The 144,179-nt window shown below is 40.3% G+C and overlaps 1 long non-coding RNA gene across 7 annotated transcripts; it reads left to right on the top strand.

Annotated features, from left to right (window-relative positions):
* Positions 1 to 93,193: 93,193 nt before the first annotated feature.
* On the top strand, positions 93,194 to 96,294 carry LOC147609781 (uncharacterized). Of its 7 annotated transcripts, none has more exons than XR_015264187.1 (5): positions 93,194 to 93,844; positions 94,129 to 94,245; positions 94,336 to 94,687; positions 94,867 to 95,322; positions 95,484 to 96,294. It is a non-coding gene; the product is annotated as an uncharacterized LOC147609781 (long non-coding RNA). The 7 variants fall into 7 exon arrangements; XR_015264184.1 differs by having other exon boundaries at positions 93,202 to 93,844; positions 94,336 to 95,322; positions 95,484 to 95,779; positions 95,881 to 96,294; XR_015264185.1 differs by having other exon boundaries at positions 93,202 to 93,844; positions 94,336 to 95,322; positions 95,484 to 95,779; positions 95,964 to 96,294.
* Positions 96,295 to 144,179: the final 47,885 nt, after the last annotated feature.

Genomic DNA, 144,179 nt, shown 5'->3' on the forward strand with positions numbered 1-144,179 from the left:
AGTGGTAGGGACCTGATGGGTTTATGTCCGAACGGGATGAGCAACATCAACGCTATGTGGCAAACCGGCGGTTTCAATGTTTGGCTATTTGTCAAGTTTTGAAAGATGGGGATGGCACAGAATGCACGTGCCTCGAAGTAGGAACTCTTGTGGTGGACGAAACTATGTTGGAACCAACTGACGAGACGTAGCTGAGGTTCGTGTAGGTACAGCCTCGAACGAAGGAGCTGAAGAGGTTTTTCTGCATTCTCTGGACTCTCTGTCCAACTTGTTGTTTCCACCCTGGAGTCCCGCCAATCCCTCCGCCACCACCACCACCGATCAATTTTCATCGATACATTCCTTTAGGCCGTCGATGCCTTGAGTTTGGGCCAGTGAACCGCCCTATTGCCATAACGATCAAATACCCAAAGTTTTTTGGCGTTCATCGGATGATACAAACACCCATGTTTTGTTGTTCAACAGCACATGGCAAGTTAATGTTTTGGGTGCAGTGCATCAGCAGTTAAAGAAGGCAGCCTTTGTTTTGACCCTCTATAAGAAGGCGGCTGTTTGGATCGCGTAGTATGGCGTGGGTAATTTTTCAACTTATGATACGCTTCGTGATGCTTTCTTGGCCCGCTACCGGGAGGAGAAGACCTCTGTTCATGTGTGCGACAAGTTGGGTCAAATGAATCAAAAGGATCTTATGGTGGAGGACTACGTCGCCAAGTTTCGGAAGCTCTACGGTGCCCGCTGGATCTAGCCAATCAACTGATAGCAAAGATCCTCAACTCTTATTTTATTAAAGGACTGAGCAAACATTTGGAGCGGGCGGTGGCGGCACTAGTGACCCGGTTGCTGCTGCAACCTTGGAAGATATAGTGGAAGCGGTTGTTCGTGTGAGTCCTGGTGATGAGACCACTAAGGAGAAGAGTAAAGGCAAGTCCAAGCATTCTCTTATGGATTCCTCAGATGATGAGGAGGATCGGGATTCGGACAAATCGGAGACCAGTGATGGGCTGGATGAGGAGGAGGAGAAGCGTTGTGAGTAGAAGAAGTCAAGAAAGAAGGTTGGGAAATTGGCCTAGGAAAGGTCGGTGAGACTAGAGCTCGGGATTCCGAAGGTGGTGTAGGAACTTCTCAGCATACCCGGTCAGGAGCATGGTGTACTCGCTGTCGGAACCCTGGCCATTTTGGCAGAAGAATGTGGCTTGAATGATTTGTGGTGTGCGATTTGTCACACAGCGATCCACTGCCTGCTGATGCTTGCAGATATAATGGGTGATGAGCAGGTCCCCATCCTTTCCAGCTATGCGTGTAGTTTGCTGCTCGTGCTGGTTAGGACATGCAAACAACGGTACGAAAGATGGTGTGCTTCTATTGTGAGGCTTCAGGCCACCACAAGTCGGAGTGTGAGTTGTGGAAACGATAGAAGGCAGAGAAGGACAATAGCCGGGGAACAAGTGAACCATTGTCCTCCTCCAAATAGCCTATAGTGAATGCGATGGAGATTGTGGCTCTAGATGAGCTGGAAGTGATGGACGAAGATCATTCCAACCAACAGCCCTCGATGATGGCTATCACTTGCTCAGAGGAATACCGCCTATGCAGCCCACGGAGGATGGTGCTTTGGGTAGGAAAGGAAAGCGGCCAGCAATGGATTGGTAGGATTAGGATAAGATTCGGACTCAGCTCATGGAATGGGTCATGCAGATTCATCCTTTTGAGCCCTCTGGGGCGGCCAAGTGGAGGCTTTGGTCTGAGGGTACCACCGGTCCTGGTGGAGCCAAAGGCAATAAAGATTCCGATAACAACTGATCCTGACAAGGGTAGAGAGCGTAGTCCGATATTTGAGTTATGGGAGGCGCTGAAAAAATAGCCAATTCACAAGACAATTGAGCAGTTTTGCTCACCTTGGTAATGACGTTCGGATATCAGTTGATCTGCTAGTTTATGGGCATGGAGGAGCCCAGTAGCAAAATGTTGGGTAATCCGTCAGTATAGGTAGACCTGGCAAAGGTCGATGTTTCCGATTCTAGAGTTGAGCTTTGGTGTTTGATGAAGCTATTCCGATCATTACTGTGAAGTTGGCGAGTGAACAGATTCCTGGTGTTTTATTGGACGGAGGATCCAGAGTCAACATTCTTTCCGATATGATGTGTGAAACGTTAGGTTAGATGACATGGGAACCTACATTGTTCACCATTAAAATGGCTGATCGACGATGGGTGCAACCGTTGGGGTTGACCATGGACGTTTTCTGCGAATCGAGGATACTAAATGCTCTTGGCTCATCAATGGCTGGCAGGCTCACATTAAGCATGACTAGCATGCTGATGTGATCACAATGCGGAAAGGGAAGAAGAAGCTAAAATTATCCGTAGTTTTGAGACAGAGAGTGGAGCCACAAGTCACCCTCGGGTAGTGGAGGGGGTTAATATGGTGGAAGGACTGGGTCTGGGGATGAGGAGGAGGAATACCTATGGTGGCAAAATGTGGATCTAGTCAGTTTGTTTGAGGTCGATGTGAAATCCATTCTGGATAAATACAAGTCAAAGCAGGATTTGGAGGGGGATTCCGAAGGTGACCAGGTGGAACCAAGTAGGGGGCGATATGCTGATCCTACCATTGATGGGGAGGCGGACACTTCTGCTATCCACAAGAGTGATAGCAGCGAAAGAAGATTTTGAGTAGAAATTGTACCAGTCTAGGATGGTGAAAGAAGATGAGTTGGTTGACATGAATCTCAGCACAGTAGAAGAACCCAAGGTGGTACAGGTCAGCGCTTGTCTGGATGAACAATTCCGCTTGGACATTGATACTTTAACAGATTTATCCGACACCTTCACCTTGGAGCTGACTTCGATCTGGGAGTAGCATTCGGAAAGACTCCAGGTACTTTGGGAAAGGTGCTGCAAGCCGGACAGTATCCTGCCATGGAAGGATGAAGATCCAGATTCAGAAGCACCTACTAAAGAGGGCCGGGCAGTGTTAACACAACCACTGCTTGAAGCTCCGATATCCGCCAGTGGGCGCAGTGCTATGTCAGAGTGATGGGAAGTAGGTTCATCCTCTTCCAATGTTTAGCAGGAACATTTACTGAGTAGAATCAGTTAGTTAGAAATAGAACTGCTCAAAGCTAACGCTTTTGGGAGACAAGATCGTCAAACTCCACTGATCGGACTTGAGCTAATGCGAGTAGCAGGCAGTTCCTCCTCTGATCACAATGTTTTTGCAATACTGAAGGAAAATTCATTGGCACTCCAACAACGCTATGACGTTGTGAATGACCAGCTATTCGCCTCGAAGGTGGCCTATAAGGAGGAGCATCAAGCCAATACCAAAGAAGTCAAAGAACTAATGTCGAAGATCACAACGTTGAAAGCTTGCTTAGCTAAGAAGGAACGGAAAACCAAAAAGTTTGTACGCTGAAAAGGAGATTCCACACAGAAAGAAGCTAGAGCACAATAGACACAGTTGACAATAGAAATAAATCATTTACAGAGTCAGTATGATGATCTACAGCAACGGTTTACAACTCTGCAAAGGACGTCTAGGCAGCAACTTAATAACCAGATTTAGGTAATCCGACACGGATGTGTATTCATTCTGTGGCTCGCGCAGATGTCTTCCACAGCCAACCTGGTGGAACCAATATGGTACGGGAGATTGGGGGCCTACATTAATCAACATGCTTTAGTCCCGACTCCTCTACCACCTCTTCAACCCACTAGACCTATTGCTGGAGGTGCTGCTGTTTTGCTGGAGGCGTTCACGGGTGGACAAGCTACACAAATGATGGAGTAGCGACAATGATTTTGGTGATGTTGAGTAGTCCCTTGGTGGGTTCCTTGGTGGGTTCGAGTCTTGGATTTTCTATCCAATCCAAACCATCAAGTGACAATGATTTTGGTGATGTTGAGTAGTCCCTTGGTGATGTTGAGTAGTCCCTTGGTGGGTTCGAGTCTTGGATTTTCTATCCAATCCAAACCATCAAGTGTGCCAAGTGTTATCTGAATGTCCAACGCCGATTACGGACTGTTGCCGGCTGTCCAACTTCGGTAATCCAAATATCAACCTAACCGCCTAAGTTTGAAAGCACTGAAGTGCGGAGCGTCGTAATTGAAGCGATGTATTTGTTGTAATGAATTATTGTAACTCTTCGGCATCCATCTTTATAAGAACAACCTATTATGAATAATGTATGTATGTGTTTGGAGTATCATCATCTTGTGTATGTTGACTGCGCGACAATATTTTATCTCTGTTTTTCAAGTATGCTCTTCTCTTGATGGACGAGAGTCGTTAACAACACACATAAGAGAGTGCAAGACACAAGAGAGAGATGGATGGCTAAATTTTTTTCTATCTTCTTCTCTTCACTACAACCATATAACTTAAATATAAGAGTACATACATAAAGAAAAATTACTATCCTATAATAATATACAAAGGTCAATCTATATTGTGAACTCAACTATATGAGCTGGCACTATAATTATGCTATAACTCTAGTACTCCAAAGTGGTTGTCAAACAACCTGTCATTCATTGGCAGCAACCATAATCTCACAAACCATGCCAGCGGTGTAAGTGTAGAAGCTATCACCCAGGAGGGTCATCAATGTCCGTCTTGTAGTCCTAGTTGAGCTCGATATCTCAACACTAACTCTCGAGCTCAACTCCACACATTGCACTCCAAGTAAGCTCCTAAACTTGTGAATCTTCTTTATGTCCAATTCCTTTGTGAAGATGTCAGCCACGTGATCCTAAACTTGTGAATCTTCTTTATGCCCAATTCCTTTGTGAAGATGTCAGCCACGTGATCCTCAATGCTGACATATACTAGATCTACATCACCTGCTAGAACCTTCTTTCTCACAAAGTAATAGTGCACCTCAATGTGCTTTGTTCTAGCATGGTATATTGGGTTACTGGCCAACTGTACGCTACTCATGTTGTCACAATAAATAACAACTTTCATATCCACGAGCTCATCCATATCACCAAATGGCTTCTAAAACAAAGCTACCTCACAAGCTGCTAATAGCAGCACCCTTGTACACTTTCTCTGTACTCGACAAGGGCTTCTTGCTACTCCAACTCATAGCAGTACTCCTAAATGAGAACCTATAACCACTAATAGATCTCCTGTCTGCAACACTACCATCCCAATCAACATCTATGTACCCATCTAGTTGTACCAAGAGTCAATTGTGGACTTTATGTACTTGAGAATTCGTCTATCCGCATCCAAGTGTGGCTCCCTAAGGGCTTGCATAAACTGACTCACAAGTCCAACAGCATAGCTCACATCTGGTCTAGTAATGATCATGTAGACCAAGCTACCCAGTGCATGTACATAGTGGGATCCTCCAAAATCTCACTTGTATCTATGGAAAGCTTTGTGTTCTGCTCCAATGGCACTCAAATAGGCTTATATCCTGGCATGCAATACTTGGACAACATGTCTAAGCCATATTGTCTCTGCAATAACAAAATGCCATGAGGTGATCTCACCACCTCTAAGACCAAGAAATATCGCAACTCATCCAAATCCTTTATCTCAAACTTTTGCTTCCAAAGCCTCCTGACATCATGTATGTTAGCATCACTATCACCAGTGATGATAATCAAGTCATCCACATAGAAGACTAATAGCATGATTCCTCTATCTGTCTGTTTCACATAAAGTGAAAAGATGCATTGGATATCTGAGATCCAATGGTGACAAGATACTTCCCAATCTTGTTTGACCATGCTCTGGGTGCCTACTTCAAGCCATACAAGGCTTTGCATAACCTGCACATAAAATTTGGGTGTGCATCACTCTCAAAACCTAGTGGCTCTACATCATGTATACTTGGCTCTCATAACCTTGTCGCTGCATGATGTATACTTGTTCTTGAAAATCACCATGCAAGAAGGAATTCTTTACATCTATCTGATGTAAAGACCAACCCTTTCCTACAGCCATACCAATGAGAGATCTCACAGTTTCCATTCTTGCAACAATCGAGAGGAATGTCTCCTCAAAGTCAATGCCATAAATCTGTGCATAGCCCTTGGCAACCAATCTTTCCTTATACCTACTCACTGAACCATTTGTGTTATTCTTGACTTTATACACCCACTTACATTCAATTGCCTTATTTTTCTTAGGCAAAGACACTAACTCCCATGTTGCATTTATATCCAATGCTACCATCTCCTCATTCATGGCATCTTCCAATTTCTAATTCCAAGTGCATGCTCAAAGAAAGTGGGCACCAATTCTTATATTTCTTTAACCATCATGTAAGCATAATCATGGGCTATATATCTATCATATCTTAACTTGTCAATAGGGTACCTAACCCTTGTAGACCTGTGTACACCTGGATCACTGCGAAGTGTCCTCAAAATAGCCCCAGTTCTCCTTACACCAAGAGCCACAGATGGAATGCCAAGCTCCTCATCAAGGCTCTACTGACAGCTTCTAGAGTCACCATCCACATATGAGTGACATGATGACAGATCATGCACAAAAGTTTGATCTACCTTTTCCTTCCCTTTACATACATCTATTCTCAACATGTCTACTGACCATGGGCTAGCATTAGATCCACTGCTAGAGGACTCTCTATGTCCACTAAGCACCTACTCTACATGGGGTATAACATCATCACTTCTTACATGTGCATCTTTTATTTCCTTCACTGCTGTTGGTGCATACCAGCTACTTATCTCGTTAAACAAAACAACTCTTCTTGTATCTCACGAGTGGTGGGGTTATAACATCTATAATCTTTCTACTCCATAGCATAACCAATAAAAACGCATTTCTCTTCCTCTGAATCCAACTTTTCTCTTACTTCATTAAGAACATGCAAATATGCAATATACGTAAACACTTTTAACTCAGACACATCCGATCTTATGCTTGTAAACTTCTATTTAGGCATCATACCATGAACAATTGTAATGGGTGTTATGTTCATAATGTACGTAGTAGTTTCTACTACTTTTGCCCAAAAATAATGTGGCATATTTTTTTCAACCATCAAGTCACATGCCACTTTTGTAATATGCCTGTTTTTCCTTCCTGCAACATCATTCTGTTGCAAAGTGTACCTACATGTAACTACCACTTGATTCCTTGCTTTCTTAAGAAATCATTATACTCATTGGAGAAATATTCTCCCCCACCATCTGATCTCAATCCTTTTATTTGCATGCCTTTTTACTTCTTGAACAAGGCTTTAAATCTCTGAAAGTGAGAAAACACCTCACTTCTCTCTTTCATGAAGTAAACCCACACTTTCCTAGTGTGGTCATCAATGAATGTAAAATAACACCTCCAATCTGCAATTGTTGCAGTCTTGGCTGGTCCCCATACATCTAAATGTATAACATATTATGTCCATTTCTATTACCCTTTCCAACTAAGCAACAATGATTTTTGAATTCTTTCACAAAACATCATTGAGGATTAAACATCACTTGCAGATCCTATTCAACCATCTGTTCAACAGAAACCAAGTTCTTTGTAATATTTGGAACATGAAGTACATCTACCAAGTACTTCATTTTTGCATCCTGAATATGCAATGGCACTTTACCAACATGCATAATGGGATGCACAGTATCATTACCTGTTTTATTTTCTGCATGTCTCTAAACTACTCAGCATGACTGGTCATGTGGTTAGAGGCACCAAAATCCATATACCATATATCTTGAGACCCTGACACATCCCCTGTTATGGAACTAAGCATGTGCTACCTCACAAATAACTTCCCACTTCTATCATCACCTCCCTATTTACTAGATGATTCATAGTTGTCTTGCTGCAACTTTTCACTTTTAATGTCATTATGCTTTTTATAGCAATCCTTTGCCATGTGCCCTAGAATTCCACAATAATAGCACTCTATGATAATTTCATTCTGATTTCTTTGCCAACCACCTCGGCGTGTTTGGATCCCCCTACCTCTAGACTGATCTCTTCCACCTGTGTATGATTGTTGCTGCTGCAAATCATTAGACTGTTGTTGTCCAGAATTCTGATCTCCTTATCTGCCACCACATTGGCCTCGACCACGACCTCTATCTTTGCATGTACCTAAATTAGAGTAGAAGTCATATTCTCATGTATTCTCGTGTTTTGAAGAAGATTACTTACCTATAGAGATTTTTCTTCTATGATAAGCATACACACCAAGTCTCAAAAGTTGAGAATACTCTCTTTGACTTTAATGGTTGAGTGGCTTGAAATCTTTTGCAAGACAATTCAAATAGACACTCACCAAATCGTCATCTTCCACCGATACATTGATAGACCCAAGGGATTCAACAATGCCCTTGATCTTTAAAGCATAATCATTGATAGACATGCTTTTCTTGTCCACACTATGCAACTCTTGCTTTAACTGCAATTTCCTTGCATTTGTGTTGGTCTAAAACATCTACACTAGATTCTCCCACACAATTACTGGAGTGTTGGCATCTTGTGTATCTTATCATTGTGTTTGTGACACTGATTGAGATCCAATGCATGAATTTTCATGCAGCGTGATTTCAATCCTTGAATGCCTTTATATCTGCAAGAGTGGCATTCTCTTCAGACAACTCTGGAGGCTCCTCATTGTCTCCTTTAACATAGTCCCAAAATTCTTTACCCATCAGGAAATTAGTCATTCTGAACTTCTAGGAATGGAAGTTGTTTTTGTCTAGCTTCTCACTAACAATCTAATTAAGTCCGTCAGACATGTTTTCTTGCAACAATAAAAAACCTGTAAATAGATAATTTTTGTATGCAGCCTATAACACAACAGTATCTTCTATGGCTGCTATGCAGTGGTACTTTAGTACAACCTATATGTCACCAGATGTGACCAGAGTACATGTATATACACCCAATATCAACAATACATGTATGTGACTAGAGTACATGTATATACACCCAATATAAAAAATACATGTGCACACACTATCTGCACTCCCAAAACGCATTGTTGCACTACACCAAACCGAATTTTGACCAGAGACAGTTCTCCACTAGAACTTCTCAAAATTGCCAAAAATACCTTGCACTGATAAAAATGGAGACCTAAATGTACCTAAAACATGATTTTGGCCAATAAAAGTTTAGTATAAAGTACTACATACCACACAAGCACCTCCAAGCTTACAATCGAAGACAACTACTCAATAGGAGATGTGTAGCTCTCAGAGCTACTACAGAGGGGGTGTTGTACCTAAACCAAGAAGGGGAAGAGATGATGATGCTCTTACTTGTGTACTTCTTACTTCATTTCTTGTTCTTGCCTCCTCAGCTCTCACACAAACCGGAGATCTGATACCATAAAGAAAATGTGAGGGAGAGGGAGAGCTGGAGTTTCTTATAAGCAAGCACACACACACAAGAGAGAGAAAGACATAAGTGAGAGATGGATGGATGGATTTTATTCTATCTTATTGTCTTCTCTACAACCATATAACTAAAATATAAGAGTACATACATAAAGGGAAAGTAGCCCTATAACTATACCATAGCTCTAATACTCCAACATGGCTACCACACAGCATGTCAGCTAAGTGGCATATCAACCATAATCTCACCAACTATGCGCCAGTGGCATAAGTGCAGAAGCTATCACCTAGGAAGGTCATCAATGCTTGCCATAGAACTAGTTGAGCTTGATATCTCAACATTTATGTACCTCCGTCTAGCCACATCCAAGTGTGAATTCCTAGGGGCCTTCATAAATTGACTTACAAGTCTAACAACATAGCTCAAGTTTGGCCTAGTAATAGTCATGTAGATCAAGATATATACCCACTATGCACTTGTACATGGTGGGGTCCTTTAAAATCTCACCTGTATCTGAAAAGCTTTTTGTTTTGCTCCAATGGCACTCAAATAGGGTTACAGCCTATCATACCATACTTGGAAAACATGTCCAAGCCATACTGCCTCTACAATAATAAAGTGCCATGAGGTGATCTCACCACCTCCATGCCCAAGAAATACCGTAGCTCACCCAAATCTTTCATCTCAAACTTCTAATTCAAAAGCCTCTTGACATCATGTATGTCAACATCACTATCACCAGTGATTGATAATCAAGTCATCCACATAGAGGACTAATAGCATGATACATCTATTTGTCTATTTCACATAAAGTGAAAACTCTGCATTGGATATCTGAAATCCAATGGTAACAAGATTCTCCCTGATCTTGTTTGACTATGCTCTAGGTGCCTTCTTCAAGCCATACAAGGCTTTGCGTAACCTGCACTAAAACTCTGGGTGTCCATCACTCTCATAACCTGGTGGCTGCATCATGTATACTTTTTCTTACAAATCCCTATGCAAGAAGACATTATTTACATCCATCTGATGTAAATACCAACCCTTTGGCAGCCATAGCAATGATAACTCTCATGGTTTCCATTCTTGCAACTAGGCTAAATGTCTCCTCATAGTCAATGCCATAAGTCTACACATAGCCCTTGGCAACCAATCTTGCCTTATATGTGCTCATTAAACCATCAGTGTTATGCTTGACTTTATACACCCACTTACATACAATTGCCTACTTTTCCTTAAACAAGGAACTAACTCCCATGTTGCATTTGCATCCAATGCCACCATCTCATCATTCATGGCATCTTCCCAACTCTTATTTCCAAGTGCCAACTCAAAACAAGTGCGCTCCAACTCCTGTATTGATTTAACCATGTAAGCATAATGGTGGGCTATATATCCATCATATCTCAACCTGTCGTCACACAAGATACCTAACCCCCGTAGACCCGTGTACACTTGGATCATTGCCAGGTGTCCTCAAAACAGCCTTGGAGCTCCTAAGCTCCTGAGCTCCTTACACTAGGAGTAACCACAGACGGAATGCCAAGCTCCTCATCAAGGCTCGACTCAAAGCTACTAGAGTCACCATCCACATATGAGTGACCTGCTAACAGATCATGCACAAAAGGTTGATCTACCTTTTCCTTCCCTTTGCATGAGACATATGTACCTACATCTATCCTCAACCTAGCTGACCATGGACTAACATTGGATCCACTGCTAGAGGAATCTCCAGGTCCACTAAGCACCTGTGGTTGCTTCTTTACATGTGATGCAGCCTCAACACTTGCTACTTCTACATCTTCTGTTGCCTTCAATGTTGGTGCATACCAACTATTCATCTCATCAAAGACAACATCTCTTCTTACTTGCATAGCATGAGAGGTAGGGTTATAGCATTTATAACCTTTGTACTCCGTAGCATAACCAATAAAGATGAAGTTTTTTGACTTTGGATACAACTTTGTTCTTTCCTCATCAAGAACATGCACATATGTAATACATTGAAATACTTTAAAGTGAGACACATCCGGTCTTATGCCTATAAACTTTTGTTTCGGCATCATACCATTAACAACAGTGGGTGTCATGTTCATAATATACACAGTGATTGCTAATGCTTATGCCCAAAAATAATGTGGCATATTCTTTTCAGCCCCATACAGGCACGTGACACTTATGTAATGTGCCTATTTTTTCTTTCTACAACACCATTCTGTTTGTTGCAGAGTGTACTTGCATCACATAAACTATCTCTTTATTCCCTACTTTCTCAAGAAATCGTTGAACTCATTGGAGAAATAATCTCCCCCACCATTTGATCTTAGGTACTTTATCTTTGTTCTTTTTTCTTCTCAAACAAGACTTAAAATCTCTGAAATTGAGCGAACATCTCACTTCTCTCTTTCATGAAGTAAAACCATACCTACCTAGTGTGGTTATCAATGAATGTAACATAATACCTACAACGTGCAATTGTTGCAGTCTTGGTTAGTCCCCATACATCTAAATGTATAACATCTAATGGCCTTGCACTGACATTCTTTTCATGTGCGAAAGCATGTCTGGCCTGCTTATTGCTTCACATAGTGTATGCATTTCATCAACCTTAAACTTTGGCAAACCTGCAAAAAATTTTTGGGCTTGCATAGACTTCAATCGCATTGTATATTCACATGACCAATGCACTTGTGCCATTTGTCAATATCTATGATACCTATTCCATGCACAAACATGGGTGCCTTTACCTTAGGCATGCTAACATTTGAAGTAAACATCTGTCATTTATGTTATCCTTTGCAACCACAAGCGACACTAATTTTTGAAAAATCCTTGAGGATTAAGCCTCACTCACAGAACCTGCTCAACCATTTGTCTAGTAGAAGCTAGGTTCTTTGAAATATTTGGAACATGAAGTATATCTGCCATGCACTTTATTTTGCCATCTTGTAGACGTTGGCACTTTACCAACATGTGGAATGGGATGTGAAGTATCATCACCTGTTTTGACATAATCTATTTTTTTCATTTTTGACATATCTCTAAACCACTCACCACCATGACTCGTCATGTGGTGAGAGTCTCTAGAAACCACATATCATATATCTTGAGATCCTGACACATCTCTCGATTGTGGAGCTGAGCATATGCTGCATCACAAACAACTGCTCACTTTTGTCTTCATCACCACACCATTTACTAGATGTTCATAGTCATGTGGTTAGAGGCGCACATACCATATATCTTAAGATCCTGACATATCTCCTGTTGTAGAGCTGAGCATGTGCTACATCAAAAACAACTGCTCACTGCTATCATCACCACCTCGTTTACTATTTGTGCATAGTTTCCTTATTTCAACTTTTCACTTTTAATGTCATTCTACTTTTTATAGCAGTCCTTTGCCATGTGCCTTGGTTTTCCACAATAATAGCACTCTATGCTATTTGTAATCTAATTTCTTTGCCAACAACCGTCGCCTCTTTGGCTTCCTCTCCCCCTAGACTGGCCTTTTTCACCTTTGTATGATTGTTGTTGCTGCTGCGAATCACTGGGATGATGTTGTGTTTTAGAATTCTAGTTTCCTTGTCGTGGGGCCACCATGTAGGCCTCGATCATGACCTCTATCTATACCTTTACCTGAATTAGAGTAGACCCAGTGACATTTATTCTATGATCAACATAGACACCAAGTCCCGACAGTTTGGGATCATTCTCTATAACTACAATGGAGGTCTTGTTTGGTTTGTACTGGTTGCCAAGCACATTGAAACAGATACTCACTAAATCATCATCTTCTAGCAATAAATTGATAGAACCAAGGGATTAAACAATGCCCTTGATCTTTAAATCATACTAATTGATAGACATGCTTTTCTTTTCCACATAATGCATCTCTTGTTTTAGCTGCAATTTCCTTACCTTTATATTGTTTTGGAACATCTACACCAAGTTCTACCATGTAATTTTTGCTGGAGTTTTGACATCTTGTATGTGTCCTATCATTGTGTCTATGACACTGATCAAAAGCCAATACATAACTTTCCTTGCACCCTGAGTCCAATCCTTGAATGCCTTTATATTTATTAGAGTAGCATTCTCCGCAGACTATGGAGGCTCCTCATTGTTGTCTCCTTCAACATAGTCCCAAAATCCTTTACTCACCGATTAAAAAATTGGTCATTCTAAACTTCCATGAATGGAAGTTGTTTTTGTCCAGCTTCTCATTAACAATTTGATTGAATTTGTTAAACATGTTTTCCTGTAATTAGAAACCTGCAAACATACATTTTTTGTATGCAACCTATAACACAGTAGTATCTTCTATGACTGGTGGGGCACAGCGATACTTCAGCATAACTTGTATGTCATCAAATCTAACCAGAGTACATGTACATACACCTAATATCAACAATACATGTGTAAACACTATCTACACTCTCAAAATGCACTGCTGCACTGCAAAAACCAAATTTTGACCAGAGCCAGTTCTCCATTTTAAAACTTCCCAAAACTGCCCCAAAAATACCTTATAGTGACAAAACAGAGACCAAAACATGTCCAAAACACGCTTTTCGCTATATATTGCAATACAAAATACTACATACCACACAGGCACCTCTAAGACTATGAAGACATCTCCTCAATTAGAGATGTGTAGCTTCGGGAGCTACCAAGGCACTGTTGTACCTAAACCAAGAAGGGAAAGAGATGATGATGCTCTTACACATGTACTGCTTCCTTCTTTGCTTGTTCTTGCCTCTTGCTTGCCTCCTTACCTCTCACACAAATTGAAGCTCTGATACAATAAAGATAATGCGAAGGAGAGAGAGAGCCTAGGTTTCTTGCAAGCAAACACACACATAAGAGAAAGCAAGACACGAGAGATGGATGGTTGCATTTTCTTCCATCTTCTTCTCTTCTCTCTACAACCATAAAACTAGAAGATAAGAGTACATACATAAAGGTAAATTACTCTTCTACAATAACATACAATGGTCAGTCTATAGTGTGAATTCGACTATATGAGTTGGCACTATAACTATGCCATAACTCTAGGACTCCAAAGTGGCTATTGTCACACAACCTTTTATCCACCACTGGTAGCATATCAACCATAATCTCACCAACCATGCTAGTGGAATAAGTGAGGAATCTATCACCCAAGCCGGTCATCAATGTCTATCGTAGCACTAGTTGAGCTTAATATCTCAACAATCTTTGGGGAGGTTTGTTTACCCTTACTAGATGGCCCATATTTATTCATGCATGACACTTTGCTAAAGTGAAGGACCAAAGATGATTCACATTACTTCATGCATGACACTTTTCTAAAGTTTAGGGGTAAGGCCCAAAGTGGAGTGAAAGTAATTTTTGACTCATAAAATAATATATCTAAATACACTTTCTTGAAAGCATGATCCATGAAGCATGTGGGGGGATATTGTACCCAATGTGTGTGCATATTCTCTTCTTTCATGTTCATGTAAGTTTATTTCATGTTCTTTCATGTTCATGTAAGTTTATTTCTCAGTAAAAGCAATGGTATTTTGAGAAAGATAGAGAAAGCTTGGTCCATTATTTTATTGAATTTGCGCATGAAGACCACAACCCTCCTGCAAATAGTGGTACCAAAGCTAGGACCACATCCAGAAGTGCTGTAGCAACCAATCCTTGGTAATCGTGCCACCCCACCTAAGCAAAAAAAAAGTCCTCAGTGTAACAAACATCCTAAAGACACGCTGCATAAATGCACTGGGTGCTAGCCAGCCTGCAAAATAAAGTACACCCAACGGTAGCCAAGTATATCCTAGCATAGGCCCATAAAGATCCCAAGAACCAAGGCCCAAGGTCATTAGTAGGAGCAAGTGAGTAGAGCCCATAATCTCTCTCTCTTCTCTTTCACCTCTTGGATACATGCAAATGAAACCAGCACACTATATATACCCATCTTTCCACTCCCCATGTTTCAGCTTATGGGATTTGTCCTTTTCCTTCTCCCCTCTTCTCATTCACCCTCCCACTTTTTCATAAACCCACCTCCCCCAAAAATTTCTCCCCAATCTTTACTATTTTGCTTCTAAAATTTACCTCTGTAAATTCTTCCCTCTTAATACTAGTTGAGATTAATTACTAAAAAACATTTACAATACTTTAAACTAAACTAGTTCAAATATTTACATATAGTTTATTGTAATCTTTCTCTACCTCACCTATATAATGAGATTCCAAGAGCAAGTCATTGAAGCAACCATTCTCTTTCTCAAAAAGCTTCCCATTTTTAACCTAAGGAACAACATCTTCTAGCATCTCTAACTCATAACTTTATGCAAAAGAAATACTCTAAAATTTCCATCTATTGACCAAAGGAAAAAGTGCCAAAATTATGATTTTTTCCCAAAATTCTGAAATTGGTGTTTATATTACTATCATTATCTTTCATTCGTACCAAGCTACATGCATATTATATTGGAAGCCGTGATATACACATATTTTTGGGCCCCACATTCTTATTTCAAAAATATTGTCTGAAGGCTACAATCGAGAAGGAACCATTATAGATTCAAGTTTGGCAATGCCTTTAGGCTAACAAAGTTTCAAAGATGGAACTTATATCATATAGGGAGAGACGTTAAACCCATTTTGGGATTAACACAAGCACTCTATTACACACGAGAGTAAGAAATCATATCATGAAAAGGGATTATAAAGAACTAATACCATATTGGAAAATTTGGGAAAATTCCAATTCCCATTTTGAAAGATCAGATCTATCGAGATTGAAATATTCAGATAAATTATTAATTTATTCCTCATTGGAATTCGTGGATCAGTTAAGTTAATATTCAAAGAAAGAAATTCAATAAAATAGTAACTGAATTATCAAACCTTTTCGAGAAAGATAGTTCAGGAAAAATCTTTTCCGACTCGAACCGTGAATCAGACGAAAGCTTTTCCAGCAAAGCATAGCATCAAGAACAATGGTCTTTCCATTGCTCCCATCTCTTGGATCAATGATTTCCACACCTTCCTTGTGTGTATTTGCTAGAACCTTCTTGCCTATATTTGCAGGCCACCGGAGAAACCTTCTAGCCTTTGTGCCACTCATTGAGACCTTCTATACAACCATATGAGAACCTCCTGAGATCTTTTGGTTCACTTGAATCTCCACGTTACTACTATGAAGACCAATCTAATTTAGAATGTTATCTACTTTTGTTAGAATGTTATCTACTTTTGTAATCGCTGTTGAAAGAACGGTAGAGGAGGAAGAGGCACACACACAGGAGCAAACCCTAATGTATATTGCAAACCCTAACCATAGAGGGAAGCCATGTCCACTCTCACACAAAGCATAATGCACTAATCCATAATCCACACAACACACAATGAGTTGTGTCCACACTCTACTAACCCTAGCTAATGTCCACACACTATGACCAGCTGGACACGCAGTCATTTATGTCTCACACATGTTCCTACCTAATCTGCCAGCACATAGCATAGCTGGCTCACACTGACATCGAGCTTGAATCTCAACAGCCCCTCTCAAGCTCATGATGTACTGCCGCGATGAAGATGTAGATGAGCTTGGGATATCAAGACTCTCAACACTCCCCCTCAAGCTCATCCCATGTACTCCCAACATAGTCCGGAAGTACTCAAACTTCTCCCTGCTAAGTAGCTTCGTGAAGATGTCTGCCACCTGCTCATCAGTCTTCACATAGTGAAGATCAACTGTACCATCCAGCACCTTCTCTCTGACAAAGTGATAATGGACCTCTATGTGTTTGGTCCTCGCATGAAACACTGGATTCTTTGCCAACTGTATACTGCTCATGTTGTCACAGTGAATGACAACTTTCCCATCAAGAGGCTCACATAAATCTGCCAAGAGACTCTTTAACCATATAGCCTCACAAGTAGCAATGGCTGCACCCCTGTACTCAGCCTCTGTACTGGATAAAGCAACTGTAGGTTGCTTTTGCTACTCCAACTCACCACGGCACTTCCAAGTGTAAAAGCATATCCACTAGTAGACCTCCTGTCATATGCGCTACCTGCCCAATCAGCATCTGTGTAGCCATGTATGTCCAAGCTTTTACCACTCTCATAAAATAAACCATAATGTGCTGTGGTTTTCACATATCTCATGATGCGTCTCACTGCATCCAAATGTGGTTTCCTGGGGCTCTGCATAAACTGGCTAACTAGCCCCACTGCATAACTCAAATCCGGGCGTGTGATAGTCATATATACTCATAGGCTTACACCCTGTCATGCCATACTTTGCCAACATATCCAATGCATATTGGCGCTGTACTAACCAAGTACCTGCATGATCTTTCACCACTTCAATTCCAAGGAAGTATCTCAACTCACCAAGATCTTTCATGTCAAATTGCCCACTCAAAGCTTTCTTGACATGCATCACATCTGCACCATGATCACCTGTGATAATCAAGTCATCCACATAGATGACTAGTAAAACAATCCCATGCTGTGTCTTCTTCACATACAGTGAAGAATCTGCTGTAGAAATCTGAAAACCAAGTGAGATAAGATATCTACTCATCTTATCACTCCAAGCACGTGGTGCTTGCTTCAGACCATACAATGCCTTTTTCAACCTGCATACGTGAGTGGGATATCTAGGGTGTACATACCCTTCTGGCTGTGCCATGTATACTTCCTCTTGTAGATCTCTATTCAAAAATGCATTCTTGACATCCATCTGATGCATTTCCCAGCCATTAGCTGCAGCCATAGCAATGACTGCTCTCACTGTGCCCATCTTAGCCACTGGACTAAACGTCTCATCATAATCCAATCCTTGGGTCTGTGCATAACCCTTTGCTACCAATCTTGCTTTATGTCTCTCAATAGAACCATCAGATTTGCACTTCACTTTGTAAACCCATTTACATCCAATAACATTCTTGTCCTTTGGTAGTGCAACCAAGTCCCATGTATCATTATGGACCAATGCATCCATCTCCACATCCATTGCTTTTTCCCATACATGCTCTCCCATAGCCTCTGTATAGAATGTAGGTTCCACATGCTTCACCATAGATGTCATATATGCATAGTGCATAGCAAAATCTCTGTATGTCAATCTGTCAACAGGATATCTGACTCTCTGGGATCTCCGCAATACCTGCGGGTCACTCTGTACACCTGTAACTCTAGCATGTGGTGGCACATATCTGTCCTGCCTCGCACCAGGTGTGCGTAAAACAGGTATGCCAAGCTCCTCATCCAAACTCTCAGAACTAGATGACTCATATCCTGTGATTCCAATTCCTTCGACTTTCTTTTTGTCTTTATCCATAGCACTACTCCCAGTGCTTACACTCTCATGCCTCAAACGTCGTGACCATGGACGTACACTGCTACTCTTAGAGCTTCTGCTGTGCTGCTGGCCCAGACATAGTAGTAGAACTAGAACTTGCTTGTGGTGGCAAGTTCACATGAACATCAGCCTCAAGTGACTCAATAACACCCTCATCTTTTGCTTTATACCAACTAGCAAGCTCATCAAATACCACATCACGTGAGATGACCACTTGTCTAGTTTGAGGGTTATAGCATTTGTATGCCTTTCGATCCTGTGCATATCCAACAAATACACATTTCTCTACTTTAGGATCCAACTTCCTTCTTCTTTCATTAGGCACATGTACATAAGCTATGCATCCAAAAACTTTAAGATGTCCAATGTCTGGCCTGTAACCTGTGAGCCGCATCTCTAGCGTGCTTCCATGAATGGCTGCTGTAGGTGTTTTGTTCAATATATAAACTGCAGTAGCACATGCTTCTGCCCAATAGTAATCTGGCATGCTCTTTTCATTAAGCATCGCCCTTGCCACTTCACATATGACTCTATTCTTTCTCTCAGCTACACCATTCTGCTGAGGTGTATACCTGCAAGTCAATTGTCTCCTTATTCCATGCTTCCTCAAGAAATGCTCAAAAGCTTTTGAGGTGTATTCACCACCTCCATCTGTCCTCCTCAGACATTTAATCCAACAGCCATACTGCTTTTCTGTAAAAGCTTTGAAATCCATGAATTTTTCCAACACTTCACTCTTCTCTTTGAGAAAGTATATCCATGTCATCCTGCTGAAATCATCTATGAATGTAACATAGTATAAACTTCCTTTGATAGATGGGTTTTGTGCAGGACCCCATACATCACTGTGTACTATCTCAAGTGGCCTGTTACTCATATTTCCTTCTCTAGGAAACCTCAACCTTGCCTGCTTCCCAAACTGACAGGCTTCACAAACATGCATATGTCCATCATATTTGAACCTAGGCAATCCATTGACAATGCCTCTTGTTTGCATGTTCTTTAATCTCTGTATATTGACATGGCCAATCCTCTTGTGCCACATATCAATGTCCTGTACCACATTCCTTCTCTTTGAGAACATGGCTGATTTTAGCTCAGGAATTCCAGCATCCAGCTTAAACAGTCTTCCGAGTCTTTCTTGCCTTTAGCAATCACTCTACATCCATGTTTGAAGTCTTCAACGAAGCATCCATGCTCATTGAAGCGAACCTGTAATCCCTGTTCTACCATTTGACCAACTGAGGCCAAGCTTTTAGTGATCGAAGGCACATACAGCACATCTGACATAGACTTTGTCTGACCATTGTGCATGACCAATGGTACACTTCCAACATGTGTAATGACATGCTGGGTATCATCACCTGTTTCCACATAGCCTTTTACATCCATTGGCTTCATGTGCTCAAACCATTCACCATGACATGTCATATGGTTTGATGCTCCTGAGTCCATATACCATGTATCATCATTCTCAGCACTTGTTGTCATAGAACCCACAACATGCTTCATGGCAAACAAATGATTTGCAGTTCCATCATTGCTACTTGATGCATAGTTACCACCATGTTGTGCATAGTTTCCAACATAATGACCACCACGTTGTGCTCTTCCCCCTCTCAAATCATTCTGTTTGCGAAAGCAATCTCTCGCCATATGACCATATTTGCCACAATAATGGCATTCCACATCTTGCATAGAATTTTGTTGGCCTTGCCAATGTCCTCTACCACGGGGGGTACCTCTACCTCGCTGAGGTGCATATCCACGACCACCTCGAGCACCATATGAAGGCTGAAAATTCTGTTGTGGAGGCCTATCCTGCCACCCACGACCATTACCACCACGTCCACGTGATGCGAATCTCCCCTGCCTCTAAAGCCTCTCTGCAAGTAGAAAGCCTGATTCCTGCCATCATCATAGCTAGAAGATGCATCCAGAAATGAATCACTGAGCTTGATTTCCTCAACCAATAAGAGTGAAACCAACTCATCAAAGTCGGGTAGACCTGTACTCCTCACTGAGATAGATGTATCAAAGGATTTGTATTCATTGCCAAGACCACGCAAGGTAATATCCACCAAATCATCATCAGGCATGGGGGCATTTATTGTGGCCAATGCATCTGCAAACTTCTTGATTTCTTGCACATAATCATGTATGCTCCTTTTATTCCTTTTCACATTGTGTATCTGCTGTCGCAATTGAGACTTGCGAGCACTCGTATCTGTATCAAACATCTTGACCAAAGTATCCCATGCATCTTTGGGATTCTCAGCATCCTGAATGTGTATGAGCATAGCATCAAAAATGCATATAGACAAATAATGCAGCACTTTGAATGCTCTCTCTGACCATTGCTTATGAGCAATAAGCTGCTGCTATGTAGGTTGCCGAGGTAGCTCAGGCTCAGCACCTGTAATGAGATTCCAAAATCCTTTTCCTTTCAAGAAACTCTTTATCCTGTACTTCCATGCCTAGAAGTTCTTCCTATCCAGCTTTTCACCAACAATCTGAACTAGATTGTCCGACATGTTGCTCAATGCGTACACCTTCCGCACACTTCAAATCTATAAATGAGCCTTCCTCAGCTCAACCACACTCCAATGAATGTTCCAGATACTCCAAGGTAGCCAACAAACTCCAAATTTGATGTAGGAAATCAACCTGTAATCATCCAAGATGAACTGACTCACGCAGTGCGGGATACCCTGAATTGACACGCCTTCCAAGGCTCCAAATCGCAATGTAATAGTGCAATCAAGTATGGGCAACTTGCATTGACACCTAATGAACCTCAATGTTGAGTATCAACTCCATCTGACATGTGTAATTATCAATTTTTTAAAACCCCTTTCTCTGTTTTTGGAAAAACCAGAAAAACCAGTAATGATTTGGCTCTAATTTCTTCAATATTTCACCAAAGTGAGCAACCAGGCATTCATTGGCTTAGCAATAGTGTCCATCAAGTCCATGTAAGAGGAATTTGTCCAATTGTAAAACACCAAAGATTAATTGCTCGATTAAAATGCTCTGTTTCTCTGCAAACCAGTGGACAGCCTGTTTTAATCAGCTCATTCCCAGCTCAATTAGGCATCATTGACCAAACAAATTACATAGACCTCTTCTCCAAGGTGTAAAGCATCCAATTGCTAAAGAATTTGTGGAAGATATCAAGCAACCAATGAGAAATCAAACTCCTCGTAGGCAAAAAAACCAGAAAAATGCTCTGTTTTCTCTGTATGGACTGCGCCGCCTGCTGTAGGGCCCTTTGGGAAGCTTTATGATGATAATTTATGAGTGCTAAAAGTGCCCAAGACACCTAGGTATGTGTGCAATCCACCAATGGTTGGATTTGAGCCAAAATCACACTCCAATTGCTTCAATTTTGGGCTTCTTTTTCACTGTTTTGTGAGAGCTCAAAAACCAGAGTTTTCCACTCAATTAAATGCATTCAAATTGCTCCAAAATTTGTTCAAGGCTTGCACATGGGTTGCCAATACATCCCTCTTTGACAAATGCATATGTCTTTTGCCAGAATCACACGTATTTCCACCATACATCAATATTGCCAAGCTTTAATGGAAAGCTTCAAAAACCAGAATTTCGCTTTGCTTTGATTTGCTCTAAAATGCTTTGCTTTTGCCTGTTTCACCTGCAATCCGCTCAAGGATGTTTAGAGGACCTTACCCGGTAGGCCAAGCTCTCAGATCTGATAAGATTTGGTGTGCTCCAAGCTTCACAGCTCCAATGGCAAGCTTCACAGCTTCTTCTTTTCCCTCTTCACTCACTCACTCATAAACCCTAATAAACAGCACAAGGCTCTGATACCATGTTGAAAGAATGGTAGAGGAGGAGGAGGCACACACACAGGAGCAAACCCTAATGTATATTGCAAACCCTAACCATAGAGGGAAGCCATGTCCACTCTCACACAAAGCATAATGCACTAATCCATAATCCACACAACACACAATGAGTTGTGTCCACACTCTACTAACCCTAGCTAATGTCCACACACTATGACCAGCTGGACACGCGATCATTTATGTCTCACACATGTTCCTACCTAATCTGCCAGCACATAGCATAGCTGGCTCACACTGACATCGAGCTTGAATCTCAACAATCGCCTCATCTTGTCAAGCTTTACTAGGCATAGTGAAAGTGTAGTGTATGTGACACTTTAAGAGGTGGTCAAAGATACGCATGAAAGCATGCAAAGTACAAAAGGGAACATTCTTGAGAGGATAAGGAAGAATGGGGTTCCAACTATTATCTTGCAAATACCTAAGTTGGAGGTGCCTGCATAGGTGATGAAAGTACACCACCATCCCATTCACCCCTCCTGTAAATCGCCCATCTTGTCACATTCCTCTTCACCAATGTCCCTCCCCTTGCATTTCTTCTTGTGTTTTTGTTTCACTCCATGCATGCACCAAGGGCATGGATGAGCAATATTTGCACACCTTGAGTGCAACCAAGCATACACTTGATTGTCTTTAGGTCCCCACACCACCTAGGTGCCAATCAATGGCAAAACTTCCTAGACCCTCAACATCCAAGTGCTCCCCCTCTATTTGTGCCTTAATCTCATTAATAACCCAAGACAATCCATGCCAACACCTCATGCATCTCCTTGGGAACCTCAAAGGCTCCTAACCACCATATTTATTTCTATAATTGAACAATGAATGAAAAGTCAGTGTTTGTTCTGCTCCTATCACCAGCTTCATCATCAGTAGCTTCATCACGAGCTCCATCAATCTCCCAATCACTAGTTTTATCGCTCTCCTCATGACCGTCACCAGCTTTAAAGGCTTCTGCCATAGCGTAGTTCATGAGTGTAATACTCACTCTCTCTAGCCTCCTTCCCTTCACTATCTGACACTCATCCAACTTCAAAACAAATGAGATTGTTTGACCTATGAAATCCACACAATGTTATGCTCTTTGCAAAAATGTACACATGAATAAAAACATTATAATGTTGCAAATCCCACTCACATCCGGCAAGCAATCCATAGAATAATATCATGGATTTTTTTGCAACATTTGTAGGTCCACAAATATGTTGTTGAATTTGTTGTAAGGGAACAAAACCATATCATGTGTTTTCTTTTTCCCCCATGTTGTAATGGAGAGGGTGTCATTGGATGTGATAGTACTCACAAATCCTGCATATTTTGACGTCTTCATCATTGCTCACTCTCTTAGCTAATGATACCCTCTTAGCTGGCACGAAAAGTTTGTGCGTGATACCTTTCTTGTGAAGGGGGTCTTCTAGCAAAACTGATGAAGTTCCTTATAGCCCCTTGGTGCTAATGCCTACCTCATCGCATATGCATTAATAGCTTTAGCACTACTAATCGTTTAGGCTACCTTGGACATTGCAAGATTCCTCCCTAGCTCCAAAAAGATGTATAATTTCTCCCCTCAGTCCCTTGTAATCATCCCCTACTTCAGAATGCAAGAAAACATTGTTTTCCTTTGTTTTTGGCCTAGAGAGAGAAAATATTCTAGAGAGAGGTAATACAATTTTGAGATATTTTTGGATACAAAGTTTTCCTTTTATCTTAAAATGAATTCCCCTGAAACAAAATTTCAAAAAGAGTTTTCCAATGTGCATTAGAAAATAATTGAATATGTGTATTGGACACCTTAGCCTAGGGATGCCAAATTTTAGAAATTTTTGATTAAGGTCCAAAGAGTGATCAAAAGGGCCTATAAGATTAATCCAAGTGTTTGAATAAGAAAAATACAAATAATAAAAGAAAATCCACCAAAAATGAGTAAATTCTCACATAAGATGAAGAGTTGACTAGTATTGGGATTATTAGTTAAAAAAATGAGACTTATTACTAAAAAAAATAGGAGTTTCAACACCTCAAGAAAGGGGGAGGGGGTTCATGCAGAAGGCGCCTAAAATCTCATCATTACTCTATTTTTTAAACAAAAAAAAAATGAGATATTTTATCTCTCCTCTCTCCTCCTTAAACCAAATCAAAAAGTATGCCTAACTAGTCCAAAACTTGTCCAAATTGGATCAAACTGAAGGTGGAAGCCTCTAGATCTCAGTTGGACATGGTTTGTGGTCTCCCTCACCTATAAATTGACCCCCATTAATTTGTATTTTCATCTTAGTGTATTTACATGCTAGTGTAATTTTTAATTTAGTGTATTTCCTTTATTTCTCTTCATTGGGCCTCCACTGTGAAGCTTTAGAGCTTCAATAAACCTCTTCTTCTCTTGGAGATTACCTCTTCCCTTGGTGGCGAGGCCTCTTCCTTGAGGGCTACACAACTTTTGCAAGGTAAAGAACCAAGCAAACCAAGGGTAAATCCAAACAATGAAGTTTATGCTCTCTTTTTGATGCTAATCTTCTTCCTAACCTCCCTCATACTTAGGAAGCATTTTATTTTATGCGTTTCCTCTTAAAACCAAGTTTTTCTTGATTATGATGAATTAATGTTTATGTTTAAGCTTAGATTTATGCATATACTAATTTTTATGTTAAAAGTGTATTTTTGAACATTTTCATTTCATAGAAAAAGGGGGAGGTTATGGCAGAATTTTATTATTAGAAAATGAAAGTTTATTCATAGATTAAATTTTATGCTAAAAGAGGAACTTTGAGTATTATCATTTCATAGAAAATGTAAGGAAACTATGGTAGAATTTTTAACATTAGAAAATGAATTTTATGCATAATTAATTCTTGTGCTAAAAGTGGAATTTTAAAGCATTTTTATTTCATAGAAAATGTGGGGAAGCTATGGCAAAATGTTTAGAAAAAAAATCTAGATTTATGCATAATAAATTTTTATGTTAAAAGTGAAATTTTAGGCATTCTCATTTTATAGAAAATACGCAGAAGCTATGGAAGAATTTTTATCATTAGGAAATGAATTTACGCATAATAAATTTTATGCTAAAATTAGAGTTTTGAGCATTATTCATTTTCTAGAAAAATAAAGAAGGTTATCCACAAATTTTCTAGATTCATTCGATTTATGAGAATTATGGAAATGGTTATGAATATAGTTCAGTTAGATAAAAATGGATTAGTAAGTGTGCATAAAAATTTTATGCTAAAAGAGGGATCTCCATGATATTTTATTTTAGGAAAATTGAGAAAATAACTTGAAAATATTCATAGGGGTGCATCAAGGAAACATAGATAAAATTTTAATAAGAAAGAGGAATTATGGGTATAATTGATTTTGTAAATCCCATGAGATCATATGCATAAATCTTTTATTCAAAAAGAGGAATATTGAGCATATTTTATTTTGGGTAAATTGAGAAAAGAATGTTAAAATATTCATACTAATACATCAAGAAAACATGGACAAGTTTTTAGTCAGAAAGAGGAATCACAAACAGAAATAATTTTTAGAATTATGTACACATCTAGACTCTTGAGAATAGAATCTTAAGTACACTCTGAACGGGAAAAGGGATTTCTCAGAAAAAGACCAAAAACATGCTTAGTTGGATAAATGTAAATACTTGTGACTGGCTTATTCCTAGATTCCCAAGGGAAGAAATATGGAATTCTTGAAAGGATCGAGGATCCAAAAAGGGAAGAAATATGGAATTCTTGAAAGGATCGAGGATCCAAAAAGGGGACTGAAAAATTAGACTTAATTGAATTGACTCGAGAAAAAGTTACCTTTGACTGAGCCAAGTAATGGTCGAAACTTAGAAAGTTCTTTCAGTACGAAAAGTATGGTAACGATACTTTTAGCCTGGTGGCTGATTGTGAAACAAAGATTCTGTTGACTAGAACAAGGAAAGTTGATAAAATCAAACCTGATTCGCTCAAAGCAAAAATAGACCATCTTGTTCATAGAAATTGTAAAGATGTGGAGTGATGTGGATTGATGTGGAATGATGTGGATTGATGTGGAATGATGTGGTTGATGTGGATTGATGTGTGGAATGATGTGGCTAATGTGGATTGATGTATGAAAAGATGTGGAGTGATGTGGATTGATGTGGTTGGTGTGGATTGATGATGTGGAATGATGTGAATTCATGGATGGAAAGATGTGGAGTGATGTGGATTGATGTATGGAAAGATGTGGTTGGTGTGGATTGATGATGTGGAATGATGTGAATTCATGGATGGAAAGATGTAGAGTGATGTGGAGTGATGTGAATTCATGGATGGAAAGATGTAGAGTGATGTGGAATGATGTGAATTCATGGATGGAAAGATGTAGAGTGATGTGGAGTGATGTGGGCTAATGTGGATTGATGTATGGAATGGTGTGGATTGATGTGGAATGATGTGGATTGATGTGTGGAGTGATAAGGAAGGATGTGAAATGATGTGAAAAGATAAGGAATGATGTGGAATGATGTGGAAGGATGAGAAATGATGAGAAATGATGAGGAATGATGTGAAATAATGAGGAATGATATAGAAACATGGAAAATTTGCTTAGAATCTGTATTTGTATATGTGAAACCTATTTTTTAAAGATTGTTTTATGTCAAGTATGCTGGGGGAAGCATTTTGACTATCATATATGAAAAGAGGTCGTGGACCTAAGTGCAGAATGTTGCAACAGCTGACGGAGAGTCAAAGAAGGACGTCTCGCGTGGCAAGATCCGGCCGAGGTCTTGACCAGCCTCAGTTCAATTAAAATGGTAAGCTTTCGGTAACGGTGGATGAGAGACCAAGGAAGCGGCCTATGAGTGAAGTGCTAGGTCACCTGTGCAAAGAAACTTAGAGGGTGCTCACCATACAGTGCTCGGCCGCCAAGGATACTCACGCATGCATCGAGGAAGAAAATGGAACATTGAGTTGGAGTTGTTTTCTAAACACGAGCATGGATCTGGTTGATTAATCTAGCTAATCTTCAACAACAGATGAGTTCATGGCTCTTTTTGATAAACGGATCTTGTTGGTTGATCTAGTTGATCCTCAATGGAGAGTCCATATGGATTTTATGAGATCATACTCCTAGGTACTATGAGTTAGGAACCATGAAACGGTCCCTGAGTGAAGTCCTAGGTGAACCTAGAGGGACTGACTAGGTGGTGGATGCTCTTGTTGATGATGCCATAGGTACACTGAGGAAGGTATGACTGGAATTTGGATTTTGTGATTGAAAATTGGAAAAGTTGGAACTTGGACCTTGGAACTAGAATACTGAGGATTATGATGGAAACATTGTGGTTTTATTGCAATGCTGTTTTGGAATCAATTGAATCTAAGAAAAGGCAATTTCATATTGGGTGTGTAAGTGGTGTGTCTATTTAATTTTTACATGAGTGCCAGCTAGGGGGCTCGAGAACTCTTTTCCCTAGTCCCTGAGACAAAACATAACCAAATTTTTATAATGGATCCATCAATATAGTGGTTGGGGGGCGGTTGGCTAACCCATGGGATTGGATGGGGTTAGGTTGGATCGATGGATTCCTATAATAAAATTCAACTCTATTCAAGTTACGATAGTTGAAGTAAGTCATAGGATAATCCTTGTTCTATGGAAAAGAATCCCCCTACCTGCAGAATGCAAGAAAACATTATTTTCCTTTGTTTTTAGCATAGAGAGAGAAAATATTCTAGAGAGAGATAATGCAATTTTGAGATATTTTTGGATACAAAGTTTCCCTTTTATCTTAAGATTAATTCCCCTGAAACAGAAGTTCAAAAAGAGTTTTCCAATGTGCATTAGAAATTAATTGAATATGTGTATTGGCCACCTTAGCCTAGGGGTGCCAAATTTTTGAAAATTTTGATTAAGGTCCAAAGAGTGATCAAAGGGGCCTACAAGATTAATCCAAGTGTTTGAATAAGAAAAATGCAAAGAATAAAAGAAAATCCACCAAAAATGAGTAAACTCTCACATAAGATGAAGAGTTGACTAGTATTGGGATTATTAGTAAAAAAATGGGACTTATTAATTAAAAAAAGAAATTTTGACACCTGAGGAAAGGGGGAGGGATCTCATGAAGAAGGCACCTAGAATCTCATCATTACTCTATTTTTAAATCGAAAAATGAGATATTTTATCTCTCCTTCAAACCAAATAAAAAAAGTGAGCCTAACTAGTCCAAAACTTGTCCAAATTGGATCAAACTGAAGATGTAAGCCTCTAGATCCCAGTTGGACTTGGTTTGGTGGCCTCCCTCACCTATAAGTAGACCCCCATTCCTTTGTATTTTCATCATAGTGTATTTACATGCTAGTGTAATTTTTAATTTAGTGTATTTCCTTTATTTCTCTTCATTGGGCCTCCATGTGGAGTTTTGGAGCTTCAATAAACCTCTTCTTCTCTTGGAGATTACCTCTTCCCTTGGTGGCCAAGCCTCTTTCTTGAGGGCTACACAACTTTTGCAAGGTAAAGAATCAAGCAAACCAAGGGTAAGTCTAAACAATGAAGTTTATGCTCTCTTTTTTATGTTAATCTTCTTTCTAACCTCCCTCATGCTTGGGAAGCATTTTATTTTATGGGTTTCCTCTTAAAACCAAGTTTTTCTTGATTATGATGAATTAATGTTTATGTTTAAGCTTAGGTTTATGCATAGACTAATTTTTATGTCAAAAGTGTAATTTTCAACATTATCATTTCATAGAAAATGCACGGAGGTTATGGCAAAATTTTATTACTAGAAAATGAAGGTTTATTCATAGATTAAATTTTATGCTAAAAGAGGAACTTTGAGTATTATCATTTCATAGAAAATGCAGGAAAGCTATGGCAAAATTTTTAACATTAGAAAATGAATTTTATGCATAATTAATTTTTATGCTAAAAGTTGAATTTTAAAGCATTTTCATTTCATAGAAAATGTGGGGAAGCTATGGCAAAATTTTTAGAAAATAAATCTAGATTTATGCATATTAAATTTTTATGTTAAAAGTGGAATTTTAGGCATTCTCATTTCATAGAAAATACGGAGAAGGTATGGCAGAGTTTTGAGCATTATTCATTTTTTAGAAAAATAAAGAAGGTTATGCAAAAAATTTCTAGATTCATTCAATTTATGAGAATTGTGGAAATGGTTATGAATATAGTTCATTTAGATAAAAATGGATTAGTAAGTGTGCATAAAATTTTTATGCTAAAAGAGGGATTTTCATGATTTTTTTTTTGGGAACATAGAGAAAATAAGGTGAAAACATAGATAAAGTTTTAATCAGAAAGAGGAATTATGGGTATAATTTATTTTGTAAATCCCATGAGATCGTATGCATAATTTTTTTATTCAAAAAGAGGAATATTGAGCATATTTTATTTTGGTGGGTAAATTGAGAAAAGAATATTAAAATATTCACAGTAATGCATCAAGAAAACATGGATAAATTTTTAGTCAGAAAGAGGAATCACAAACACAATTAACTTTTGGAATTATGAAGTACACGTCTAGACTCTTGATGTAAGATTCCTCCCTCTAGCTTTTGAGGTGTAAAGGTGTAAGAACCTCCCCTTTTGTTCTTGAAATTATTTCCCTCTCTGAAATAGGAGAAAGATCTTGTTTTACCTATTTTGGCCTAGAGAGACAAAATGTCTAGAGAGAGATAATCCAAAATTGAGATATCTTTGGATATAAAAATCCTCCTAGTGTCTAAAATGGTTTCCCTTTAAAGAGAAGTTCAAAAAAAACTTTCCAATGTGCATTAGGAATCAATTAAAAATGATATAAGGGACCTTAGCCTAAGGGTCTAGATTTTCAAAAAAAATTGGATTATGGTCCAATTAAGGTTTCTGTGGGCCAATAGGATTAATCCAAGTGTTGGGATGAGATAAATCCAAATAATAAAAGAAAATACCCAAAAATGAGTAAATGCTCATATAAGATGAAGATTTGACTGAGTACAAGGTTTACTAATTAAAAATTAAGAGATATTTCTAAAAAAATAAGATATTTTGGAGAAATGATGAATTTTTGACACTTTGGTAAGGAGAGGGGGGACTCTTGAGGTAGGTGCCTATTGCACACATGCCGAAGGGTTTTTAATTCAAAAAATTGTGATATTTTTATCTGTCCTCTCTCCTGGATCAAACCAAATCAAAAAGGGAGCCAAACTGGTCCAAATCTTTTCCAAATTCAACCAAACTGAACCTGGAAAATTCTAGAACCTAGTTAAACTTGGTTAGTGGCCTCACTCACCTATAAATATATCCTTAGTCTTTTGTAAAAAAAATTGTGAACTATGCCATGCCAGTATTACATTAAAATAATGATATTTTCTGTTATCCCTTAAAAATCCTCTACTTTTGGAGAACTTGGAGCTTCTCTCTCTCTTCAACAATCCTTGGAGCTTTCTTCTCAACATACTAAACCAATTGATTGGTTGGGGACTTCTTTCTAAGATAAAGAAGCAAGCCAAATCAAGAGGTAAGAAGTAATTTCATGGTTTTCATTTATATTCTCAAAAGATTTCACTTCTCAACCCCTCTCAAGCTTGAGAAGTTTCAAATTAATTGTTTTCAATGCAAATCAAGCTTTCTATAAGAATTCTAATGATTGATCACAAAAAAGTTAATCGTTATGCTTAATTAGAATGCTTTTTATGTAAATCTCTTTCTCTCCCAAAAGAATAGTCATTCCTATGACTAATGCTTTAGCAAATAAATGCTTCTCATTAATAAATTCTTAATTCAAAATCAATCTCTAAGCTTGTTAAGCTAGAGGTTGAGAAAATGGCTTTTTATGCTTTTAGGCTAATAAAATTATGGTAAACTTATGATTTAATTCCATAAATTGGATTTAAGTCTAAGGATAGTTATTCTATCCTAATTGTATTACAAAGTCTTATTCTTTCTAGAAATACTGAAAATTATCAGTAATAGCAGAGCGAAGGTATTTCAAAAATTTTAGAAATTAATACATAACTCATTTTTATGCATAGTGTGAAAAGAGGACTTTCTGTTATATTCTAGGATTGGATATGTTAAAAGAATGATTTTCATCAAATTCATGGGAAACTAATTTTTGGTATTTATGCATAAATATTTAGTTAAAGAAAAGAGAAACTTTTGGTATTTTTATTTTATGAAAAAAGATAAATTCCCATGATAATGGAGATCCATGTAATTAAATGAAAAAAGAGAACTTTTGGTATATTAATGAATATTTAATTTAAAGAGAAATTTTACATAAATTTATTTTATGCATGAGAAAATTTAAATGATAAAAGAGGAATTCCTAGGACAATTGCAATTCAAACATTTAAATGGTAAAAGTGAAATTCTTGGCATATTTGAATTAATGGATAATTTTATTTAAATTTAAAGATATATTTTAGATATATTTATTTTATGCATAAGAAAATTTAAATGATAAAAGAGGAACTCCCATGACAATTGGAATTCAATCATTTAAATGGTAAAAGTGAAATTCTTGGCATATTTGTATTAATGGATGTTTTTATTTAAATTCAAAGAGGGATTTTAGATAAAATTATTTTATGGTAAAAGAGGAATTCCCATGACATTTGAAATTTAATAAATTAAATGAAAAAAGAGGAATTCCCATGATATTTGAGATCCAAGAAATTAAATGGAAAAAGAGGATTTTTTTAGCATAATTCAAATTATGAGTATTTACCAAAAGTGGAATTTTGAGCTTTATTGGGAAATATGGGTAGAATTGATTTTTGTAAATCCTATGAATCTTTTACTCAAAAGAAGAATATTTAATATATTTCACTTGAGAAATTTTAGAAAGAATATGAAAATATGCGTCAAGAAAAAGTACCTTTAACTAGGCCAAGCAATTGGTAGAAATTTAGAGAAGTCCCATCGGTATCGAAAATAGAAAATGTTACTAAATGTGAATAAGATGTGAATGCGATGTGATAAGATGTGAGTGGATGTGATAAGATGTGATGTGATGTAAATGGGTGTGGATATGGATGTGATAAGATGTGGTGTGATGTAAATGAATGTGGATGGGATGTGAGGTGATGTGAATGGATGTCGATGTGAATGAAGAGATGAGAATGAGATGTGGGGATATGTGAAAGGATGTGGATGTGGATGTGGATGTGATGTGATATAAATAGATGTGGATGTGGATGAGATGTGATGTGATGTAAAAGGATGTGGATGTGAATGTGATGAGATGTGGATGAAATGTGATGTGATGTGAATATATGTGGATGTGAATGTGAATAGATGTGAATGAGATGTGATGATATGTATGGGTGTGATGTGATGTAAATGGACGAGAATAAGATGTAAAGTAATAGATGTGAATGTGAATGAATGGATGGATGTGGATAGACGTACATGTGAATGACTGGATGGATGTGGATGAATGAGATTGGATGTGTATGGATCTGATGAGATGTGGATAGATGTGGATGTGAGGTTGTGTGGATGTTATGAATGAGATATGATGTGGATAGATGTGGACATGATGTAATGTGGATGGAATGAATGAGATGTAATGTGGACGTGATGTAATGGGGGTAGAATGTATGTGATGGGATTGATATGCAATGAATATGATGCATGTGAATAGACGCGATAGGATGTGAATAGATGTGAATGTGACGTGATATAAATAGATGTGAATGTGACCTGATGTAAATAGATGTGAATGGATGAGATGTGACAAGAATGGAATGGATGTGAATGTGACGTGATGTAAATAGATGTGAATGCATGAGATGTGAGGAGAATGTATGTGATGTGATGTGATGTGAATGGATGTGATGTGATGTAATGTGAATCAGGATAGATGTGAATGGATGAGATGTGATGTGAATGGATGTGATGCGATGTGGATCAGGGTAGATGTTGATGGATGTGATGTGAATCGGGATAGATGTGAATGGATGTGATGTGAATCGGGATATATGTGAATGTATGAGATGTGATGTGAATAGATGTGATGTGATGTGATGTGGATCGGAGTAGATGTGAATGGATGAGATGTGATGTGAATGGATGAGATGTGATGACAATGGTGGATATGAGTGATGTGATGTGGATTGGGATAGATGTGAATGGATTAGATGTGATGTGAATCGATGTGATGTGATGTGAATCGATGTGATGTGATGTGGATATGGGTAGATGTGAATGGATGAGATGTAATATGATGTGATGTGGATATGGGTAGATGTGAATGGATGAGATATAATATGATGTGAATGGATGATGATGTGATTGTATGAGAATGGATGAAGCACGATAGGAATACATATGATTGGATGTGGATTAAGAAAAGTAAATTGACGTAGAAGAATGTGGAATAACAAGAAATTATGTGGAACAATGTGGAAAGATGAGAGTTCGTTAGAAACTCTATTTATGACCTGTTTTTAAATGACTATTTTATGTCAAGAATGATAGGAAAGCATTTTGACCATCTTGTGAATGAGGTCATTGGAGGATGTCTCACATAGCAAGGTCGGCCGAGCCTCGGTCGATTTAAATGGTGAGCTTCCGGTATGGTGGATGAGGGACCAAGGAAGCGGCCTATGAGTAAAGCACTAGGTGACTTGCAAAGGATCCTAGAGGGTACTAACCATACGGTACTCGGGCTCTGGGTCGCTGAAGATACCCATGCATGTGTCGAGGAAGAAAATAGAACAAGGTGTTAGAGTTATCTTCTGAACTCGGGCATGGATTTGGTTGATTTACCTTGTTGGTCCTCAACGGATGAGTCCATGGATCTTTTTATATGGATCTGTTGGTTGATCTTGCTGATCTTCAATGGAGAGTCCATATGGTTTTTTATAAGTGAATATATTTCTGGGTACTATGAGCTAGGAACTATTGAAAAGGCCCCTTGAGTGAACAGGTGGTGAGCGTTCTGGTTGCCAATGATGCCATAGTAGGCACACCAATGAAGGAATGATTGGAAATTAGAATTCAACTAGATATTTTGGAGAATTATGATCAGTGATACCATGGTTTCATTAAAAGATTGTTTTAAAGACAGCTGAATCTGTGAAAAAGGCAATCTCATATTGGGTGTGTAAGTGGTGTGACTATCGCTTGAAGCCTCGGCTAGGGGGCTTGGGAACTCTTTTCCCTAGTACTTGGGGCAAAACTTACACAAATTCCTAAATGGATCCTATCACTACAGTGGTTGGGTGGTTGGCTAGCCCATGGGATTGAGGCTGGACTAATGGATCCCTAAAATGAGACTCAATTCTGTTATGTTATGATAGATGAAGTAAATCCCGGATAGTCCTTGTTCTATGGAAAAGAATCAACGGCTGTGCCTCTTGACGAGGAAAAAAGTGTTGGTCTCTATTATCCAAGTGCAAGTCTCTTTCTTGATCTTACCATGTGACTTACTGGTTCGGTCAGATCAGTTTGGTTAGTTTAGGCTCTTAACTATGTTAGAATAAAAATATCCGGAAGGAATCGCTTGTGCTTTCTGGGTTAGGAAACCTTTTTTGAGTTCGGTTTTGGAATAAACCAAGGGTTTAGTCTCTTGTCTGGATATCCATGGGTGAGGCCTCGAGTGAGAGACTCTGCCCTGTACAAGAAGTGCTACTTACACTACTAGCACCCCCTATTCATTGCGCAGAGGGGGCAGGGATCTTTCAGCTAGTATCAGAGCGCATTGGCTAAAGTGGATCAACCGAGAAGCAAGAAATGTCAAGAATTTATGTACTGGTAAAAGATTATATTGTGTGATGAAATTCATACAAATTGATATTCAAAATAAAAAGTCATAAATTGGTAATTGGGTCTTTAGATGGAATTACCACAATTGTATGGAATCCTTAACTTGCTTGAGGCCTAGATATGATGGTATTTACCTTATAACTTCAAGGACTGTGACTACCCATATATACCGTGGGTATAACTGTAACTCTTTACTAACAATATATACGAGTAAATCTAAGACCTTGAAGTTATAAGCAAAAATACTATCTAGAGGAATTGAGATATCTTTGGATATAAAAATCCTCCTAGTGTCTAAAATAGTTTCCCTTGAAATAGAAGTTCAAAATGAACTTTCCAATGTGCATAAGGAATCAATTAAAAATGTAAGGGACCTAAGCCTAAGGGTCTAGATTTTCAGAAATTTCTGGATTATGGTCCAATTAAGGTTCCTATGGGCCAGTAGGATTAATCCAAGTGTTGGGATGAGATAAATCCAAAGAATAAAAGAAAATACCCAAAAATGAGTAAATGCTCACATAAGATGAAGATTTGAATTAGTACAAGGTTTATTAGTTAAAAATTAAGAGATATTACTAAAAAATGAGATGTTTTGGAGAAATGATGAGTTTTTGACACCTTTGTATAAGGAGAGGGGGACTCTTGAGGTAGATGCCTATTTTACACATGCGAAAGGGTTTTCAATTCAAAAAAATTGTGATATTTTTATCTCTCCTCTCTCCTGGATCAACCAAATCAAAAAGGGAGCCAAACTGGTCCAAATCTTGTCCAAATTCAGTCAAACTGAACCTGGAAAATTCTAAAACCTAGTTGGACTTGATTAGTGGCCTCCCTCACCTATAAATAGATCCTTAGTCTTTTGTAAAAAAAATTATGAATTATACCATGCCAGTATTACATTTAAATAATGATATTTTCTATTATCCCTTAAAAATCCTCTACTTTTGGAAAACTTGGAGCTTCTCTCTCTCTTCAACAATCCTTGGAGCTTTCTTCTCAACATAATAAACCAATTGATTGGTTGGGGGCTTCCTTCTAAGATAAAGAAGCAAGACAAATCAAGAGGTAAGAAGTAATTTCATGGTTTTCATTAATATTGATTGGTTGGGGGCTTCCTTCTAAGATAAAGAAGCAAGACAAATCAAGAGGTAAGAAGTAGTTTCATGGTTTTCATTAATATTCTCAAAAGATTCCACTTTTCAACCCCTCTCAAGCTTGAAAAGTTTCAAATTAATTGTTTTCAATGCAAATCAAGCTTTCTATAAGAATTCTAATGATTGATCTCAAAAAAGTTAATCTTTATGCTTAATTAGAATGCTTTTTATGTATATCTCTCTCTCTCCCAAAAGAATAGTCATTCCTATGACTAATGCTTTAGCAAATGATTGCTTCTCATTGATAAATTCTTAATTCAAAATCAATCGCTAAGCTTGTTAAGCTAGAGGTTAAGAAAATAGCTTTTTATGCTTTTATGCCAATAAAATTATGATAAACTTATGATTTAATTTCATAAATTAGATTTAAGTCTAAGGATAGTTAGTCTATCCTAATTGTATTACAAAGTCTTATTCTTTCTAGAAATATTAAAAATTATCAGTAATAGCAAACAAAGCTATGGTAAAATTTTTAGAAATTAATACATAACTTATTTCTATGCATAATGTGAAAAGAGGACTTCCTACCATATTCTAGGATTAGACATCCTATGCTAAAAGAATGATTTTCATCAAATTCATGGGAAAGTAATTTTTAGTATTTATGCATAAATAATTAATTAAAGGAAAGAGAAATTTTTGGTATTTTTCTTTTTTTCAAAAGAGGAATTCCCATGATAATGGAGATCCATGTAATTAAATGGAAAATGATAAATTTTGGTATATTAATGAATATTTAATTTAAAGAGGAATTTTAGATAGATTTATTTTATGCATGAGAAAATGTAAATGATAAAAGAGTAATCCCCACGACAATTGGAATTCAATAATTTAAATAGTAAAAGTGGAATTCTTGGCATATTTGAGTTAATGGATATTTTTATTTAAATTTCAAGAGGAATTTAAGATAAATTTATTTTATGCATGAGAAAATTTAAATGATAAAAGAGGATATCCCATTGGAATTCAATCATTTAAATGGTAAAAGTGAAATTCTTGGCATATTTGAATTAATGGATATTTTTATTTAAATTTAAAGAGAAATTTTAGATAAATTTATTTTATGCATGAGAAAATTTAAATGATAAAAGAGGAATTCCCATGACAATTGAAATTCAATCATTTAAATGGTAAAAGTGAAACTCTTGGCATATTTGAATTAATGGATATTTTTATTTAAATTTAAAGAGAAATTTTAGATAAAATTATTTTATGATAAAAGAGGAATTCCCATGACATTTGGAATTTAATCAATTAAATGAAAAAATAGAAATTCCCATGATATTTGAAATCCTAGAAATTAAATGGAAAAAGAGGAATTTTTAGCATAATTCAAATTATGAGTATTTATCAAAAGTGAAATTTTGAGCATTATTGGAAAATATGGGTAGAATTGATTTTTGTAAATCCCATGAATCTTTTACTCAAAAGAAGAATATTGAATATATTTCACTTGAGAAATTTGAGAAATTATATGAAAATATGCGTCGAGAAAAAGTACCTTTATTGAAAATAGAAAATGTTACTAAATGTGAATGCGATGTGAATAAGATGTGAGTCGATGTGAGTCGATGTGAATAAGATTTGATACGATGTGAGTCGATGTGATAAGATGTGATGTGATGTAAATGGATGTGGATATGGATGTGATAAGATATGATGTGTTGTAAATGAATGTGGATGGGATGTGAGGTGATGTAAATGGATGTGGATGTGAATGAAGAGATGAGAATGAGATGTGAGGATATGTGAAAGGATGTGATGTGATGTAAATGGATGTGGATGTGGATGTGATGTAAATGTAAATGGATGTGGATGTGGATGTGATAAGATGTGATGTGATATAAATAGACGTAGATGTGGAGATGAGATGTGATGTGATGTGATGTAAAGGGATGTGGATGTGAATGTGATGAGATGTGGTTGAAATGTGATGTGATATGAATATATACTTGAATTCTTGAAAGGATCAAGGATCCAAAAAGGAGACCAGAAACTTGGACTTAATTGAATTGAGTCGCAAATTTAACTAAGCCAAGTAATGGCCAATGTGGATGTGTATGTGAAAAAATGTGATGTGAATGTGTATGTGAAGAATGGATGTGAATGAGTATGTTTAAGAATGGATATAGATGTGTATGTGAAAGAATGTGATGTGATGGAAAGAGATGTTATGTGTCATAAATATATGTGGATGTGAAGTGATGGATATGAATGTATAGATAGATGTGAGAAGGCGTACATGTGAACGATTGGATGGATGTGGATGAATGAGATGAGATGTGTATGAATGAGATATGATGTGGATAGACGTGATGTGATATAATGGTGATGAGAATGAATGTGATGGATATGAATGAATGAATGTGAATGTGATGGATATGAATGAATGTGAATGTGATGGATATGAATGAATGTGATGTGATGGGATGTGAATCGGGATAGATGTGAATGAATGAGATGTGAGGTAAAATGAATGCGATGTGATGTGGTCTGAATGGATGAGATGTGAATGAATGTGATGTGATGAGATGTAGATATGGGTAGATATGAGTGGATGAGATCTGATGCTGATAAATGAGAAAAGATGTGATAAAATGGAAAATGATGTGATGAGAATGGGAATACATATGAAATAAATGAGAATTGATGTGGAACAATGTGGAAAGAAGAGAGTTCATTATAGAAACTATATTTATGACTTGTTTTTAAATGACTGTTTTATGTCAAGAATGTTGGGGAAGCATTTTGATCATCTTATGAAATGAGGTCATGGAGACCTAATCTGATAAAGTTGCAACAGGTGATGGAGAGTCAATGGAGGATGTCTCGCATAGTAAGGTCGGCCGAGGTCTAGCCTCCGTTTAATTAAAATGGTGAGCTTTCGATACGGTGGATGAGGGACCAAGGAAGAGGCATATGAGTGAAGCGCTAGGTCACCTGTGAAGGATCCTAGAGGGTGCTGACCATACGGTGCTTGGGCTCTAGGTCGTCGGCATGGACGATACCCACACGTGTGTCGAGGAAGATATTAGAACAAGGAGTAAGAGTTTTTTTCTGAATTGGGGCATGGATCTGGTTGATTGACCTTGCTGGTCCTCAACGGATGAGTCCATGGCTCTTTTATATGGATCCGTTGGTTGATCTTGGTGATCTTCAACGAAGATTCCATTTTGATATGTGAATATATTGCCGGTTACTATGACCTAGAAACTATCGAAAAGGCCCCTGAGTGGACAGGTGGTGAGTGTTCTGGTTTTGCAATTAATGCCATAGGTACATCGATGAAGGAAAAATTGGAAATTAGGATTCAACCAGATATTTTGAAGGATTATGATCAGTGACACTATGGTTTCATTAAATGATTGTTTTAAAGACAATTGATTTTGTGAAAAAGGCAATTTCATATTGGGTGTGTATGTGGTGTGACTAATTTTAAGTTTGCATGAATATCCGACTAGGGGGCATGGGAACTCTTTTCCCTGGTACCCAAGACAAAAGCCTAACCAAATTCTTAATTGGATCCCATTACTACATTGGTTGGTGGGCAGTTGGCTAACCCACGGGACTGGATGGGGTTAGGCTAGACTGATGGATCCCAAAAATTGGGACTCAATTCTGTTATAGTACGATAGATGAAATAAATCTTAGATAAAAATTGTTCTATGGAAAAGAATCAACGACTCTGTCTTTCAATGAGGAAAAAAGCATTGGACTCTATGATCCAAGTGTAATCTTTTCCTTGATCTGACTATGGGACTTATGGGGTCGGTCAGATCAGTTCAATTAGTTAAGGCTTTGATCACGTTAGAGTAAATTTATCCTGGAGGAATCGCCCTTGCTTTCCGGGTAAGGGAAGTTTTTCAAGGTTTGGTTTTGGAAGAACCAAGGGATTAGTCTCTTGTACGGATATCCGTGGGCAAAGCCCTGAGTGAGGGACCCTTCCTTGTGCAAGTAGTGCTATTTCTACTGCTAGCACCCCTGAATTTGTTGCGCGATGGTGGGGACAAGGATCCCACAATCATGTCTTATGCAATGGGAGCTGAAACTCCAAGAGGATGGAAGAAGCAAAGGTGTTTCCGCGGCAACAACGGTGCCAAAAATGTTATGGGATACCAAACCTCCAAAAGGGAACTCAACACATTCACCTAAAGGATGAGAAATAGATCACAACTATTGTAGAGCACTTACCAATGCTTCGAACTTGAGTCCTTTAAGGCCTCCAAGCTCGCTTGTTAAGCTCCAACCTCTAACCTCCACCTCCACACTGTCACCGTAAAGTCGCTTGTATCGTTGCATAAGGCAATCACTCTCTCTCTCTCACTCTCTCACACAAGCATGAATCACACAAGCATTCATGAGATTATACTCCTAGGTACTATGAGCTAGGGACTATTGAAAAGGCCCCTAAGTGAGCAGGTGGTGAGCGTTCTGGTTTGCCAATGATGCCATAGGTACGCTGAGGAAGGAATGAATGGGATATGGATTTTATGGAGAAAGCTTGACTATATTCTTGGGTACTATGGGCTAGGAACTATTGAAAAGGCCCCTGAGTGAGCATGCGATGAGCGTCTTCTGGTTGCCGATGATGCCATAGGTACGCTGAGAAAGGAATGATTGCAAATTGGATTAGGAACTAGAATATTGAGGATTATGATGGAAACACTGTGGTTTTATTGCAATGCTATTTTGGGAAATAGTTGAGTCTAAGAAAAGGCAATTTCATCTTGGGTGCGTAAGTGGCGTGCTATTTAATTTTTGCATGAGTACCAACTAGGGGGCATGGGAACTCTTTTCCCCGGTACCCAGGACAAAACATAACCAAATTTTTATAATGGATCTTATCAATACAGTGGTTGGGTGGGTGGCTAACCCATGGGATTGGATGGAGTTAGGCTGGATCGATGGATTCCTATAGTAAAATTCAATTCTCTTGAAGTTACGATAGTTGAAGTAAGTCAGAGGATAATCCTTGTTCTATGGTGGTCTCTATGCAGGTCCTCCCTTGATCTGGCCATGTGACCCGCGAGTTCGGTCGGAATGCAAAGGATAGTTAAGGCTCTTGACGACATTAGAATATTTTCCTGGAGGAATCGCCTATGCTTTTTGGACGAGGGAAGTTTTTTCTAGGTTCGGTTTTGGAAGAGCCGCCAGATTAGTCTATTGTCCGGACATTCGTGGTGGGCAAGGCCCAGAGTGGGAAGCTTTGTTCTGCATGTGAGGTTGCTAATTTCACTGCTAGCTCTCTAGAATTCGTGCAGAGAGGGCAAGGATCTCACATTCTTGTCTCTCCACAACCAACTATAGCGATTGGAGGAATAAACTATGCATAGAAAAAATGGAAGTTGGTATATGAGCTTACAAATTTTGTACCACAAAGAGAAAATGAATAAGAGAATATTTATATACCTGTAATATCTCTTGCCAAAAGTTATGATAGTTGAAGTAAGTCACAGGATAATCCTTGTTCTATGGTGGTCTCTATGAACCAAGTGCAGGTTCCTCACTTGATCCGGCCATGTGACCCGTGGGTTCGGTCGAAATGCAAAGGTGACTACATTGGAAGATTTTCCTAGAGGAATCGCCTATGCTTTTTGGATGAGGGAAGTTTTTTCTGGGTTCGGTTTTGGAAGAACGGCCGGATTAATCTATTGTCCGGACATTCGTGGTGGGCAAGGCCGGGAGTGGGAAGCTTTGTTCTGCACGTGAGGTTGCTATTTCCACTGCTAGCTCTCTAGAATTCGATGTGTAGAAAGGGCAGGGATCTCACATTCTTGTCCCTCCACAACCAAATATAGCAATTGGAGGAATAAACTATCCATAGAAAAAATGGAAGTTGATATATGAGTTTACAAATTTTGTACCACAAAGAGAAAATGAATAAGAGAATATTTATATACCTGTAATATCTCTTGCCAATCATGTCTCTTGAGGCCATATAATTGTTCCTCTCCTTTTGTTTTGGTCTTTGTGAAGGCACCTTTAAATGAAGGCATTACTTCTGTTGGTGTACAAAAAGAAGGCACCTTTAAATGAATGCATTACTTCTGTTGGTGTACAAAAAGAAGCAATCAGACTTTTCACCTTATTGTGCTCCCTCTTGGTTATACCCATCATGCCTTTGGTAGGACTATTTTTCCACTCTCACTTTCAATTGGCCATGCACTTTGAAGGAGTCCAATGTTTTGTAAGCCATCCCTTGCATCCTTTGTATCTATTTTATCAATTAAATGGTCCCAAATATTTGTTGCCACATTCTTGAAGATATGCATGGGATCTAAAAGATCATTGAGCTTCATGTCACACCAATTTGGAAGTCGAAAGAAGATTAAGTGTCTAAACATCCCATTTGGTGGTGGATTGCGAGTGCTTCTCCATGCCTCAAACTAATCTCTACCTCTCATCACAAGCAGTGAGACATCATGTGGCACATACTTGGGATGTGAAGCACGGAGAAATCGATGATGTTTGTCATACACCACCTTCTTAAGTGTAGAGGGTCTTTTCGAAAACAATTAATGGTCCGCAAACCAGACATGCATGATTTTTGGAGGTTGCCAAACCTATTTTAAAATTAAGATAGAGATATAAACTTAAAGTTTAGAGGCTCAAGCCTTATGCATATAAGGTTCAAGTAGGTACCAGAGCACTCTGAGAATATAGTCATGCATCATCCAAAGCGAAACTCCTTTCACCTCCTTCTCACGCCTATTTATTGGTGGCCTTGAAACATCATGTACTTTGATACCTTGCTATAGTGTCTCAAGATCCTCAATCAAAGGCTCGAGATACACATCCATGTAGCAAATCATCCCTATAGTAGCTCTCCCCACACTGTAGACATTGTGTTGCATCTTTATTAATGCCTCTAAATAGCATGCAATCATTGGAATATGCATGTATTTTTGTGTAATCCATATGTGAGATCCTTGTTCGCACCGCGCAACGGCGGATTCGGGGTACTAGCAGCGGAAGTCGCACTTCTTGCACGAGGCAGGGTCCCACACTCGGGGCCTCGTCCATGGATATCCGGACAAAAGTCTAATCCGTCGGTTTTTCCAAAACTGAACTCGGAAAAACTTCCCTTATCCGGAAAGCACGGGCGATTCCTCCAGGATAACTTTTACTCTAACGTGGTCAAGACCATTTCTGATCAAGCTGATCCGACTGCATCTATAAAGATACTTGGTCAGATCAAGGAAGAATCTTGCACTTGGATCATTGGGATCAACACTTTTTTCCCCATCAAGAGGCATAGCCATTGATTCCTATCCATAGAACAATTACTATCCGGGATTTACTTTATCTATCGTAGTAATAGAATTTGAATCTCGATTTACGAATCCATCAGTCCAGCCTAACCCCATCCAGTCCCATGGGTTAGCCAACCTCCCAACCACTGTAGTGATGGGATCCAATTAAGAATTTGGTTAGGTTTTGTCCCGGGTACCAAGGAAAAGAGTTCCAAGGCCCCCTAGCCGGAAGTTTATGCAAAAATAAAACTAGTCACACCACTTACACACCCAATATGAAATTGCCTTTTCACAGATTAAACCAATTTTAAAACAATCCTTTAGTAAAACCATAGTATCACTGATCACAATCTTCCAAATTATCCGGTTGATTCTTAATTTCCCATCATTCCTTCATTAGAGTATCTATGGCATCATTGGCAACTAGAACGCTCACCACCTGTCCACTCAGGGGCCTTTTCAATAGTTCCTAGCCCATAATACTCGGCAATATAATCACTTATCAAGATGGACTCTCGTTGAAGATCAGCAAGATCAACCAACAGATCCATATAAAGAGCCATGGACTCATCCATTGAAGACCAGCAAGGTCAATCAACCAGATCCATGATCGGTTTCACAAAACAACTCTTACTCCTTGTTCCAATATCTTCCTCGATGCACGCGTGGGTATCCTAGGTGACCCAGAGCCCGAGCACCGTATGGTCAGCACCCTCTAGGATCCTTCACAGGTGACCTAGCGCTTCACTCAAAGGCCGCTTCCTTGGTCCCTCATCCACCGTACCGGAAGCTCACCATTTTAATCAACCCGAGGCTGGTCAAGACCTCGGCCAACCTTGCTACACGAGACGTCCACCATTGAACTCTCCGTTAGCAGTTGCAACTTTATCAGTTAGGTCTCCACGACCTTAATCACAAGACGGTCAAAATGCTTCCCCAACATTCTTGACATAAAACAGCCATTTACAAACAGTATTTACAAACAGTTTACAAATACAGTTTCTATATAAACTCTCATTTTTCCACATTATCCCTCATCAATCCACATTACTTATTCCACATTCCATTTATATGTGTACTCATCCCATCACATCACTTTCCATCTCATTTCAGATTCCTTCACATCACATATTATATATTCACATCCATATCATATATTCACATCCATACATATATCCACATCCACATCCACATCCACATTCACATCCATACATCCACATCTACATCCATGCATCTATTTTCACATCCACATCTACATGCACATTCACATCCATACACCCACATCTATATGTGTACTTTAACATCTACATGCATACATCCACATCCACATTCATACATCTACATCTACATGCATACATCCACATCTCCATGTATACATCCACATCCACATTCACATTCACATCCATACATCTACATCTACATGCATACATCCACCTCCACATTCACATCCACATCTATACATCTACATCTACATGCATACATCCACATCTCCATGCATACATCCACATCCACATTCACATTCACATTCATACATCTACATCTACATGAATACATCCACATCTACATCCATGCATCTACATCCACATCCTCATTCACATCCATACATCCACATTCACATTCACATCTACATGCATACATCCACCTCCACATTCACATCCATAATCTCACCCTATCACAACCCATATACATCTTATCCCATCACATACATTTTTTACCTCATCCCATACACATCCTATCACTTCTTAACTCATCTTATCACATCCTAACTCGTCTCATATGCATCTTATCACATCTTTTCACTTCCCATATCTTTTATGCATACCTCTATGCATGAAATTCAATTATGCTAAAAGTAACACTTCTATAATAAAATATTCATCTCTTATGCATACCTCTATGCATGAAATTCAATTATGCTAAAAGTAACTCTTTTATAATAAAATAATCATCTCTTATGCATACCTCTATGCATGAAATTCAATTATGCTAAAAGTAACTCTTTTATAATAAAATATTCATCTCTTATGCATACCTCTATGCATGAAATTCAATTATGATAAAAGTCACACTTTTATAATAAAATAATCATCTTTTATGCATACCTCTATGCATGAAATTCAAATATGATAAAAGTAACACTTTTATAATAAAATAATCATCTTTTATGCATACCTCTATGCATGAAATTCAAATATGATAAAAGTAACACTTTTATATTAAAATAATAATCTTTTATGCATACCTCTATGCATGAAATCTAATTATGATAAAAGTAACACTTTTATGTTAGAATAATAATCTTTTATGCATACCTCTATGCATGAAAATCAATTATGCATAATATAGAAATCAATTTCTCTAGGCTTACAATGTATATCTTTCAATTAATCTAGGATGATAATTCCTAGAATATGGTAGAAAGTCCTTTTTTTATTATTTGAATGAAATTATTTTATGCGTAGTTTTTATAAAAAATTTGCCATAGGTCCGCTGCTATGACTGATAAATCTTAATTTTTCTAAGGGATAAAGCTTATCATTAAGGAAATAATTATAATGATCCCTAATTGGATCATCAATCCATAATGGATTGAATCATCAATATTCATGAAATACATAAACTAAAAGCATAGAAAAAAGCCATTAATTTGACCTCAAGTATAGATTAATCTTGGATTAAGGAAAAACTTTATGAAAAGCTTCATTTGGATTGAGAATGGGTCATGAGTATGACCATTTCTTGAGTGAGAGAGAGAAATTACATAAAAACCATTTGAATTAAACATAAATGGAAATTTATGTAACTCTTAACTATCATTAATCAATTAACTTCAATAGCATTCATCAACTTATGTAACTCTTCACTACCATTCATCAATTAACTTCAATAGCATTCAAAAACCATTCCAATTAAGCTTCTCAAGCTTGAGAGGGGTTGAGAAGAGAGAAACATTGAGAAATTATAGAAAAGATCAAAATTCACCACTTACCTTACAAATTGCTTGATTCTTTGTTCACGGTAGAGGCCCTCAACCAATCCATTGGTTTAGTATGTTGAAGGAGTCACCAATGGAGATTGAAGAAAGAGGGAAGCTCCAATTTCTTACAAATTGGAGAGAATTTTAGAGAATAGTAAATATTAGCATTATTTCAACATAGTTCTAGAATAGTAAAATTCTCCTCCTTTTTTTCAAAGGATTCATGTTCTATTTATAGGAGAGGGAAGCTCTAACCAAAGCTAATAGAATTCTAGAATTTTCCAAATTCAGTTTGGTTGAATTTGGACTAGATTTGGACCTAGTTTGGTTACTTCGAGACGTCCACCATTGACTCTCCGTCAGCAGTTGTAACTTTATCAGTTAGGTCTCCACGACCTTAATCACAAGACGGTCAAAATGCTTCCCCAGCATGCTTGACATAAAACAGTCATTTACAAACAGTATTCACAAACAGTTTACAAATACAGTTTCTATATAAACTCTCATTTTTCCACATTATCCCTCATCAATCCACATTACTTATTCCACATTCCATTTATATGTGTACTCATCCCATCACATCATTTTCCATCTCATCACTTCAGATTCCTTCACATCACATATCATATATTCACATCCATACATATATCCACATCCACATCCACATTCACATCCATACATCCACATCTACATCCATGCATCTATTTTCACATCCACATCTACATGCACATTCACATCCATACACCCACATCTATATGCGTACTTTCACATCTACATGCATACATCCACATCCACATTCATACATCTACATCATACATACATCCACATCTCCATGTATATATCCACATCCACATTCACATTCACATCTATACATCTACATCTACATGCATACATCCACCTCCACATTCACATCCACATCTATACATCTACATCTACATGCATACATCCACATCTCCATGTATACATCCACATCCACATTCATACATCTACATCTACATGCATACATCTACATCTACATCCATGCATCTACATCCACATCCTCATTCACATCCATACATCCATACATCCACATTCACATTCACATCTACATGCATACATCCACCTCCACATTCACATCCATAATCTCATCCTATCACAACCCATATACATCTTATCCCATCACATACATTTCTTACCTCATCCCATACACATCCTATCACTTCTTAACTCATCTTATCACATCCTAACTCGTCTTATATGCATCTTATCACATCTTATTACTTCCCATATCTTTTATGCATACCTCTATGCATGAAATTCAATTATGCTAAAAGTAACACTTTTATAATAAAATATTCTTCTCTTATGCATACCTCTATGCATGAAATTCAATTATGCTAAAAGTAACTCTTTTATAATAAAATATTCATCTCTTATGCATACCTCTATGCATGAAATTCAATTATGCTAAAAGTAACTCTTTTATAATAAAATATTCATCTCTTATGCATACCTCTATGCATGAAATTCAATTATGATAAAAGTCACACTTTTATAATAAAATAATCATCTTTTATGCATACCTCTATGCATGAAATTCAAATATGATAAAAGTAACACTTTTATAATAAAATAATCATCTTTTATGCATACCTCTATGCATGAAATTCAAATATGATAAAAGTAACACTTTTATATTAAAATAATAATCTTTTATGCATACCTCTATGCATGAAATCTAATTATGATAAAAGTAACACTTTTATGTTAAAATAATAATCTTTTATGCATACCTCTATGCATGAAAATCAATTATGCATAATATAAAAATCAATTTCTCTAGGCTTACAATGAATATCTTTCAATTAATCTAGGATGATAATTCCTAGAATATGTTAGGAAGTCCTCTTTTCATTATTTGAATGAAATTATTTTATGCGTAATTTTTATAAAAAATTTACCATAGCTCCGCCTGCTATGATTGATAAATCTCAATTTTTCTAAGGGATAAAGCTTATCATTAAGGAAATAATTAGAATGATCTCTAATTGGATCATTAATCCATAATGGATTGAATAATCAATATTCATGAAATACATAAACTAAAAGCATAGAAAAAAGCCATTAATTTGACCTCAAGTATAGATTAATCTTGGATTAAGGAAAAACTTTATGAAAAGCTTCATTTGGATTGAGAATGGGTCATGAGTATGACCATTTCTTGAGTGAGAGAGAGAAATTACATAAAAACCATTTGAATTAAACATAAATGGAAATTTATGTAACTCTTAACTATCATTAATCAATTAACTTCAATAGCATTCATCAACTTATGTAACTCTTCACTACCATTCATCAATTAACTTCAATAGCATTCAAAAACCATTCCAATTAAGCTTCTCAAGCTTGAGAGGGGTTGAGAAGAGAGAAACATTGAGAAATTATAGAAAAGATCAAAATTCACCACTTACCTTACAAATTTCTTGATTCTTTGTTCACGGTAGAGGCCCCCAACCAATCAATTGGTTTAGTATGTTGAAGGAGTCACCAATGGAGATTGAAGAAAGAGGGAAGCTCCAATTTCTTACAAATTGGAGAGAATTTTAGAGAATAGTAAATATTAGCATTATTTCAGCATAGTTCTAGAATAGTAAAATTCTCCTCCTTTTTTTCAAAGGATTCATGTTCTATTTATAGGAGAGGGAAGCTCTAACCAAAGCGAATAGAATTCTAGAATTTTTCAAATTCAATTTGGTTGAATTTGGACTAGATTTGGACCTAGTTTGGTTACTTTTTGATTCGGTTTGGTTCCATTTTGATTTGGTTTGGTTCAAGAGAGAGGAGAGATAAAAATATCACATTATTTTTGAGTTTAAAACTCATTCAAGCATGTGAAATATGCACCTCCTTTAAAGAACTCCCTATCCTTACATATGTGTCAAAATGGAATCATTATACCCAAAATATCTCATATTTTTAATATTGCTCATAGTTTTTTACTAATAAATCTTGTAAAACTCTTCATCTTATGTGAGCATTTACTCATTTTTGGATACCCAAAATATCTCATATTTTTAATATTGCTCATAGTTTTTTACTAATAAACCTTGTACATTTTCAACTCTTCATCTTATGTGAGCATTTACTTATTTTTGGATACCCAAAATATCTCATATTTTTAATATTGCTCATAGTTTTTTACTAATAAACCTTGTACATTTTCAACTCTTCATCTTATGTGAGCATTTACTCATTTTTGGATACCCAAAATATCTCATATTTTTAATATTGCTCATAGTTTCTTACTAATAAACCTTGTACATAGTCAACTCTTCATCTTATGCGAGCATTTACTCATTTTTGGGTATCTTCTTTTACAAATTGGATTTATCTCCTCCCTACACATGGATTGATGCTATTGGCCCATAAAAAACCTTAATTGGACCATAATCTAAAAATTTCTGAAAATCTAAACCCTTAGGCTGAGGTCCTTTATACCCATTTCCAATAAATTTCAATTGCACATTGGAAAGTTCTTTTTGAATTTCTGTTTTAGGGGAATTCATTTTAATAATATGAGAAATTTTTCTATCTAAAAATATTCAAAATCTGAATATTCTCTCTCTAGAATATTTTCTCTCTCTATGTTAAAACGGTTAGAAATAAGATCTTTCATATTTCTGAAGAGGTATTGATTACAGGGGAAGATACTAGACATCAAAATGGGGTTGGGGGAGGAATCTTACACCATACCTAGCATAGAGAGCATTTTACGACACCCATCTCATGAGTTCAGTAATAGACTTTAAGGGGGAAGAATCTTCTTGAGAAGCCTACAACATAACATAAGAAATCATATGTAAAAATATTAACAAGGAGAGTATATAGAACATGAACATTTTCTATTTGAGAGAATAGAATGAGGCGGTCTTACTGAAGAAAACTTGTTACACTTGCATCAATCCATCCATAAGTTGTTTTGCAAGGTCAATAGCTCCAAGTTTGCTCGTAGTGTGGAGTACAAACATCCCTCATACAGAGAGGTGCTTGCCTCTCTATGCAAGGTTTCCTCCTCTTGTGACATTAGAACTTGCTCACTATCATATATGATCTCCCGTCCAAATAAGTCGTACACCATGTCGTCCATGATGAGATTCTCTTCCTCCTCATGTGGCAATGGTGGAGGCACCTCATTCATTGGTTGGGAAAGATGAGTCTCAGCCATGCTTTCCATATAAAGTCTTGCCACCTTCCGCACTCTACCCAATGTCACCGAATAGTTTGGCATGTTACCTAAAACTCTCCTATGGTTCTCTTCCATGTCATCATCATCAGCACTTGGTCGTGCCATTGCCTCATGAAGACCATATGTCAGGACTTGCTCAATTGTTATATGACGTTATCGTATATACTGACTCTTGCATCGATCACACACACATCAAATTTTTTCTCTCAACTATGTCTCGGAGCCAACTTTCGGCCCTTGATGACCACTGTCAGACATTTTTAACCTAGCCAAAACTAATTTACGATTCATACAAAACATACAATGACATTGAGAACTGCAAATAGAAAATTACATAGGATTTCACTGCTAAACAGAGACCATAGTAGCAAAAAGCCGCTACCCAATAAAATGAAAATATGCTCCTTAGTAGCAAAAATTTGATGCTCACTAGAGAAGCTAGCCAGCAAAATTTTGCTACTGAGCAGCAATCTGGGAGCTAGGACTCCCTCGCCTAAGTCATCGCCAAATGGGTGTCAATATCTACCTACTTCCCCTATCCTGCACATGGACAGCTTATGCCTGTAGCCCTATTCCTTCCACCACACCTCTTCTCTCAAGGGTTTTGCATAGTCTCTCTCTCCAAGTAAGCCCTTTCTTTCTTTCTTCAAGCTTTCATGGTTTTCTTCAATCTTGGTTTTCTTCCAAGCTTTTATGGAAAGCTTGGACATAGCTTTATGTGACATTTTCTCCCTTCCCCTATCTTTCCTCTCAAGGGTTTTGCATTAATCAAGTCTCTCTCTCCACGTAAGCCCTTTCTTGCTTTCTTCAAGCTTTCATGGTTTTCTTCAAGCTTTGTTTTCTTCCAAGCTTTCATGGAAAGCTTGGACATAGCTTTATGTGAGATTTTCTCCCTTCCCCTATCTTTCCTCTCCCTTTGCCTAACCCTAGCCTAATGTATAGAGCTCTAATACTACAGAGCTTTGATGGAGATCTAGCTTTCTATTAAGCATTCTATGCATAGAGCTAGGGTTTAGGCATAACATAAACTAATTTTTCCTATTCACTTATGCATTAAGAGTAGGGTTTAGGGTACTCACCTCTTTTTTCTCTTGTTATTCTTGATTACTAATGTGTTAATGAGGACTAACTTTTTATTATGTTTCTTTTTTGTAGGTTTATTCAAGTGAGCAAGGTTTTGGGCATAGCCTCTCATACGGTAAGCCCTCTTTCTTCATTTTTGCTTATGCTTCTTGTCTTTGTGTTTTTGCACCCTTGGGTGCTGGGGATTAGTGTTAGGTCAATAGGCAATAGCATTTATGCATAGCCTTATACATAGGCTATGCATAGGCCTATTCCAATAGGGCTTATGCAGAAGCCCTATGCAATAGGTTTATACATAGCCTTATGCATAGGCGATTGCAATAAGGCTATGCATAGGCCTTATGCAATAGGGCTTATGCGTAGCCTTATGCATATTCTCTTAAAAAGAGGATTTGCCTTTGGCTTTAATAGTGGGGAGCATTTGGAAAGTCCTCAGAAGCTACCATCTAAAAGGGGCACATGTCTAAGCAATATTGTAGGTCTTAACAATATCCTAATATCACATGTTGTATTTTTTGTTTAATCTTGTGTTGTTGTTTTCTCTTGGTTGGCTTGACATTGTCAAGGTAAGTGGCCTTATTTATTCAACCTCATGTTTATTGCACCCTCGGCAGGTGTCGGGTTTAGGAAATGGACTTATGCATAGAGATATGGGGCATTGTTATATGCCATCTAGAATGGTGCTTATGTTAAGTTAGGAGTGGTTATCCACGAGTAGGTGGTTATAGTGGAAGGGGAGCCCTCAATCTTCTTCACTATCCTTCTCTTGTAAAAGAGAGTTTCCTTTGGATTTAATAGTGGGGACTATTATTACAGAATGACTTTTCAAAAAGAAGCCTAACTTGTCAAAAGTGAGCATCCACAAAACCTAGATTTCAAAAGTGGGAGACTATCGCTTAAAAAGAGTCTTTGAGACCTGCTACTTTCCTAAGTTGAGCTCCTCAGTTGAGAAAAAATTTTAGCATCCTTGGTGAAGCAGTCACTGTACTCAAGTCTCTCCTTTCTATATATTCTGTGATATACTAGTTTTGCATCCCTTACCTTGTTCTTTAGCCACTCTTCAACTTGGGCTATCCTCTCGTCACACTGTAATGTTACCCAAGGGGGTGTATTTTAACCAGTGGCTCAAGAGTGTGTGCCCATTTGAATTTATGATGAATACAACTTGCAAGTACTATTTATTAATGTCATCATGATGATTGCAAGTACAATTTATGCTGATGTCATCATGATGACATCTTCATGATATTAAGGGAGGTCAAGGGAAGTTGATATTGTTAGGGATTGAGTTAAGGTTAGGGGTAGGCTTAGGCTTAGGCTTAGGGTTAGGGTTAGGGTTAGGGTTAGGGTTAGGAAAGAGAAGCTGCTATTTTTAAGGTTAGGGTTAGCATCATGTTGAGAGAGAGAGAGAGAGAGAGAGAGAAGAGTCTCTCTCTCTCTCTCTCTCACTCTCTTAGGGTTAGGGTTAACATTCATGTTCATAGAGAGAGGGAGAGAAAGAGCTCGCATTTATGTTCTAAGAGAAAGAGGGAGAGAGAGAGAGGGATGTTTTTAATCTCTCTTTGTAGTTATAATTCTCTCTCTCTCTCTCTCTCTCATAATAGTTTTTATGTTATTTGGGATGATATCCATTTGGCATGGATATCAGAATTTTGATTCACTTGGAGGGGTGTTTTTGCGCCAATTGGCTATCATACTATATGTTGGATAAAGTGATTTTCCTACCTTATTGTATAATTTTAAGGATGAGGAAGTTTGCAATTTATTAATTTTTTAATGTTTTAAGTTTGAGGAAGTTTGCAATGTTTGCAATCTTCTAACTTTACCAATTTCCTAGATTTTTCCAAGGTTAAAGAGCATGTCACAAAGAGAATTTAGGAAGTTAATTCATATAGAGCAATTATTTAGGAAGAGAATTTCGGTGACTTAGTCTTTTGAGTGAGATGAAGGTGATGTTTATTTGGAACAAAGCCTTCAGCCTTGTTTGATAGCTTTGGTTAGTGCCATATGCATATAACTCTTTATATGTATGTACATAACACTATTGATTCTTCTAGATCAAAGCTAGAGTATATAATTGTTTTGTTAAAAAAAATAGAGGGGGGAGTAAAAAAAGAGAGTACATAATAGATTTGTTCCAATAAGTGCCTGTTGTTCAACAGAGTTATTATAGTTAGAAAGGGATTAATTTTGGAAAAAGGTTATTATAGAAAAAGAGAAAAATGCCTATCAGCAAAATGTGTGCTCCAAAATGACATTTATACCATATATAACAAAATCAAAATATCTTTCTTGCTATGTAATCATATATACTCTCCTGCATATGGACTTTACAGTCCCAACTCTCATCAAGTGGTTTAAGAAAGTACCCTCTAAATTTCAGCAAAGAAATCTTGACTTTGCACTTTCCACTTGAAAAACATTGAATAGCTCCACAAAAATTATTATTGGCATGTACAAGACAATTGTCACTATTTGTGTGGGTATACCTCAAAAAGTAGAAGTGGTCATAAGAAAGAATACATGTGTGGGTATACTCCCTTCGAATGACCAACACAATGTAGAAGTGGTCAGTTAGAAGAATACTTACCTCCACAAGGCTTCTTGCACTTCTGCCCTAATATTGCACTCAATTACTTGCCACTCTTCAAAGGAGAAGGGATGCACATTTGCACACAAAAAGCATTTAACACTTGAATGAGAGAATGCAAACATAAGAAGAAATAAGCTGCACAAGAACCTACTGACATTTGATTTCGCAATATCTACGTTGAATTATTTATTCTGAAATCTTTCTCCTTGTTGGTTCCATTTCTTTAAAAAAACAGAAGAAGAAGAATAGGCTGAAATCTTTCTCCTTCTTGTTTACACACCTAGGTCAAAGAGTGGGAGAGCATTTTTGAAAAAAGATAGAAGAATAGGCTAACAGGTAAGGAGATAAAACATGAAGAAGCATTCAAAATTTTCCCTCCTCTATAATATTTTTCCCTCCTTCTTTGCACTTTGTCAGGCCTCTTATGAAAACGGTGGTTTTTGAATATACTATAAACTTTTTTAATAGATTTTTATATTCATTTAGCTATTTTCCAACGTTACGTTGCTGATTAGTGGGCTTCTATTTTCTCTCTCTTCTTAAAGATCCTCTAAATGACCTCCAAAATGTCTTAATGGGTGTCCTCGGATTGGGGACAGGATGACATCACTTTGGCTCAAGGGACCTAAGCTAGAAGTGTCCATTTTGTAATCTCACTCCTATTTGGGTAGATGTTTTTGTAATCTCACTCCATTACAAAGTTTTATAAATATATTTATTTTCTATAGTACTACTTTGGTTTAATGAATAGGCATTTCGGTTTATTGAAATTTTGGTTTTGTGGTATGGTTGGTTTATTTTCATACAAACCTTCTATGGATACCCAATGCCCCTTCTAGGATTTTCTTTGCTCTAGTGTGATAGGACAAAAACCTTCTAGTGTGATAGGACAAAAACCTTCTATAAATACCCAAGGCCCCTTTTATGTGTCCTTTTTTCTTCGCACTCTCCAGAGCACCAAAGCACCTAAACAACACTCCTCAGGCCACAGACCTACATGCTACGTTCACTCGCATGGATGACTTGACCTCCACCATCTGACTGCACTCATATCTATTTTCTAACACGCACACCTACATGGAGACCCACTAGAGGCCGCACTCACTAGAATTACGAGATGATAATGGCTTGTGGGTGCCATGTAAACTACTTGAGAAAATGGCCATCAAAAAACCATTCCAAAAATGGCTTAAAAGATGTGAATGTATGGCAAAACTCTTAGATCACTTCATAGATCTTGAAAACAAACAAGTCCGCAAGCTCGACAAAGGGTATATTGGCCATTGCTTCCTCTCATGGTTGGCATGTTTTGTCTTCCACATTTCTAAAGGAACCGAGGAAGGTGAGGTTGAGCTCCTCCAGCTACGCCTTCTTGGGGGGTTTGCCATAGAAGAGAAGGGTGAGCAAGAGAGGGTAGCCAGTGATGGTCCTAGTGAGTCAGTGCTCATCCAAAAAGACTTCCTAGAGGGTGCGTTGGGGTTGGCCGAGAACCCTCAATGCTTCAACGCTAGTGCTAGCGGCATGGCAATTGAAGAGGAAGATAACTCTACTCCCATTCCAGAAAAAGAAAGGGGGGGCTCTTTCTCTTTTTGCACAACATCAAAAAATCTTGTGGGATTTGCATGGATGAGTGCCTTAGCATATTTAAAGTGAAATGTGAATTCCCTATAGATGATTCAGGTACAAGCTACATTGAGGACATCCTCCTTCCATTGAGAAATTCCATCGAGGACACAGTGGCGATTGCACTAGTAGGGGAAGCGAAGAGCACAGAACAAGCTCATGTAACTGAGGAGGAGTTTCAGACTCCACAACAAAGTCTCCAACTTGTGGACGTGCTGTGCCGGAAGATGGGTGGTGGAAGTTTAAAGAAGGTAGATTTGGATGAGATGAGGTCCAAGATTTATTTGGAACGCAAAGTCGACAAAGACAAAGATGAAAAGTAGGAAGCTGTGTGGTGAAGGTCAAAAGGGCCGCACGATGGGGGGCGCACGGTGGGGGGTCACATAGTTGTCAACTATTGGCCCATACAAAACCCTGAACCATTACATTCCCCATCCCCCTGTGGATGATTTTTTAATAATCCAGAAGGCTTCACCCCATCTACCACTTTCTCACTTTTTACATTGAAAGCGTTGTCAAAGCAACTATGTGTGGCCACTTTAGTCTAGTCAATTATCTATGTCATATTAGTTAAGAAGTCTCTTGTAATGACTACTTTTGGTATGAACTATAGAGGCAACATGATGGGCCAAATAGGAATTGCAAAATCATGGTAGCCCAAAACTTTCCCAAGGACATAGTAGAAGTTGTCTTAACAGAGGAACTACCCATATTTAAAAAGCATTGGACATCCCTTATATCCAAAATCCCACCATCTCATATGTAAACAATCTCCTTCATAATGTTATGTTGCAATCTCTATGAATAGTTGTCCGATTTTATTGCAATCTCTATGGAATTGTCTTATGTGGAGTTTGTTTTTGAGTTGATCTTTATATGTTCTTTTCTTCGTGCCTTTGCACAAAACATCAAAATCCAAAGGGGCCAAAGGGGTGTGAAAATATCCTGCGAGCCTTTCGCACAGGCCTTTTTCATACCCTTCTAGCCCACTTGTTTTTTCATTTATTTGATATCTATTTACTCAAAACAACCTACAAATTGATTTAATTGGGTTAATTTGCTAACTTTAGTTTAACTCAAATTTTTGAGTAAATCAATAAAATTAGTTATACTATAAAAATTTACATTTTGTGTCTTAAGTTTAAATATTTCTAAAAACTAACAGTGTCTCTTGAGTTGTATATACCGAAGGTAAAACTGTAGCTCTTTACTGCTGGCAGTATATACGAGTAAATCTAAGACCTTGAAATTATAAAAATACTATCTAGATAATGAATTTGAATGTGGTTGATATGATTTTAAAATTTTGGTTGAGAACTGATGAGTTGATTTGGATTCTAATTGAAAAATTATGATTCTTGAATTTTGGTTGAAAAACGATAAGCTGAGCAAAACCACAATGAGGATGAATGGAACGAGTCCTTGTGATGATGTTCATTAACTGGAATGACGATAATGACTTTAGCAAATCACTATGAGATTAGTGGATTGTGCTGAAAGATTGCTGCTGTTAACACTTGACCCAATGAATCAATTAAGGGATGACAAATTAAAAATCTATATAATTGAAATTCCCATGGAGGACTGTTTAGTTGGAAATTTTGGTCTAATGGACCATTATTGTGTTAAAGATATGGATGATATGATCTGAATGAATTGTTATCTGATGTGATGAGTTCTAAATAAGGGATCTTTATCCCAAGATTCTGTTGGGTTGACCAGACTATAAGGAACCCCATAATCAATTGGATCTTAAGGGAAAGAGTTGTCCTCTAGTTTGCGAGATGAGGACATCTCACGTTTTTGAACTGTAGTAGGATGTAAGATTTCTCCCTCTAGCTTTTGAGGTGTGTAGGTGTAAGAACCTCCCCTTCTGATCTTATAATTATTCCCCCCCCTCTAAAATAAAAGAAAGATCTTGTTTTACCCTATTTTGTCCTAGAGAGAGAAAATATCTAGAGGGAAGTAACTCAAAATTGAGATATTTTTGGATATAAAAATCCTCCTAGTGTCCAAAATGGTTTCCCCTAAAACAAAAATTTAAAAAGAACTTTCCAATGTGCAATTGGAATTAATTGAAAATAGGTAAAAATGACCTTAGTCTAAGGGTCCAGATTTTCAAAAATTTTTGGATTATGGTCCAATGAAGGTTCCTATGGGCCAATAGGATCAATCCAAATGTAGGGAGAGGAGATAAATTGAAGAATAAAAGGAAACTCCCCCCCCCCCCAAAATGAGTAAATGCTCACATAAGATGAAGAGTGGACTAAGGACCAAAGAAAAGGATTCAAAAACTGAATTTTGACACCTTAGAGTGGGGATCTCCCCTCATTAAGGAGGTTCCTTTTCTCATCATTACTCCCAATTTTTAATCAATTAAATGCGATATTTTCATCTCTCCTCTCTCCTATTTCAAAACTAGATCCAAAAATTAAGCTAAAGTGACCCAAAAATGGTCAAAAAATGACCAAACTGATCTGGAAAATTCTAGAATCAATTTTCTTGGTTAGAGACTCACTTTTTCCTACAAATAGAAGCCTCCTCCTTTGTAAAAGCTTAATGGTGTTTATGCACTGTTACTCCTCTCCTGTCCTGAATCTACATTGAATTTTTTAATAATTCAATTGTTTTTGGCCTAATCCTCTCCAAAGTGAATTGGTGGCTACTATTGCTTCAAACAATAATAGAACCTTCAATCCCTCAAACCAAAGGAGAGCTTACAAGCTCCAGGTAAGCTATTTTTCATACTTTGTTTATAAATTTTAATGAAAAATCTTTGGCTTTTTTTATTTTTATAAATTACAGATGATTGAATTAAATTCAAATGCTATGCCTTTGATGAAAAGGCCATCCCCTTCTCTTCTTTACATTCCAACCTTTCTTAATCCTAGAAAGATTAACTAAACTCTTCTTATTGTTTACTCTCTTGAATAGAAAATTGAATAGATTAGAAAGATTAACTAAACTCTTCTTATTGTTTACTCTCTTGAATTTAGAAAATTGAATAGATTAGAGTTCTATAATTCTAAATTAGGTTAATTAAGTTAATTATAGAAAGATAAAAATGAGAAATGGTCAGCCATATAAAGGAGGTTATGGTAAAATTTTCCAAAATTTTGTGTCTAGAATTTTGTGAAAAAGAAAGTTTGTTTTTATGTTATTTCAAAAGAGTAATTCCCACCATTTTTGCATCTAAAAGAAATATTCTAATTATTCCATGTACATATTCACCTATGAATATGCATGGATATCACTGATATTAATTATTAAAATTGATTTCTATGCATAAAAATATGCATAAAGAAAATTTTTTAATTACAAAAGTGTTATTCTTATTAAATTTGATTTCTATGCATAGAAATGATTTTTTTATCACAAAAGTGTTATTCTTATTAAATTTGATTTCTATGCATAGAAAGATGCATAAAGGATATTTTTTATTATAAATGTGTTACTCTTATTAAATTTGATTTCTATGCATAGAAAGATGCATAAAGGAAATTTTTAATTATAAAAGTGTTATTCATATTAAATTTGATTTCTATGCATAGAAAGATGCATAAAGGAAATTTGTTTTTATTACAAAAGTGTTATTCTTATTAAATTTGATTTCTATGCATAGAAAGATGCATAATGGGATTTTTATTATTATAAAAGTGTTATTCTTATTAAAAAAAATTTTCTATGCATAGAAAGATGCATAACAATTTTTTTTAAATTATAAAAGTGTTATTCTTATTGAATTGGATTTCTATGCATAGAAAGATGCATAAAGGAAATTGTTTTATTACAAAAGTATGATTCTTATTAGATTTCATTTCTATGCATAGAAAGATGGATAATGGATTTTTTTTCTTACAAAAGTGTTATTCTTATTAAATTTGATTTCTATGCATAGAAAGATGCAAAATAGAAATTTTTTATTATAAAAGTGTTATTCTTATTAAATTTGATTTCTATGCATAGAAAGATGCATAAAGAAATTCTTTTTTATTTTAAAAGAGTTATTCCTATTAAATTTGATTTTATGCATAAATAGATGCATAAAAGAAAATTTTTTATAAAAGTGTTATTCCCATTGAAGTTGATTTTTATGCATAAATAGATGCATAAAGAATTTTTATATCAAAATTAGAATTCTCTTAAATTCTATGATTAAATTCTATGAGTATTTGATAAATGAATAATTAAATACTCTAAGAGAGAAATTTCTATCATTTTATATTCACACGGATTGTAAAAAGAAAATTCAAAAAATCTATCGAGATCGAAATATTCAAATAAATGATTACTTTATTCCTCATTGGAATTCGTAACTAATTTAGATATCAATTAAGTAAATATTCAAAGAAAAAAATTCAATAAAATAGTAACTAAATTATCAAACCTTTTCAAGAAAGATAGTTTAGGAAAAATCTTACCCGACTCAGACCTTGAATCAAACTATGACCAAGACAAGACGCTTTCCTCAATTTCGAGGAAAGAATGGATGTGAATGCGTATGTGAAGAATGGATGTGGATATGTATGTGAAAGAATGGATGTGAATGTATGTGAAAGAATAGATGTGGATGTACGTGAAAGAATGGATGTGGATGTGTATGTGAAAGAATGGATGTGGATATGTATGTGAAAGAATGGATGTGGATGTACGTGAAAGAATGGATGTGGATGTACGTGAAAGAATGGATGTGGATGTACGTGAAAGAATGGATGTGGATGTGTATGTGAAAGAATGGATGTGGATGTGTATGTGAAAGAATGGATGTGGATGTGTACGTGAAAGAATGGATGTGGATGTGTACGTGAAAGAATGGATGTGGATGTGTACGTGAAAGAATGGATGTGAATGTGTAGATGAAGAATGGATGTGGATGTGTGTGAAAGAATGGGTGTGATGTGATGGATGTGAATGGATGGAGGTGATGTGATGTGAAATGGATAGATGTGAGTGAATGAGATGTGATGTGAAGCGGGATGTAAATGAATAAGATGTGATGTCATGTAAATCAGGATGTGAATGAATGATATGGGATGTGAATGGATGAGATGTGATGTGATGTGAAATGGATAGATGTGATGTGAATTGCGATGTGAATGAATGAGATGTGATGTCATGTGAATCGGGATGTAAATGAATGATATGGGATGTGAATGGATAAGATGTGATGTGATGTGAAATGGATAGATGTGAGTGAATGAGATGTGATGTGAATCGGGATGTGAATGAATGATATGGAATGTGAATGGATGAGATGTAATGTGATGTGAATCGGGATGTGAATGAATGAGATGTGATGTGAAATGGATGTGATGAAAATTGGGATTGATGTGAATGGATGATATGTGATGTGATTGAATGTGATGTGATGTGATGTGAAACTAGATAGATGTGAATGAGATGTGAAAAACAATCTTTCTTTTTTCAAACACCATATTAGTGAATTTGGGAATTTCCCAATTCCCATTTTTGAATACTTAAAAAAGGGGACATGGATAACATGTTTGTTTCTCAAAACCCTATCATATGACCTATCGTTGGAAAGCGCTTGAAAAATGGAATCTAAAGAGCTACAAAGCGCTCATTTTGGATTAGTGGTGTTCAAGTTATGGTTAATCCAAACTTTTGACCACGTGTCCCAAACTTGTGAGAAATTCCCATATTCCCCAATATGGTGTTTTCACAAAATTTTGGAAAATTTTGCCATAACCTCCTTTGTATGGCTGACCATTTCTCATTTTTATCTTTCTACAATTAACTTAATTAACCTAATTTAGAATTATAGAACTCTAATATATTTAATTTTCTAAACTCAAGAGAGTAAACAATAAGAAGACTTTAGTTAATCACTTAGTTAATTTTTCTAGGATTAAGAAAGGTTGTAAAAGAAGAGAAGGGGGTGGCCTTTTCATCAAAGACATAGCATTTGAATTTGATTCAATCATCTGCAATTCATAAAAATCAAGAAAACCATAGATTTTTCATTAAAATTTATAAACAAAGTAAGAAAATTACCTTACATGGAGCTTGTAAGCTCTCCTTTGGCTTGAGGGATTGAGGGTTCTACTATTGTTTGAAGCAATAGTGGCCACCAATTAAATTTGGAGAGGATTAGGCCAAAAACAATTGAAATATTAAAAAATTCATTGTAGATGGCTCAGAACAGGAGGAGCAGAGTAACAATGCAAAAACACCATTAAGCTTTTACAAAGGGAGAGGCTTCTATTTATAGGAAAAAGTGAGCCTCTAACCAAGCAAACTGATTCTACAATTTTCCAGATTATTTTGGTCAATTTTTTACCATTTTTGAGTCAATTCGGCTTAATTTTTGGATCTAGTTTTGAAATAGGAGAGAGGAGAGATGAAAATATCTCATTTAATTGAATAAAAATTGGGAGTAATGAGATGAGAAAAAGGCACCTACTTCATGAGGGGAGATCCCCACTCCGAGGTGTCAAAATTTAGTTTTTTAATCCTTTTCTTTGTTCCTTATTCCACTATTCATCTTATGTGAGCATTTACTCATTTTTGGGGAGATTTTCTTTTAATCTTCAATTTATCTTCTCCCTACATTTGGATTCATCCTATTGGCCCATTGTAGGAACCTTAATTGGACCATAATCCAAAAAATTCTAAAAATCTGGACCCTTAGTGTTGCCATATATATATAGGCAGTGATGTGTGTGAACACACTTAGGACCGCCGGGGCACTTTTTCCCTCTTTAGGAGGTTTTTTCCCCCGGCTTGTAAATACGCCCATCCTTCTAGGGCTAACTTATCTTTTGTACATTGACACAATCTAATACATTGTGTGTTGTGTGCATTCTTGCTTCTTCTTCTCCAAGCTTTGTGTGCTTTCCTGCAACCCTAATTCCAACAATTGGTATCAGAGCAAGCATCGGCTCCCAGGGCTATGCCGCCAGCACCCTCCGACTCACGTTCTCCGATTGAGGTGAGCTTTCACGATCGCTTGCAGGTCCCTATACTCTGCAAGTGAGCCCATAGAGCTTAGCATTCTCAGAAATCGCAAGTGAGATCGTTTGGGGCTCCGTTTTTGCATTGCAAGTTTTGCACAGGTGTTTTCGTCATTTTCTGTAGAAATTTCGATAGTGCAGTTTTCTGCAAAACAGGCATACGTATTCTATTGTGGACCCTGCTACATAGCACAAGTTGTTTTTTGTTCAGTCTTTGCTTCATTACAGGCAGCTTTTGGATCAGTTTTAGTTAGTGGCCATGGCTGATAACAGCAAATGATGTATTTCGCATGTTGTCTGCTGAAGATAAACTGGATGGAGACGGCAACTACCCACTTTGGGCATACATGATGTAGCATGTTTTGGTTGCAAAAGGAGTGTGGAACATTGTGCAGGGTATGGATGTACGTCCAGGTTCTGTGAATGTAGGATCTATTGAGGATGTTACAGGTTCTAGCAGCTCTACTGTTGTTGCTGCTGTTTTACCCAGTGCTGCACAAGCTCGTTGGGATGGTAAAGATGCACAGGCTCATGCCTTGATTGCACTTTCTGTCAAACGTAACATCACCCCACATATTTGTTCAGCTAAAACAGCAAAACAGGCTTGGGATATTCTAGCTGATTTGTATGCAGGTCGTAAACGAGGCAAAAATCTCTTACCTACGTAAAGAGCTAGAATTGAAGATTATGCAGGAAGATGATGACATGAATGTTTTTCTTGCTGAGATTAAAGATCTCAAAGAACAGTTGATTTTTGCAGGTGAGATCATTCCCGATCATTCTCTTGTACAGACTGTTCTTAATGCTTTACCTGAGACATATCAAACTTTTGCTTCCACGTGGAGACTTCTTACCGAGAATAGACCTGATGCTGTCAAGTATAATACTTTAGTCAATAAGCTCGTGCAAGAAGCGCAGTCCAGGCAAAACAGGGCCAGGCAGCGTGCAGTTGATCAAGCATTTATTGCTGCCCAGTAGCAGAGAAGAAGTGGTAAGGCAGCCCCTTCCACTGTTTCTTCTCCTATTAGTAGGTCTGCAACTTCTTCTCCTTCCACAGGTAGCAACAATAAGTCTGAGAAGGCTCTTGATAAAGTCAAGAAAAAGACCAGGTGCAACTATTGTAAGGCAAATGATCATGTCATTAAGAATTGCCCTAAGCTAAAGGCTAAAGAGGCAAAGAAGAAAGAGTCAAATGCAGCCACAATAGCGGATGCTTCTACAAATGCAGATTCTGCAAATGTTGTGTGCAGGATACAAAATGGGCGTTTAGTGTGTATTGCCAGTATGACCCATCTGTACATGATGCATGTTTGGCAGTTTCTGTTGACTCTAATGTATGGTATTTTGATAGTGGTGCTGCAAAGCACATTACCTCACATCGTGATATGTTCACTTCTCTTGAGGCTGTCTCTTGAGGCTGTCTCTAATGGGAATACTGTCACATGTGCCAATAATGCTTCTTACCTAGTGAAGGGCGTTGGTAAAATTATGCTTACTGCTGCAAATGGCAGCGCTTTCACACTTTCAGATGCTTTGTCTGTACTAGGGATAAAGAAGAATCTATTGTCTGTCTCTGCGCTTGCTAGACTTGGATTTGTAGTCAAATTTGTGGATGACAGATGTACTGTTCATGATTTGACTTCTGGTGATATGATTATTGCATCTGGCACCTTGTTTCATGGGCTGTATAGGCTCAATTCTTATGACAAGTGTGTGGAAGATTCAGCAAATGCAGTTTCTGATGAAAAGGCAGTTTCAGATGCAAAACTATGGCATGCTCGTTTTGGTCATCTGAACTTTGCTAGTTTGCTGCATTTGCAGAAGTTTGATATGGTTGCTTCATTGCCCCCTCTTGAGGCACCATTGAAACATGTTTGTGAAGGCTGTATTTTGGGCAAAATGCAGCGTTCTGCGTTTCCAAAGGATGGTTCTGTGCGGGCCACTCGCAAATTGCAACTTGTACATAGTGATGTATGTGGGCCTATGCAAACTCCGTCATTTGGTAAACACTTGTACTTCGTGACTTTCATTGATGATTACTCAAGGCATGCATGGGTATATCCACTGAAGGCAAAGTCCAAAGTGTTTCTGTGCTTCAAACAGTTTTTTCTTATGGTTGAAAATGTATTCAATTGTACTGTGGGCATCCTCCGTTCTGATCAAGGGGGGGAGTACTTGTCTAAAGAGTTTGATGCATTTCTGGCTAGTCGTGGGATAAAACACCAATTTACAGTGCCGTATACCCCTCAGCAAAATGGTGTTGCTGAGAGAAAAAACAGGTCACTTATGGAGATGGCACGATGTATGGTCAAGAGCCAAGCTTTGCCACATGCGTTTTGGCTTGAGGTTGTCATGTGTGCTGCATATGTACTCTCAATAGGTGTCCCACTAAGGCCTTGCAGTCTATTACTCTATACGAAGCATGGCATGGCAGGAAGCCTCACTTGCGTGTCTTTGGTTGCTTGGCCTATGCTTTAATGCCTGTGCAACAACGCAGAAAATTGGATGATAAGGCTGTCAAATGCATTTTTGTTGGTTACAATGCTGAGAGCAAGGGTTATAGATTGTATCAAACACCATATTAGTGAATTTGGGAATTTCCCAATTTCCATTTTTGAATACTTAAAAAAGGGGACATGGATAACATGTTTGTAAGTTTCTCAAAACCCTATCATATGACCTATTGTTGGAAAGCGCTTGAAAAATGGAATCTAAAGAGCTATAAAGCGCTCATTTTGGATTAGTGGTGTTCAAGTTATGGTTAATCCAAACTTTTGACCACGTGTCCCAAACTTGTGGAAAATTCCCATATTCTCCAATATGGTGTTATCATCCGCAGTCAAAGCGTATCTTGATTAGTTGAGATGTTGTTTTTGTGGAAGATGCTGTGCAGCCTTTGTTATCATGTACCAAAGAGACAGGTGTGAGCTCACGGGATGTATTTGATACATTATTGCCTCTGTTTATACAGGTGGGAATTCAAATGTAAGTCCTAATAAGGCAAATATTCAACCTATGCAGATATCAAACGACATCATAGATCAGCCCAGTTCTGATGCAGATTTACAGGATGTAATTTCTGAGGATAGGGCTGAAAATGAGCAGAGGCTAGAGGTATGCCTAAATGGCTGGTGCAAACCTTGTGTGATAGTAAAATTGATGCACCTATATCTAGTCGTACTCGTTCAGGTTTTCAAAGCATGCCTCTTATGCATCAGATTGTTATGCTTTGGCTGTGTCTAGTATGTGTGAAGAGGAAGAACCTCTTTCATTTGATGAGGCACAAAAATCAAAAAATTGGTTGGCTGCAACGCAAAGTGAATATGATGCTATAATGAAGAGTGGTACATGGTCTTTATGTGATTTGCCTATTGGATGTAAGTGGGTTTTTAAGTTGAAACGAAAGCCAGATGGCAGTGTTGATCACCATAAGGCTAGACTTGTTGCAAAGGGTTATGCTCAAGAAAAGGGCATTGATTTTGATGAGACCTTTGCTCCCACTTGTCGTATAACTATCATTCGTAGCATTTGTGCATTGGCAGCTAATAATGGTTGGAATGCACATCAGTTGGACATAAAGACTACGTTCTTGAATGGAGATTTGCATGAGGAGGTGTATGTATCGCAGCCTCGTGGTTTTGTTCAAAAAGGGCAGGAAAACAAAGTGTGTAGGTTGAAAAAGGCGTTATATGGTTTAAAGCAAGCTCCACGAGCTTGGTATGAAAAGATACATGCATATTTGACTACACATGGTTTTCAGAATAGTCCAACAGAAAGCACTTTATATGTTAAATGTGTCGATGATGTACATCTAATCATTGCTCTCTATGTCGATGACATGCTGCTCACAGGACCAAATGAAAGACATATTGCTGATTTTAAGGCTGATTTGAATGCCTCTTTTGAGATGTCAGATTTGGGGCATTTGCATCATTATTTGGGGATACAATTTAAGCAGTGTGATGGAGGTATTGCTTTGTGTCAGACAAAGTATATTGAGACATTGTTGCGGAGATTTGGTCTTGAAGACTGCAAGCCTATTGCTACTCCAATGGAGACAGGTTTGAAGTTGAGTCTTCATGATGCTGGAGATCACTTTGATGTCACACTTTATCAGACAGCTGTTGGTTGCCTCATTTATGTCTGCATTACGAGGCCAGACATTCACTTTGCAGTCTCACAGGTGAGCAGGTTTATGCATAGCCCAGGGTCTCAGCATTGGAAGGCAATTAAACGCATCTTTCGCTACTTGAGTGGCACCATACATCTTGGGTTGTTTTATCCCAAGGGGGGATCGTTGCCGCCCAATTTACATGCTTTTTCGGACTCAGATTGGGCTGGTTGCTATGACACAAGAGTGTCCACAAGTGGTTTTTGTTTCATGCTCGGTAGCTCATGCATATCTTGGTTGAGCAAGAAGCAACCTACTGTGGCCACTTCTAGTTGTGAAGCTGAGTACAGGTAAGCTTTCACAGCTACGGTTGAGTGTGTGTGGCTCAGAACGCTTATGGGCTGACTTGGTGGACAGGAGTCTACCACCTCTATCTGCACTGACAGTCAGAGTGAATTGGCAGTTGCGAGAAACCCAGTTTTTCATGCTCGCACAAAGCACATTGAGGTGCATTATCACTATGTTAGGGAGAGACTCTCAGCAGGAGAGATCAGCTTGACCTATGTGCCAACACAGGACAACCTCACCGATCTTTTCACAAAGGCGCTTCCTCGTGAGAAGTTCGAAGCTTTCCGCAAAGCTTTGGGCTTGCTCCCCTTTGTGGATTGATCTACTTCGGGCATGGCACTCCCCTATACATGAGTGCCAATTTGTTGCCATATATATATAGGCAGTGATGTGTGTGAACACACTTAGGACCGCCGGGGCACTTTTTCCCTCTTTAGGAGGTTTTTTCTCCCGGCTTGTATATACGCCCATCCTTCTAGGACTAACTTATCTTTTGTACATTGACACAATCTAATACATTGTGTGTTGTGTGCATTCTTGCTTCTTCTTCTCCAAGCTTTGTGTGCTTTCGTGCAACCCTAATTCCAACACTTAGGCTAAGGTCCTTTATACCTATTTTCAACTAATTCCAATTGCACATTGGGAAAGTTCTTTTTGAATTTCTATTTGAGGGGAAACCATTTTATACACTAGGAGGATTTTTATATCCAAAAATATCTCAATTTTGAATTACCTCCTTCTAGACATTTTCTCTCTCCAGGCCAAAACAGGGTAAAATAGGATCTTTCTTCTATTTCAAAGGGGGGAATAATTATAAGATCAGAAGGGAAGGTTCTTACACCTACACACCTCAAAAGCTGGAGGGAGGAATCTTACATCCTACCCCACTTAAAAAACACGAGATGTCCTCATCTCGCAAACTAGAGACTACTCTTTCCCTTAAGATACAATTGATTCTGGTATCCCAAGAAGTCATCCTCTTCCTCCTCTACTCAAGAGGGGGCCCTTGTGTCCAATAACACCTCTAATCAAAAAGGACAAGGGATGGGGAACAACAACTAAGGTAATCAAGGCAAACCTTCCGGCAACACCTTCCGGCAACAATACTGATTGCAAAAACCCTACCTCAACATGCATTTCCCAATGGCCCAAAAAGAATAGATTTTGCACTTATTACCAAAATGACTGGACATTTTGATGATGAGTGTGTCTTTAAAGCCAAGGAAAATAGAGGCAACACCTCCAACACCACTACCTCCACCTATCAAAATAACCAAGGTGGTAGAAATGCCCTGAATTGGAGGTCAAGAGGGGGTAATATTCGAGCACCACCTACTCTCTAGAGCTCCCCACCCAGGACCCAGCAACAAGGCAATGGTTTTACTTGCCCGCCACAATTCTCTCAGTGGCAATCCAATGGTCAGGTTGCTCAAGCCCCACCCTCCCAGTCAGTTTCTTTCACCACTTCGGAAGAGATGTCTAACTAGTTTTCCCTTACACCTCATCTTGGCCCCTTGGCAAATATCGCTCAAGTCACATTTAAGGTTGACTCTGGCCACTCCTCCAGAAGGAAGAAGAAACAAAGGCCTAGACGAGGCCCTCCGGGGGAAAGCCTCTACCTTCATTCAGATCTATTAGGTACCTATCAATCCTTTTGTGCCCATCATTGAGGCCCATCCAACTCTTCTCTGTGGTCATCCGATCACTTGGGTAGTTGACAGTGGAGCTACTAAACATATGGCATGCGATGCTAACATTTTCATCTCTCTTCGTCTCGCTAAGGGAGAAGTTTAATGTGGCAACAACACAATGATGCCCATCAAATCTATTGGTACCGTCTTATTTGACACTAACACTGGCCCCAACCAGGCTACCTTGGACAATGTTGGACATCAAGCATAAATGAGAAAAGAAGATCTGCTGAATATCACCAAAAAAGGTAGTACATCATGTGGAGCAGCATGAGGGAGGTCACGTAGATGCTGCCTATCACTGCAATTGCTGAAAAGAGAGATAATCTGAGGGAAAAGGGATCCAACCCTTATATACTGCCTCAGTATAGTATGCTGGTTGGCCACTTGTATAGCGGGCTGACAACATGGCTGTAGCAAAAAAATGCTATAAAATGCCTTACAGAATACTAAAAAATTGTAGAAAAATGTTGAATAATTTTTGCTAAGATATGCCAATGCAGGGCTTCATATGGAGCCAGATACAAGCATGAACATGCATGGGAAAATCCATCTAGGGATGAAATAATTTCCAACACCTCCTCTTCAGCATTAGATGGGTGGACCAGGTCCGGTAAGCTGCAAAAATCCTCCAAAGAGTCTAAAGGAACAACCTCCTCATAAAAGGCACAAAGCTCGCAAAGATATGGTACATGTGAATACTGAGAAGGACTCCGAAAGAAGCCATGAGAAGATTGAAAAGATATCAAAGACAAAATAATAGGATCAATCTTGAGAGAGAAGCCCTTAGGCAGATGGAGCCATAGATGGCTCTGAAAAATATGGTACTTCCTCTGCATCGGCAACAACAAACAAGTATCGAGAGACCCAAGTAGAATCCAGGACCTTTGAAGAAGAAACTCAAACAACAACTAGAACAAACTGATCATCAGTAATAGTTGAATTTGCCAGGTTTGTTCAAAGTAGGAGCAGGCTCCAAGACAGTGGAAGATGCCTCCTCTGAAGCATAAGAAGGAGAAGAAACTTCCAGGAGAGAAGCCGCCAAAGTAGAAAGCTCAAGAATATGTGAGGATATCTCAACAAAATCATCCACTTGCTCTGTAGAAGAACCATTATCCTCCTCCGAGAGGAGAGAAAATATGCAATAATACCATCAGCATTGAACAACACAAGAGAATGAAAATACTCATCCAAAGGGATTAGAGGAGCTGATAAGGTATCTGTCAGAAACTCCTGTAAATAATCAAAGACCTGGAGTCACTAACTTGGGGAGGATTGTAGGATGGTATGTGGGCAGGGCTGGGAGAAAGACCTGGATGAGAGAAAATCAAAGAGGAAAGATTGAGAATAGGAACCACCAGTGGAGTGGTGGGAGTAAGGGATCCAGGCTGTGATAGAGTGGGAGAAGAGATAGGAGAAGGAATGGCTGTAGAGAAGTGGTCTCCTGAAGCCATGTCGATTGACAAATAATACTCCTTTGTCTCAGGTGGTCTATTGACAACCTACTAAGCACCACTGCTCTACAGTGCACAAGAATATGGAGAAGTAATGGGAGAAGAGAACACTCTGGTAGCCCTGTATTCTAACAAAGAATCCTTCTCTTACTAAAGTGGGCTGAAGTGGGCTGTAAAAAAACAGCAAAGTACCTCCTCTCAAGCTGTGCATAGTAAGAGAAAGAAGAAAGAAAGGGAAGGGAGTGTGGGAATCTTAAAATAGAAGAAGCAGACTATCTCAAGAAGAAAGTGTCCTTTAGAAAGACTAGAAGAGAGGGTGAGTGGGAGGGAACCAAAAAGAGAAGAGAATAGAATGACTCTCCAGTGGTAAAAGCTGTAAAGCAGCTCTATATAGAGAAATTGTAGCACTTGAGGCAGTCTCGAGTGAAAACGCAGCTCCACATGAAAACGCAGGTTACTGATGAAGAAAATGCAACAAGTGAATAGTGGGAATAGAAAATGCAGGTCCTTGTAGATGTTACTTTCGTTGATACCTTGAAAGGATGGGTACTATGCTATGATACCCACAAAGAAATGCTGCAAGAATTGTACAATACTATATATGGACATCAAGCATTAAGGAGAAAAGAAGATCACCTGTTGAATATCAAGCATAAAGGAGAAAAGAAGATCACCTGCTGAATATCACCAGAAAAGGGAGTACATCATGTGGAGCAGCATGAGGAGGTCCCGTAGATGCTGCCTATCACTGCAGAAGCTAAAAAGAGATAATCTGAGGGAAAAGGGAGCCAGCCCTTATATACTACCTCAATATGCTCCTTAGTTTTAGGTAGGTCAATAGCATGGCTGTAGCAAAAAAATGCTATAAAATGCCTTTAAAAATACCAAAAAATGGTAGAAAAATGCTGAATAATCTTTGCTAAGATATGCCAATGCATGGCTTCATATGCAGCTAGAATCCATCTGAGGATGAAATAATTTCCAACACATGCCACTCATCGTGCTTCAAGAATTCTCAAATTGATTCATTTCGACTTCAGTGGGGCCAATCCCCAACCCCTTCGTTGAATGGATCTCTCTACTACATGCTGATTGTTGATGATTATTCAAGGTACATGTGGGTGTATTTCCTAAAGCATAAATCCAATGCTTTCAAACACTTTTCCACATGGTTTTGGTTAGTCACCAATCAAATGGGTGTCTTAATTAGGATTGCTCGTAGTAGATAGTGACAATGGCAGGGAATTTATCTCCCACCAATTTACTAAGTTCTTACAAGACCAGGGCATTCAATGCCGACTCACCTCCATTAACTCTCCCTCACAAAATGGGGTGGTAGAGTGCAAGAACTGAACTGTGATCGATATGGCACACTCCATGATTTTTGTAAAACTGAGCTGCCTACATGCCTTTGGTCAGAATCAATCCAACACTGCATTGTACCTTTTAAATCGTTGCCCCACGATCATTGTTCCCCACAGGACTCTGTTTGAGGCATTTTTTGGTGAAAAGCCAACCGTTTCCCATTTCCATGTCTTTGGGTGTCATGCATACACTCACACTCTGAATGACATAAAGGGCAAGCTTGAGCCAAGGAGTGAGTTACTCATTTTTGTGGGATACTCTTCTGAATAAAAAGATTACAAAGTTTTTGATCCAAGATCAAATAAAGTCTTCGTTCGTCAAGACGTTGTCTTCGATGAGCAAGATTTACTTCGCCTTCTGCCCGCTGCCCATATCAACTGAACAAGAATCTCAGACTGTGCCACATGAACCCCATTAGTCACCTATAATTTCGCCTCTTGAGGAGGATTCCTCCTCCGACAGCCACCCAGGGACCCTTTACCTCACTAGTATCAACAAACCAAGCATGATTCTCTAGCATGCTTCCCCATGATACCCCTTTGGATGGTCCATCCGTCCATCAGACTCACTCCTCGTGCCTCATTTGCCTCTGTCTTTTTTGCACATACCATGTGGCGCATGATGATCCAACATCATGGAAAGATGCTATCAAACTTCCATCTTGGAAACACTCTATGGAACTTGAACTCAAAAGCATTGACCATGATGGCACGTGGTCCCTTTTGTGGATCACCCTTGTCATAAGGAGGTCATTGGAACCAAATGGATCTTCTGCACCAAATTTAAAGTCAATCGTACCTTGGACAAATACAAAGCCCAGCTTGTTATGCAAGACTTTCACCAGAAAGAAGGCATTGATTTCCAACGAGACCTTTACACCCACTGCTTCAATGATGACAATCTGTCTTTTACTCAATCTGGCTACTCACCACAAATGGCCATTCTATCAGATGGATGTTAAGAGTGCCTTTTTAAATGGCACTCTCAAAGAAGAGGTCTAAGTTGACCAACCTTCGGGCTTCCTGCTCCTTGGGTTTGAGGACATAGTCTTTCAGTTGCATAAAGCTCTGTATGGACTTAAGCAAGCCCCCCATTGCATTGACAAAATGTTTTGCACCCAAGGTTTTCAACCATCTCATTGTGACCCCAATATCTATATTCACACTAATGAGGGGATGATTTTCTACCTAAAGTTGTATGTCGATAACCTCATTATTTCTGGGTCACATCAAGCGAAAATGTCTAATATCATGGCACAGCTCAGACAAACTTTTGAGATGACTGATCTCGGTCTTCTCTCATATTTCCTTGGCATGGAGGTCGTCCAACATCCTGATGGTATTTTTGTGTCTCAATAGAAGTACTTTCTCCAGTTGACTCATTACTTCCTACTTTCTTGATGGTGCTATCCCAATGGTTACTCCATTGGATCCCAGTGTCAAACTATCAAAGGAAGTGGACTCACCCCCACATGAAGAGCGAGCCTACCGTCAAGTGGTTGGGAAACTTATTTGGCTCTCAAATTCTCATCCTGATATATCCTATTGCACATCCATTTTAAGACAGTATTTCAATGCTCCTAATGGGCCACACTGGAGTTTAGCAATGAGGGTTGTTTGCTATCTAGAAGGTACCTATTTGTATGGACTTCACTACCATCGTGGGATCACCTTGTGTGGTTACACGAACTCCAACTGGGCTAGTGATATCGATTCCCGACGTTCTCATGGTTGTTATTTGTTCTCCCTCAGATCTACCCCTTTCTCTTGGTCTAGCAAAAAGTATAATACTATGCAGGTTCTTTCGCTGAAGCTGAATACTAGGCCCTTTATGATGCCACTACTGAGGCTATGTATCTTTGTCAGCTTCTTACAGAGATGTGCATCCCCATTGACACCGCTTCTATCATCTTTGTCGATAGTATCTAAGAGTGTGATTGTCCTTACTGGCAATCCTATTCTTTCTAACCGTACCAAGCATGTGGGTGTCCATTTTCATTTTACCAAGGAAAAGGTTGAGATTGATACCATCCGACTCCAGGACATTCCTACGACGGACAACCATGCAGGCATCCTTACAAAGTCCATCAACAATTGCCCCATCCTCGAGCCGGATTAGCTAATGATAAGAAGGAAGAGGAGCTGGATACAGGATGCTTTGAGGATGATTCTTTGCCGGATTCTATAAGGGAGGAGGATGGGGTACAAACTTCTGATGAAGTGAAGATGGTTTGTGATGCAGATGTGGAGAGCGTGGAGGAAGATCCTATCATCTTGGATTTTCTTGGACAGCTTGATGGTGATATGATACCTGCGATGAAAGGTATGGATGTTTTTCCATTTGATACATTTTGTGCTGGGGAGTCTTTGGACGATGATACCAGGGGGGTTGGCAACACTGAAGAAGGTATGCATGTGGATTTGGCTGATGAAGAGCGTTGTGAGATGAGTATTGTGCTTGAGGATGATATCTAGGAAGTTGCTAGCCTTGATGAACAGGAGCCAGAGGTGGAGATGGATGCAGATATGATCGAGAGTGTGGCAAAGGCTTCTTTGCGGATTGTTGAAATGCTGAAGGAAAAGTCCCTGGAAGACAAAGATTCTGAGCCAGTTGAACTGTATGGTGGTGAAGAGATGCTTGAAATACAGGAGCTGGAAGTGCTGGTGGACACTCCCATTAGAGAGGATGTGGATTTTTCTGTGGATAAAGGTCAAGATGCTGGAACCTGGCCTTCACTGGTGTTGATGGATAGGATGTTAAATGCTGGAATGCCACAGGTTTTGAAAATGAGGAGGTTGGTTGTGGGTGAAGAGCAAAGGCTTGAAGATGATGCTGTGTGGTCAGAGTCCGTGAATGCTGATCAGATGATGGATGGAAATGGTTTTGTAGCCTATATGGTTGATGTTTGGTATGCAGTGATGCAACCATTGTGTTTTATGGATGTTGGGGAATGGGATGGTAAGTTGATGTTTCCCTTTGATCCTGGTGGATAGCTATTGGACTTATGCTGATGAATGTTGCTGAGCATGAATGCTCTAGCAGATGGGGGGGGTGGCAAAGTATGTCAGGTGTTTTTCTGAGAGGTATTTCGGGCCTGTGTACATACGTGTGCATGGTGTGAATAAAGGTTTTGTTTTGGAATGCATTGCCAGGTGTACAGGGTGGACGACATTTGATTAAGGCTTGTCCGGTGAGAGGTTCGATGCAGGAGGTTTCAGCTGTCCGCGGTCGTCTTGAAGTGTGCGGGCGTCCAAGAAATACAATGGGCATTGTAAGCTGCATTTGAGGTGTGTGGAACATGGGCAAATAAAGATGTGGCCAAGGTAGTATTTAGATTGGTGTGAAAAGGAAACGTGGCCATAAGAAGGCAAAGCCACTTGGAGGCTTGAGTGGCTGCCAACGGATATTCCAGAAGGTTGGCGAAATCAGAAGCTGGCGAGTCGGCGCCTGCAGAAGAAAAGGAGAGAAGGGCCGCCGTGTTAATAGGGGGGATCTCCGAAGCACAACTGCAAGTGTTGCAGAGGAAGGCTCAACTGCAGTAGGCAGCGCATGAAGGAACTGGTCGGGCTAGCGTGAGACAGAGAGAGAGGCGCCTGGAGAGTGGCCATCGTGCAGACGTGGGGGTCCTCGAGTGAAGCTGCAGCTTGGCGACAGAAAAGCTAGAAGACAGGGCTACTGGGAAAGAGACAGAGGCCTCCCTTGGTGAACGGCGCCAACGAGCTACGCAGGCGTGGAGAGCACAGCTATGTAGTTTAGTTGGCGGGCGTAGTCTTGGGCGCAACAGCAGGTAAGCGTGGAGCGCAGCTGAAGAGAGAGGCGCCTGGGGTGTGTGGCCATCGCGTAGAGGTTGGGGCCCCCCTTGTGAAAAGCAGCGAAGACAGTGGGTAGCTGCTCTGCTCTGCAGGCGTGGAGAGCATGACGTGTGGGTTGACGGGCTACCAGCGCAAGAGAAGAGGAGTGTAGAGCTGGCGAAAGCATAGTGATGCGCAGCCATTTGTGTTAAAGAGCTGCAGTTGGAGACAGCACAAGCAGAGCCGCCTTGGTAAGGACAGCCGACGGCTATGAGCGTGGAGGGGCATGCATAAGTGGAAGCTGGGCTGGTGCAGCTGAACCAAGGTGAGGCCCCTGATGGAAGTGTGGCGGGCTGCTGAGAGAAGCTGGATTGGTGAAGAGCGCGGGTGCTGGCGTCAAAGGGAGCTGCTAGCGAGGACAAAAGGGGAGCAGATAAGCTGCAGGTGACAGGCTGGCTGGTGTGGGCCGCCTTGGAGACAGGGCTGTGGACAGAGCAGGGTGCCGAGTGAAGCAAAGAGACAGGTGTTGCTGCTTGGTGGTGGGCCGGTAGCAGTGCAGATAAGCTACATGTGACACACACAGAGAGAGAGAGAGAGATGATTGGTCGAGCTGCTGCTGTTGCTGACGACACATGCAGAGTAGATGGGCTGCAGAGACTTGAGGGTTAGCTAGTGTGGGTTCCTTCTGAAGAGTGAGTGGCCGGGTTCATTCTGGTGTGATTGGCAGAGCAGGCAGGCAAGAGGTTGGTGATTGGGGATGTGGTGTATCCTCGACAATGAACGGGTCTGAGTGTTTTGTTTTTGGTTGTGTGAGTAAGGCTTCTGTGTCGGGAGAAGCTTGTATGAAATGTTTTGATTGGAAATATATTGCTGGGTGTTTACTTTGTCTATGGTGCCCTTGTTTTGTGCTGTTTGTCTAGCGTGGGTTGGGTGGAGAAGTGTGAGAGAGTGTTCCAGCCCGTGTGGCTGGTGGTGCCCCCGTTCGTGTTGTTATTCCAAGTTTGCGAGGTGGAAGAGCTGTAGAGGCAGTGGTTTTCTTTCTTTTTTTCACCTCACAAATAGGTACAAGGAAAAATCATTAGCTAAAGAATATGCACATACCTATGCCATTGACTATGATGAGGTGCAAGATAAAATTGGTAGCTAAAGCATATGCACATACCTATGGCATTGACTATGAGGAAACTTTCACTCTGATTGGTTGGATGGAAATTGTACTAGTAGTCATTGCTACACATGCACGTAAGGGATACTCTTTACATGAATGGACATAAATAATTCTCTTTTACATGGTACAACCATTAGGATATAAGGATGATGCACACCCAGATTTTGTTTGGAGATCACGTAAAGCCTTATATGGCTCAAAGTAGGAACCTAGAGAAAGGTTGGACAAGATAGAAGAGTATCTTGTTAATATTGGGCTTCATAAATCTACAACATGATTTTCTATATACCTACACCAAATTTTCACTTTATGTGAAAAAGACTAACAGGAGCATTGATGTAGTAGTCATCTATGTTAATGACTTGATTGTCACTCACAAAGAACAGTGATAATGACATTATTGAGGTAAATATGCTCCTTAAGACAAAGTTTGAAATGAAATATTTGGGGATTTGGATTTTGTAGAATGAGTACATGTTGTCTAAGCATGAAATGACAAGTTGTAAGCCAATCTCAATGCCATGAAAGCAGAACATAAAATTGGTTGCATATACATGTGATCTTTGGCTATAGATATTGTAGGGTGTTTGATCTACATGACTATCACTAGGGCAAGATTTAAGCTATGGTATTAGATTGGTGAGTCAGTTTATATAGGCCCCGAGGAAACCACATTTGGATGTAGCTAGAAGTACCTAAATTCCACAACTTTTCTATGAGGTTACAGGTTTGTGGATATATAAATGTAGATTAGGCTTGTAGTGTCTGAAACAGGAGATCTACTAGTGGCTATATATTTTCTTTTGGGTGTGATGTTGTTAGTTGGTGTAGTAAGAAGAAACCAACGGTTTCTTTATCAAGTATAGAAGCAGAGTACAAGGGTACTACTATGGCAACATCATGTGAGATAGCTTAGTTGTAGAAGCTACTTAGAAAAATGGGTGAGCTCGTGGAAAGGGTTGTTGTCATTTATTATAAAAATATGAGTAACATACAATTAGCTATAGTAACCCAGGATATCATGCTAGGAAAAAGAATGATATCATTTTAGCAAGTGTTGTGGATTTTGGTATATGTCAGCATAGAGGTTTAGAGGTTGACATCTTCACAAAGGCATTAGATAAAAAAAAGCTTCACAAGTTCTCCGTAGGTTTAGGAGACTTGCCTAGAATGTAGGGTATGTAGTTAGCTGTAGGGAGAGTGTTGAGATATCAAGCTAAACTAGTTTGAATATATGGATGTCATGCTAGGATGCCAACTCCACATTTATGCCATTGCTGACATGGTTGGTGAGATTATGGGTGATATGTCACCATTGTTTTATAGGCTATGAGGCATCTAGTTTCATCCACTAGAGTTATGGCATAGTTATAATGTCAATTTGTGTAGTCAGGTTCACACTATGAATGGACCTTGTATATTCTAGTAGAAGAATCTCTTTCCTTATAGTGTGTACTCTTATCTTTATGTTATATTATAGAGAAGAGAAGATAATAGAAGAAAATTCTCCCGTGCATCTCTCTTGTGTGCTTGTCTACTCGCGCACGTGCATGTGTATTTATTGCTTAAAAGGAGCTCCAACTCACCCTTATTGAAAAAGAAATGTGAGGGTGCAACATGAGTAGAGGAAGGGGCAGACCATGCACATTAGAAAGGAAGAATAAATACAAAGGGTTCTAACACAAAGGTAGATTTATATGGTTACTTGTAAAAGGTGAAGTCGATGGTCAAAAAGTTTCTAAATGGAAAGCACAAGAAGGCACATGGAGTGTGAGCATTTACAGATACATGAATGGCACAAGGGTACATATAGCTTATGATTTGGGAGCTCCATGAGCACTATAAAAGAATTTACTTGGATCAACTCTAATGCAAGGTGATTATGCTATTTCTTTATATTCTCATTGAGTCTTTTGCTTGATCAGTTAATCCATTCTTAATTATATTCTTTATTAAGCCTTCTACTTCTCTTAATCAATTAACTATGGACCTAGATCCATGTTTTCCAACAACCCTCTCCTATGAATTCTTCTCAAGTGTGGTATGGGCATCTTGAGAATCCTCAAAATTCTTCTTTGGGGCACATGTTGTACATGAGGAGTGTTAGCAATCATACGCCTCATCGATGGAGCTAGCAAGTTGTCCTACTGTGCACGCACAAGTAGGGCCTAGTTCTTATAATAGTGAGTCATTGTCATGGTTCTTCCTAGCTTTATTACAATGTCATAAAAACACCTTCCTTGTTTTGGTCTCAAATGTGGGAATTCAATGCTGGTGTGATTAGCATGGAAAAGCCTTTCTTGTTTTGATCTTAAATGTGGGCATTCAGTATTGGTGTGATTAGCATGGAAAATTGAGCCCTAAACCCACTTGCATCATCCTGGATCCATGGCTTTTTTGCCTTTGTCCCTACCTTTGAGAGATTCATGCCAAAGGAAGCCTCCTCTAATGGAGTTCTTACAAGGAATTTCCCATGAAGTCATAAAAGTTGATTATGCATTGATAGCATGTTTTGAAGGGTGTATTTCTTCGAGTTTAAGGCATTGTGTAATGTTGAGTCTCGGAGCCCTTCCAAAAATATCCCCATCAACTTCATTTGAGAATTTATCTTTCAACACACAGTGTGAATGGAGATATCATACACAATTGATGTAATCATGGATTGCTTATTTCTTGAGTCACTTGATCCAAGGGATTCCATTAAACACCATATTAGTGAATTTGGGAATTTCCCAATTCCCATTTTTGAATACTTAAAAAAGGGGACATGGATAACATGTTTGTAAGTTTCTCAAAACCCTATCATATGACCTATCGTTGGAAAGCGCTTGAAAAATGGAATCTAAAGAGCTATAAAGCGCTCATTTTGGATTAGTGGTGTTCAAGTTATGGTTAATCCAAACTTTTGACCACGTGTCCCAAACTTGTGGGAAATTCCCATATTCCCCAATATGGTGTTATTAGGTTCCGTGTCAAGAATACCCAATTGTAAAGGTTATTTTAAGTGAGCTAAATTCTGCCTTATCCTCGGGGTGTCCTCAATCTTTGATGATCAAAACCAATTTCTGCCTTTTACTTCCACCATGGTGGGCCAAAGGCTCCCACCTTCACTTGGTCATCTGGCTCACTACACGTATCACATTTGGTCAAACATTTCTAAATAGCACATCTAGTTGTCTTGCTCGCTCTACCCATATCACATGTGGTCAAACATTTCTAAATGTGCTATTGCATCACTTTCCCCCCTTAAATCTAGACATATGCTTATAAATCTAGAGGGGTTTGACCTTGTTTGGTTGTCTTGGTGTTGCAGTAGGTGCAAGTGGTGGACTATTGCTACAACCTCCTCCCTATTTCCAATGCTATCCTAAGTATGTTTGGGGTTAATCCTCCTACTTGGGGTGCAAGGATGGATTGTGGTTGAGGTGGGTAAGCATAAGGGTAGGGTATCCCTAAATGATGGGATCATACGGTGACTCTATAGTGAATAGAAGTGTCCCCTAGGTTTGGTCCCACATCAAAGCCTCTTGGTTTGTGTTGTGCTAGCATAAAAAGGTAGGTGCACTTGTAGCTCATGTTACCCTAGTGTTTGCCTTGAATTTGACATTCATATGTATTTGTGTTGTAGAGAACAGAGGTGTGAAATCCAAGGCTCCTCCCTTTCCTCAATTTCTCAACCAAAATAATCTAAGTTCCTAGGTTTATGCTTACAATTTTGGGACTAGGGCATCTGAGCTAGCCGAAAGCCAAAGGCTCGTAATGTTGTAGCTGCAAAAAAGAGGCTTGGTTAACCGTGGCTTTGGGATGCAAGGGTTCCCCCTTCTTGGGTTTTTACTCCAAGTCCCTAGTCCTAATAGGTTGGGGTCTAATCCTTAGGATGGGCTCTCTTGTGGCTCCTCTTTAAGCCATGTTGTCTATTCCTACAAGCAGAGTGTCACTTCCTCGTCACACTGACTAATAAGGGTTGGAAGGTGTAGGGGACTTTTGGTCTTGCAATAGGACTCCTTTGAGAGTGTGTAGGGATTCTAATGTGCGGGCCTCCAAAGGCTTGTTGTCTATGCAAGGTTGTTAAGCTTCGTCTGAGCTAGCGTCCTTGCTATTGCTCATATTATCAATTGCTAAGGCCATATGATAGCTCCTAAAATTCCCCCTGGATGGGTTGTGGTGCATTGACTCATGGTTCTCTAGACTCAACATTGTTTGAAGCACTTTCATCCAAGGGTGGACAATGTCTAACTCCCTAGGTGGTGCTCTAGGCTCAAGTGCTTTCCTCCCTCCAAGGGTATACTATGTCTTATGACTACTCTCCTAAATTGTGTGTACATGGAATGAGTTTTGGTTAGAGGCCAATGCCATTCAAGTTTAGTTTCTCACGGATGATTTTACTAGAATTTGTGAAAATTAGGTCTTTACTACACTTGGAAATGTACATTCACATGATGTAGAAACATGCATGAGCAATCAGGGATGTGGGTACGTGCGTTCGAAAATGATGGTATAGGTGTTTGTGTGTGAGAGGGTGTACCTACATGAACTTGGAATGGTGTATGTGAAGGTGAAGGATGTCCATATGAAAGTGTGATGTAGATACATACGCATGGAAGTGCAGAGGTGCGTGCATGGCATATGTCACAAAACAAGGGTCACCAGATGGAGTACGTGCTTGTAAGATTCCTCCCCCACCCCCTTTTTGATGTCTAGTATCTTTCCCTGTAATCAATCCCTCTTCAGAAATATAAAGACCTATTCTAGAGAGAGAATATTCAGATTTTGATTATTTTTGGATAGAAAAATATCTCTTCTAATTCAGATGAGTTCCCCTGAAACAGAAATTCAAAAAGAATTTTCCAATGTGCAATTGGAATTAATTGAAAATAGCTATAAAGAACCTTAGCCTAAGGGTCTAGATTTTCAGAAATCTTTAGACTATGGTCCAATTAAGGTTCCTATGGACCAATAGCATCAATCCATGTGTAGGGAGGAGATAAATCCAACTTGTAAAAAGAAAATACCCAAAAATGAGTAAATGCTCACATGAGGTGAAGAGTTGAAAATGTACAAGGTTTATTAGTAAAAAACTATGAGCAATATTAAAAATATGACATATGTAAGGAAGGGGAATTCTTTAAAGGAGGTGCATATTTCACATAAGATGAAGAGTTGAAAATGTACAAGGATTATTAGTAAAAAAACTATGAGCAATATTAAAAATATGACATATGTAAGGAAGGGGAATTCTTTAAAGGAGGTGCATATTTCACATAAGATGAAGAGTTGAAAATGTACAAGGTTTATTAGTAAAAAAACTATGAGCAATATTAAAATGATTCCATTATGACACATATGTAAGGAAGGGGAGTTCTTTAAAGGAGGTGCATATTTCACATGCTTGAATGAGTTTTAAACTCATAAAAATTGAGATATTTCATCTCTCCTCTCTCCTCATTCAAGTCTAGTTCCAAAAAGTTAGCTTAACTGATCTAAAAATAGTCAAATATTGACCAAACTGATTTAGAAAATTCTAGAATCAGTTTGTTTGGTTAGGAGCTCAATTTTTCCTATAAATAGAACCCTCCCCCTTGTTGAAAAATATATAGTGTTTATGCATCGTTACTCTACTCCACCTAAGCCAGAAACTGTGAATTCATTTAATAATTCACTAGTTTTTGGAGCTTCCCTCTTCTTCAATCCCCATTAGTGGCTCCATCAACATACTTAACCAATTGATTGGTTGGGGGCCTCTACCGTGAACAAAGAATCAAGCAAGTTGTAAAGTAATTAGTGAATATTGATCTTTCTATAATTTCTCAATGTTTCTCTCTTCTCAACCCCTCTCAAGCTTGAGAAGTTTAATTGGTATGGTTTTTTTTTTATGCTATTGAAGTTTGAATAGTAGTGAAGAGTTACATAATGCTATTGAAGTTAATTTTCATTTATGTTTAAATTCTAATGATTTTTATGTAAATTCTCTCTCTCACTCAAGAAATGGTCATACTCATGAACCGTTCTCAATCCAAATCAAGCTTTTCATAAAGCTTCTCCTTAACCCAAGATTAAGCTATGCTTGAGGCCAAATTAATGGCTTTTTTCTATGCTTTTAGTTTATGTATATTAATGATTCAATCCATTATGGATTGATAATCCAATTAGAGATTATTTTAATTATTTTCTTAATGATAAGCATTATCCCTTAGAAAAATTGAGATTTATCAGTCATAGCAGCGGAGCTATGGCAAAATTTTTATAAAAATTATGCATAAAATAATCTCATTCAAAGCATAAAAAGAGGACTTCCTACCATATTCTAGGAATTATCATCCTAGATTAATTGAAAGAATTTCATTACAATCATGGAGAAATTGAATTTTAATATTATGCATAATGGATAAATTTTTATATCAAAAGTGTTATTTTTATCATTTTTAATTTTCATGCATAGAAGTATGCATAAAGGAAAAATTTTTATATCAAAAGTGTTACTTTTATCATTTTTAATTTTTATGCATAGAAGTATGCATAAAGGATAATTTTTTTTAATATCAAAAGTGATACTTTTATCATATTGGATTTCATGTATAGAGGTATGGATAAAAGATGATTATTTTAATGTAAAAAGTGTTACTTTTGTCACAATTGAATTTCATGCATAGAGGTATGCATAAAAGTTGATTATTTTATTATAAAAGTGTAACTTTTATCATAATTGGATTTCATGCATGGAGGTATGCATAAAAGATATTCTTTTTATACTAAAAGTGTGATTTTCATCATAAATGGATTTTATGCATAACTTAGATGCATAAGAGAAATTCTTTTATTCTAAAAGTGTAATTCCTACCAAATTGACTTTATGCATAAGAAGATGCATTTTAAAAAAATGATTTTTAATTCAAAAGTGTCATTCTCATCTAAATTGAATTTATGCATAGGAAGATGCAAAAAAAAAGATTGAATTTTAATTCAAAAGTGTCATTTTCATTTAAAATGAATTTATGCATAGGAAGATGCATAAAAATTTGATTTTTCTTCGGAAGTATTAATCTCCTTAAATGGATTTTATGCATAAGTAAATGTATAAAGAAATCTTATATCAAATATAAGAGTTCTCTTGTATTCTATAAATAGATATGAGATGTGATAGGATGTGATAAGAGGTGTATAAGAGATGATAAGAGGTGATAAGATGAATTAAGATGTGATAAGATGTGTATGGGATGAGGTAAGAAGTGTATGTGATAGGATAAGATGCATATGGGTTGTGATAGGACGAGAATGGATGTGATGTAAAAGATTAGATGTGAAGGCATATGGGGTTACATGAATGGGAATGTGGAAATGGATGTATGTATGTGGATGTGTGGATGTGGAGATGGGAGTATGGATGTATGAATGTGAAAATGGATATATGAACGTGAAAATGGATGTATGCATGAAGATGTATATGCATAGATGTGAATGTGAATATAGATGTAGATGTGGATGTATAGATGTGAATGGGAATGTGGATGTGAGTATGGATGTAGATGTGGATGTAGATGTGGATGTATAGATGTGAATGGGAATGTGGATATGGATGTATGTATGTATGTGGATGTAGATGTGGATGTATAGATGTGAATGGGAATGTGGATGTGGATGTATATGAATGTGGATGTATAGATGTGAATGGAAATGTGGATGTGGATGTATGTATGTATGTGGATGTAGATGTGGATGTATAGATGTGAATGAGAATGTGGATGTGGATGTATGTATGTATGTGGATGTGGATGTATGTATGTATGTGGATGTGGATGTATGAATGAGGACGTGATAATGGATGTATGCATGTAGATGTGGATATATGGATGTGAATATGAATGTGGATGTGGATGTGGATGTATGGATGTGGATATGGATGTGTATGTATGAATGTAGATAAGGGATGTGGATGTATAAATGAGGATGTGAAAATGGAGGTATGCATGTAGATGTGGATGTATGGATGTGAATGTGGATGTGGATGTATAAATGAGGATGTGAATGTGGATGTGAATGTGAATGTGGATGTGGATGTGGATGTTGGATGTGGATATGGATGTGTATGTATGAATGTGGATATGGGATGTGGATGTATAAATGAGGATGTGAAAATGGATGTATACATGTAAATGTGGATGTATGGATGTGAAGGTGAATGTGTATGTGAATTAATGTGTCGTCGATATGAGGAAATGGATGAGAATGAGTACACATTGAATGGAATGTGGAATAAGTAATGTGGACTAAGGAGGGATAATGTGGAAAGACAAGAGTTCGATTTAGAAACTGTATTTTGTGACTGTTTGTAAATGACTGTTTTATGTCAAGAATGCTGGGGAAGCATTTTGACCGTCTTATGGATTAAGGTCATGAAGACCTAACTGTTAAAGTTGCAACTGCTGAGACGAAGAGTCAATGGAGGACGTCTCGCGTAGCAAGGTCGACCGAGGTCTTGACCAGCCTCGGTTCGATTTAAATGGTGAGCTTCCGATACGGTGGATGAGGAACCAAGGAAGCGGCCTATGAGTGAAGCGCTAGGTCACCTGCGAAGGATCCTAGAGGGTGCTGACCATACGGTGCTCGGGCTCTGGGTCGCCGAAGATACCCACACGTGCGTCGTGGAAGATATTGGAACAAGGAGTAAGAGTTGTTTTCTGAAACCGGGCATGGATCTGGTTGACTGACCTTGCTGGTCCTCAACGGATGAGTCCATGGCTCTTTATATGGATCTGTTGGTTGATCTTGCTGATCTTCAACGAGAGTCCATCTTGATAAGTGATTATATTGCCGAGTATTATGGGCTAGGAACTAGGAAACGGCCCCTGTGTGGACAGGTGGTGAGCGTTCTAGTTGCCAATGATGCCATAGATACTCTGATGAAGGAATGATGGGAAATTATGAATCAACCGGATAAATTGGAAGATTGTGATCAGTGGTACTATGGTTTCATTAAAGGATTGTTTTAAAGTGAAGTTAAGAAAAAGGCAATTTCATATTGGGTGTGTAAGTGGTGTGGCTAGTTTTATGTTTGCATGAACTTCCGGCTAGGGGGCCTTGGAACTCTTTTCCTTGGTACCCGAGACAAAACCTAACCAAATTCCAAATTGGATCCCATCACTACAGTGGTTGGGCGGTTGGCTAACCCATGGGATCGGATGGGGTTAGGCTGGACTGATGGATCCATAAATCGAGACTCAACTTTTGTTTTTACGATAGATAAAGTAAATCCCGGATAGAAATTGTTCTATGGATAGGAATCAACGGCTGTGCCTCTTGATGGGGAAAAAAAGCGTTGATCCCAATGATCCAAGTGCAAGTTTCTTCCTTGATTTGACCAAGTACTGTTAAAGGTGCAGTCAGATCAGTTGATCCGTAATGATCTTGACTACGTTAGAGTAAAGAGTTATCCTGGTGGAATCGCCCATGCTTTCCGAGTAAAGGAAGTTTTTCCAGTTTCGGTTTTGGACAAACCGACGGATTAGTCTCTTGTCCGGATATCCGTGGGCGAGGCCCCGAGTGTGAGACCCCTACCCACGCATGATGTGCTACTTCCGCTGCTAGTACCCCGAATCCGTTGATCGGTGGGGAACAGGGATCTCACAGTTGGTATCAGAGCCAGCTTTTGAAAGCTAATAAAGATAATTAAATTCTTATCTGAAATTGGTAATAAGAATTCAGAAACAGCATTTTCATAATGTATTTTCATCCCGTAAGCTTCTTTAATGAAGAAATTTTAATCAAAGAAATTGTTTTTATAGATGGAAGTTCCACATTTATCTGGTATTCCCGACCTCACCCAGTCTCAAGATATGATTGCATTTGCCTTCGAGCATCTCATCTCTTCCGCTTCAACTCAAACAAGCCGAGTAAGACTTGCACGCCATTTCACGGATTTATATTTTCCTACCCCAGTGGAGAGAATACAACATAAGTGGGTTGCAGGGCAATATGTCCACGCCCATTGCAACCGCCGTACAATGCTGTGGCAGAATCTCTCATTGACTATGATCCTATTAAAGCTGAAAATGGTGCGTGGTGTCATTCTATATCATTCGACACCTCGAAATTTCAGACTTTCATGTCAAATTTATAGACTCCTTAGTCGATTTATCCCTAAGGAGAAAATAATAACTTCCTTTGCAGTTGGAGAACTTATGTAACAGGGCATGACTATGGCCCATGACTATGGCCCAATGACTATGGCCCAGTACCGTCGTCTTATACGTCTCTCGAAGAGATTTTGAATTTTGGAGCCGAGCCACTCTATGTAATTATTGCAACTTGTATATAAATATACAAATGTTTTTTTTACGGACGATCGGATAAAGAAAAATCTATTTATCAGACTTAAGTCATAGATCTCCAATAAGATCAACTGAGGAGCAAATTATGTCAAAAGTTTATCAAGACGCACAAAAAGGTTGTAATTGTTTGATATAATTCATACAAATTGTTAATTCAAATTGAAATTCGTAAATTAGTAATTGGGTCTTCAATTGGAAGTACCGCAATTGTATGGAACCCTGACTTGCTTGAGACCTAGACATGATGGTATTTACCTTATAGTTTCGAGTATCATGACTATCCGTATATACCGAGGGTATAACTGCAGCTCTTTACCGACAGTATATACGAGTAAATCTAAGACTTGAAATTATAAGCGTTAATGCTATCCAGATGATGATTTCGAATGTGGTTGATATGATTTTTAATTCTGTTTGAGAATTGATGAATTGAATTGGATTCTGATTGAAAAATGACGATTTTCGAAATTTAGTTGAAATGTAATAAGCTGAGCGAAACCACAATGAGGATGAATGGGACGAGTCCCAGTGATGATATTCATAACTGGAATGATGATAATGATTTCAGCAAATCACTATGAGATTAGTGGATTGTGCTGTCAGATTGCTACTGTCAACACTTGAGACGGTAGATTAAGTTAAGGGATGACAAATTGAGAACTTGCTTAACTAAAATTCCTGTGGAGGAATGTTCAGAAGGAAAATTTTCAGACTAATGGACCATTATCGTGTTAAAGATATGAATGATATGATCTGAATGAATTGTTATTTAATGATGAGTTCTATATAAGGGATAATTATCCCCGTATTCTGTTGGGTTGACCAGAATATAAGGAACCCCAGAATAAATTGGATCTTAAGAAAAAGAGTTTTCCTCTACCTTGCGAGATGAGGACATCTCGCACTTTTCAAGTGGGGTAGAATGTAAGATTCTCCCCTAGCCTTAGAGGTATACAGGAGTAAGAATCTCCCTTTCTGATCTTATAATTATTCTCTCTCTCCTCTCTCCTCATTCAAGTCTAGTTCCAAAAAGTTAGCTTAACTGATCTAAAAATGGTCAAATATTGACCAAACTGATTTAGAAAATTCTAGAATCAGTTTGTTTGGTTAGGAGCTCAATTTTTCCTATAAATAGAACCCTCCCCCTTGTTGAAAAATATATAGTGTTTATGCATCGTTACTCTACTCCACCTAAGCCAGAAACTGTGAATTCATTTAATAATTCACTAGTTTTTGGAGCTTCCCTCTTCTTCAATCCCCATTAGTGGCTCCATCAACATACTTAACCAATTGATTGGTTGGGGGCCTCTACCGTGAACAAAGAATCAAGCAAGTTGTAAGGTAATTAGTGAATATTGATCTTTCTATAATTTCTCAATGTTTCTCTCTTCTCAACCCCTCTCAAGCTTGAGAAGTTTAATTGGTATGGTTTTTTTTTTATGCTATTGAAGTTTGAATAGTAGTGAAGAGTTACATAATGCTATTGAAGTTAATTTTCATTTATGTTTAAATTCTAATGATTTTTATGTAAATTCTCTCACTCAAGAAATGGTCATACTCATGAACCGTTCTCAATCCAAATCAAGCTTTTCATAAAGCTTTTCCTTAACCCAAGATTAAGCTATGCTTGAGGCCAAATTAATGGCTTTTTTCTATGCTTTTAGTTTATGTATATTAATGATTCAATCCATTATGGATTGATAATCCAATTAGAGATTATTTTAATTATTTTCTTAATGATAAGCATTATCCCTTAGAAAAATTGAGATTTATCAGTCATAGCAGCGGAGCTATGGCAAAATTTTTATAAAAATTATGCATAAAATAATCTCATTCAAAGCATAAAAAGAGGACTTCCTACCATATTCTAGGAATTATCATCCTAGATTAATTGAAAGAATTTCATTACAATCATGGAGAAATTGAATTTTAATATTATGCATAATGGATAAATTTTTATATCAAAAGTGTTATTTTTATCATTTTTAATTTTCATGCATAGAAGTATGCATAAAGGAAAAATTTTTATATCAAAAGTGTTACTTTTATCATTTTTAATTTTTATGCATAGAAGTATGCATAAAGGATAATTTTTTTAATATCAAAAGTGATACTTTTATCATATTGGATTTCATGTATAGAGGTATGGATAAAAGATGATTATTTTAATGTAAAAAGTGTTACTTTTGTCACAATTGAATTTCATGCATAGAGGTATGCATAAAAGTTGATTATTTTATTATAAAAGTGTAACTTTTATCATAATTGGATTTCATGCATGGAGGTATGCATAAAAGATATTCTTTTTATACTAAAAGTGTGATTTTCATCATAAATGGATTTTATGCATAACTTAGATGCATAAGAGAAATTCTTTTATTCTAAAAGTGTAATTCCTACCAAATTGACTTTATGCATAAGAAGATGCATTTTAAAAAAAATGATTTTTAATTCAAAAGTGTCATTCTCATCTAAATTGAATTTATGCATAGGAAGATGCAAAAAAAAAGATTGAATTTTAATTCAAAAGTGTCATTTTCATTTAAAATGAATTTATGCATAGGAAGATGCATAAAAATTTGATTTTTCTTCGGAAGTATTAATCTCCTTAAATGGATTTTATGCATAAGTAAATGTATAAAGAAATCTTATATCAAATATAAGAGTTCTCTTATATTCTATAAATAGATATGAGATGTGATAGGATGTGATAAGAGGTGTATAAGAGATGATAAGAGGTGATAAGATGAATTAAGATGTGATAAGATGTGTATGGGATGAGGTAAGAAGTGTATGTGATAGGATAAGATGCATATGGGTTGTGATAGGACGAGAATGGATGTGATGTAAAAGATTAGATGTGAAGGCATATGGGGTTACATGAATGGAATGTGGAAATGGATGTATGTATGTGGATGTGTGGATGTGGAGATGGGAGTATGGATGTATGAATGTGAAAATGGATATATGAACGTGAAAATGGATGTATGCATGAAGATGTATATGCATAGATGTGAATGTGAATATAGATGTAGATGTGGATGTATAGATGTGAATGGGAATGTGGATGTGAGTATGGATGTAGATGTGGATGTAGATGTGGATGTATAGATGTGAATGGGAATGTGGATATGGATGTATGTATGTATGTGGATGTAGATGTGGATGTATAGATGTGAATGGGAATGTGGATGTGGATGTATATGAATGTGGATGTATAGATGTGAATGGAAATGTGGATGTGGATGTATGTATGTATGTGGATGTAGATGTGGATGTATAGATGTGAATGAGAATGTGGATGTGGATGTATGTATGTATGTGGATGTGGATGTATGTATGTATGTGGATGTGGATGTATGAATGAGGACGTGATAATGGATGTATGCATGTAGATGTGGATATATGGATGTGAATATGAATGTGGATGTGGATGTGGATGTATGGATGTGGATATGGATGTGTATGTATGAATGTAGATAAGGGATGTGGATGTATAAATGAGGATGTGAAAATGGAGGTATGCATGTAGATGTGGATGTATGGATGTGAATGTGGATGTGGATGTATAAATGAGGATGTGAATGTGGATGTGAATGTGAATGTGGATGTGGATGTGGATGTTGGATGTGGATATGGATGTGTATGTATGAATGTGGATATGGGATGTGGATGTATAAATGAGGATGTAAAAATGGATGTATACATGTAAATGTGGATGTATGGATGTGAAGGTGAATGTGTATGTGAATTAATGTGTCGTCGATATGAGGAAATGGATGAGAATGAGTACACATTGAATGGAATGTGGAATAAGTAATGTGGACTAAGGAGGGATAATGTGGAAAGACGAGAGTTCGATTTAGAAACTGTATTTTGTGACTGTTTGTAAATGACTGTTTTATGTCAAGAATGCTGGGGAAGCATTTTGATCGTCTTATGGATTAAGGTCATGAAGACCTAACTGTTAAAGTTGCAACTGCTGACGGAGAGTCAATGGAGGACGTCTCGCGTAGCAAGGTCGACCGAGGTCTTGACCAGCCTCGGTTCGATTTAAATGGTGAGCTTCCGGTACGGTGGATGAGGGACCAAGGAAGCGGCCTATGAGTGAAGCGCTAGGTCACCTGCGAAGGATCCTAGAGGGTGCTGACCATACGGTGCTCGGGCTCTGGGTCGCCGAAGATACCCACACGTGCGTCGTGGAAGATATTGGAACAAGGAGTAAGAGTTGTTTTCTGAAACCGGGCATGGATCTGGTTGACTGACCTTGCTGGTCCTCAACGGATGAGTCCATGGCTCTTTATATGGATCTGTTGGTTGATCTTGCTGATCTTCAACGAGAGTCCATCTTGATAAGTGATTATATTGCCGAGTATTATGGGCTAGGAACTAGGAAACGGCCCCTGTGTGGACAGGTGGTGAGCGTTCTAGTTGCCAATGATGCCATAGATACTCTGATGAAGGAATGATGGGAAATTATGAATCAACCGGATAAATTGGAAGATTGTGATCAGTGGTACTATGGTTTCATTAAAGGATTGTTTTAAAGTGAAGTTAAGAAAAAGGCAATTTCATATTGGGTGTGTAAGTGGTGTGGCTAGTTTTATGTTTGCATGAACTTCCGGCTAGGGGGCCTTGGAACTCTTTTCCTTGGTACCCGGGACAAAACCTAACCAAATTCCAAATTGGATCCCATCACTACAGTGGTTGGGCGGTTGGCTAACCCATGGGATCGGATGGGGTTAGGCTGGACTGATGGATCCATAAATCGAGACTCAACTTTTGTTTTTACGATAGATAAAGTAAATCCCGGATAGAAATTGTTCTATGGATAGGAATCAACGGCTGTGCCTCTTGATGGGGAAAAAAGCGTTGATCCCAATGATCCAAGTGCAAGTTTCTTCCTTGATTTGACCAAGTACTGTTAAAGGTGCAGTCAGATCAGTTGATCCGTAATGATCTTGACTACGTTAGAGTAAAGAGTTATCCTGGTGGAATCGCCCATGCTTTCCGAGTAAAGGAAGTTTTTCCAGTTTCGATTTTGGACAAACCGACGGATTAGTCTCTTGTCCGGATATCCGTGGGGTGGGCGAGGCCCCGAGTGTGAGACCCCTACCCACGCATGATGTGCTACTTCCGCTGCTAGTACCCCGAATCCGTTGATCAGTGGGGAACAGGGATCTCACAGTGCTCACAACCCCGCTAGGTACATGCATTTGTAGCTCTTTTGATGATTCAAAAGGAACATGTATTCCTAGTTATAGTTTCTTATGTAAAAATATGCTCACATGGAAGAACGTGTGTAGGTATCCCCAAAAGAGCTCACCAAGAGTAGAAGTTAAGATGCTAACTAGGATTTCTCTAGGATCAATTGTGTATGATGATGGGATGATGAAGAAAACACACTTATCATAGTATTTGGGGAGGCTTCTTATCATAGTATTTGGGGCGGTTTCTTGCTAACCGTTGATGTGGTTTCATTAGCCAATATATTTCCTTGCCAATGGATGGAGAATAATCATGCATGTCTTTTAACTTCTGACATACTTTGTTCTATTGATTTAGACAACTAGGACCTATCCATTGCATACTTGTGTAGATGCACATACATTAGAAACATATTGCCATCTTCTCACCTCCTACAAGTTGGTTAGCCTCAATCTTGTTCTCCAAATCTCTCTTAGCATTAATAAGTGTCAATGTGTCATGCGTGTCCCATTATTTTGAAGAGTTAGGAAAAAGGTTTTTGTCGAGAGCGACACACACAGAATAAAGTGCAGCAGGCTCTGAAAGCCACCATGTGTGCAGGCTTGATTTTTGACGCTTCCATGTGACATGAATCATGATGTGCGCAACAGCTCAGTTTTGGAAGTGTGAAAAGCTGCTTCGTCTACACAAAGTGGCCAGCCCCCACCTTCGCATCGCATCTCTACCTACACGCCACCCATTTCTCAGTCTCCAGAACCTCACTAGCCACTGGCCACCTCTTCTCTGTAATCTATTCCACCTACCACTCTGGGCAGTGGGTGGTGTTGTCCAGAAGCCACTGGCCACCTCTTCTCGGGTATCTATTCCACCTTCCACTTTCTCAACCCACACATTTCCATTCTCTTTGGGTGGTGTTGTCCAGAACCTCACTAGCCACTCGCCACCTCTTCACACACACACACACACCTCCCCTAACCAGTAAACATACTTATCGTCACTATTCTCACTCACTCTCTCTCTCTCTCACACACACACACACACACATACATACCCCCCTAGTAAACCCTCGCCGTCATCATCATCTCTGCCAAGCCACCGTCGGACTGCAAATTCAGACCTTTGCGTAATAGCTGGACGAGATCGAAACTCCTTGCGCCCTTTGAAGCGCGTTTTCCAGACACATAGACTTCTAAGGTTGGTTTCTACTTTCATTACTGCTCTTGTTACTTGTAGCCTTTCATGTCTGTTTGTGAGACGACCAGTTCTTAGGCAATGCATCTAACAGGAAGAGGATGTTATTGATAAATTTACAATCGAGTTGCACTCTCTGAATCACGCATTGTTCAAAGATTTGCCATTGGCAGATAGATCAAAAGTAGTGAGTGGTTTCGGTAAAATTGTTTGGCTTGGGAACATTGATATTTTTTTTGTAACAATCCACATGATGTTTTCAGACTTGACTGTTTGCTTGTATTTAGGTGAAGTTTCGTCGTACGAGAAGTGCCATATCGACTGATCAAAAATTTCTATTCAAGTTATACTCTCAGTGTCGCCAAATGTTCAAAGATTTGGCACAGACACTTAAATCAAAGATGGTGAGTGGAAGTATTAAAGTTCTTTGGATTGGAACATTAACATTCTACTCATGTTCATGTATTTATATTTAATTGTTTGCTTGTATTCAGGTAGGGTTGTTTCCCTGAGAACACAAAGCTATACTGACACAACTAACAGGGCATACACCTGTTGTGCTGACTGTACACTATAATGCATGGCAATATGACAGTAAGACTCAAGCATCTGCTGGGCTTGCCGTGGAAATTAGCAAAGAGCTAACGGATTCCATGACTCCACCTCAATGGCTAAGAATGTGTTGGATGTACTCATGGGAAAGCCAACCCACTGATATCTTTGTGAAGCTTCTTCTTCCTTGCTTTTGTTGTAGCATGTGTAATACTAGTGCTATGGAGGGTAGTGCCAATCAGAATAGAGTACAGACTTTTGACTCTGCCAATAGGTGTCTTTGGTGTCATCTGGGTATTCTTCAAGACTTTTCTGCAAGTTGTACAGCCAGTGACACAGACACAATCTTAAAATACATCAAATCCCTTGCGTGGGAATTGGGCCTTAGTCGTGTGTTTTTCCATGGGTTTAATCTTCTTAATACTTGTAATCTGGTAGCTACTGACTCTTCTTCTTCTTTCTTTTGGGTGCAGGTGCTTCGTGCAATCAATCAGATCTTGGGTTCTTGTGGCATAAATGTTGTTATTGGTATTGACAAGAGCATGGTTGAACGTGCTATTACCAAAGCGTTTTCGGAATTAATGGCTGAAAAGAGTAGAGAGGCCTTTGCAAAGGATACAAGCTCGTACACTCATGACTTGGCTGACAAATAATTGCAAAAGATTATTCAGCTACCCATTCAGATGCCAGACCCAAGTAACAAAAACCTTAAAAATTTCCTTGAAGGACAGATTGGTCCAAACACAAGCAAGAAGAAAGCAAAAGCCTCAAATGAGCAAAGAAGAAGATAGAGGCGAATGAGGAGAATGATCCAATAGGTCTGCAGGGCATTCAAATTCAAGATCCAGGTTCGAGTTCTCAAGGCCAGGATACAAGGCCGCCTCTTCGAGACCAAGCCAGTAACGTCTCTCTCCATACAACAAATGATGGTAATTGATTTCTTGTGTGTGTGTGTGTGTGTTGTTTCAAAGAAAGGGTGGTGGGTTTCAAGGATTTGCAAAGGCCTCTCTACTCTTTTCCTGAAAACGCTTTGGTAATAACACGTTCAACCGTACTCTTGTCAATACCAATAACAACATGTATGCCACAGGAACCCAAGATCTGATTGATTGCACGAAGCACCTGCACCCAAAAGAAAAAAGAAGCAGAGTTAGTAGCTACCAGATTACAAGTATTAAGAGTCAGCTGGTAATCTGGTAGCTACTAACTCACCAGCTGATTATGAGCAAATGACGATACTAAAAAAGAATCAAAGAAGAAGATAGAGGAGGAGAATCAGGGCGTTCAAATTCAAGGTCCAGGTTCGAGTTCTCAAGGCCAGGATACAAGAGAGGGCCTCGGTGCAAGACCAAGCCAGTAACGTCTCTCTCCATACAACAAATGATGGTAATTGATTTCTCTCATCATCTTTTTGTTTCGGTGGGTGTGTGTGTATGTTTTGTTTCAAAGAAGGGGTGGTGGCTTTCAAGGATTTGCTAACTCACCAGCTACTGGAGAAATCTGGTTCCTATATCATCTCGAAGCCCCTTGCTTCCTATGGACCGTGTGAACCCACTCTGTTCTGTTGCAGCCTCCTTTCCCTGACGGCCTCTGCTCCGTCCTTTTGCTATGAGGGCTGATCTCCTGTGTTGGCTGCTCCCAAAAGCCTTGATTAAGCTTGCTCCCAAAAGCCTTTTCTTGATTAAGGCTTTGATTACCCTAAACTTCCTCCACTTGGTGCACAAACATGAGCTTCTCTCTTAAGCTTTCTTTAGATTGAACTATATAATTTTAGGATCTCAATATTCTAGAACTCAATGTAAGATTAAAAACGAGAGCCTTGGTCACTCAATTTTAGTTGTTTTGGCATAAAACAACTAAAATGTAATGCTCCTTCTGCGAAACATCACTCCTTTTTCTACCTTCTAAAACAGGTGCTAGGTAGTTATGCAAACTAGCACCTATTTACTTTGGTATTCCAGGTTTAAATAAAGCACTTCTAGTATATGTGAACAACTACTAGTGTGTGGGAACCGCTTCTTAGAAGGATTTTATGTAAGCAATAATGTGTAATTATTTTATGTCAACATTACTATCTCTCCCCCATCAGTGATGTCTCTCAATTGGGACCAATAGTGGTATAAGAGCCCTCTATCGGACGTAGTCCAGCTATTCGCTCAAAACTAGGTGTCGCCACCTTGTTGGCACAAAGCTCATCATTGCTAGCCTAGAGCCAACTGCCATCGTCGTAGTCAGCAGCTCGGAGCCCATTGTCGCATGCTACCCATTTTCATCGCCATTCTAGGTGGAGCTCATGGACAATGCACCATTCCCAACGAGTTAGCTGTGCCGTGCCTCAGATTTGAAATCACTGCCGTGGCCCAGACAACCATCCAACACATAGTGTTCTAGCATGTTGCATAGCTTCGCCTCATGAAGTGGACACTTCTTGGAAAAGCTATTAGAGGCTTTTCCAACGATGCTAACAACATAGTTTCTTGTGTACAAAGATACACGCGATACACATTTCGGGCCTTTTTGCATATATTAACATTTTAGATAAATCAAAGTTTTTGTTCCGTGATTTGGAGATTCTTGTTTACAGGGGTGAATCAAGGTAGTGGAAGCATCCATATGCAGTCTTGTATTTGTGCAAACTATAGGCACTCCTATTTTTGTGCACATATTTCGAAGCTTTTTTTTTCTCACTTAAGTATACATCTTGTTTTTGGTATAATTTGGCAATCGCACCTCACACCCTATCATATTCCAAGCCTTGTGTGCATACTCTCGTACCTCTCTTCTTCTCTTACACTCCCAAGATCTCACATCTAGGGAGGGATTTCCTATTCCTAGCATCTTGTCCACTCTTAGGAAATACCATAATATGGAGCATGTTGTAAAGAGAACATGCCAGTAATCTTTCTGGGTTTGGTGGATTCATGACAACTAAAGATCGGTTTGATGGTCCCAACTAAGCACTATAGAGCTTCATGATAAAGAGTCTATTGATAGCCATGGAGCTACAATAGATTGTCAGAGGGCGATAGCCTCGTCGTGTAGTACCACCACCTCCCCGATAGCATATGACTCAAACTATGGCACAAGTGGTGTCATGCAGTTTAACACCGCCACCTGGATCCATTAAAGTTCAAAGACAAAGGAATGCTCAAGTAATGGCCATGATTTCTCTTTAAGTCAAGCAATCCATTATTTTCACATCTAATTCTGCAGCTTTCCAAGGACTGTTTGCTAGTCCTCGAGACCATGTTCCAGTCGCGTGATGAAGAACGTGTCATGTGTTGAGATATCAAGCTCAACTAGTGCCACAGACATTGATGACCTGTTTGGATGATAGCTTCTACATTTATGCCACTAGCACTATTGGTGAGATTATGGCTGATATGCTACCAATGGTGGAGGACATGCTATGTGATAGTCACATTTGGATTATTAGAGTATGGCATAGTGATAGCGCCAGCTCATATTGTTGGGTTTACACTCAATTGAATGGCTTTTTAATGCAATTGAAGCTCTCTAATGAATTTTAGTGATAAATTTTATGAAGTTTCTATTGTGTGAGGGTGTGTTTTCTTGCAAGGAACTCAAGCTCCCCGCATTTAATTTATAGTATTAGAGCTCAGGTTCGTGTGAGAGTTGAGAAGCCAAGTAAGAGGCAAGGACAAGGCAAGAAAGGAAGAAGTACATGGGTAAGGGTATTTCTATCTCGTTCTCTCTTTGATTTTGGAGCAACATCTTTGGTAGCTCTGAGAGCTACAGGCAAACAAGAAAGTCACTATCTTAGATTGAGGCCATCCTCATGGGTAAAGGAAGAAGACCCTATTGTGTGTAGTCAAATTTCTTAATTGAATTTTTACATGGTTTGGACGCATTTCAAGTCTCGCTTTATCTCTATGAGTTTTTTCGCAAGCACTCTAAGAAAGTCTTGATTTTGATTGTGTATGCCCAATTTCTGGTTTGGTTGCATAGTGGTGGCTGACTGTTATCAGCCGAGAAGATATTTGGCATTTGTACTTGTTGTACATGTACTACAGTGTGCCCGAAAGGTCATGTATGGACTCCCGCATATAGTGGCACATGCCTAGGATGTTTTGGGGCATGTTTGACACATAAATATCTCTGTTTTGATTGAGAAAAGGCTGCTGGTCATTTACTAGTTGCTGATTGCAGACTGTATGTTTCTCTACTGAATGTACACAGGGTATGCAGCAACTACATGCTCTATGAATTGGTTGATGTACCTACATGTTGTGCCACTTGATTGTGGATGTATCTGACATGTTTGTGGGCTGAAATACTGTGATTTCAGCAAGGATTTTGTTGCATAAAACTGTCATAAAAGTTGAAGGCTGAAATTGGTCAGTCAGACATCTTGGTTTGCAGGGAGTCAGGCATTAGAGAGGAAGGCTTACAAATGTTATGTACCATCCACTCATGACACCTTGATCAGCAGAGATGTAGTTTTTGATGAGCTGGCTTCATGGTATGGTAATCCTACTGCAGTGGTTTCAGATGGATCAGCCAGCAGTACTAATGCTGAAAATTCTTCTTCAGGAGTACTTCTATAAGTGGTCCTACAGGTGATGCTTCATCTACAGTTAGTCCTTGGATAGGACGACTGCGTAATCGTACTCCTACATCCACTGATACGGATATGTCAGTGAGGGGGAGATTGAATAAAGGAAAGGAAAAGATGTTTGATGATGTGATTGGTCCGCTTACAGTAGCAGGATATGAGTCACCTGGCAGTGACAGTTTGGACAGTGAGTTGAAAATACCTTCAGTTATGATGCCTGGTGTAAGGCATAGCAGGTATGTGCCACCTCATGAGAGGGAAGTTCCGCAGTTAAGAAGGTCTGAAAGAGTCAGAAAACCAGTTGACAGGTTGACATGTAGTGGATATTCAGCCCGTCATTTTTTTTTCGAGAAAAGATCCTTTCATTAGTTATGTAAAAAACGCCCGTAGGGCTACAAAAGAGATCTCTCCTGCTCCTAACAGAGAGTAGAGCAGTGAATACATCATGGCAGCCCGGGAGACTCTCCCTAGGTGCTGCAAAATACAAGCATCAGTCTAAAGGACTGAGCGGCTAAATCATACAATGGGGGGGGGGAAAGAGCCAAACAGGTGGCCTCTAGTGCCAACGGGGGGATCCCGTGTGTAGGGTGTAGAACGGGCCGCAGCGCCAAGTGGTATGAAAGGCCTGGCGTCGTAAGATCGCCTCATCCGAGTCTCCCCGGCCCCGGATGCGGTCGTACTGTCCTCGCAGGGTGTGGATCAACTCCTGCCAAATCCCCCGAACAGTCTCTGCTGGTGGCTCTAATCTCCCCTCAAAGGCCGTAAAGCACCGGGCCCTCCAGGTGAACCAGATGGTGAGGCTGCTAAGGAGCTCCCATCGTAAATCCCTCTCCTGTGTCCAGCTGGCGGACGAGAAATCCGGTGCCGGAACCAGGCGAGGCTGGCCCCTAATAAATCTGATGGCCTGACTGCCCTGCTCCATCTCATAGCCCATAGCAGGCCCTGACGAAGTCGACTAAGCAGCGGCACCCCACGTAAACATACCCTCTGGAGAGAGGGGGGCTAGAATACGCAGCATCCGTCGCAGCCAAATCTGCTGTGCCTGAGGGCAGTCCCAAAGGCAATGTCTCTGTGTCTCCATAGGGTGGCCGCATCTGACAGGCCGCCGGAAGACCGCTGTAAACAAGCCAAGTGCCAACTGCTGAGCCCCTGTGGGCGACCAGCCACTGAAAGGCCGAGATCCTGCGGGCCTGTCGACTAGCCCAGAGCCGAGCCCAGAAATCCTCCAGGAACTCCTGTGATAGTCCCTACAATCGCCAATGCCCCGCTGCCGCTGGAGAAACCGTCCTCCTCGCCGTCAAAATATGCCATCCCAGCCGAACAGTATACTGGAAAAATGTGATCTCTGTGGCCTCAAGGGATGCATAAGGATCATGCCACTCGTACTCTCCGGGGTCCCACTGTAGCCGGGCCAAGGGGCGCGTTGCATATGCCCATATGCGCCAATCCGGGAGCACGTCAGCAGGGGCGGGGTCAATATGCCACTTCCGAGAAGCGGCAGCCACTACCCGAATCCTCTGAAAGGTGCACTCTGCAACCAAAGGCGACTCCACCTCCACTCTCTGGAGTCTGCCCTCATCCTGAATCTCATAATAGAGGCATCTGCCATCCTCAGTGCTAGCTCTGACAGCAATCAGGATCTCCAACTGTGTAAAGGCTCCCATCCACCGTGGGGTCACTGGCTCGAGAGGTGTGAACCACTCCTCTGTAAGTGCCTCCTGAATATCGTCCCTCATAATCAACCCCCCTCTGAAGTGACTCAGCCTCTCCACCTGGGTCTCCTCTGGTAGACTGCAGAAAGCGTGCCAGTCTCCAAAACTACGAGCTGGGCCTGTCGCTAAAGGTCCCGAGGCTAGACGAGGCCGAGAACCCAGCATCATATGACCCTGCTCTGTACGAACCGCTGGGCTCCAGATGAGCGGCTGCCTGGCCCGCTCCTCAACACAAGAAGGAGGCCGCTGAGAGAGCCCCGGTCTCAGCAGCTCCCAAGCTCTCAGGATACTCAAAGCAAATCTGTCCTCCCATCCTCTACTGAGGCCTGTCCTCCTCATCTCTATGAAGATCCAGCGAATCTCTGGTGCCCAAGTACCCCCTGCAGGAGGCGCCCGGGCCTGCACAGTCGCTGCAAGAGGAGCTCTTTCCAAGGCTCAGCGCCTGGAAGCAACCCCCGAACAATAAGCTTCCCCAATAAGGCTCTACTCTGATCGACTGGGTCTATAATGCCCAAACCGCCCTGAGCCAGCGGAAGTGTAATAACTGCCCATGCAACCTTTGCCCGAGCTGGCTGACCGTCCCGCCCAGACCACAGAAAGTTCCTGATCAGCCTCTGTACCTGGCTGATGCAAGAGCTCGAGAAAATCCAGCAAGACGTAATGTACCACATAGTCGCTAACAGCACCTGATTTGCCACCACCACCCTCCCAGCCAAGGATAGTCGAGCTGTACTCCAATACAATAGCTTCTTCCGAATGCTCAGAAGAAGCGGGGCAATCTGCTGCTCAGGTGACAAATCGAGGCCAATCTGGCATCCCAAATACCGCACTGCTGTGCCGGGAGGAATCCATCTAAAACCGGGGTCCGGACTCCATGCCGGAGTGGGAGCACTACTGATCCAAAAGGCCACTGTCTTGCGCCAATTGATCAATGCTCCCGAAGCTGCACTAAAAACCTGGAGCGACCGCTCTGCCCGAATAAGATTGGCCTCTTGGCCATGCAAAAATAAGCCCGTGTCGTCTGCAAACTCAGCATCAAGCAAATCCTCCCCCCGGACTGGGAGCTGAAGTCTTCTCAAACCAACCTCCTCTGCCGTCAAATACATACTCATAGCCTCCGCAAAGAAGAGAAAAAGGAAAGGGACGAGAGGACACCCCTGACGGACTGATCTGGTCAGCTCAAAACTCGGCCCCCGACCTCCTGCAATCAGCACCTGGTTGCGAGCTGTGGAATACAAAGCTGCCACCCCTCTGATCCATCCTGGCTCAAAGCCCAGGCGTAGCATAGTGCCCTCTAAGAATCCCCAATCAACTCTATCGTATGCCTTCTCAAAATCGAGAAGCATCACGACCAAGTCCTCGCCAAGAAACCTAGCTCGGGCCGTCGCCTCCCAGAAAGTAAAGATGTTGTCAAGGATACTGCGCTCCTTGACAAATCCTGTCTGAGTAGCATGAATCAACTCCCCCAGGAAGGGCTGGATCCTCAAACTCAAGGCCTTTGCCAAGACCTTGTAGACAGTATTGAGGATCGTAATAGGCCTCCAATGCCGAATATCATCTGATACTCCCTCTCCCTTGGGGATAAGATAGATCAAGCCCTCTGAAAAGCTCTGCGGCATCACCCCAGTGTCCAAAACATGCTGAAAGCCCCTGCGGAGGCCTGGCCCCAAAAGGTCCCAATAGCGCATAAAAAAGGCCGGCGTCAGTCCGTCCTCCCCTGGGCAACTATGTCGCGGCAGGACCCTCAAGGCCTCGGCAAGCTCAATCTCTGACAGAGGCGCACCTAGAACTGTGCGCATATGGTCTGTGACCCTCCTCTGTGTTGAGATATCGAGCTCTAGTGAGGCGGTGGACACTGATGACCCGCCTGGGGGATAGGCCCCGCACTTACACCACTGGCATGGTTGGTGAGATCTTGGGTGATATGCGGCCAGTGGGATGACAGGCTGTGTGACAGCCACTCTAGAGACTGGCATAGTTATAGCGCCAGCTCATTTAGTTGGGTTCACACTATAGAGAACCCGTGTATGTATTTGGTTGAGTACCTTTCATATTGAGTGTACTCCTATTCTTGTATATGGTGTGTTGAGTGTTGAGTAGAGAAGAAGAAGATTTTCAGCCTCTCACCTTGTGTGTTCTCTATTAGGGTTTTGTGAGTGTGTGTGTGTGTGCTTGTAAGAGCTCAAGCTCTCTTCCCCCCTGCATCTTTTCATGGTATCAGAGCCTGGTTCGTGCTAAGGGCTGAGCTGCAAGCAAGAGAACCACAGGAAGCGGTACGAGGGTAAGAGCTTCAACTACTCTTCCCTATTGTGTTGGTGACTACACCCTTGTCGGGAGCTCTACGGGAGGCACCGGCAAACGATCTCCGATTGAGGAGCTTTCTTCGCGGGAGTGAAGCTGTAGGGCAACTATAGAGTCCTACGGACTGAAATTTTCAGGCCGAAAACGCGTTTCGGGCGCGTCTGGACCTCCGTTTTTCAGAAAGCAGGCGATTTCGAGCACTGCGGGTAAGTCATCGATTCTCTGCAGAACTCTGTTTTAAGAACTGCAGGAAGACAGATTGACTGTGCAGACACTGTGGGTGCTGCAAAGAGGTCTACAGTTGCCATTGGGTGTATGTATGTGCATTGAAGTCACTGGTTGTGACATTTGAGAGTACTGCAGTACCGCTGTGCAGAAAATACAGCATTTGTGCAGAAAAACCAGAGTGCAGTTTCTGGTAAAAGTTGTGTGTTTGGCAAGATGTCAAATGATGGGATAACTCAGATTGTGGCTGAGAAGCTGGATAAGAATAACTTCCATGCTTAGAGGTTCAGGTTGACGAATTTCCTGATGGGAAAAGGTTATTGGGACTACATAGAAGGTGAGCATGAAGAGGCACCGGAGATACCGGATATAAATCCTACTGCTGCAGATGTGAAAGAGTTTAAAGACTGGAACCAAGGAGCCAGGAAAGTAATGTATTGGCTTTCCATTAGTATTCAGGACACCATGATTGGGCACATTCAGGATGCCAAGTCCCCCAAGGAGGCGTGGGACACCTTGGTAAAACTTTATGAAACAAATACCAAGGCACGTAAGATACAGTTGAAGAATGAACTTCATACTGTGGAGAAAAAGAGCATGTCTGTGAATGACTATGCGTTGAAGATAAAGGGCATTGTGGAATCCCTTGCATCTATTGGTGTGTTAGTAGATGATGATGACAAGGTGGAAGTCTGTCTACGTGGTCTCGGGCCACAATACAAGGCGTTCAAGACGTCTATTCAGACTCGGGAAAACATTCCCAACTTTACAGATTTGGTGTCTATGCTGATTATCGAAGAGAAGAGCTTGGGTGAAGACCAACAGACTTCACAGAGCAAAAACAGTTCAGAGCAATAGGCCTTCTACACGAGTTCAGGAAGAGGACGAGGTAGAGGAGGCCGTGGACGCGGTCAAGGAGGTGGCCGAACAGGTAACCAGAATTATGGCCAGCAGCAGCAGCAACAACAACAGTCCCAGAGTCAACAACAACAACAACAACACACAGGTGGAAGAGGCAAATTCAGAGGCAGGGGGAGTCAAAGAGGCCGTGGAAATTGGCAAAGGCAATATAATGATGCACGTGAATGCTACTATTGTGGTAAGCCAGGACATGTGTAGTCAGAATGTTATAAGAAGCAGGCTGACATGCAAAATGGGAAAGTGCAGCAAAACAACTATGCATCCTCAAGCAGAAATAATGAGGACAATGAAAGGTTGTTTGTTATGCAGCATGTTGTGAATGCCATGTCTCAAAATGCTGATGCAGCACAAAAAGATAATGTATGGTATGTGGATTCAGGCGCTTCGAACCACATGACGAGTCATGGGGAGTGGTTCAAGGAGATGAAGAACCCGAAAAGACCAGGTTTTGTGGAAACAGGGGATGACACTGCTCATCCAATTGCCCACGTTGGAGATGTGCCATTATCTATGCAGGATGGCAAAGTGAAGTACCTTGCAGATGTACTTCATGTACCGAACATAACAAAGAATCTGGTTTCAGTTGGCCAGATGATTGAGCAGGGTTTGCAGGTTCGGTTTAACCCTGATGGGTGTTATGTTGAAGATTTCAAAGACAAGTGCAGGTTGGTTGCAAAAGGCAACAGAGTGGACAGAATGTTTACGTTGGATGTAGACATGCCTGAAATGAGTGCTGCGATGTTTGCAAATGGTTCAGGAGTTGTTGCAGACACAGACATATGGCATAAAAGAATTGGACATGTAAATGTGCAGAGATTGAAGTCTATGCAGACAAAAGGAATTGTGACAGGGCTGCCAAAATTTAAAGTGGAAGGTATGCAGAAAATATGTGAAGCATGCCAATTTGGGAAGCAAACAAAGCATGTGTTTCCACGTAACAGATATGTGAGTAGAAATGCACTAGATGTTGTGCATTCAGATGTATGGGGTCCTACGAAGACCGTGTCTATGGGAGGCTGCAGGTACTATGTCACTTTCATTGATGACCACACAAGGAAAGTGTGGGTATATTTCATGAAGGAGAAGAGTGAGGTGTTCACTCACTTTCAGAATTTCAGGTTTTTGGTTGAAAAGCAAACAGGGAAATATGTTAAGTGCCTAAGGTTAGATGGAGGGGGAGAATACTTCTCCAATGAGTTCTCTGAATTTTTGAAGAAGAATGGTATTCGGAGACAGTTCACATGCAGATACACTCCGCAGCAAAATGGAGTTGCTGAGCGGAAAAACAGGCACATTGCTGAGATTGCGCAAGCATTGATGGAAGAGAAGAATATGCCGCATTGCTATTGGGCTGAGGCTGTTTCTACAGCAGTATACATCATGAACAGAACTCCAACTGCAGCCATACATGATGTAACTCCAGAGGAGAGGTTTACTGGCAGAAAACCAGATTTGTCTCATCTGAAAGTTTTTGGATGCATTGCATATGTGCATGTGCCAGATGAGCTGAGAACTAAGCTGGATCCGAAAGCTGAAAAATGTGTGTTTATTGGATATTCCCTTGAGCAAAAGGGATACAGGTGTTATAACCCTGCTACACGTGAGTTGAGGGTAAGCAGGGATGTTGTCTTTGATGAGATGAGCAGCTGGTATGTTGCTGAAAAAGAAGCTGTTGGGGCTGATGTGAGTGGAAGTGTGGTTGCACAGAATGCAGGTCAGCAATCACAGTCTTTGAGTGGACCAGGAGAGTCCTCATCTAGTGGGTCTGTTGATAGACCATGGAGTGGCAGGCTGCGTCATAATACCAGCCCTGCAAATGTGATTAGTACATCACGTAAAGGAAAAGAGAAAGTGGTTGAGCCCCTTGGTATGCCTGACATTTCTGCAGGGCATTCTCATGTTAATGGAGAGTCTAGTGGCTCAGATATGAGCCTTGATGAGGAGCTTGGGATCCCAGCTATGAGAACACCTGGTGTAAAGAAGGCTATGGAAGCCATGAATGAAAAGCTGCGAAGATCAGGGAGAGTGAAGAACCCTGTGCAGAGATTTACATATGATGGTTATGTGGCACATCACTATGCATATAAGGCAAAGGTTGTGCAGGTTGTTGAGCCCACATGCATTGATGAGGCTGTTGGAAATGTGTGTTGGGAGAAAGCTATGGATGAGGAGATGGATGCACTATATGGAAATGAAACTTGGGATTTAGTGCAATTGCCTGAAGGCAAGTGGGTGTACAAAGCTAAACATAACAGTGATGGAAGCATAAATAGGTACAAGGCTAGATTGGTAGCCAAAGGATATGCGCAGACATATGGGATTGATTATGAGGAAACTTTCAGCCCTGTTGCCAAGATGGCAACGGTGAGAGTTGTGATAGCAGTGGCTGCGTCAAAGCAATGGTCTTTACATCAGATGGATGTAAAGAATGCATTCTTGCATGGAGATTTGCAAGAAGAGGTGTATATGTTGCAGCCACCTGGTTATGATGATGAGGGTCACCCCGAGCATGTTTGCAGGTTGAAGAAAGCCTTGTATGGCTTAAAGCAAGCACCAAGAGCATGGTCTGACAAGATTTCTGAATATCTTGTCACTATTAGCTTTCATGTAGCCAATGCAGATTTCTCATTGTATGTGAGACATGGTGATAGAGGAGTTGTGCTTGTTGTCATCTATGTAGATGACTTGATCATTACGGGGGACCATGATGCAGAGATCTTTGATGTAAAGATCTTGCTTAGACAGAAGTTTGAGATGAAGGATCTGGGGGAGCTCAGATATTTCTTGGGCATTGAGGTGATTAGGTCACCACATGGTATTGGATTACTGCAGAGACAGTATGGCTTGGATATGTTGTCCAAGTATGGTATGACAGGCTGTAAGCCTATTTCTGTGCCATTGGATCAGAATGGCAAGTTGAGTGCAGATTCAGGAGAGATCTTGGAGGATCCTACTATGTACAGATGCATAGTAGGGAGTTTGATCTACATGACGATCACCAGACCAGATTTGAGCTATGCTGTTGGGTTGGTGAGTCAGTTTATGCAGGTTCCACGGAAACCGCATTTGGATGCTGTGAGACGCATACTGAGGTATGTGAAGTCTACTTTACATTGTGGACTATTCTATGAGACTGGGACAGAGATATGTGTACATGGGTACACAGATGCTGATTGGGCTGGTAGTATCTCAGACAGAAGATCTACCAGTGGATTCATGTTTTCTTTGGGGAGTGCTGCTGTGACTTGGAGCAGCAAGAAGCAGCCTACGGTTGCTCTATCGAGTACAGAGGCCGAGTACAGAGGAGCTGCTATGGCAGCATGTGAGGTAGCTTGGTTGAGAAAGCTACTTGCAGATTTGGGTCTATCAGTGGATAGACAAGTTGTCATTTTCTGTGACAACATTAGCAGTATACAGTTGGCCAGGAACCCAGTCTTTCATGCTCGTACGAAGCACATAGAGGTCCACTACCACTTCGTCAGAGAGAAGGTCTTGGCAGGAGACCTTGACCTTGTTTATGTCAGCACAGAGGATCAGGTAGCTGACATCTTCACCAAAGCATTGGGTACAGAGAAGCTCCGCAGATTCAGGGCTTCACTTGGTGTACATGAGATGGAGTTGAGCTCGAGGGGGAGTGTTGAGATATCGAGCTCTAGTGAGGCGGTGGACACTGATGACCCGCCTGGGGGATAGGCCCCGCACTTACACCACTGGCATGGTTGGTGAGATCTTGGGTGATATGCGGCCAGTGGGATGACAGGCTGTGTGACAGCCACTCTAGAGACTGGCATAGTTATAGCGCCAGCTCATTTAGTTGGGTTCACACTATAGAGAACCCGTGTATGTATTTGGTTGAGTACCTTTCATATTGAGTGTACTCCTATTCTTGTATATGGTGTGTTGAGTGTTGAGTAGAGAAGAAGAAGATTTTCAGCCTCTCACCTTGTGTGTTCTCTATTAGGGTTTTGTGAGTGTGTGTGTGTGCTTGTAAGAGCTCAAGCTCTCTTCCCCCCTGCATCTTTTCACTCTGCACATGGGTCCACACAGTCTGTCTGCATACATCTCGATCCTCAGTGGCTGGCTCCGCTGAAAGCAAGTCACTATAAAAAGCAGTGGCAATGGCTCTGATCTCCCCGAGCTCAGTAGCTATCGATCCATCCGGTCTACCAAGCTGGCGAACCCCTGCTCGCGCATGACGGGGTCCAGTGATCTCAAAAAACTCCCCAGTCACTCTATCACCAAGCTGCGTCCACTGAGAGGCCTGACGACGATAGTAAAACTCATGTCTCTGCTCCTCTGCCTCTCTAACCTCCTGGCGTGCCTGGCTCAGCTGGGACGCCACCCACTCACATGCAGGCTGCTGCTCCTGAAGGCGCTGTAGCGAAGCAAGGCTGCGTCTCAGCCGTTGCTCCCGCTCGCGAATCTCTCCCAGTCGTGTCAAAGCTGCAGCGTGTAGAAAAGAGCTAAGATCAATGAGTCCCTGGGCACACTGGCCCGCTGCATCCTAGTCAGAGCACTGACTATCATGCCAGATCCTCTCAATGTCCTCAGCGAGACTGGGGTCTGCAAGTACCCTCTCTGGGATCCTCAACTGCAAGCTGGGCTCCCGTGTCCCCTCCTCCAAAGTCAATATGACTGGCGCATGATCTGAAAATGAGGTGCCAGCAAGAATGCCGACGGAACCCCCTCGCTCCCCCAACCAATTGCCCACATAAAAGCGATCAATCCGAGATAGATTAGTCCCTCCCTGCCGGCGATCCGACCGAGAGAAACTAAGACTGTCCTCAGACCGGGAGAAAGCCCCATGCTGCCATGCATCAGTGATCCTCAGTGACATACAAAACCGGTCCCAAGCTGCAAGCTCCGTGCCGTGCACTGTAACATGACTGCCTCCCACCCTATCTGCCGGGTCCTCAAGCATGTTGAAGTCTCCCCCAACACACCAATGTGCAGCCTCTGGCAATGCATCTGTAACCTGAGTCCAGAACTCTGCTCTGGCACTAGCATGATTGGGCGCATAGATGTTGAGCACACCCAATAGCTCATCATGCATCCTCAGAATGACATACTGTGCTCTACCAGGCACAATGATCCCTCGATCCACAATGGCCTGCCGCCATGCATCTGCAATAACCATGCATACTCCTCCCTGTCCACCCAAAGGACCAAACCCTGCAGACCAGAAAGTGTCCCATCTACCAGGCATCACCGAACCATATCTCCGGATCCTGCTCTCACCCAAGTGGTGCTCCTGCATCATCAGAATGTCAATGCTGCCACCAACCAGGCATCTCTGTAGCTCCTGCCTCAAGCAGCCTCGATAGCGTATAAAGTGTGCTCCGCCAAGGCCCTGTACATTCCATGAGATGATCCTCATGGATGTCCTACTGAGGTGGATGCTGTCTCAGCCGTGCGGCGGGCCTTCGCAAGCGGCTTGGATGGAGAGTAGTCCCCATCCGAACGGCTGCGAGTCTGCCCACCCGGTGTACTGCAAGAATCCCGGATCAGGCGCCAGTGGCTGTGACCCATGGCGACTGCCTCCTGCTCTGACATAGTAACCTCGTGTATACTCACATATCCTGGGTCGCGTGCCAAATCTGCAACTATGCGCACGACCAAATGCCGAATCCCGGATGTATCCACACTCCCGGGATCCAAGAAAAAATGAGCCAACTCCCAAAGTCGGCCTATCACATCTGTAACCTCCAAATCGCTCATGTGATGAGAAAACTCAACTGCTTAAGTCTTCAACGTGCTGAGAGCGAGCTCTAGAGTCCACTCCCGGTCACAAGGTCCACATAAAGGGAACGAGAAGGCCACCGTTGAGTCTAGTGCCTCCTCCCCGCGGGCCGGAGGTATCACTACATGCACTCGGATGGGTGCTGGCTCATGGGGGCCCTTTGCTCCAAAAAGCCGTGTGAAGGTATAATCAAACGCCTCCGAGCGCTGTCGAATGCCGAGGCGACTCAGCCGACTGCGGATAGATGAGATCCGTGAGGCCCTAATCGGCATAGGTCTCCTCTGTGATGCTCGAGCGAGGTCAGTGCTCAACGCCCTCCGGACTGCAGGTGAGCGCCAGGGAACTGCCAGGACCTCCCGGGAAGGCGAGGCGGGCGGAGGGGGAGGAGGGGGAGGCGAGGGAGGAGGAGAGGGATCCGCTGCCGAGACCGGAGCGGGGGCGGGAGGAGGCGATGGTGGAAGCGAGGCGGTGGGAGGGGATGGGTGTGGGGGAGGTGAAGGAGGGGGAGCTGGCATCTCCTGGTCCTCGGTCGCTGCAGGGGTCTCCTCCTGAAGGGGAGCAAATCTGTTCCTCACGGGAACCCAGTGAGGCTGAGACTGTGGCTGCTGCTGCAGCGGTATCGGGGCGTGCTGCTGTGGCTGTCTCCCTCGACGGCGCCCCTGTCCAGGCTGCCACTCCGAGGTCTCTGTGGCCTGAGCAGGTGTCCCTGAGGCAGCCTGCTGAGCCGAATCTGTGGGCGGGCCATCCGTGGCCTGCTGCTGTGGTGAGGGCCGAGGTCTCCTGCGAGGGCAGGCCTTGGCCAAATGACCGACCTGCCTGCAAATGAAGCACTGGTTCGGGAGCCCCGAGAACTCCACTCTCTGATCTATCCACCCCCCCCTATCCTAGGTAGCTATTCAGCCCGTCATTATGCTTACATGACTAGAGTAACAGGTTTCAAAGAACCTACGAAGTTTGATGATGCAGTTTTGCATATGAGAATTGATGTGCTACCATGGATGAAGAATATACAGCACTGGCTGAAAATGAAACATGGGATTTGGTCAAGTTGCCTGAAGGCAAAGTACCCATTGGCTGCAAATGGGTCTACAAAGTAAAATGCAAGTGAGATGGTTCACTAGAACGGTATAAAGCCAGGCTAGTTGCAAAGGGATATGCACAGCAGTATGGCTTGGATTATGAAGAGACTTTCAGTCCAGTTGCCAAGATGGCAACAGTGAGAATGATCATTGCATTAGCAGCGTCTAAGGGCTGGAAATTATGGCAAATGGATGTTAAAAAAACTTTTTTGAATGGTGAATTGCTTGAAGAAGTGTATATGGAGCAGCCTGAAGTCTACGTTCATCTTGATTTTCCGACATATGTGTGTAAGCTAAAAAAAGCTTTATATGGGCTGAAACAGGCACCAGGAGCATGGAATGCTCGGATAAGCAGTTATTTATAATAGCACGGATTTCAGATAGCTCATGCAGATCACAGTCTATTCACGAAGAAGACGGATCATGGTTATGTTTTTCTGGTGGTTTATGTAGATGATCTTATCATCACTAGAGATGATGATCAAGGGATTGCTGAAATTAAATCATTGCTACAGGCTGAATATAAAGTTAAAGATCTTGGAGAGCTAAAGTATTTTCTTGGGATTGAAGTTATATCTACATCGCAGGGTATATGGCTGTTGCAAAAACAGTATGCTCATGATATGTTGCAGAAGTATGGTGATATGTTGCAGAAGTATGGCATGACGGAGTGTAAAGCTATGGAGACACCCTTGGATCAAAATGTCAAGCTGGCAATTGATGCTGGGACTGAAATAGAGAATGTAACTATGTATAGACAGATGGTGGGCAGCTTGATCTACCTTACTATCACTCGTCCTGACTTGAGTTATGCAGTGGGGCTGATCATTCAATTCATGCAGAAGCCTCGTAAGCCACATCTAGATGCAGTCAGGAGGATTATGCGGTACGTGAAGAGTACTGCGGATTATGGGTTGTTTTATGAGTATGGGAAATCCCTTGACTTGACAGGTTACACTGATGCTGATTGGGCTGGTTGTTTTGCCTATGACAGGAGGTCAACCAGTGGTTATGCATTTGGTTTGGGCAGCAGTATGATCAGCTGGAGTAGTAAGAAATAGCCTACCGTTGCTTTGTCTAGCACGGAAGTGGAATACAGGGGTGCAGCATTAGCGGCATGTGAAGCAGTTTGGTTGATGAAACTGCTGAATGACTTGGGGATGCAGTTGGACAACAAAGTCAGATTGCATTGTGATAATCTCAGCAGTGTGATGTTAGCTAGCAATCCCGTCTATCATGCTAGATCCAAACATATCGAGGTTCATTACCATTTCAGTAGAGAAATGGTACTTGCAGGGCAGATTGACTTGTTGCATGTGAAGACCGAAGACCAGGTATAGCAGATATCTTTACCAAGTGATTTGAGGGGGAGTGTTGAGACTTCAAGCTCAACTGCTCATATGTATGTGTGTGTGACCGACATTACCTACTACAGCTGTGTCCAATTGTACTCATGTGTGGGACATTAAATAAGTCGGTGTTGACCTAACCACAATTAGTCATGGTTAGTGGTAACCTAGTTGTACTATCTCTTTCATGTTAGTAGAGATTGAATAATGAAGATGAATGAGATGAGCTGACTGCTCACTCTTTGGCTCCACTCTCTCTCTCTTATCTTTCAACACAAGGCAGGTCTATTGTCTATTGGTAGACATTTTTGAAGCCAGATTCGTGTTTCAAGTGCATTACGGGTCCCATTTCATCACTGCAGGGTATTTTCGACAGTTTTCTAGAAGTTCTTGTACAAAACTATTTTTGCTCGAAACCTGGTTATTGTAGTGTAACAGTGCATTTTGGAAGTGCAGACAGGGTTTGCACATGTATTGTTGATACTCGGTGTATGTACATGTACTCTGGTCATATTTGGTGACACAGGCTATGTTGAAGTATCGCTGCTCTGCAACTGTTACATGAGATACTGCTATATTACAGGTTGTATACAAAAGTTGTCTGTTTGCAGGTTATTTGATTGCTGCAGGAAAACATGTCTGACGGAATTAATCAGATTGTTAGTGAAAAGCCTAAAATTCCTGGAAGTTAAAAATGACCAATTTTCTAATGTGGGTAAAGGATTTTGGGATTATGTAGAAGGAGACAATGAGGAGCCTCCAGAGTTATATGAGGAGAATGTCACTCCTGCAGATATAAAGGCATTTAAGGATTGGAATCAGGGTGCAAGAAAAGTCATGTAATGGCTTTCAGTTAGTGTCACATACACTATGATAGGACACATACATGATGCAAACACTCCAGCAGTTGCATGGCAGAATGTGGTTCAAATGTTTGAGACTAACATAAAGGCAAGGAAGTTGCAATTAAAGTAAGAGTTGCATACTGTGGAAAAGAAAAGCATGTCCATCAATGAATATACCTTAAAGAATTGTTGAATCCCTTGGGTCTATCAATGTATCAGTGGAGGATGATCATTTGGTGAGTCTCTGTCTGAATGGGCTTGGCAAAGAGTACAAGTCCATTTAAGACCTCCATTGTAGTTAGGGAGAATATTCTCAATTTTCAGGACTTGATATCTATGTTGATCATAGAAGAAAAGACTTTAAGTGAGGATTCTTCTTCACAAAGCAAGAACAAATCAAAATAGGCCTTCTACTCTAATTCAAGTAGAGGTAGAGGTAGAGGCCGTGGTCGAGGCCAAGGTGGTGCCCTGACAAGGAAATCAGAATTCTGGACAACAATAGTCCAATGATTCATAGCCACAATCATACACAGGTGGAAGAGGCCAGTCTAGAGGCAAGGGGAGCCAAAGAATTATGGACAACAATAGTCCAATGATTCATACACAGGTGGAAGAGGCAAGTCTAGAGGCAAGGGGAGCCAAAGAAGCCTAGGTGGTTGGCAAAGAAATCAAAATGCAAATAGTATAGAGTGCTATTACTGTGGCGAACCAAGACACATGGAAAAGCTGCTACAAAAAGAAGAATGACATTAAAAGTGGGAAGTTGCAGCAAGGAAACTTGCATCATCTAGCAAACATGGAGATGATGACAGAAGTGAGCACTTGTTTGTGATGCAGCACATGCTTAATCCCATAACACGGGATATGTCAGGATCTCAAGATATATGGTATGTAGATTCTGGCGCCTCAAACCACATGACCAGTCAAGCTAAGTGGTTCAGAGATATGTAGAAAATGAAAAAACTAGGCTATGTAGAAACAAGTGATGATATTGTGCATCCCATTGCGCATGTGCTAAAGTGCCATTGTCTATGCAGGATGAAAAAATAAAGTACTTGGCTTATGTACTTCATGTTTCGAATATTACAAAGAGCATGGTTTTTGTTGGATAGATGGTTGAGCAGGGCCTGTAAATAAGTGAGGTTTAATCCTCAAGGATGTTTTGTGGAAGACTTCAAAAATAAGTCACTTGGTTGCAAAGGGTAGCAGAAATGGCAGGATGTTTACTTTGGATGTGAACATGCCTCAGATAAAGGCAACCATGTTTGCACATGGGAACATGTGTAATTGTAGATATTGGCATATGGCACAAGCGCATTGGTCATGTGAATGTATAGCGAGACTGAAGTCTATGTAGGCACAAAATATTGTTACAGGTTTGCCAAAGTTTAAGGTTGACAGTATGCATAAGGTATGTGAAGCATGCCAACTTGATGAGTAGGCCAAACATGCTTTCCCACATTAAAATCATGTTAGTGCAAGGCCATTAGATGTCATACATTGAGATGTCTGGGGATCGATCAAGACTGCAACAATTGTAGGTTGTTGCAGGTACTATGTTACATTCATTGATGACCACACTAGAAAGTGTGGGTTTATATGAAGGAGAAAAGTGAGGTGTTTGCTCACGTTTAGAGATTTAAAGCCTTGGTTGAAAAGGAAAAAGGAATGCAAATAAAATGCCTAAGATCAAATGGTGGGAGAGAATATTTCTCTAATAAGTTCAGTAATTTCTTGAGAAAGCAAGGAATCAAGAGGTAGTCTACATGCAGGTATACTCCAACAGAATGGTGTTGTGTAGAAAGGAAAAATAGGCACATTGCAGAAGTGGCACGTGCCTTGATGGCTGAAAAGAATATGCTAGATTACTTTTGGGCAGAAGCAGTAGCAACTGCTATGTACATTATGAACAGGACACTCACTATGCAGTTGTTCATGGTATGACTCCTAAACTGAAGTTTACAAGCATAAGACCGGATGTGTCTCACTTGAAAGTGTTTGGATGTATTGTATCTATACATGTTCCTGATGAAGTGAGAACAAAGTTGGATCCAAAGGTAGAAAAATACATCTTCATTGGTTATGCTATAGAGAAAAAAGACTATAGATACTATAACCCTACCACTCATGAGATGCAAGTAAGCAGAGATGTTGTCTTCGATGAGATGAGTAGCTGGTATGCACTAGTAGTGAAGGAAATAGAAGATGCAGATGAAGTGAGAACAAAGTTGGATCCAAAGGCAGAGAAATTCATCTTCATTGGTTATGCTATGGAGAAAAAAGGTTATAGATGCTATAACCCTACCACTCGTGAGATGTGAGTAAGCAGAGATGTTGTGTTCAATGAGATGAGTAGCTGGTATGCACCAGTAGTGAAGGCAATAGAAGATGTAGATGTAAGAAGTACTGATGTTGCACCACATGTAGAGTAGCACTCATAGGTGCTGAGTGGACCTGTGGTGGCGAGAGTCCTCGAGTAGTGGATCCAATGTTAGCCCATGGTCAAGCAGATTGAGGAATGATGCAGGTACACATGTATCACAGAAAAGGGAAGGAAGAAAAGGTAGATCAACCTTTTGTGTCTGATCTGAGCAGGTCACTCATATGTGGATGGTGACTCTAGTGGCTCTGAGTAGAGCCTTGATGAGGAGCTTGGCATTCCGTCTGTGGTTACTCCTGGTGTAAGGAGAACTAGGATTGTTTTGAGGACACTTGGCAGTGATCCAGGTGTACGCAGGTCTACGAGGGTTAGATACCCTGTTGAGAGGTTAAGGTATGATGGATATACAACCCATCATTATGCTGACATGGTAAAAGAAATACAGAAGGTTGAGCCCACTTGCGTTGAGCAGGAAATTGGAAATAAGAAATGGGAAGATGCCATGGATGAGGAGATGGCAGCATTGGATGCAAATGCAACATGGGAGTTAGTGCCTTTGCTAAGAAAAAGAAGGTAATTGGATGTAAGTGGGTGTATAAAGTTAAGCACAATGCTAATGGTTCAGTGAGCAGGTACAAAGGCAATATTGATTGCCAAGGGTTGTGCATAGACTTATGGCATAAACTATGAAGAGACATTCAGCCCGGCTACAAGAATGGCAACCGTGAGAGCTGTCATTGCTATGGCTGCACTGCAAAGGGTTGGTCTTGACATCAAATGGATGTAAAGAATGCTTTCTTGCATGGTGATTTGCAAGAAGAAGTGTACATGATGCAGCCACCAGGTTATGAGAGTGATGCACATCTAGATTTTGTGTGCAGGTTACGCAAAGCCTTGTATGGCTTGAAGAAGCAGGCACCTAGAGCATGGTCAAACAAGATTGGGGAGTATCTTGTTACCATTGGATTTCAGATATCCAATGCATATTTTTCACTATATGTGAAAAAGACATATAGAGGGATCATGCTATTAGTCATCTATGTGGATGACTTGATTATCACTAGTGATAGTGGTGCAGACATACATGATGTCAGGATGCTTTTGAAGTAGAAGTTTGAGATGAAGGATTTGGGTGAGTTGCGGTATTTCTTGGGCATAGAGGTGGTGAGATCACCTCATGGCATTTTGCTACTACAAAGTCAGTATGGCTTGGACATGTTGTTCAAGTATGGTATGACAGGTTGTAAACCTATTTTAGTGCCATTGGAGTAGAACACAAAGATTTTCGTAGATACAGGTGAGCTTTTGAAGGACCCCACTACATACAGGCGCATAGTGGTAGTTTGATCTACATATGACCATTACAAGGCGAGACTTGAGCTATGCTGTTGGACTTGTGAGTCAGTTTATGTAGGTCCCTAGGAAGACACACTTGGATGCGGCTAGACGGATCCTTAGGTACATAAAGTCCATGACAGTTGATTATGGACTTTTCTATATGAGGCTGGTACAGAGATACAGTTGCATGGGTACACATATGCTGATTGGGCTGGTAGTATTGCAGACAGGAGATCTACCAGTGGTTTTATGTTCTCATTTAGGAGTGCTGCTATGAGTTGGAGCAGTAAGAAGCAGCCAATATTTGCCTTGTCAAAAGTACGTAATCCAGTATATCATGCTAGAATGAAGTACATTGAGGTGCATTATTACTTTGTGAAGGATAAGGTTCTAGCAGGAGATGTAGATATGGTATATGTCAGCACACAGAGGATCAGGTGGCTGACATCTTAACGAAGGCATTGGGCATAGAGAAGCTTCACAGGTTTAGGAGCCTACCTGGAGTGCAGTGTGTGGAGTTGACCTCGAGGGGGAGTGTTGAGATATCGAGCTCAACTAGTGCTATGACGGCGGACATTGATGACCTGCCTGGGTGATACATTCTGTACACCACTGGCATGGTTGGTGAGATCATGGGTGATATGCGGCCAATGGGATGACAGGCTGTGTGACAGCCATTTTAGACTACTAGAGACTGGCATAGTTATAGTGCCAGCTCATTTAGTCGGGTTCACATTATGGACCGACCCTTGTATGTTGTAGTAGTTGAGTACTAACCCATATAGTGTGTACTCTTATCTTTATGTTAGGTTGGTTGAGTAGAGAAGAAGAAGATAGAAGAAAAGTTAGCTATCCATCTCTCTCTTGTGTCTTGCTCTCTTTTGTGTGTGTGTGTTTGCTTGCTAAGGTTTGAAGCTCTCCCTCTCCCCCACATTCTCTTTATTCTACTTGCATAATAGATCGGTCGAAACTAGCCTTCATGTGACTCTTGCATCAAAGAGCTTCCTATGGCAAAGTCAGAAGCATCCAAGAACACATGGAACACCAGATCAAAATTTGGCTATTGAAGAATCGGTGCTAATAACAATATCCATTTCAGATTCTGGAATGCTTCTTGACAAGCTCCTAACTAGACATATTCTGCATCCTTCACAGATTGTACAGGGATATTGCCATGTTTTGCCAGGAACCTCATGAAATTACTATGCCACTTGATCAATCTGAGGAATCTGGATAACTCCTTGGTATTATTGGGCTGTTAGAGATTTACTATGCTCGACTTTTTCCAGATCCACTGCCAATCCTTTTGCAAATAGTATGTGTCCCAATAGATATCTTCTCGTGGACAAGAAAGGGGCACTTAGCTAGATTGAGGCTCAGTCTGGTTGTTTTGAACTTCTCTAGATAATCATTAGATGCTTTATGTGGTCTTCTTTCCTTCCAAACACATTGAAGTCATCCACAAATACCCTCATGAAGGTGGTTAAATATTCATAGAATATTTCTCGCACCATCTTTTGGAACATGGCTGGAGTATGCTTGACGGTCATCACATTGGAGGAGAACGCCCCCTATTCAATCACAAAGGCTTTTTTCTCCTTATCCTCTAGAGACATGTGTACTTGGTTGTACCCACTGAATCCATCTAGAAATGAGTATGCCTCACGTCTTGCTTACAACATCTAGTATAGAATCTATGAATGGTAGAGAAAACAGATACGATATGGTGGAGGCATTCAATTTTCTATAGCCTATATAGAGTGATGAACTTCCCATTCGTCTTGGGGATGATGACTATGGGTGATAGCCATTCTGCCCTATCAATTGAAAAGACAAATTCCACCCTCAATAGCTTCTCTATCTCCTCTTTAACATGCTTGACATAGCTAGGATTCACTACTCTGCTTGATAGGAATTGCATCCTCCTTCAGATTGATCTTGTGCTCATAAAAGCTGGGATGGATTCCTTTCATGTCAAAGTATTTCCATGCAAAAACATCGTTGTTTGATGACCAAGGTTTCCACACTTGGCAAACCAAAATTAAGGGGTACTTAATGAAGAATCTATGGAGTCTTGTCAAACCACAACCTAATGGAGATGAAACTTTTGCTGTTACTACTAGAGAAACCACTGTTGCATTGCAAGCCAAAGATGATTAAGCATTAGGTATCATAATCACTTGATGATGGTTACATTCATTACGTTGATAATGATGACATTGCTGCAAAGGCATGGGGCACACTTGAAAAGATCTTTGGTGCTAAGGCTAAACACTCCAAAATTAGTCTCAAAGTGCAATTGTATGAGCTTAAAATGGAAGATAGTGAAAGTGTGGATTCACTAATCAGCAGAATTAAGAGTCTTATGACTCAACTTGTGTATGTGAAGGCTCTAATCATTGAAAAGATGCCATTACCATATTGTTAAAGGCTATGCCTTCAAATTTCAATCAAATAGTCACTGTTCTTAAAGAGAAGGAACCCATTCCTTCTTTGAAAAGTGTGATTAACTCTTTGCAAGAAGAAGAGAAGAAGCGGGTCAAAGATGACTTTGGAAGTGCCTATGTTGTCTCCTCCAACAATATAAAGAAGAAGTGTGTAAGCTGTGGAAGAACAAATCAACTTACTAAAGACTCCTCCAATATAAAGAAGAAGTGTGTAAGCTGTGGAAGAACAAATCAACTTGCTAAAGACTACTTCACTAACAATCCATGTGTGCATTGTGGGGAAAGACTAACCACTCGTCTCAAAGGTACTACCTCAAGGACAAGAAGAAAGGAAAGGAGAAAGTCAACACTATCGCAGAAGAAACCAACCTTGATCAAGTGTGAAGATGTAGATGACTGTTATTCCTTTTAAAGAATTATCTAAGTCATATTTTGGCTATGCCTTATGTTTGTGGGAACACTAGTTGTTGAGTAGGCCTTGTTGTGTTGCTAGCTTAACTCTTTATTGTGTATACCCACTTGTTGTTAATCCATACCTTGAAGTTTGTAAGAGAAGAGTACACACACCCTATGTTGTGATTAAGGGGGAACCCTATTTCAATGTATCAAGGAGGATTTGTTGCTAGGCAAAGTCAACCATTGTGTTCATGTTTGGCTTATAGGGGGGTGTTGGAAATAATCCAAACATAATGCCAAGATTAAAGCCCAAGGTTCAAAGGTTATTGTCCATGTAACTTCAAGATTGTAACTTCAAGATTGTAAAAGGCACAAGAATCTACGTGGGAAAACTTCATGGATTTTACAAATATTTGGGAGAGTTTTATTTGAACTCTAAATCAGATTCTTGAGACCTTTTACGAATTCCATTAGTTATTTAAACTCTAAATTGTAATTGGATTTGAGACCTTTTATAGCAATGTATTAATTTAAGGGCTTATCTCATTTAACATTCATCCCATACTATATATGTCATTTATTGTTTATTATTTGGATAGAACTCTTTAAACACTATTGCAGATAAAATAGGTAATATTTCTTGAAAACGAGAAACATTTGGCATCTTTCAAAGATTTTGGCATTATCGGTAACCAGAACGCTCACCACCTGCTCACTCAGGGGCCTTTTCAATAGTTCCTAGCCCATAATTATGTTTCCATATGCGATATGCAAACATCACAAAGTAATTTGCTGATGCAACAAATCGCTTTGTGACATCTGCATATCACATCGAAACATAGTCATGTTAGTACTAAAAATTTGTGGAATAGACCATTTGAGCATGCCATCATGGCGGAATTGCTAAAATAGTCCATTTGTGAAAAGCAACCTTCGATCCTCCAACTTTTCTCCGGAGCATTCAAAACTTGATGCAAAACATCAAGTTTTGTGGTAGAGTTGATGTTTTGTATCAACTTTGATGAAAAACATCAAGTTGTGTGGAAAAGTTGATATTTTGCATCAACTTTGATGTAAAACATCAACTTTTAGGGGGCTATTTTTCTTAACTTTGAAATCTGTTTACAGTTTTTATGAGAATTGTTTTTATTTTTATCACCAATAAATCTGTAAAAAATCATTCCAAATAGTAGATAGTAGCCAAAAAAAATCTCAATTTTTTTTTAAAATTTTATATGCCCAGGATAAGATGAAATAGGTAGAATATAGGTTTAGGACTAAAGTCCTGAAAAACACACATGGTCGCAACCTTTGACTACAAATTTGAGAGGAGGTCATTAAAAAAAATACTTGTCTATGTATCCATGTAACCTTTGTATCATAAATAATATTGCTACATAGGAGATGCCAAAAAATCATGATAGGAGAAGAGCTAGATGAGATAATCCATGATAACCTATAATCCATTGGTTTTGATCCAGATATGCAAGGCTCTATTGATTTGGAAAACGATGAGTTAATTGATTTGCCAATCCTAATTTTTGTTCTACAATTCAATTTTAAAGCTGAAGAACTATAAGCAAATACACATGGTGGGACCATCTATGTCAGGAAGGGGGTGCATGTCAGTGTGGACTCTACCATGCGTATGTGCAAAAGTATGCTCTCTAGCATAGGGGACCTTGAATCTATTGTCATCGTCGCTCATGAAAGCTTCAAACTCCTCTCTACCAACATTCAAGAAGCCCTAAGCTCCTCTCTTTTCTCGTTGTACACAAAGACAATGTTGCAGAGAGCGAAGATTGCATCTCACAGCATCCTTTGCATTCTAGAGCTCATTCTACACTAGAGCTCATTCTACACTACCCTTAGACATACCATCTCTCAACATCCTTCACATGTACTCTACATAATTATAGCTAGAGATTCTTCCTACACTACTCTTAGATATACCATCACCTACGTTCATGATATTGGCTATCTAGATCAAACATCAACATATGCATACTATTAATTTTTGCCACCACCACATATATATATGATATAAGCTACAATTTCTTACTGTCACCCTTATCAATATTGCATAACAAGAATTTCTTTCATGAAAACAAATGCCCACGTGGGTAAAAATTTACATCCATAGACTATATAATGTCTGCCTCTAAAATTATCCTGTCGAAAAGATATTTCAATTTTCTACTCTTTTAACATGCTTAGGTTTACTAAAAGCCTTTATAGTTACCATCTTATACATTTATATATGAATAGAAGTCTACCTTTGCACACCTAAAAGTTGACCTCTTTAAACTCTTAAAATTGGTTGTATATCATGCCCACTATTTGCTTATAAATAATAGAGCAAATAATTATATCATGAAAACTATCAAGGTAAGTATATACTAAAGGCTTTGCTATCTAGGTCTAGAAATATAATCAAGTATGTTTATAGGAATTTTCATAAATTATATTGTTATGTATTCTAATATTTTTTAAGTTCTTATCAAATAATGTGCATATTTATGCGTAGTGGTAGAATTTGTCCTAAGAAAGTCCATTAAAAAAAGTGTCTTACATTCATGAAATTTATAAAATAAATTTTTATTTAATAAAGATTGATATTTCTTTAATTTATGTAGATTAATATGCCATTTTGTAAGTCAAGTTTATTTTTATGTCACAAACAACAACAGTTTATAAATCTACAAAGGTCACATGTGTTCTCAATCTTGAAAAAAATAGCAAAATTCATGTAATTTTTAAATTTATATATGGAATTAATCTAGATGTGTTTTCAAAAAACTATTTTTTAAAGCCATTTTTAACATTTCACACATTTTGGGAGGAAATGTTTTTAGGTAACCCTCGTCAGTTACCTATTTTGCTCACAACAGTGTTTTTAAATAGTGCTCCTTGAAACTCTTCCTAGTTTTAAGCAACTCACTAGCCTCTCTTAAAGTCATCCACACTATTTATTACAGTAGGCATGACTTCCTATTATAAACTAGTTTCTTATAAGATTCTCCTCAATCTATGGAGGTTTGGCCTTTTTTGTAGGGATTTATTACTTACAAGCATGACTTCTTGTGATAAACTTAATCCTCTTATAAGATTCTCCTCAACCTATGAATGTTTTGCTACTTTCGTAGGAAGCTATTAATGAAACCCTTGTTTAACTATTTTTTTTCTTCTCACCATTTATAGTTTAAATCTTGTAAATACTTATATACACCACTAGAGGTGCTACTATTTGGTTGTGGATCTCCTTCTTTAAGCATATGAACCAAGGTTAAAGGTTGAGGATTTTGAGAAGGTTGGGTTGATATCACTCTGAGATTTTTTTATTTTGTTAACTACCTTAGCTAATGCATTTTATGAAGGATGAACTTCTTGTAAATGTATTTCCAATGGAATCATATGAGCTTGAAATTTATAATTCTCTAAATAGAAGGTTGCATAATCTTTTTCATTTTCATTTTCTTGATATACACAGATCAATTCCTATAAATGAAATGTCCATTTTCTTATTATGAGTGACTTGGGTGCACAATGTATATGCATACATGAATGAGACTCACTCTTCGCACTCTCACTCTTGGACCTCAATAACAAGCATATAGAGATAGTGGATTCTTTGTAAGAGGTGTAAAGCAAGGAATACGACTCTCTATTATCACAACACCAAGGGCTACACTGAACTACAGTGCTCCCTTGCCACTTTTGGTGTGCACACCACACTTACTTTCTCTGGCTCATAGCTTACTAGCATAGTGCATAGGACACACTCACACTACTCTATGTAACACAAATCCCCGACGAATGTATATCCCCTCCCTCAGGTGCAACATATCATATAACAAGAAGAGGAGAGAGGAAGATGGAGCACTTCCCTTGTAACTCACTCCTCACTTGCAAAAACTAAAATGTGGTTAGGAGGAGGTGTCTTGCTGTTGTGCTAACCTCTTGGTTTGGGCTCCATACTATGGCTCCCCTTTGTCCCATGGGCAGGCCACTTGATTTGATTTGATACATACTTGGGTTTCATGTCCTTGGTGAGTTTGGTGGGCTGGTGCATCCTGGCATGCAATGGGCACCTTGGGATACACCTTGGCCAAGTGGGCCACACTTTGTTGACCTGTTCAATTTTCCTACAAACTTGACTGGAAATTTTGGCACTTTTTAAAGACCAGGTTGGTGCTTCCATGGATCAATCAAAACACTTTGGTATTTGATGATGGTAGTACGTGGGCCCCATGTGCACTCTTGCCGCACGTGTCGGAGCTAGGGACTTGCCAAGCACTGTGTGCGAGCCACAAATGGCTGCAAGCACACAAATGGCTGCAAAGCACACAACCAGGAAACCAGCAAGATTAAAACAGGGAGCAATGGTGTGTCACTCACCGCTCAGACCGCCGTCGTGAAGGATTCTCAGGCCGCGATGAAGAAGGAGCCGCCGCTGTGCCGGCACACAATGCTCGATCACTACACACACACACTCTCTCTCTCTCTCTCTCTCACACACACACACACACACACACTGGAGAAGATGAAGCAAGAGCATTCCTTGTATTCAACACTCAGAGAATGAGAGGTTTTAGGTTACGTTTAACTTTTTTATGTGACCTGGCCGTTCACACAAGGGCGCCCACACATGGACGGCCATCCTAACCCTTATCCTGATGAAATTCAAGGTGTGCCTCTCATCGGTGATCACCAAATCCCCTTACCCTTACATGTGGTGCCGACAACGGCCCATGACTCAGAATACGTAAAATAATTATATGATGTAAAAAGTAATACGTTTCAATGTCCGCCACCATAGGTTAACATGCCCCCCTTCTTGATGTAGATTCCGTCCTCGGAAGCTATGGTATCGTAAGCTCGATAGGGTTTGTTGTGGTAGACTGTATCTGCAAAACAGGGAAGTAGAGTGAAAGCATGCTTGGTCTTCAAAAGATATAGAGTGTATCAAAAATAATTGAAAGTAATTCAAGAGTTAGCAAGGTGTCGAAGGTTAATCAAGGTCTACAACTGGCCTAAGTCAAGGAAAAGTACCAAGCTTAATAAATAAACAGATGACCACAATGTGTCTATTCTAAGAACAAGCTAATCCCAAGAGCCTAAGGACATAGCCTAAGGACACAAGAAACATCAGAGTCATAGGAGCCTTTTGCCTTTATTACTTATGCACGTGATAATTTTTACAAACAATGGCGACCTCCCTAAAGCAAAACTAACATCGACCCTGGTGCCGTGTTTACCACAAGGCCTTCTCCAGGAATCTACTAGCTCACATTAGGTAAGGTTACCTCCTACCAACCCAGGGCATCGGTCTGGAGTGGAATACTCCTTGCCTACCAACTGTCAATAGGGAGATAGGCCGACATGAAAGCACATAACAGACATACATTGCCATTTTTTGTAGGCCTTTCTTTTTATTTTTTATTTATCTCTTTGGATTTTTGCTCCCAAATTATCATGCGTTCTTACATCCTTTCGACAAAGGGGTAGAAGCTATGTCTTAGAGGTCAACACACACGACCAGGTTGTTTAAGCATTAAGATGGCTTTAACCCTAGACCTAAGACAACCATATTCCAAGGTTAACTAAAGACATCATGCATTCCCAAGAATATCTAAAATAAGGTTAAACTCAATTAATGATTTACACTAACACCTTATGTAACTTCAAAAACTTAGTGCTTAACGAATTCCATGTGGTCATGCATTATAGTTCATGCAATTAATTGAACAGTAAAAATGAAAGAGAGTGGGCATGGAAGAATTACACCTATATTTTGGAGATCTCCTTGATTTGATGAGCAATGCCCGTAATTTGATGTAGATATCCATGTATGAACATTGCAGCAGTCCCAGGACTATGAAAGCAAACCTACCTCAAACTTTTCAACCTGTACAATTAACTAATAAGTACTATACTTCGAGAGGCACATTAGTGGGGAAAAAATAAGGACTCGTTTAAGGATACAAAACTAGAAACAACTTGAAAACACTAACCTACCTACCAGTCAACCACACTAATACTGAGGATCAAGGTAAGAGGATGTTGTAGAGTTCTGGCTGTAGCCCTAAGGCTAAGCCTCTATCCTCATCATCCAAATAAATAAAATCAGCCTCAGTAGTGCCATATGAGTCTCATCCGTCCATTCATCATCAGATATATCTTCTTCGTCCTCCCATCCACATAGACTCATCAAGAATGTAACTATGCAAGGATAGTCATCCTGTGGAAAAGTAAAGACTTGGGCTATCGGGGATACATCCTCTACGCAGTAGGGGTTAGTCGTGGTCAATAGGCAAATTAGCCATTCTAATTCCTCAACATTTCCCTCGCTGGCTAGTACATCTATATGACCCAATTCGGTTTTAATTACAGGATAGCACATGTGAAATATATGATAAAGGTACAAATGATACCTCTCACCAAAGGTGGGAGTGGATGAAGTGTGTGATGATCGTGCATCTGCCATATCTGCAAACATAGATATAGCATCAGTAGCTTCATGAAGACAGGTGAATCTTGTTTCTAATTGTGTGCGGATAACTCTCCTCTTAATGTGCTCTTGCTCTTTTTACTATTTTTTGTTTTTCTTTTCTTTTCTTTTTTGTGTATGAAGCTATATATATACATTCCCTCGAATTTGGGAGTTACATGGTCAGGGGAGAAGGTTAGGGAGGAAACAATAGAATGTCGAACGTGAGTACTTCTTCCTTGGGTAGATCATTTTTTTGCAATGATGTTGTAGCCCCTTGGAACCAATTTGTCCAGTGGGTTATAGGTGGTGATGTGGGCAGATAGGTTTTTATGACCCTTCTGGCCACATCAAGTTGCAGAGATAGTAGTGTACGCTCCCATGAACGAATTGAGGATATGGCTTCCGATGATACATTTACAAGGGGAGACGTAGACTCATTGGTTTCTTTGGTGGTGGGTATTAACAAGGGTAGGTGTAGAGCGTGCAAAAACTTCTATATCAATGTGTGAATGGCATCAGGAGCTAGAAGCTTCCTCTGACTTCCCCCTTCCTGAGCTAGGTGGTATCGATCGATATTGTTTGGGAATCCAAACGAGCTCTGGAAGAAGTAGTGTGGAGTACTCCGTTACCTTTCCCTTACCACAGTCTTGAATTGTCTCATTGGGGGTGGCAACATTTGGCTTACAAGATTTTACAGGCGATGCAAAGGAATTCAGCTTATGTTTAGGGACCCAAATTTGGTCATTACCTTCGTAGTACCCTTGGGCTTCTAATAATATTTTAGGAATCCAACGTGATATTACCTTGCCTTTTCTAGGGCGGGTAGCTGCTTTCCTACTACGAGGCTTTTTGTCTGAATGAGATTGAGTAGTAGAGGTAGCCGCCGTTAACGCAGCTTTTGGGACCCATTTGTATGTACTCTTTGGTAAAGTAAGCGGAGCCTTGGGGACCACTGTGCGCTTTTGCCGCACAGGTCGTAGCTGGGGACTTACCGAACACCGTATGCGAGCCACGAATGGCTGCAAGCATACAACCAGGAAGGCAAGCTCAAAACAGAATGCAAAAGGTGTGTCACTCACCGCTTAACTGTCGCCTTGAAGGATTCCCGCGTCGCAGCCGTGAAGGAGGAGCCGCCGTCGCCGCTCTACCGCCTCTCCGCCGCCTCGCCGTGCCGCTACACAGTGCGCTCGATCGCTCTCACTCTCTCTCTCTCTCTCTCACACACACGCAGGAGAAGGAAAACAAGGAGATAAGGCAAGAGCACTCTTCTATTCACAACACATGAGAATGAGGATTTTAGGGTTACATTTGACTCATATAGGTGACTTGGCCGTTCACACTTGGGCGCCCATACATGGCCGGCCGACCCTAACCCTTATCCTACTGATATCCAAGGTGCGCCTCTCATCGGCGATCACCCAATCCCTTCATCCTTAACATATGGTACCGACAAGCCCGGCCCATGACGCAGAATATTTAAATTAATGATGTAAAACATAGTATGTGTCCGTCATGGGTTAACATGCCCCCCTTCCTGATGTAGATTCCGTCCTCGGAAGCTATGGTATGGTAAGCTCGAGAGGGTTGTTGTTGTTGACCGTCTGCAAAACAGGGAAGTAGAGTGAAAGTATGCTGGAATTCAAAAGATATAAAGTGTATAAATTCAAGCATGGTAGACCACAATGGATGTTGTTATGAGAACTTAGTTTAAGGGTCACATGAATGAGCTAGTGTAGCAAATTAACAGGAGTTTAAAATTATTGAAAGTAAATCCAGAGTAAGCAAGGTGTCAAAGGTTAATCAAGGTTTATAACTGGCGTAAGTCAAGGTAAATAACCAAGCTTAATAAATAAACAGATGACCACACTGTGTCTACTCTAAGAACAAGTTAATACCACGAGTCTAGGGACACAAGAAACATTAGAGTTACAGGAGCCTTTTGCCTTTTTTTATTTTTTTTTAAATGCACGTGACAATTTTTACACAATGGCGACCTTCCTAAGGCAAAACTAACATCGATCCTGGTACCATGTTTAACACAAGGCATTATCCAGGAATCTATTAGCTCACTTTAGGCAAGGCTACCCCCTACCAACCAAGGCATCGGTTTGGAGTAGAATACTCCTCGCCTACCAAGTGTCAATAAGGTGATAGGCCAACATTGAAACACATCATAGACTTGTATTGCCATTTATTGTAGGCTTGTTTTTTTTTTTTTTAATCTATTTCTTTTGATCTTCGCTCCTGAACTAAAATGTGTTCTTACATCCTTTCGACAAGGGGTAAAAGCTATGTCCTAGAGGTCAACACACACACAGCCAGGTGTTCAAACATTAAGATGGTTTGACCCTAGACCTAAGACAATCGTATTCCAAGGTTAACTAAAGACGTCATGCTGCCTAGGAATATTTCCAATAAAGTTAAGCTCATTAATGATTTACACTAGCATGCAAGTAACTTCAAAAACTAAGTAGTACATTGACAATTTCCATGTGGTCATGCATTATAGTTTATGCAATTGATTGAACAGTAAAAACGAAAGAGAGTGGGTATGGAAGAATTACACCTGTAATTGGAGATCTCCTTGATTTGACGAGACAGCTTGCAATTTGATGTAGATATATTTTGATGAACGTTGCGGCAGTCTCTAGACTTGTAAGCGAACCCACCTCAAAGTTTTTAACCTGTACAATCAACTAACAAGCACTATACCTCGAGAGGCACATCAGTGTGAAAATTTCAAGACTTGTTTAAGGAATCTGAACTAGAAAAAACTTGGAAACGCTAACCTACCTACCAGTCACCACACTACTACTGAGGATATGGTAAGAGGATGTTGTAGAGTCCTGGCTCTAGCCCTAAGGCTAAGCCTCTATCCGCATCATCCAAACAAATAAAGTCAACCTCAGTAGTGCCATGAGTTTCATCCGTCCATTCATCATTGTCAGATATTTCCTTTTCATTTTCCCATCCACATAAACTCATCAAAAATGTAACCATGCGGGGATAGTCATCTTGTGGAAAAGGAAAGCATTGGGCTATCGGGGATATGTCCTCTACGGAGTAGGGGTCAGTCATGGTCAGTAGGCGAATTAGCCATTCTAATTCCTCAACATTTTCTTCTCTGGCTAGTACATCTATATGATCCCATTCAGTTTCAATTACAGGATAGCACATGTGGAATATCTGAGAAAGGTATAGATGATACCTCTCACCAAAGGTAGGAGTGGATGAAGTGTATGATGATCGGGCATCTGCCATATCTGCAAACACAGATATAGCATCAGTAGGTTTAGACAGGTCAATCTAGTTCTTGATTGTATACGGATATTTTTCTTGTTTTGTGCTCTTGCTCTTTTTACTATTTTTTGTTTTTCTTTTCTCTGTTTTTTATGTATGAAGCTATATATATACATCCCCTTAAATTTGGCAATTACATGGTCAGGGGAGAAGGTTAAGGAGGAAGCATTAAAATGTCAAGCGTGAGTACATGCTCCCCCTTTCCTTGGGTAGATCATATTATTTGCAATGATGTTGCAGCCTCTTGGAACCAATTTGCCCAGCGGGTCATAGGTTGTGATGTGGGCAGATAGCTCTTTATGACCCTTGTGGCCACATCCAATTGCAGAGATGGTAGTGTACGCTCCCATTGACGAATGGAGGAAATGGTTTCCGACGATACTATTACAAGGGGAGACGTAGACTCATCGGTTTTTTGTTGGGTGTTGTCAAGAGTAGGTGTAGAGCATGTAGAAACTTCTATATGAGTGTGTGCCTGGCATGAGGAGCTAGAAGCTTCATGTGGCTCCCCCCTTCCTGAGCTAGGTGGTAATGATCGATATCGTTTGGGAATCCAAACTAACTCTGGAAGAAGTGGTGTGGAGCACTCTGTTACCTTTCCCTTACCACGATCTTGAATTATCATTGGGGTGGTAACAATTGGTTTGTAAGGTTTTACAGGTGATGTAGAGGGATTCAGCTTATGTTTAGGGACCCAAATCTGGTTATTTCCCTCGTAGTACCCTTGGGCTACTAGTAATTTTTTAGGGATCCATCGTGATGTTACATTGCCCTTTCTCGGGTGGGTAGCTACTTTTCTTTTACGAGGCTTCTTGGTAGCTGAACGAGATTGAGCAGGGGAAGTAGCTATTAGCGAAGCTTTGGGGACCCATTTGTATGTACTCTTTGGCATAGTAAGCAAAGCTTTAGGGACCACCTTGCCTGTTTCCACTCTTGGCGTTGAAGCGTTAGAGGGGTGGCCAACAATCAAAGATGGTTTTGCCACTGGACTTTGTGATTTTTCATTATCTAATATTTGAGTGGATGACTTAGGTGCGGGATTTTGAGCGGTCAGACCTAGTGTTGGTTCTTGCGTTGTGACTTGTCTGGTTGCCCAATCGATATTGCACTTGGTGGCCATCATCCATTTGCGCCCTAAGATTACCGTCCCTTCCATGGTGCCAGCTGGCATAACCAAAAAGCTTTGAATTATGGTTCCCTTGTCATAGGCAACCGGAGTGTGCAGAATTCCTGAGACGGGGGTTTTCTTCTTGTTGATTCCTTGAACTTGGATAGAACTCTTGGATAGAGGTGGTTTTCCCAGTTGACACCACACGCCATATGATAGCAAATTGTGTTGAGCTCCTGTATCCAATAATGCATTGTACAACACCTCCCCGTAAGGACTCCGTAACTCAATTGGGTATCTTAGAGGTGGGTCGGATTCCAGTGCATCCTCCTCTGCTTCCTCGAAAAATACTTGCGTAATTCCCAAGTTGGCTTCTCGTTGTCTCCTAGCACGCTGTTGACGTTCTTTAGCTTCGACTCTCGCTTGTATCTTTTTAAGCTCAGCTTGTTCTTTAGCTGCCTTCTTTTGATGTATTGCATGTAACTCCTCCTGGCTCAGGGGGTCATAGTATCGTTTGAATTTACTCCCATTAAGGAATCCAATGGTTTCAACTCCGTCGAGAGTCTCCACTCTGATGGTACCTTGCGGGGTAATTTCACATACTCTATATGGTCCCTTACCAGCATATTTGAGCTTCTTCTTTTCATTTCGCACTCCATACATCAGGACTTTATCCCCAACCTTGATGTCCTTGTCCTTTAGATGGCGATCAAACCATTTTTTCCTTCTATCCTTCTCCACAAGGGCATTGTATACAGCCAATTGTCTTTCTTCGTTTAGCCTCTCAAGGATATATAGACGCTCTACTAAGGGATTACCATCCCATCCCTCTTGAGTAGCAACACGAAGACTAGGAATGACAAATTCCCACGGCATGACTGCTTCTTGGCCATATACCATTTTGAATGGTGTACAATTAATAGCCACTTTGTACGCAGTACGATAGGCCCATAAAGCTGTCGTAAGCTTTAGATCCCAATCCGTGCGATGAGCTTCAACTGTCTTTGTCAAAATAGAGATTAAAGTCTTGTTGGTACTCTCGGCTTGGCCATTCGCTTGCGGATAGTAAGGAGTAGATTTATGATGGGATATCATGAAATTTGTTGTGAGCTCCTTAATCACCTCATTTATAAAATGTGTACCATTGTCGCTCACAAGTTCAAAAGGACAACCAAATCGTGTGATTATATTTTCAAAGAGGAACTTGGCTGTTGTCCTCGCATCTGCCTTACGTGTCGCTTTCGCTTCAGCCCATTTGGTCATATAGTCAGTGGCCACAATAATATAGCGAGATTGTGTGTTTCGGGCCGCTGGACTAATTGGACCTACAAAGTCTAAACCCCACTTTTCAAATGGTTGGTTTACTTTGATTGGATGTAGGGGCATCTGATCTTTCCTCTGGGGTTTCTTGTATCGTTGGCATTCATCGCAACCCTTCACAAAGAGTGATGCATCTTGGAACATAGTGGGCCACCAATACCCTGATTGTAAGATCTTTCGCGCAGTTAAGTCTCCTGAGAAGTGACCACCGGCTACGCCCATATGTGCCTCTTGCAAAATGTATAGATACTCATCCTCTCGGGCACAACGCCTAAGAACGTCATCCTTTCCTCTTTTATAAAGAGTCCCAGCTATCAGGCAATAGGGTTCACATTCTTTGATTAGCTTTCGAGCTAGATCTTTGCGAAGCTCCTTGGGTGGAAAGCCATTAACCAAAAAGTTAACAATCTTCTCACTCCATTCAGGCATTGTCTCCACCATGAACAGGGAAGTGTCTGGTAAGTCATCATCAACCCCCGTAGGAGCCTCACCATTAGGTATGCGAGACAAATGATCAGCCATAACATGTTTTTTGCCAGGTCTCACAACAACAGTGAAATCAAACTCAAGAAGAATCAATAGCCATCGTGTGATTCTTCCTGTGGAGCATGGTTTGTTTACCAGATACAACAATGCTTGATGATCTACATAGAAAACAAACTTGGTGGCAAGGAGGTAATAACGAAATTTCCTTACTGCATATATCATTGCCAACCCTTCTCGCTCCGTAGTGGTGTAGTTCATCTCAGCATCGTTCAACTGGCGACTGGCAAAGCTAATGGGGTAGTCTAGCTTGTGTTCTCCAGGTTGAGTTAAAACACACCCAATAGCAAAGTTTGATGCATCAATATGCACATGGAAGAGTAAATCCCAGTTAGGCATTCTCAAGATTGGAGCACTCGCCAAGGCCTTCTTTAATAGCTCATAGGCACGGTCACATTCTTCGGTCCAAATAAACTCGATGAGAAGCTTATACAATGGTCGAGCTATCTCGGCGAAGAATAGAATAAACCTTCGATAATAACCAACGTGGCCCATAAAGCGTTGGACTCCCTTGTAGTTGGTGGGTGGTGGCAATTCCAGAATGACCTTGATTTTACTCTCGTCAGTGGAAATCCCATTTTTGGACACTATATGCCCTAAGATAACTCCGTGTTTAACCCAGAATTGGCATTTGAAAGGATTCAAGGAGATGCGATATAATCTACACCTTTCAAATATTTTTCGTAAACACATCAAGTGCTCGTCCCACGAGGAATGAACACAAAGATCATCTAAGAAAGCTTCACAGAAGTCCCTTAGATATTCCTTAAAGGCCGTGTTTATCAATCGTTGGAATGTTGCAGGTGCATTGGTCAAGCCAAAGGCCATGACGCGAAAGGCAAACACTCCAAACTCCGTGATAAATGCTGTTTTAGCTTGGTCCTCGACTGCAATTGTGATCTGATTGTAACCCGAGTACCCATCTAAAAAGCTATATGCCTCCTTGCCTGCCACTCTTTCAAGCACATGTTCAGAATATGGCAAGGGGTAATGATCCCTTCTGGTGGCTGCATTAACCTTTTTGAGATCAACGCACACTCTGAGTTTCCCATTCTTCTTTGGCACGATGACTATCGGAGAAACCCATTCTGAGTGCTCAATTGGGTATATGAATCCACATTTTACCAGCTTTTCAATTTCCTCTTGTACAATCTTTGCATACTTAGGATTCATTGGGTAGGGACGTTGCTGGACTGGTTTAGCAGTGCTAATCATTGGAATCGTGTGTTGCACCACCGAGGGTGGAACACCCTTCATGTCATGATATGTCCATGCAAATATGTCCTTGAATTCTTTAAGAAGCTTCGTAAGTGCAGCTTCTTCTGCCTTGGTGAGGTCTTGAGCAATAAAAACGGGTTTAGACTCCTCACCTGGATCTGCTAAGTCTATCTCTTTAACTACCGCAGGGCCATCGTAGACACCGCTACTCCCATTGGTAGGCGTTCGTTGGGCTTTTGTGTAGACCACTTTACGTTCCCCTGTGGTGAAAGATTTGAAATGCTCGGGGGCGGGGTGTAAGTCTACTGGTTCTTGTTGTGCTAGGCTTTTTTCTTTCAATTCCGCTTCCTTTTGCTGTTGAGCCAACTCTTGGTTTTGCCGCCTTCTTGCAGTACGACTTAGTTTTGGCTTCTCTTCGATTTCTAATTGGGCAACGTCATGAGGTTGCGGAATACACCACATGACACTTTGGAGGTATTGTCCCCAATTATCCGCTATCTTCCGATGAGCGTCAATGGCTCCTACATAACTAAGCCATTCCGCAGTGGATCTTTCCTTGTTTATTGCAGTTCGTACATTAGCTCGATAGCGTTGGCGCTTATGTCTCGTTTTCTTCTTACCAAGTTTTTGATTTTTGTTTCTATCAGATTCGGACTCACTTGGTCGATCTTCACTTTCGGATGAACTGCAGGAGGTCACTATCCTAGGCCTTGAGCACCTTGCTTCCACATTTGGGTGAATATTTGATTCATCCCTTCCATCAGGCTCAGGGTCAGTTTCTTCTTGAGATTCATACTCAGAGTCGCGTTGGTCTGAGTCTTCACTACTGTCAGTGTCAGTGGAGTTTGCCACTTTCTCGCCATTAGGTGTCAAGTGCATAACACCTATCATGTTTATTGGCACTAACGGTGGCATATCTTGCCCCTCAGGTGTTACCCAACTTGTACCTCTATTTCCCCATGTGTCTATGGTTGCCGCTAGGTGTACCCAATCCACGTTATCCGACTCAGTCATACCCGGTAGGACATCCATATAAGGAGAATCCTTCCCATCATCAGTCTCTTTTTTGCATGTATAGCAATACCTTAATGGGGCGGAGTGAATAGTGGTATCCGATCGATTATCAATGATAACCTTGCTTCCTAAAGGATGTGCACGACCATTCTCAAGATCAACTCGAATGACAGAGTCCTGGAATTGTAGGTAGACATGGTTTTTCGACCAGTCATGCACCATTTGTGCTTCCCTCATGAAAGGACGTCCTAAGATCATTTGATATGACATAGGATGCTTGGAGAAATCCATTACAATGAAGGTATGTTTTACCTTGTATCCCAGGACCTTGATCTTAAGGTCCCTTAACATTCCAATAGGTTTAGCTATGGTTCCGTTTGCCATCTTAACCACTATGTTTGTGACTTCGAGGTGAGGTCTTCCCATAGATTCCCAACAGTTTTTAGTCACAATGCTCACTCCAGCACCACCATCAAGGATTCCCTTTAGAGTTAATCCCTTGGTAGTAATGGGGAGGGTGGCATTAGATTCGTCCCCTTCAAAGTACTGTCCCAACTTGTTCACAGGTATTTCCACGACCGAGTCTTTATCTAGGTTGGATTGTAGATCCCAATGTTCCCCTTCATCTTGAAGCGTGTCGGGTCTATCCATATTTGCAAACTGTGGTAGCCCCGCCTTTAGTTCTCCATTGAGAAATGCTCGAAGAGCTAAGAATAGCTCAGGATCTCCGTATAATTTGGATATGATCGTGGTTCTGATCTCAGAGGACATGAAATCCATTAGCTTAGACACATTCAATGGTACTTTTCGAGACATCGCCCCTTGACTAGGGACTGGTGAAGATGGAATCACTTCCTCTTCAATGGGGTCAGGCAGTCCCTCACTAAACATTCTTTCCAGCAAGAAGGGTGTTTGCCCACTTCCGGATGTCCTATCCTCGCTTTCTTCCCGAATGATACTAGGTATAGCTAACGGTTTATGGGTCCGGTGAGGCTGAACTTGCGTAGGAAACACTGTGTCTGGAATTTTGATTTTTCTTGGCTCCAGTTCTCTTTGTGTTTCTTCCACCAAACCCCTTAAGTGTTGTACTTGTTCAATCTCCTCAACTGGGTTTGGGTAAGTTCCAATCTTTTTCTTGAGGGTTTTTGGCCCACGTGGCTTGTCTTGGGGAGTCTCAGTCAGTTTGGGTGGTCGAGAGGGCATTGACTGACTTGGTTGTGGGGCTGAGGAAGTTTCCTTCGGTTTTCCCTTATTTATGTACTCGTTTGATTCTCCTTCATTGAGCTCCCGAGTGGGTTCCTCCCTTAGGGTAGTGGCTTTGGTCCCCATGGTTTCTATTGAATCGGAATCATCTTCAGGATCATTCATATACACGGGGTCGTCTCCTGTCCCTATGTTGGTTTTTGAACTGGGCTTGGAGCTCGTGGCATTAAGCGATCTCTTTCGCCGTGTTTTCTTTTTCTTTGCCTGAGCGATTGATGCAGTATCCCTCTCTTCAAGAATGTAGTTTTGATTTTGAAGCATTGACCGTGTAACTACATTCGCGGGTACAACAGGTGTGGTTCCTCGTGCTTGGTTGGTGACCTCAACCAAATTCAATGGCGTAATCTTGGGCGCATTAGGATTATGTGGACATTGAGCGATCAAATGATCTATGCCACAACGATTACATGTAAGTACCGGCATTCCCGATGTGCTCCCTTGATTTGGTTGCATTTGAGTAGCGATCTTCTGTAGCCTATTAGGGCACTCCGCTACACGATGCGGTCCACCACACTCGTAGCATTGAAGAGGTGGTCTCCTTGCCATGGTATTAAGGTTTTGCCCTCTAGTGGCGAGAGCAGCCGCTTGATATACAGGCTTGACTTGTCCGAAATGATCCTCCATGTAGTACTGGGGAATCATTTCAAACGTATCAATCCCGTATGGAGCAGTAGGGTCTATCTCCTCTTCATAATCCCCACATGCACTATGTGACTCACAACCCATCTGGTTTATCGGGGTAATCCTTGGATGTGGAGGTTGTGGTCCTAGCACTGGCGGTGGTAACGGCACAGGCTGGACTACATTCGGATTCCTTGGAACTATGTGCTGTGACGGTTGCTCGATAGGTTGTGCAGGCATTAGCGCGGGTACTTGAGGTGTGTTTGACCAAGCTAGTGGTGCCTGGTTTGCCAACATTCGCTTAAGTGTTAGGCAATCTTTAGATTGATGGCCATACTTACCACATGCATTGCAATTCCCATTGAATTTGACTCTGAATGTGGGACATTCACTCGTGCTATGTGGTCCTAAGCACACCGAACACCATTGTTGCTCTCTCCTTGGGTACATATGGCTATTCTGAGGAGCTCGATTACCCCTAAAGTATTCTTGGAGAGCCTTAGTAAGGTCGGTCACAGACATTTCAGATATCTTGGGCTCCTTTGCAATAGGTTTTACCGTCATTGGCTCGTGCCCAGATACTTGCGAACTAACGGATTTTGTCTCCGAAGACACCTTTTTACCTGCAATCATCAAGTTGTCTTCTAACTGGATTGCATTGGCAGTGACTGCTTCCCACGTTGTAAGACCTCTAATGACTAGGCCATTGTAAATGTCCTCGTGGCGCAATCCTCGGATGAATCTATCGAGGAGTTGGTTATTATTGAAGCGTTCATCGGGAGTGCAGCGAGAATTTAGATGCTTCAATCGACTTATAAAGTCTCTCACTGACTCCCCTTCCTCACGTTCAGCTTTTTGGAGTTGAGATGCTACTCCCCAAAGCACACCCTCACGTATGTATTCCTTCAAGAACAGTCTCTTGAGAGTGGGGTAGTGAGTGCGCTCTTCAACCCTTAAGGTTCGATACCAATCTCCAGCCTTCCCACTCAAGGTTAAGCCTAAGGCTTTACACTTATGCAGCTCATTGTGCTCTTCCAAGGAATCACACACGTGTTCAAAGACTTCAATGTGCTTCCTAACATCCTCGTTACCACTGAAGTTTTGAGTGAGCTTAGCCACTTGTACTGCCTTGCTTCTAGGTTCTCTCTCAGGCATACCCCGCATGTTTTCCGCAATAGATTGTCCGATCGTCTGAGCAAATGCTGCGAGATCACCTAGGTGAGCAGGCATAGCTGGTGGAAGCACTTCTGGGATAGCCTGGCTGATAGGAGTTGGCATTGGTCTGAGTAGGTTGGCAAATGACGTAGGATATGATATGTGGCTAGGTCTAGCTCCTCTTGGATAATGGTTATGATAAAGCGGTCTTGGAGCATACGCCATTGGCATACTAGGAGGCGTAGGAGCTACCTGAGCATGAGTAGCGATAGGTACATAGGGTCGATAGGCCCTGGCACGCATTGTTGTAGGTACTGTTCCACTAGGTAGCGGTGTCGTACTAACTACAGCGGTAACAGGTGCACTTTCAGCTATGCTCATCATTGGGGTAGGCATTGCGGATTCCCTAATGGAAAGTTGAGCCAAGGTTGGAAAGCTAAAGTTACTACTCGTGGGCTCAACCTGCATTGAGACTCCAGGCGAAACAACATATGAAGGGTCTATGGGACTCACCGAGGGAGTCTCCAATTGTGATAGGGTTGGTTGTTTGGCCTTGCCCGTATCCAAAAACCTCATAGGGCCAGTGGAAACTAAGTTCACTCCCCTATTTTGCCTCTCAATTTGGATAATTCTATGAATCACCTCACATATCATGTGTTGTTGCTCCTCTAGATTAGTGGCGCTAGATGTAGATCGTAGGACTTCTAACCAACCTACATGGTATGTGTAACCTGTGTATAGGTCAGTTAGAGTCTCTGTGTGTAGATCATATTCCCAATTTTCATTGAGAAATATCCCATCTAGACTTGGTGTGCCAAACGGCTCTCTTGAAGTGGACGCAATGTCACTTCTTATGGGTTGGCTTCTAGGGACCTCTACTTTAGGAAGAGCATCGGAAGTTGGTAGCTCAGTAGGGCCCTCATTAAACGAAGTAGGTAGAATATCCACATGGACACTCTTTGGGAGGGTAGGGTCCACATAAGATGTGAATGGCGAATCTACTACCCCTCCTTCCTCATTTACTTCGCTTGTCGCATGTTCAGAGCGTGTAGCTCTACTAAAGGTCTCTATTAGACGACTAAACATGCTAGATCCAGGTTGTGGGGCCCACACTGGCATGTTTTGGCTTGTCTCCTCAGGATTCTTGGTAGGGTGTCCTTCCATGGCTTCTGAGTCAGAGGATGAGTCACTATCCACTATTCGTGGATCTTGGGTTGCACTCCCTTGGGTTCCAGCCGAAGGCCAAGATGCCAACGTGGAGGGATGGTGTGAGCCTGCGTAAACTGAAACGCTTTCTAGTGGCTCAGGCTCTAGTACCCGACCAGAACGTAGATGCATGTGACGTGGGTACCCTACGTGCGTTGGTAACTACCCTTGAAACTCACACAAGTGGTTTCTTAGGTGTTTCGCACCCCGTTTTTACTTGTTTTTGTGTTGTTTTTAACCCGTTTTTGACCCCCTTACTTACGGTCGAACTTGGACTAGGGCGTATGATAGCTCAAAACGAGCGTATCGTTCAAAGGATCCTAGTGTGCTTTACAGCACCGCGTTCGCCTATCTAGAGCTCCTGTAGTCCTCAAAACAGTCCGTTTCCCTTGGGGGGAAAGGGCAAAAGCCTATTTGCTTGTGGAGGAAAGGGTGAGGGCTTTATCCCACATACTCACTTTACTCCTTGGGGAGTGGGCTACATATAGGGCACAACTTCCCATAAGCTCTCACTTGAGAGAAAGCTATGGAGGCTCACTCTCCTATATATATATATCAAAAGACCGAGACCGAGACCGAGGCCGGGGCCGGGGTCGGGGTCGGGGTCGGGGTCGGGGTCGGGGTCAATTGGGGGTTTTTTCTTTTCAACTTTTTTTTCCAATTGAAAAATCTTTCCTCCACATGTTTGGTTTCTTCTTTAGAAATAAAATTTAATTTTTGATTTTTAATTTTTTTAAATTTTTGTTTTCTGTGTTTTTTTTTTTTGGATAGGTTTTCTAGGGTTCCTTTACGGTTCAGCCTTTAGCCTTGGCCGCGGCGCAGTTCGCACTCAGCACAGATCAGGGGATTCAGAAGTCCCTCTCACACGTAGAAAACCATATAACAGATCACACGCCCACACGCGGAGCGAAAAAATAACAAAAGAAACAGAAATGCAGAAGACAAATTGCAGAAACAGAGATTGCAAAACACAGAAACACCTCAACAACAAACACACAGTCGCTTTCCTACAGTGCAGATTAAACTTCACGCAGCAGCCGAGCTGCAAACTGGAGCTTGGTGCAGGGCAACTCCCCGGCAGCGGCGCCAAAAATGTGCGCTTTTGCCGCACAGGTCGTAGCTGGGGACTTACCGAACACCGTATGCGAGCCACGAATGGCTGCAAGCATACAACCAGGAAGGCAAGCTCAAAACAGAATGCAAAAGGTGTGTCACTCACCGCTTAACTGTCGCCTTGAAGGATTCCCGCGTCGCAGCCGTGAAGGAGGAGCCGCCGTCGCCGCTCTACCGCCTCTCCGCCGCCTCGCCGTGCCGCTACACAGTGCGCTCGATCGCTCTCACTCTCTCTCTCTCTCTCTCACACACACGCAGGAGAAGGAAAACAAGGAGATAAGGCAAGAGCACTCTTCTATTCACAACACATGAGAATGAGGATTTTAGGGTTACATTTGACTCATATAGGTGACTTGGCCGTTCACACTTGGGCGCCCATACATGGCCGGCCGACCCTAACCCTTATCCTACTGATATCCAAGGTGCGCCTCTCATCGGCGATCACCCAATCCCTTCATCCTTAACATATGGTACCGACAAGCCCGGCCCATGACGCAGAATATTTAAATTAATGATGTAAAACATAGTATGTGTCCGTCATGGGTTAACAACCACACTGCCTGTCTCCACTCTTGGCATTGAAGAGTTAGAGGGGTGGCAAACAATCAAAGATAGTGTAGCCACTTGAGTTTGTGATTTTTCCTTATCTAGCGTTTTGTCCAGAGTTGATAGCTTAGGTGCGGGACCCTGAGTGGTCAGGCTGAGACTGGTTCTTGCATTGTAACTCGCCTGGTTGCCTAATCAATATTGCACTTGGTGGCTAACATCCATTTGCGCCCTAAGTTTAGAGTTCCCTCCATGGTACCAGTAGGTATAACCAAAAAAGCTTTGAACCACAGTCCCCTTGTCATAGGCAATAGGAGTGTGCAAAATTCTTGAGACAGTGGTTTTCTTCTTATTGATACCCTTAACTTGGATGGTACTCTTGGTGGATAAGGGTGGTTTTCCAAGTTGACACCACACTCCATATGACAGCAAATTGTGTTGAGCTCCCGTATCCAATAATGCATTATATCGCACCTTCCCGTAAGGACTCTGTAGCTCAATTGGGTATCGTAGAGGCGGGTCAGATTCTAGTGAATCCTCCTTTGCCTTCTCAATTGGGTATCGTAGAGGCGGGTTAGATTCTAGTGAATCCTCCTCTACCTCCTCAAAAAATGCTTGCATAGTCCCCAAGTTGGCCTCTCGTTGGCATTTAACACGCTGCTGGCATTCTTTAGCTTCAACTCTCGCTTGTATCTTCTTAAGCTCAGCCTGTTCTTTAGTTGCCTTCTTTTGATGGATTGCATGTAATTCCTCTTGGCTCAGGGGGTCATAGTATCTTTTGAATTTACTCCCATTGAGGAATCCAATGGTTTCAACTTCGTCGAGTCTCCACTCAGATGGTACCTTGTGGGGTAATTTCACATACTCTCTGTACGGTCCCTTACCACCATATTTTAGCTTCTTCTTTTTGTTACGCACTCCATAAATCAGGACTTTATCTCCAACTTTGATGTCCTTGTTTTTTAGGTGCGGATCAAACCATTTCTTCCTTCTATCCTTCTCTACAAGGGCATTGTACACTGCCAATTGTCTTTCTTTCTTCGTCAAACTGCTCAAGGATATACAAATGCTCTACTAAGGGATTACCATCCCAGCCCTCTTGAGTAGCAACATGAAGACTAGGAATGACAAATTCCCATGGCATGACTACTTCTTGGCCATATACCATCTTGAATGGTGTGCAATTAATAGCCACATTGTACGTAGTAGGATAGGCCCATAAAGCTAACGTTAGCTTTAGATCCCAATCCGTGCGATGAGCTTCAACAGTCTTTGTCAGAATAGAGATTAAGGTATTGTTGGTACTCTCGGCTTGGCCATTCGCTTGTGGATAATAAGGAGTAGATTTAAAATGGGATATCATGAAATTTGTTGTGAGCTCCTTAATCACTTCATTTATAAAATGCATACCATTGTCCCTCACAAGTTCAAAAGGACAACCAAAGCATGTGATTATATTTTCAAAGAAGAACTTGGTTGTTGTCCTCGCATCTACCTTACGTGTCGCTTTCGCTTCAGCCCCATTTGGTCACATAGTCAGTGGCCACAATAATATAGGCTAAGCAATATTGTGTGTTACGGGGACCCTGGGCTAATTGGACCTACAAAGTCTAAACCCCACTTTTCAAACGGTTGGTTTACTTTAATTGGATGTAGGAGCATCTGATCTTTCTGCTGGGGTTTCTTGTAGCGTGGGCATTCATCACAACCCTTCACAAAAAGTGATGCATCTTGGAACATAATGGGCCACCAATACCCTGATTGCAATATCTTTTGCGTAGTTAAGTCTCTTGAAAAGTGACCACCAGCTACGCCCATATGTGCCTCTTGAAAAATATATAGATACTCATCCTCGTGCACAATGCTGCCTAAGAACGTCATCCTTTCCTCTTTTATAAAGAGTCTCGACCATTAGGCAATAGGGTTTACATTCCTGGATCAGCTTTTGAGCTAGATCTTTATGAAGTTCTTTGGGTGGAAAACCATTAACCACCAAGAAGTTAACAATCTTCTCACTCCATTCAGGCATTGTCTCCACCATGAACAAGGAAGTGTTAGGTAAGTCATCATCAACTCCCATAGGAGCTTCACCATTAGGTATGTGAGACAAATGATCAGCCATGACATGTTTTTTGCCACGTCTCACAACAATAGTGAAATCAAACTCAAGAAGAATCAACAACCATCATGTGATTCTTTCTGTGGAGCATGGTTTGTTCACTAGATACAACAATGCTTGATGATCTACATAGAAAAAACAAACTTGGTGACAAGAAGGTAATAACGAAATTTCTTTACTGTATATATCATTGCCAACCCTTCTCGCTCCGTAGTGGTGTAGTTCATTTCAAAGTCGTTCAACTGGCGACTGGCAAAGCTGGGTAGTCTAGTTTATGTTCTCCAGGTTGAGTTAGTACACACCCAATAGCAAAGTTTGATGCATCAATATGCGCATGGAAGATTAAATCCCAGTTAGGCATTCGCAAGATTGGAACACTCGCCAGGGCCTTCTTTAATAACTCATGTATCACACAATTGCTAAGCAAGTTTTGGGTTTAATCAATCACACAAGTAGAATTTGGCCTCCACTTATCAAAAATATAAGAAAACTACTATGTTTTTGCATATCTACATGTGCCGCCTGTTGTTGCAGGGTTGATTTGAGAAGCTTATAATGATAAAACTGATGGTATATTTAGATTCCCAACACTCGACATGTTCCCAATCCATCAATGTAGTGATTTTTACAAAAAACTAGCTTTAATTACATCCACAATGAGCATCATTTCTCTGTTTTTGTAAAGGCTTCAAACCAGTGATTTTCCTCTCACATAAATGCATCAACTTTGCTCCAAATTCAATGTAGGTTTTGCACATGAGTTGAAAACACATTAATCCTTGTCACATACATGTTCCATTTCCAGATTGCACCCATTTTCACAATACATCACTGCTTTCAAGCTCCAATGGTGGAAAGCTTGCAAAAAACCAAAATTTTCTTTTGCTTTGGGCAACCATGATTTGCCTTGTTTGTGCTTGAATCACCTGCAATCCGCTCAAGGGTGTTTAGCTTTGCTTACCCCTGGTCGTTAGCTCTCATATTTGTTGAGTATTTGTGTGCTCCAAGATTCACAACATTTCTTCCACAGCTTCTTCTCCCTCTTCTCTCACTCACTCATAAACCCTAATAGAGAGCACCAGGCTCTGATACCCCTTATGAAAAACAGGTAGAGGGAGAGGAGACACACACACACAGGAGAGCAAACCCTAATGTATATTGCAAACCCTAACCATAGACCCTAACCATAGAGGGAAGCCATCTCCCTTCTCACACAATGCATAAAGACATAATCCATAATCTACAACACACTACTTGTGTTGTGTCCACACACAGCTAACCCTAGCTAATGTCCACAATCCATAATCTACAACACACTACTTGTGTTGCGTCCACACACAGCTAACCCTAGCTAATGTCCACACACTATGACCAACTCGATGCGGTCATTTATGTCTCACACAGGTAACCTTAGCTAATGTCCACACACTATGACCAGCTGGATGCGGTCATTTATGT

This window comes from Cibotium barometz, chromosome 50 (genome assembly GCF_041138505.1).
Source record: "Cibotium barometz isolate CiBa-2024 chromosome 50, ASM4113850v1, whole genome shotgun sequence".
Classification (NCBI taxonomy): domain Eukaryota; kingdom Viridiplantae; phylum Streptophyta; class Polypodiopsida; order Cyatheales; family Cibotiaceae; genus Cibotium; species Cibotium barometz.